The sequence below is a fragment of the Hydractinia symbiolongicarpus genome, chromosome 10 (assembly GCF_029227915.1).
Source record: "Hydractinia symbiolongicarpus strain clone_291-10 chromosome 10, HSymV2.1, whole genome shotgun sequence".
NCBI lineage: Eukaryota > Metazoa > Cnidaria > Hydrozoa > Anthoathecata > Hydractiniidae > Hydractinia > Hydractinia symbiolongicarpus.
This window is the reverse complement of record NC_079884.1, coordinates 23,201,886-23,318,318: the sequence shown is the minus strand read 5'-3', so window position 1 is coordinate 23,318,318 and position 116,433 is coordinate 23,201,886. Positions and strand designations below refer to the sequence as shown.

At 33.9% G+C, this 116,433-nt stretch overlaps 9 protein-coding genes across 12 annotated transcripts in view; 4 read left to right on the top strand and 5 right to left on the bottom strand.

Moving 5' to 3' along the window:
* Positions 1 to 6,041, top strand: part of LOC130612295 (uncharacterized) — a 16,144-nt gene extending 10,103 nt beyond the window's left edge. Inside the window, exons 11-15 of one of the 2 annotated variants that reach the window (XM_057433605.1) lie at positions 2,509 to 2,600; positions 2,718 to 2,744; positions 3,299 to 3,375; positions 4,419 to 4,577; positions 5,600 to 6,041. In XM_057433605.1, the coding sequence (XP_057289588.1) occupies positions 2,509 to 2,600; positions 2,718 to 2,744; positions 3,299 to 3,375; positions 4,419 to 4,577; positions 5,600 to 5,843 (599 nt within the window). In that variant the 3' untranslated portion in view covers positions 5,844 to 6,041. The remainder of the gene's footprint in view (positions 1 to 2,508; positions 2,601 to 2,717; positions 2,745 to 3,298; positions 3,376 to 4,418; positions 4,578 to 5,599) is intronic. The other variant, XM_057433604.1, reaches the window with a different exon arrangement.
* A 9,343-nt stretch (positions 6,042 to 15,384) lies between these two features.
* On the top strand, positions 15,385 to 22,649 carry LOC130612547 (octopamine receptor-like). The gene is made up of 2 exons (XM_057433873.1): positions 15,385 to 16,320; positions 20,522 to 22,649. Exon 2 carries the CDS (start codon positions 20,566 to 20,568, stop codon positions 21,703 to 21,705), a length of 1,140 nt encoding a protein of 379 aa, XP_057289856.1. The 5' UTR covers positions 15,385 to 16,320; positions 20,522 to 20,565; the 3' UTR covers positions 21,706 to 22,649.
* A 5,827-nt stretch (positions 22,650 to 28,476) lies between these two features.
* Positions 28,477 to 35,259, bottom strand: LOC130612272 (uncharacterized). The gene is made up of 3 exons (XM_057433578.1): positions 34,416 to 35,259; positions 29,617 to 29,799; positions 28,477 to 28,740 (listed from the first exon to the last, which is right to left on the bottom strand). Exons 1-3 carry the CDS (start codon positions 34,531 to 34,533, stop codon positions 28,583 to 28,585), a joined length of 459 nt encoding a protein of 152 aa, XP_057289561.1. The 5' UTR covers positions 34,534 to 35,259; the 3' UTR covers positions 28,477 to 28,582.
* On the top strand, positions 31,265 to 40,054 carry LOC130612983 (uncharacterized). The gene is made up of 5 exons (XM_057434310.1): positions 31,265 to 31,351; positions 31,711 to 31,770; positions 32,045 to 32,069; positions 32,112 to 32,132; positions 37,964 to 40,054. Exons 1-5 carry the CDS (start codon positions 31,265 to 31,267, stop codon positions 38,734 to 38,736), a joined length of 966 nt encoding a protein of 321 aa, XP_057290293.1. The 3' UTR covers positions 38,737 to 40,054.
* Positions 40,055 to 53,027: 12,973 nt separating this feature from the next.
* Positions 53,028 to 58,000, bottom strand: LOC130613169 (putative glutathione-specific gamma-glutamylcyclotransferase 2). The gene is made up of 3 exons (XM_057434493.1): positions 57,292 to 58,000; positions 53,799 to 53,840; positions 53,028 to 53,672 (listed from the first exon to the last, which is right to left on the bottom strand). The coding sequence occupies exons 1-3, from the start codon at positions 57,727 to 57,729 to the stop codon at positions 53,295 to 53,297; spliced, it is 858 nt and encodes a 285-aa protein (XP_057290476.1). The 5' UTR covers positions 57,730 to 58,000; the 3' UTR covers positions 53,028 to 53,294.
* A 1,139-nt stretch (positions 58,001 to 59,139) lies between these two features.
* Positions 59,140 to 63,850, top strand: LOC130613221 (uncharacterized). The gene is made up of 3 exons (XM_057434556.1): positions 59,140 to 59,213; positions 62,517 to 62,569; positions 63,058 to 63,850. Exons 1-3 carry the CDS (start codon positions 59,200 to 59,202, stop codon positions 63,579 to 63,581), a joined length of 591 nt encoding a protein of 196 aa, XP_057290539.1. The 5' UTR covers positions 59,140 to 59,199; the 3' UTR covers positions 63,582 to 63,850.
* Positions 63,851 to 66,032: 2,182 nt separating this feature from the next.
* Positions 66,033 to 73,830, bottom strand: LOC130612982 (uncharacterized PE-PGRS family protein PE_PGRS54-like). Its single transcript, XM_057434309.1, has 5 exons — positions 73,802 to 73,830; positions 73,320 to 73,684; positions 70,931 to 72,871; positions 70,753 to 70,806; positions 66,033 to 70,498 (listed from the first exon to the last, which is right to left on the bottom strand). The coding sequence occupies exons 1-5, from the start codon at positions 73,828 to 73,830 to the stop codon at positions 66,348 to 66,350; spliced, it is 6,540 nt and encodes a 2,179-aa protein (XP_057290292.1). The 3' UTR covers positions 66,033 to 66,347.
* A 2,677-nt stretch (positions 73,831 to 76,507) lies between these two features.
* On the bottom strand, positions 76,508 to 92,754 carry LOC130662858 (uncharacterized). Of its 2 annotated transcripts, none has more exons than XM_057461799.1 (29): positions 92,517 to 92,754; positions 88,676 to 88,804; positions 86,344 to 86,447; positions 86,049 to 86,127; positions 85,724 to 85,870; positions 85,262 to 85,410; positions 84,616 to 84,768; positions 84,414 to 84,497; positions 84,200 to 84,317; positions 84,018 to 84,109; positions 83,701 to 83,799; positions 83,479 to 83,566; positions 83,293 to 83,357; positions 82,787 to 83,201; positions 82,537 to 82,688; positions 82,316 to 82,465; positions 81,930 to 82,220; positions 81,337 to 81,594; positions 80,938 to 81,126; positions 80,704 to 80,823; positions 80,063 to 80,434; positions 79,866 to 79,949; positions 79,250 to 79,438; positions 78,934 to 79,020; positions 78,541 to 78,693; positions 78,401 to 78,456; positions 78,260 to 78,313; positions 77,743 to 77,899; positions 76,508 to 77,380 (listed from the first exon to the last, which is right to left on the bottom strand). In XM_057461799.1, exons 1-29 carry the CDS (start codon positions 92,542 to 92,544, stop codon positions 77,228 to 77,230), a joined length of 4,215 nt encoding a protein of 1,404 aa, XP_057317782.1. In that variant the 5' UTR covers positions 92,545 to 92,754; the 3' UTR covers positions 76,508 to 77,227. The 2 variants fall into 2 exon arrangements, with proteins under 2 accessions (XP_057317782.1, XP_057317781.1); XM_057461798.1 differs by lacking the exon at positions 92,517 to 92,754 and adding an exon at positions 90,114 to 90,168.
* Positions 92,755 to 92,880: 126 nt separating this feature from the next.
* LOC130662867 (protein lin-7 homolog C-like) lies at positions 92,881 to 113,005 on the bottom strand. 2 transcript variants are annotated; one of them, XR_008989116.1, is made up of 11 exons: positions 112,865 to 113,005; positions 107,991 to 108,058; positions 106,956 to 106,997; positions 106,626 to 106,702; positions 105,186 to 105,257; positions 103,844 to 104,004; positions 102,845 to 102,893; positions 99,721 to 99,775; positions 99,428 to 99,463; positions 96,058 to 98,999; positions 92,881 to 94,788 (listed from the first exon to the last, which is right to left on the bottom strand). XR_008989116.1 is itself a non-coding variant. In XM_057461808.1 (11 exons), the coding sequence occupies exons 2-10, from the start codon at positions 108,028 to 108,030 to the stop codon at positions 98,947 to 98,949; spliced, it is 585 nt and encodes a 194-aa protein (XP_057317791.1). In that variant the 5' UTR covers positions 108,031 to 108,058; positions 112,865 to 113,005; the 3' UTR covers positions 92,881 to 94,788; positions 98,936 to 98,946. The 2 variants fall into 2 exon arrangements, 1 of the variants encoding a protein (XP_057317791.1); XM_057461808.1 differs by having other exon boundaries at positions 98,936 to 98,999.
* Between the last annotated feature and the right edge of the window lie 3,428 nt (positions 113,006 to 116,433).

The window sequence follows — 116,433 nt, the reverse complement described above, 5'->3', positions numbered from 1 at the left end:
TATAGCCAAGTAAAAAGTAACCACACCTTTTATGGAAGCAAAACAATCTTTGTTGCATTTCTAAATTAGTATCTTTTCAAAAAGCGAAGAAAATATTAAAGATAATTAACTCCTATATATACGGAGGTGTGGCACTCAAGGGCTAAAATATGCTGATATCAGCAGCAAAAATCTGAAAATCATAAGGCAGAACCACATTTTTTCAAAGTTACCCAGGGTTCCTCGACGTTGTCCATCACATTGGCTAGCGCTGAAACTTGTGAACGAGACGCAGTTGGAAGCTAAGGAATCGTGGCTTCGAACTGAAGACATGCTGAGAAATGCCATGAGTCGTGCAAGGGAAAGGAGAGGAAGTCTTAGTAATTTTTTTTCATTGGATTTACAAGAATTTGAGGTACCCCAGAATGAGAAGTAAAGAACAGAAACGCCTTTCTGATGTCTGATGATGAGGGATGGTCACATCTGGATAATATTTATTTTGTGATTTTAAGCTACCTAGCTAATACCATGCCAGCACTTCAGGGGCACATTTGTTATTAAATAATTAAGTGATAAAGTACAAGAGCTAAATATATTAGTTTTATGAGGCTAGCTATACAAAAGATTTTTCAAGGCATTCTGTCATTTTAAATAAAGATAGCTACTTGCTAGCAATTTGGACCTCCCATAACAGTGAGCAGTAAAGACTTGAGTATATAGCTAGTTAGGTGTGCAAGGCATTGCATGTTGGTTAAATATGTTGTCACGACAAACAGAAACCTATATTTCATAAATAAATTCCTGCAAATGTTCAGGTTTCTTTTATCGAACAGAAACCTGTTTTTCATAAATAAATATTTGTAGATTTTCAGGTTTCTTTTATGAAATAACAAAATTTTGGAAAGTATAGCCAGAAGTAATATTCGCTTGGAGCCGGAAGACGTAAAGTCTCTGTCCAGGTTAAGACTTAGTAAAGGGTAAACTGTGTCATACGGAGGACACTTAGTGTAATGTGTTACAAATCCAATGGAGTGCTTATAGCATAAAGGTATAATACATTTTTCATAAACCAACATTCACAGGACTTATGATGAAGCCTATTGTTACTTCTGCAAAGCAAATACAGTTGTTTAGCATTTTTCATTTTGCATAATAAGTTCCTGTAGATATTCAAAAATTAATTGTGAGTGGCACCAGGCTGAGCGATTAGTGCAAGTAAACGTGTTGCAGATCCAGGTGGACAAAAAAATAACTTCTAACAACTTTGTATTTATAGAGCTGGATAAGGTATATGGTCCTAAACCTGGGACACATTTTATCTGTTTGAATTATTTTAAATCCTGAGAATCACTTTGAATGTTATCTGTACACATGGCTTGTCAAAATAATATGCTTTCAAAAAAGGTTTATCGGCGTCCCCAAAAATGGCTAAATTCAGGAACTCAAGAACTATAATAGTAGCAAAAAAATTTTTTGGGTTCCTTTCATCAAACTGGTCTAAAAACATATAATACTAAGTTTCAAGTCATTATTTCAATTTTTACTGAAGTAATAGGACTTTTACTTATTATGATTTTAGCATAGTTTTTCATACTGCTGACACCAAAATGGCTGCAGGGACTAATCGGTTTGAAATTAATTTATATTATTTTATAACAACCTTTTTCTATTTATGTGTTTTTATTTTCCTGCTTGTTCCATAGCTTATGTATATCACATTATGATAAGGACGAAAAAGTTACTGTGCGACATGGGTTTTAAACCTTATAAATTTCCAGCGAGAAATTTGAAAACTAATAAATGACAAAATCGCAAAAGTTCATCTTAAAAATTTTCAATTTTTGTTAATGTGAAAGTAATCCACTTGAAAAGGTTTCTGAGGTTTTTTATGAAGAAATCTTCCATATTACCCATATGGGGTAACTTGATGAACAATGAGATTTCCCGCAGGTGTTCTGTAGTATGTGTAATATAATTTTAAAAACTGCGATGTAATTTTCCTTTTAAGTTTTGATTTTAAACCGAGCTAAAAAGCTCAGCCTTGTCCTTTCATACTTAGTCTACCTAGCTATAGCGAAAAAATGTAATATTTAAACTTGACCTATTTTACTAAGTATTAAGTAATAAATGCTAGTTTAATCCTTAATGTAGCTATATAGGGTAGCTAAGCTACCTGTAAGAACAACATAAAACAACGTCGAGGCTGTTCTCTTTTGTAAACAAACCCAGTGGTATTTTTGTAATAAGTACCAAAATTTATGTGTGCATTTCTTGCGCTTATGAGTGTAATCAAAGTGCCCTGTACGTAAATCCTAAAAATTTATGTCATTGGCTTACTCTTTACGAATGACACCACATAACAAAAAAACCGTGCTTTGCTATTTCCCTTAACCTCTACCGAGATTTGGTTGGGATATATATCAGAATTAATTGTCTTTAAACAAAAAACTGTTTTTAAAGAACACGTGTATAAATGTTTTGTATCATCATGCTTCATTAACTCTCGGTCAATACTGCTTGTCTTTTTAGACGGTATGCAGTTCTCAACATCAAAGATTGGATTAACTTTTCTAATGATTTCTGCCACCTTACTCCCCAGCCAGTTCCTATTGGTACCCAGAGTAAGTTTAGATGGCTTATTTATGTTCCTAACTGACACCTTCTCTGTCAAAAGTCGAGCGTTTTTAAAAAGAAGGCTTTAATAGTAAACTTTCAAAATCCCTAAAATCCCTCTTTAGGCCGTTGAATATTTTGGATCCAGAAAAGTAAGTACGGAGCTTTGTGTGTTACAACGTCGATATTTCTTGTGAGTAAGTGTCCGGTAGGTAAATGTTATATCTTACAATGTATTGACAGTATACGGTGCATGAAGTTGTGTTTCGCTACAAAAATAATTTTCACGATCTACCAAAAAGACTGTTAAAAAAGTAGTAGAATTAATCAAATGCTTTGCTATTGTTAAGAAGACAGCTTTCGATATTTTTCCTCAAGCCAATAAAATGATCTAGGTTGAAGATTTAATGAAGTATTGAGTGTAATTAACAAATTTGGTCTACAAAATCTAAAAAAAACCTGTACTTTAATGCCTGAAAGTATTCGCCTCCTTAAGTACAGTCTGATGCAATAAAGATAAACCCTATATAAGCATTAAAACGGTGCCAAGTCTACCAATACATTAATATTTTAGCAAACAAGTTTGATTCCATTTTCTTTTATTTTAATTCAGCATAAAAAATACTTCTCTTGCGTAAATCTTCGTTAAGGTGTAGTGTAAACAGTACTTACAGTGTGAACAGTGATATTTTTATTTTGCTTTCAGCTCTTTATTGGAAGTAATCTTTTGTCAGCGTTTCTATGTCCATGGTTGCCGATGTTCGTTGAAATGATGCCAAGCAGGTTCGTGATTTTGCACAAGCTGGCAAACTGGTTTATTTTCTTGCAGAATAATTGTTACCTTCCGTCACCTCCTTATAGCTTTGTCCGTCCGAGGAACTGCAGGCCGAGAAACACGATGTTTCTTAAGTTGAGGCTGAGTTATCTGTTTTAAATGCAAACTCGCAAATATTTAGAATTGAAATTAAAGTGATAGAATGACTGGCTATTGCCTAAAAAAGGTTATTATAGAGGGGTATAACTATATAAATAAAATACACCTTTCCTGAAATACTTTTTTTTTTAAGTACCGCTGCCAATCAACTTAACATGATTTTTGAATTCCTCACCTGAAACTTGATAAAATTTTAAATCTTTAGATTCATACAGCAAACAAACAACCTGTTAAGACAGGTTTTTTAATATTTTGTTTTGTGTATAACCTCTGCTTAAAACTGTGGAAAAAATTGACCGTAACATTAACGCCACCAAAATAGCATTTTTCCATTTCAGATTAAGTTAAAAACTTACACACATCAATTCAATGTTGCTGAATGTGATCTTAAAGTTCAAACATCAAAATTATAATATTAGAAATAGCAAATAATTCGGGAAACGCGTATTTCCATTAAGTTACCCTTCGTAGCATAGTTGAGAGAAACATATCGCTTTTGTAGGTTGAAAATTATGTGCGTTATTAAGCATGACATGACGCGAGTCATGCTAGATAACGACTTGACTTTGACTGACAGACAGGCAGTGGCCATTATGACAGAGACTAGTCGGAAGCCCATGGATGAATCCACAGGATCGCCGGTCCTTTATTTACCGCATTCTGTGTTTATTTTTTTGGTACCATTTTGACGCACAAAAAGACAGACAACGTCTACTATTAAAGAGAAGCAAATGCTCTGGAGTGGTGATTCATGAATATTTAGATTTTCTTATTGACAATGTTTGCGTTTTAGCGAAGAACAAAAAGTGTTTTTTCACAGGAAAATGTCTGAGAAAAGACTTTTCATACACAGGTTTCTTTGGATTCTATTCTCTTTGATTCTTCTTTTTAGTACCGGTTTATGGATGGTTGTGGTGTTTATTATTGTTTTACAAAAAGTTTCGGTGGTGTGTGGCTTTGTTGCAATCAATGTTCTCATCAATAATACCGTTACATCTGAAATGCTCGGTTCTGCAAACGGTTTAGGCATGTCATTTTCGTCCATTGGAAGGTATATGAATTTTTCTAATTGTGAACATAATATCTAATGTCGTTTGACTGTCCATAATTCGGAAGGGGTGTAGATCGAAAATTCACTAGCTGTGCTGTCAACAGTGTCCGCAATTTGGAACAACCCGTCAACGACCTGAAATGTCGCGAAAAATCGAGTAAACTAGGCGTTTTAACGTCAGCAAAAATTCGTATGTAAAAACGGCTTTCTCAATTGCTTGTTGTTACGAACAGTGAAATTTATGTCAGGGATTGAAAGATTTTTTTTTTGTTAATCCACTCACCAGTTAATCCATTCACCTCCTTATCCATTCACTACTTTATCCATTCACCACTTCAACGTTCACCATTTTATCCATTTGCCTATTTATTAGATACCTGTTTATCCATTCACCTGTTTATCCATTCGCCTGTTAATCTTATACCAATTTTCTATTCACCTGCTTATCTATTAGCATATACAGTAGATGTCCGTTAATTCGAATGCCGCTTAATTCGAACTTTCCGTTATTCAAACAAATTGCCAAGTCCCTTGAGGTTCTTATATTTTGACCTGCTTAATCGAACTCCGCTAATTCGAACATTATTTTAGTCCCAAGGCTGCATTATGCTCCTTAATTCGAACTTTTGTGTATCGATAAATAAAATCTTATAGAAAAATAAAACGTTTTTATTTTTATTCATTTTTATTGCATATTGATGGCAAAATGTCTTTCAATTTATCAATTAAATTGGCATTTTTAATAAAATGAAGTTCACAAGGAATTTGGAGGCCTTGCCCATCACCAAGCAAACAACGTTAAAAGATTTTTATAAAAAGTTGTAGTAAAGTTGTAATAAAGTTATATTAGCATAAAACGTTTATTAAAATTCTTGTTTTTTCTGAACATCCGATAATACGAACATTCGCTAATTCGAACAAATGATTTAGTCCCCTGCGCGTTCGAATTAACAATTAACGGACGTCTACTGTATATTTATTTATTGAACTGTTACGCACTGTTTTTGTTTTTCTATTTTCAGATCCATTGGTCCAGCTTTTATAGGCAGCATTTACACTTGGTCTCTTACAAACATCAAAGACATCTCAACAAATACCAATCCAATTGGTTTTCCATTTAATCAATATTTTTCTTTTTATGTTTTGTCACTTTTTTATATAATAATTGGCGCCTTTGGATCAATTATTTCGCCAGCATTGGAAAAAAAAAAGACGATCCAAAATTGTTTGAATGCTGAACCAAGCTGTAGTACAACGAAGATATAAACAAATGTCAAATAGCAGCTTCCTGATATTGTAGATAGCAAAGATAAAAATATTGCATCTAAAATGTTTCGTCTAAAATCGAAACAGTTGAAAAGTAAATGTGATACATTATGGCCGTACGATCAATATATGTAGCAATATATATTTGTGAGAGTAAATAGAATTTATCACGAATTAACTGTCCATTTTTTTATGCATAACTGTAACTTCGACAGCTCTACTACTCCAATTATTTCCCCCTGTCCAATTTTAGCGGGCGGAGGTCACACTCCTTTTTTGGAAGTTTGCGATTTCAATAAAATATGATCCCACAATCAGTACATTTCTGTGTTATGCTTACTCCCCTAACAAATGGCACCCCTACTAAATTGCAAAGTGTGAACTACATACTGCAAAAAAATGATGATAATGATGAAGATGATGATGATGATGATGGTAATGGTGGTGATAGTGATGTATGTTTATGATAGCGGTGGTGGTGGTAAATATTGGTGGTGGTGATGATAATGATAGTGGTTGTGGTAAAGGTGATGGTGGTGGTGGTGGTTGATGGTGGTGGTGGTGGTGATGGTGGTGATGGTGGTGGTTGTCTTAGAATTTTTGTGAGGGATTGTAAGTACTATATTGCCATTTCATGTTTTACATATTTTTAATCAGGAACTAAACCTAGATAGAGTGCAAGAAAATAAAAATTGGGGCAAAATGATTTTTTTTGTTTGCTTAGCTACCTATAGGTGCTTTTACAAATTTTTTCTAATTTATACTAAAGCGAGCACCTAGTACAGGAAAACTTTGATGCATGTACCGGTGCACCTTATTAAACGTAATGTTTTTTTTTTAAATAACATGGGGACATTGGGAACAGCCTGTCATTACCCTGTCTAGCCAAAAAGACCATCCTGCAAATTTATCTCTGACTTTTTGGGAAATTCACAAAATATAACATGTTACACAGTTAATTGCGAACAAAAATAACCTGGATAATAGTGTAATAGTATTAAACATTAATCGGGACACTTGTTGAACTTTAAACAAAATAAATGTCCATTTTACAAAGTTGACAAACAGCAACAATTCGCTGCAGGCGATAGGCTGCGCAAGTGCAATTTTTTAGATGTGTGGGTTAGGTAAGTGTCGTTTAAAGTGCGGTACTTGCACCTTCTAAAACATCTGTTATACGGAATAATCCATGTTAGACCCAGAAATTTGAGAATATGATCATGTTGTCGTCAGCAACAGTCAGCAACAGCTAGCACACCTTAAGAGTCTGGATCTAATCAAATGACCTAAGTTCGCTGTAAATATTGACAAATAACTTTTGATAAGCTGAAATAGCGTCAATTTAGTATGGAAATGACCTTTGCACTATGACACAAAAAGAAACAATAATATTGGCTAGGATAAATAGATTGATTTCAAACCAAATAAAAAACCTTAACAGAAAAGCATCAGCTAGGCTGTGTTCCATGTAGCTGACTATCCAACTTTTTTTAGCTAAAATCTTGTTATTTAAAGGTATATATACATGCATGTCTAAGAATCAAGATAAAGTTTCCGTCCTTACATGTAAAAGCATAAGAAAATAAGACAGAAAAAAGAAACCATCAAAATGGCTACCGATACACACATTGTCTTGTAAATGTTTTACCAAGGCCAAAACTTATTGTTGTGCTAATCAAGGGAATTGGCCATAATTTCTATGGGGTGTGTGTGCTTAAAATGCCGCAAATTTGAGCCCTCGTTTTTTGAAAGACTAGTAGAAGACCCGGTGTACCATTTTGACGCACAAAATAGACAGACGGCTATTATTAAATCTAAAAATTTTTAAAAATCCTTACGCTGCACTAGCCTAGATTCGTTATTGTTTTACTACCTTCAAAAAATAATTTGACTTTTTCTTCTTTGTTCTTTCTCTCCTTTTTTCTTATTTCAAAAGATGAAAAATACAGCGTTTTTTGTTCTGACTTCTAAAATAACCAAAATAGCAAAAAATATATATATAGGCTGAACAGATGTTCTTCAATATCTATATTAAAAAATACAAAAATTGGAAAAATCTATAGCTTTGCGTGTTCGACTATATTACATCCATTAATTATGTAATTGTGATCTAAATTACGATTTCGTATCAAACTGATACGAAACTATTGTGAAGTAATATAAAGTTGTTGTTTTTTAAAAAATAGAACTTCAATCTATTTTATTAAGGTACAACTGGATTTTAAGTTTTGTAGAAGGCATAAAGATCAAAACAAATTTGTGTAATGACGGGAGAAAAACAAGTATGTACAAGGTAAGAACGTGAGTGATAAATGTCAATGGTAACATTCAAGATAACATTCATCAACAAAATTTTCTTACCTCCTTTTTAGTTATCTTTCGGATATAATGATTTTTTTGGCGCAAGAATGAATCTGTATGTTATCAATACCTGTATTCAGTTAAAAATAGTCGCCGAATCAATACTTTTGTGGCGCAGTAGCATAGTGGCTATAACTCTTGTACTCTGTGCAGGAAACCGAGGTTTGATTCCCCTTGTCGGCGATTTAATATGCGCGAGTGGATGTTGTCATAGCTCCGGGCTAAGTCAAGCCATGTGAGGGAAATTGGGGAAATGGCACAATGTGTGGGCTTTTGGATGTTGCAGGGAGTTGTCTGGCAGAGCGCTGACCCTAACAAGGTCTGCGTAGCTAAAATATGAGCATTAAATACTCCAGGACTCCCCATCTAAGGCATGACCCATACTGCAAATAATAGGCGAGGTCTATCCTTCGATATTTGTCAGGCAATCCATGTAAAATATGCACATCTCATCTACTTTATGCTAAGGGTGCACGATTAAGCAATACGTGAGATATACGAAAGGCAAACATCGAAGAAACCGCGAAACTGTGGGTTTTTTCGCGGGCTAACGACTAATCTCTATAATAGTACCCGCTGTCCGTGTGTCGGCCAAAAATGAGACATGCTAACCATGCATGAAATCTTCAAGCTACAAATAACAAATTGGATATATTTTTATCGACTTTGCTACAACGGGAAAAATTCCCGTGGATTTTTCACGGGCTTACGACAACAGTTATACCATATATTGTCTGTCACAAATTTCGGAACAAATGCGATATATACGGGGTAACGACTGTATACTTGAATTTTCTTCAAAGAATCGAGTTAAGCTTTGAGTTAAAAATTTTAAGTATTTAATTAACTTACTCTCTGAATCTGTATGCTTTTATCTGTATAACAACTGCCGCTTTCTGTCTGTCTCTGTGCAACATGGTACCTCAAGTAGAGAGATACACGAAATGCTGCATATAAAGAATAATCAAACCCGTGGATTTATCCACCATCCCCGACTAGTCTCTATAATAATAGCCGTATTCCGTCTGTCTGTCTCTGCGCGGACCCCCCGCTGAGTTAGAAAATTATGTTACGGAAACACGGATATCAAATGAAATATATTTTTATCCACTTTATTGCTACGTGTAAATATATAAGACGGGCGTACCCGTGAATTTTCCCACAGCCAACGACTAGGCTATATTAAAACAACCGTATACGTCTGTCTGTGTGTCACTCAAAATGGTAGCCGCAGTAGCGATACAAACGAAATGCAGTAATTAAGTTTATCCACGGGCCACCGACTAATACGTTAATATAAAGTGGCTGTCAAAAACAAAAGTTTTTTTTAACTTAATAGTAACTCATAGAAACGCGTCCTGGTTATAACAGAACCGTTGAAGTCATTCTAGCAAAGGTAGGTTTAACATTATACATTTATTGTCCATTATCTAAGCTTACAAACTTATAAAACCAATATCTAGCGAACCGTGCCGACTGTATGAAACGAAATAAAGAGCCGAACTGTGCTAAATAATGCGCATCGCGATGTAAAATTGCTTATTTAGCAAAAAATTGTTGTTAAACAGGTACTATCGTTGAAATTTCGATGGGATCGGCTTGGCTTGTTCCTATAGAACAGTATGCCAAACCTCGGCGTGATCAATCGTACATAAGCCTTGGGTCGGCACAGCACAGCTTATTTAATGGACCTTATGGGTTATTAAAACATGTTGTGATGTAAACATGTTTTCAGCCCCTGATTTTTATAAACATATTTACAGGAATGTTAATACTTTTTTCCTGATTATAATTTATACCAGCAAATGTTTCTCAGCATCTAGTCTATGCTGTTATAATTTTAGCAAACCTTTCAAGTTTTATATCTCAAAAAACCAAAAAATCTAAAGATATCTTCCACAGGAAATTCAACACAAGATTGATATAAGTGATTATTACTGATTTCAAGGACCCATCGCAGAATAAAATGATTGCATATCATTAACGCCATTTGCTTTCTTCATTTTTTAAATGTATCACAAATAAGGAGAAATGGTGAATTGGTTTTACCAAACTTATAAAACACATACAAAGAAGTTTTAAGATTTTATATTAACAAGCATATAAGCTGGTTAAAAGGAATTCAGCTCTGCCCACTTTTACCGAAATTTTGAACAACAACAACAACAACAAAAATTATAAATTATTTACAACATAAAAAAAGACTGTAAGTGCGGCAATTGCATAATCATAAAAATGATTTGTTAAATTTTTTTATTTAAATTATATCCTGGTGATTTCGCGGCAGCATGAAATAAAAATTATTTCTAAATAAACTGACTTAATAACGAGGTGATTTTTTTATTATTTACGGTTCCAACATTGATGTCATCAATTCTCTTTACTACTATTGCCGAAAAGTAAAATCACCTTTTCAGTGATTTCCAACGGCTAACTCTTCTCTTCCAACTCCTCTTCCAAATTTCTTTTTTGTTGTTGACACACCGTGAAAATAGATTGTATAAATTTATCAAACGGATTTTTAAATGTTCTCATTAACAGTAATGAAATAAGGCTGGAAATTTTAGATCCCATAAAAATGTTTTCTTTATTGAATTTGTTAAACGTTTGTTGAGAAGTTATCACAATGAGTGGATTTTATTTACAAAACTGGAGACGACTTGAAAATTAACTTTGACTGGTTAAGTAACAAAAAGTGGAACCCAACAATAACTGGTTGGGTAAAGAAGTGTTAAGGGTTGTTATTGGTGGTCGATATGCAGGTTGTCAAGTCTCTTACAAAGAATTGGCATACAAATTCTTTGTGATAAAGGTCATCTACAATCCTAGACAAAATAAGTGGGAAAATGTGAATTTGACTGCGAATTTTGTGTACCCTTCCCCTTAAGATCAGTGTTGAGCTTAGCTACTGGTTTTGATCTGTAAACTGACATGTAACTTTAATATAGGCGGTGGAGGAGGCGATATCAGTGGAAGTGGACAAGTGTAAAGCAATTTGCGTCATATTTGGTCTAGGATTGTAGCAATGAATTTAAATATATACGTTTAGGTATTTGTTTGGAAGAACTGTGACATCTTAAGATGTTCAGACGATATCTATTTATTGTTTCAGTCTGCAGTTGTTCATTATATAGTGTTTTATATATTCTATCGTGCGAATGGGAGGAGCTTCCATGATAGACTGTACAATATATTTCGATATAAATATTGTTTTTTAGGAAAGAAAAAACTATTTGTCGTTTAAAAATCATTTAGGAGTAATTTAAACAACTTGGTTTAAAAAAAATAAAGATTTTTAAAGTTGGTACTGATGAAAAAATCTATTTTCTTCTTTTTCTTGTTCTTATTCATTAGTTAATTTATTCATTCATTCATTCATTCATTCATTCATTCATTCATTCATTCATTCATTCATTCATTCATCCATCCATTCATCCATTCATCCATTCATCCATTCATCCATTCATTCATTCATCCATTCATTCATTCATTCATTCATTCATTCATTCATTCATTCATTCATTCATTCATTCATTTATTCAATCATTTATTCATTCAATTATTTAAAGAGGCAATGTAGACTGCATAAAACTTGTTTCTTTTAGCTTAAGAAATAATCAAATTAGTTATATTATTGAAAAAAAATATTATTTTAGGGGACTTAAAAATAAATAAAAATTTAACGCTTTTTTACAATGAGAAAAAGACATGCTCTTCTTCTGTTTAAAAAAACGGTTGTAAATAAAAATATTTTGTTTTCGCAGAATAAATAACAGATCTTTTTCAACGTGTTGTAAAACAATCATCGATAGAATGTTTTACCAGCTATGGAGTCACGATAAGCTCCTCATAGCCTTATATCATTGTAAGGTTAATATTCTTATCTCTATAATTATGTTTGTGTTTCGATGAAAAACACATTGTTTTGAAAATAGTCTCACGAAACAACTAAAGTGATATAACTTGGCTAGCAAACGAAAGATCCTTTTCATGGAATATTACATTTTTGCTATGGTAATTCTTACACTTTTGAATTAGGCTTTTTAGAATCAGCGAAATCTGGTGTGAGGCGGACTGTTCCGAACTTTCGAGCCTTTTCAGCCTGATTTACTCTTGTTCTTTCCTTAATACTAAAATACAACTCCAGAATTTAGCCTCATTTTTTTTTGTTATGGAATTTTTTATCATAGATTTATACAAATTTTTTGTATTTATTTGAAAAATTAGTGTTGCAAATGAAGCCCTATATTTGTGTTTATGAATAATTGAGCCAATTCTAATAATATTTTACAGTTATTGCAGATAAAAGAAGAGCAATTCTTTAAATGCTGGCTTCAAAATCATCCTGGTCGTCCTTAGTTTGGAAAACATTAATTAATCTGTTGTTGTTCTTATTTTGTTCTTAATTTTAGGCTTAGACTTATCGAATTGTTCTTATAAAAAAGCGTGTACCACATGGTGTTATCCATATAGCAAGTGGATGGATGGGTGGATGGGTCAAAGTGTGACTTAACCTGAGGGATGGGGTGGTTGGTTAAATGAACGTTTATTTACATGTGCATGAACCCTTAGAGGATATCTTATATACTGGCGTCCGCCTAGAAGTGTAAGGAAAACTACTGATAACTATTTGCTTGTTAAGCTACATGCCAATTGGTTGTACCTTGTTTTGCAGATTATGAATCAAATAAGGTGGTTTTCAAATCACGATATACAAAATTATCAATTTTTGTTACCATGATAATTTCTTTCCTGGTGGAAAAGAAATCTGTTGTTAAAACACATGGAGGTTTTATTTTATTGACTTGACGAGACATCACGGCCGACCTGAAATCTAATTGGTTCTAATCTCTTTGTAAGTTGTCACCAATTTAGTTAAAATGGCTATTATTGAAATTCATAAAGATATTTTGATGCGCGAGATCCTAAAGACACTGAAATTAATTTATTAGCTATATAATCTTTTTTTAAAAAAACTATTTATAGGAGTGACTGCCCATGTCCATTGTTCTCGTCACAAGATCACGTCGCAGGGTAAGTGGCCTATATGAAAAGCATAAGAAATGAAATCAGCCTGAATTTTGTAGTGGATTAAAATAGTTTTTTGTTCACAGGTGTATTTCTGGCGAGATGTTTCTTTATAGACATGCTTACATAATAGACATCTAAAATGCAATGATGACAGTAAATGTGAATTATAAAGGCGGTGTTTGGTTCTTTTATATCCAATTAAATTTACTCTTTTACTACAAACACTGAAATACAAAGAAATCATTAAATGGCGGTAATCCAATGCTAACTAACTTTTTGTTGGCAACACGAACTTTTCGAATATACAAATCTTATTCAATTCGGCGTAGGTCAAAAAATCGCATTTGTGTTTGGGGTATTAGTGCGATATTATCTTAAGTGAGACTTAAGAAGTCGTTAAGCATTGCTAATGGATTAATACATACATCCTGTTTAAAAGCCCAAAATGAGATTCTCATTGAAGTAACTGTTTCATTATTCCAGATCGCATATTTAACTTATAGCTTTTTCTTACTTCTTAATTGCCTGTTACACTCAACATGCATCTCCGGAAGGTTCCAGAAGGAGCATCGTCGGAACTTCCAAGGTAATACGATACTTAAACACTGCCACTGTGAGGTAAAATTTATTATTATATATGCTAACAACTTGAGGAGGCTGGCGCGTCCAACTGTGTAAATATTGGATTGAAGCATGTGTGTTTACTTTTGAAAGCTGTTTTAAATGCGTATTCTGGTATTCTCAATACATATTCAATCCATGTGTCACGTATAAGGCTAGGTAAGTTGTTCTATATATGTTTTGACTCCAGATCTACTATTTGACTGCAGTAAAGTCTTAGTTAGCTAATTAGCTAGCTAGTTACAAGCCACTATTCTCGCTGTATTGGGTAATATATGGATTTCTTCATTGCTCGTGTCATACGTAATAATCACTGGCAGGAAAATACGACATGATTTGCAACATTGGTCCTGGTGAAGAGGAATACTGCCAACCTGAAGCTAGTTGATTTTTTCTAATATTTGGTACTATATTTTGATGCAGGAATGTTGTTAATTGAACTTTCACATCATTACATATTTCATGCCATGTCTGGATATTTGTTTGTTAACATAAAAGTTTTTTCTCTCTCATTTTTTTGGGTTGTTCCTCATCTGTTTTATTTGTTTATTTGTAATTAAGTTTATTTTTTAAAGTTTGGTTATAGTTTCTACAATTTGCATTGGATATATATTTTTCTAATCTGTCTTTCTTCTTTTATTAGTGTTTTTTTTTATTTATCTATTCAATATCTGTTTCTATCTTCGTGTTTTTCTTGTGTTATTCGATTTTATTTCAAGACATGATTTCCACTGTATTTATACATCACATAAATTTCAATTTCAGAGAAGAATCACGTAACCGAAATAAATGATTATTATTTTTACTGTCAAAAAAAATTCTAACTAACGAACTGGATTAGACAAGGGCATGTGTGAGAGGAACATTTTTTTAATCATAAGCTTTGCAATAGCTGAAATCAAAAAATCAACAACGCTTAAAAAACTTTCCAACGGACGGAAACGTCTTCTTAAAAGATTTTCAGGCCAAACATAACCTAGAAGACAAACAGCTCATAGTTGTAAAATACAGGCATCAGTTGTTCCAATATTTATCTTTGTTTTAAAGATTATCAAACATTTCCTAATCTCTCTCAAACATTTATTTGACATTTAAGGCGGGTTTCATAACCGCAAATAAAAATTTTTCAAATCGTCACAATTTCGCATGACCACATCTCACGTCAACGAAAGAATCTATTTCTTAGTGAAAACTGTTTTTGCAAGATATTACAGTAATGGGGTGATGGTGTAGTGGTAGCGCATTCGGCTTGTAATCATAAGGTTTTAGGTTCGTGTCCCCTCTCTGACGCACTTTAAATATAGTGTTATCAGCCCATTTTCAAACATGTTAGAGAATTACCACACGCATTTCTGGCGGTAATGAAACACAGTTACAGTCGGATGGGAGAAGGAGCCAGTGTCGTCTCGAATGACGGTAAACTTTCCGATACTTACTTAATTTCTATTACCGTGTTTTCTGCGAAGATTATCTATAAAAGACATAAAAATGAATTTGCATGCAGAGTTTTTGATGATATAACAAGACAGTTGTTTTGCAAAGATGTATTGAACCAAAAAAAATCAACACACCTAAGCAAGTCGAAAAAGTCTGAATTTTTAGTGAAATTGATGTGCTCTTATCCTAAAAGCCATGCGTGTTATTTCAGTGTTCTTATCAGAGCATGGATAAACCGTATTTGCATTTGTGACGTCAACATAACTTAAGCTGATTGTTTACCAACGAGAATGCAAAATGGACTAGACAGATAACATAACCTAAGGTTTCGTTTGATCTTTTTGTTATCAACTGAGCATGAATATCTATTAAATGCAGTCTTAATTTCTGGCTAATTTTTAAGCTATTGTTCTCATAAACAAGGTTTTTATAAATAAAATCTCGTGCTCTATGCAACGGTAATAACGTCCTAAGACACTGCTATAACGTTTTTATTTATCTTTAGTGTTTTTTACTAGATTTGCAAGATAAAAAAATGTCGCCGTTAAATAAACAACATTGTGGTTGAAATGGCAGCCATAATTTTGATTTAAAGAAAACAATAAAATAGCATATTATATAAAGCAGTAAGGATATTACGAAAGAGAAACAATAATCCTTAAATGGGATTTTGTTTTATCAACTTTCATTTTCAAAATATTACATTGGAAGATAGTGATCAAGTTGGACAAATATGTGGTGGAAACGAAATGATGCGAATTGAAAGAGAAAAAAATAACACATTAAAACTAGGCTTACAAATATTCGTGATTTTTTTTCGTAATGTTTAACTGGCTTTTAGATTTTCGGCAGATTTTATAAAGAGACTTCAATTTAAAAAGCGTTTTAAGCTTTTTATCAACGTAAACAAACACGTAATTTGTTTTCAGCTATTTTTGCCATCGTAATTCGATTGGCAGGATTACATGAATTTTAAACCTGGCGGATTTGTGTGGACATCTAAATGGACATTTAATTAAAGGGAACGGTATGTCGAAGCTATTTTCTTTTTATGCACGCTCACAAATTGATAGTAAATGCAAGCTCTTTTTTTAATATCTTTTGTTACTATTTGTTAGGTGGATTAGAATATGGTCGATAAAGTTAGCATAGTAATGTTAAACTGTGCTATAAGTAGTTATAGTAAGCGAAATAATACGTCGTATCATTTATCCATTTAAAACGAAATAGTGGTGTGGTGTTTGGCAAATGCTGTCATTTTTTTGTTTAAGGCTGGTTTTCGTAATATTGACGAATATTGACTTTTAATCAGATTTTAACTCTTTTTTTTATAATATAATTGTCACTTTGTAAAGCCACCCCTTTTGTCTGCTCCACATAGGTAAGGTAAGTTATGTAGAAAGAATGTCCTCTTCCATTATTGTGAGACATGTCATAGCAAATTTTGTGATAAATTATATGTTGTGGCCGAGAGATCATTACTACTATTTTTGGACCAAAAAATGCTTTGTTTGTTAAAAAAGTAAAACTTTGATGTGAAGATCATGTCCTTATTTTTGTTAACGAGAGCATTTCGTAATTTCAATATTTTATTCAAGGTGCCAAATAAATGAGAAATATCTTGCTTGGATAAATATATTTTCTCTAACTTGGGATCTGATTAAACAAACTTAGCAAAATCAGCTAATGTCGTGAAACAAACAACATTTTAGTTGTCATGGTAACTGTAATTTTGTTTTGAAAAGAAGTGATAAAATAGCATAGCATGGGAGGCAGTATGTTTTGAAAGAGGAAAAATAATTTTAAAATCAGATTTTTTTATCTATGTTTTGTCTTTGAAATATCATCTTTGAAAATATTTATCAAATTTGAAGCATCGCGCAAAAAAATGCAAAAAGTACAAAGAGATTAAAAGAAAAGATAAAGAAATAAAACAATTCGTAGGGTGTAAAGGGGCGTTTATGCGGAAAAGATATCATTGGTATTAGTAACAAAGGGTGTAAACTAGTCTAAAATACTAAACTCATGTAACAAAAGTTTTTATCCATATTGCAGGCTTCCTTTTTTGAACTAGTAAGAGGTGAACGTTAAAATGTTTTGACTTTTTGTAGGTTTCTATTATAAGTATTTGCCTCTTATGGTTGTCATTGCAACCCCCATGTAAGGGGGGAGGGTGATAACAGACCAGGTAATCAAAATGTCACTTTTTACTGTTATTACTCATATTTTTGACTTCCAACGATGTGCAAAGAGTTGAGTAAGATATTAGATAAAATATCTCAAATTTAAAAAAAGATGACGTCTTGAAATCATTGACGTTATCAAAATTATTTTGTGAATTTTATTTATCTTATACAGAGCTATGTGCATGCAGACTTTTATATCCACAGCTTTTTCTGCTTAAGAGATAATAAAATGGAGCTCCCCTACCCAGAGCTGAAGGAGCCCGAAAAGTATAGGTCTAAATAGGGTTACAATAGTATGCCAGGTAAGACCAGATAGTTCCATGCTTTATTACAGTAGACGAAGAATTAAGAAGAAATTTTCAACTTTGTTATTTGACAAATGGAGCCACTTGTGTTTTGGAAACTTTGCCCATGTTCACATATCCTTCGCCGTTCTTCTACATCTGTCTTAAAATGTTCAATGTTTGTGTTATATACTTCTGTCTCAGCTATCAATATTTGGACAAGTGTTTAAGTGTTCTAAAGTTATTATGTATTTATATCTGTCGTAGGATTTTGTTTGGACTGATGTTCGAAGTTTTTAATAATTTGTAGCATTTTAAATGCAAGGTTGAGACTATACAATTAACATTATTTGTTACTGATGGTATGTTCTATTATCAACAAGTTGTAGAGAAAAGACACGAGTTTGAGCAATACTTTTAGGATACTATTCCAGTGGATATTGGTCTGTGTTTTAATATTTGTTAAGAGCCATGCTGTTCAAAAGCTTGTGGTTAAAAATCCAATTAAAATTGTAATATTAACATCGCATGGACAGACTTCTGATGTTTTTTAGTTTTTATTGGAACAGGAATCTTTTAACATTCTTTTCACCAGTCGTATATTGTTAACAAAAGTTTTGGTGGTATGTTTTCTAAGGATTTTTTCATTTCAACCACGAGGCACTCAACACAAGCTCATTTGGAAGTGGTGGCATTGTTGCTTAAGTCGCAATCAAAATGTCTATTTTAAAAATTTAATTCTCCTTCTGTGCACATAAGAAAAATTAATTCATTTTTAAGCTCTGAGTAAATAAATGGAATCGTTTTGTCAGAAATAAGGAATGGATGCATTTCCGTTGCATTTGAGTGCTAAGAAGTCATTTAAAAATTAAATAAGTGATCAATGTATTTTAATCCACTATATTCCTATCCTTTAGCGTAACACTTAGTGACCCCAACCTAACGAAATAATTTTTTAATCCATCTTAATAAAGCTTCGTTTTTCTTACGTCTTAATTCTCTTGACAGTGTTTCTTAGGAACACACTCGCTTTTTTTTCTGTTGACTTTTTTCCCGTATACCGTTTCTCTTCTATAAACATAGCAAGGTAGATAGCTACATTCCACCTGTTTTAATTTACAAAAAATAATACGCGGTGTCAGGGAAGATTTTATCACAACATCTTCTGATTTAGAATTTTCTTTTCTTTTTTATTTAACCATAAAACTTAGTAACAAGATGTTTTAGCTGGAAATGTAACCAATTTATTTATTAGTTATCAGGTCAATTCTAAATTACACAACATATCCTAAAATGTTAACAATCTTTTGTTTATGTTATGTTTTTTTCATCTTCATTTGCAGCTGTCTATGTTTCAACTAAGTACAAAAATCAACAACTCTATTGCTTTTATAGAAAACATATTTCAAAGACAGTTCATGTTTTCAACAATACATGCCAGAACCCAGGTTTATAGTGTATTTTGTTTGACTAATTCGTTTTATTTTTGTTATTTTGTGTTTTAATTTTTGTTTTTTATATTCAATAATAAATATTTTCCCTTAATATTTTGTTAAAAACAACAGAAATAATCTGCCTTAAAAACATGCTCTCGAGGAAGTCAAAGGAAAGTGAATTTGTTAAAGCAAGGAAGGGGTCGCAAGAAAGGATTTAATCCTCTTTGTTGTTGTTATTCTGTTGTTGTTATTCTGTTGTTGTTGACATACCGCGATTTCGATCTTTTTTAAAAATTTTTAATTATGTCTTGTTATTACTTATATATTGTATTATTTTTATTTATTAATAATTTTAATAGTCAATGCCATTTTTATGAAAATTGTGAATTAAATTCGCTATTAGGAAGTACTGCTTTTAAGGTGAATTTCTTACAATGAAATACTTCTAATTTAAAATTTTCCATTAGGTGAATTTTTTCACTTTCCTTATTTTTTAATTATGAGGGGATATTTATAACCAGTAGTTTTATACTATTTAAAAAAAAATCAAAAATTCATTGTATTTCAACAACAAAGAGAAAACATAAAGGGAAAATGATGAAGTTGATTTTATCACCACATCGTTAGTAATACAAAAAAAAAGAGATACGCTGCACCAAACTGTCAATCTTAAGTTTTGCGAGCTCATTATTCATCCTAAAAGTAAAGATGTGATAAAATTAACCATCGATTCTATTCAGGACAGTTTCTATTCACAATATCTATGACTACGTGAATCGTCTTAGCATGATCCTGAAATCACATCTATCAAAACATACAATATAAAGGCTGGACATTTCTCCTCCTTTTTTCAAATTGATAAATTAATCATATTTGCAAAATGGCTAATTAATTATATTAGCTACGTTATTTTGTTTGACGAAAAAGTTTTTTCAAAAAAGTGGACAAAATATTTTATTCTTATTTAGCGAGTGTTTCATTTTCAAGAAGAAGAAAAGGGTTCGTATAAATATATGTAAGCCACATGTACGTTTAAAACTGATTCAATAATTTGGCTATGCATTTGAAAAGTTAGCGGCAAAAATATGTCTTCCATTTACTGAGAAGAACATATTTCTTTGGTGTAGAAATATCATTTTGTAACAATAATATTAGCATTCAGTATATTTTTAAGGCAAGGCAGCTATCCGATCTCCTGGCAGATGTTTTAATTAGTTCTGTTTTATAAATAGAAATACTGGCTTTCAAAGTTTGTTTGTAGTGTATGGACTAATTTACCTTCTATGCTGCTTGTGTCAAATGTATTTAAATTCTTTTTTTAGGAATAAGAATATAATTAAAAAAAGAAGAAGGAGAAAAAACAAGAATGAACAACACGAGTTCTATCTCTACAAGTTGCACATTTGAAAGTACTTTAAACAAATTGGATTTCTTCCTGTACGTATTTATATCCTTAACAGCAATAATTGGAAACACGATCGTATTTGTCTGTTACTTTCGTTACCGTATTTTACGAAATATAACGAACGTTTTTATCATATCGCTATCGGCGAGTGATATTCTAGTTGCGGTGGTATCAATACCGTATTCATTCGGTGTATTTTTATGTGGTGTGCGACCAGCTAAAGACCACCGCAAGCTTGGTGATTTGATATATCTTGTATGCGATATGTTACCTAGTATTTTGTCCATCTATTCGTTAGCTTTAGTAGCCATCGATAGGGCTATAGCAATAAAGAAGCCATTTTTGCATCGTCGATATTTTAATCGCAAAACTGCTAGTATATCAGTAGGAATAATGTGGATATACACCGCTTTGTTAGTCTCTTTAATTTTCGCAATTGAAGCAGGGGACTTTACTTTATTTATAATATTCATGTCATATGTTCTTCCGGTCTTAATAATGATAGTGGCATATACAGTTATGGGGTATGTGGCAAGGAAGCACGCTACCGCTTTGAATTCTCTTGACAGAACTGCAAATCGTCTACGCGGAGAAAGCTACGTCAGTAGTAGTTTATCCAATAATAACTCTCCGGAGAAAATTTCACTTACAGTGAATGGAGAACATGAATATCCATTGGTGTCTGATGACAGAAGGAGATCGAATTCCATATTTTCTGGTCGTAGTGTTCTGGCGAGATCCGTACGGGGTTTTTCAGTTTCATATACAAAAGCTAGGACGGCGAGTATTGGAAGTTTAAGATGTTTAAAACGAGAATTAAAAGCAGCTGTTACGTTATCGTTGATACTAAGTTGTTTTATTATTAGCTGGACGCCATTCATGGCGTTGAATATCGAGCATTACAGATGTCCAGATTGTTTTATCAGCATTGACTTAGTGAAATACTTCAAGCTTTTGCATTATTCTAATTCTGCAGTAAACCCGATTTTGTATATACTTCTAAATAGACGTTGGAGAGCTGCATTCCGAATGGCAATTTGCTGCAAACGTGAGAAATCACATATATCAGAGGCTACTCATTCCGAATTATTCGGATGGTAGTAAAAGTAAGCAGAATAATAAAACGTTATATCGAAAATGTTTCATTCTCTTTTTTCGCGAGTTTTACTGTTAAGATTCTACAAATTTCTTAATTATCTTTGGCGTGTTCTTTGTGTACATTAGCCAATTTATTCTAAGCGCAAATATCTGTTTTCGTTTTCCGCAAATACAATAAGAAGAATGAGATAAGTCTAAACCAGAACAATCAGTATATGTTTTTTTATAAAAATTAAAACCAGGATACGAAATTGCTTAAATTTCTGGGTGGCTTAGTAGGATTCTTAGACTTTTTAAATAGACCTAGAGCTAGACGCAATGTAATCCGTAACTAAGTTTTAAGTGTTTTTTTTTCTTCTTTCATTTCTAATTGGATTTGTGTTCGGCAGCTTTTAGAGGAAAAAAGTTAAAGAACAAAAAATTTTTTTATGAAATTTGAATTTTTATGAAAAGTTCTTGTGTAAGACATGCGTTTGCTTGCTTTGATGAAACACCGCCACAAAACATCAACCTTAAACTCGTGCTTAAAGTGGAACTGAAAGATAAGATATACGGGATTTTAGATCGTTACAGCGGTACGAAATAGTCATAAGAAAAATAAATAAAAAATGAAAAAGAAAAGTGAAAATTATAGAGAAAAAGGGAAAAAAAAAACTATTTAAAAAATTAATCGCAGAATGCATTTGAAAACAGGAAAAAAAGGTCTGAACAGGAAAAAAAGCACCAAGGACAACATGTTCCCTATTCTTTTTACAAAGGTCTATATATTTTTTTTCTTTCTCTCTTATAATTTCTCTTAACTTTTGTGTATTTCTTTGTCAAAAAATATAGTAGTTTTAACAATAGGTTTTCCTTGCAACTTTTAAGGTAATGTAATTAATTTCATTTTTAGGAATAAACACAGAATTGTAAATATTGAAATGAAATGTATTTATTCATAACGATAACTTCTTTTGTCTTCATAATGTCTAACTCCTAAAAAGGGGAAAACGTGCCCATTCTTCCTTTTTTATTACCAAAATTTAGCGCTCATTCTTATTATAAGGATTTTTTAGATCGAGAATTTCTGTCGCAGGCTGTTGGTTATGATTAGTAAAATTACTAACCAATTTAAAAAAATGTTTGCGTGTCATAAAAATAATATACCTAGCTAAATTGTACAGATGTTAATATACTAAGTATACTCTCCAATCCTGGCCAAAATTGTTGATAAAATTTCATAAGTTCATAAGATAAACAAAGATGCAAGCCCCCCTTTCCCCCATTTCAATGTTGAAGACAATGGCTGGCTGTGGGTTGAGTAGCCAGCTGCATTTTTCAAACTGTGACAATGACTTCACCATTGAAATGGGGGTACTGGAAACTAGCTGTTGTTCTATAAGTAGAAAGTCTGCAACGTTTTAGTATACATATACCTTAATTTTTTCATGTTAAGTTATGTCAACAAAACAGAGAATCTCTACAACATATGGGACCACAGAAACAAAAAAGGTAATAAATCCACATGTGTTGGGCCTTTTCTTAACCAATTTTGGCCAGGATTGTAGCTCTTCAACCATGCTGTACAACTGTGCTGTGTACCCGATCGTCTACTGAAGAGTCAAAACGCATTCTCATCCTAAGGGTACCTTTCATGCTCAAAACTGAAATCCGTAGCGTTTGTTTTTACCAGATCCTGTTATAACACACTTAATCAACCAGTCAGTTACCATTCACGGTGTTTTAAGTGAGCTTAGTACATTCGCATTTAGTACATTTTAGTAGCAATTAAAAACTAGAAGGAGTAATACTTTAGTTGAAACATTTTGTTCAAAGATTCGGAAATGTCACCAAGAATAGCTTCCTAGATACTTATCTACCTAGTTAATAGTAAAAACAGGTTTTTACTTTTGTTGGGGCAAAAAAAATTTCATATATAGGCAGCTTATTCCTGACGCCATAAAAACTTCTTTTTTGTAATCTTTTCCTTCTTTAATCAAGGGAATATATCTACGAGTCAATCAACTACAATCTTTTTTAAAGAAGTATTGGAATGGATGCTCCATTTCAAAGTTCATTTACCCCCCTTTTTATATGAGACGAGAGCCACATACTTTGAACTTCTTAAACTTTACTTGTCAATGTTTACTTCACAACGGACTTAGGACTTTATTTGATTAGATCCAAGACCCTACACTATAATAATTCTTGCTGACGATAGCATGGTCTATTTTTTTCATTTTCCCGGACCTTCCAGGGTTGTCAAGTTAATTGTTCCATAATGCGGGCTTCGTAGAAACTGCGATTAGCGTATTTTTAACATTCTTGAACACCTGCCCAAAGTATCTGCGTAACTAAATCTTGCACAGCTTTTTTTTTTCGCATACGTAGAATTCGTCAGGTGATGGTGTTATGCCAGTTCGAGAGATAGCCAAAAATTATAACCAGGGTTGTAATTACTTAGCTAGCCTGTGTAAAAATAAGTCAGTCAATGGATAAAACAATGGATATACAGTTGACTCTCCCTAATTCAAATTTCCACGGGGTAAAATTTTGTTCGAATTATAGAAAGTCTCTGTAATTCGAACTTTTCAGAGAGTGGAAAATCGAATTACGAGAAATTAAGTTAATTTTGAAATCAAGAAAACATAGTTCAAGTTTCATTCAATCTTTATTTTCATAGGTTACGCAAAAAAGAAACTCTATTTGAAAAACTGTTGAATATTTGATTGCTTTACATTGAAGAGACGATCTCTTTCGACAATACGAGTTGCATCACCAAGTTCAAGACCAACGTTTTGAAAAATGACGTTCGAAAGACAATTTTTAAATTTTAGAGAAACATTCGAATTTGTCAAAGCCCTGTTTACATTTTAAAATTCGAATTAGGGAGAGAATCGTGCAAAGATATGGAAAAACTGTTCGAATTAAAGTTAAGTAAAGGAGAATTGACAGTAACAGAGCACTCGTTCGAATTATAGAAATAATCGAATTATAGAGATTCGAATTAGAGGGAGCCAACTGTATTTGCTTAACTGCGAAATAAAATTGTAACAGAGCATATATTCTAAGCCAAATTAGATTTCCTTTCGAAAGTGCTTTGTTATGAAATAATAAATTGGGAAAACGTAAGAATTATCGAACACCTGTTTTGAATGGCTGATAAGCAAATTGTGTTTTATATTATTCTTTTTTTATCTTTTTCCTGTCAAAGATTTATACTTTTTTAATTAAAATAAATATCGCCTTAATAATAGCCGTTTTTTATTTAAAATGCTACAATAGTTCACGAAAGCCATTTTAGGTTGGAAGTGATGGTGTCAGGTTTGTAGGTCTTCTACATACTTTGTATCTATAGGAATATTTAAATAAATAATAAAAATTTTTTCGGTATATATAACATGTTAACAAAATTATACATTTTCACGTTTTTCAGCAATGTACAAATCTTAAACACACTAAGATTTTTAGGATTTTGGCTACGTACCAAGATTTCGAGGAAGCATCCTAATGCCAGCCAGTGTTGGTGTTCCCATAAGTCTTTTATTCAGTTTAATATAAGAGCTTCTTATCCTAGCTAACATTATTATTTATTTTTGTGTTATCTTCACGAATCTGACTTTTATTCAGCTGCAGCTGTGGCTAATAGCTCTAAGCTAGCTAGCTACCTCTGACTAAAAAGTGAATACAATTGACTGCTACAAATTCTTTAAATAATCTTTCTTACGGAACTACACCTTCTACAACAGTCTCATTAACCTTTAATAGCAAGGGTTTACTTTATCTCTTATAATAATACAGAGACTGTGTCTGTTTGTAACAGGCAAAGTGGATAAGTTCATTTTCCTTTGATGTAGCCGAAAAAGTTATGTCTGAAATGTTAAATTTCCTGACGTTACGGCGCGACGTCAATAACACTACTTTAACGTCAATATCTTATATTAAGTTATTGAAGCCATTACAGTGCATTTAAAACTTTGAGGTCAAATAACTTGGAAACGAGGCGGTGACGTCAATGATTTTTCACCGTATGGGTAACTGAGGACCACCTGGGACCAATTTGGGCAAGTTTCCCAAATCCGTTTCCCGAAATCCGTTTCGGTATGAACGGGTTGACGACGTCATCAAAAAACTTTTGAACGTCAATATTTTCGTAACCGTTTGTCAAAAGTACATGGTCCTATACATTTTCTTGATCAGCGTTTCAAGATCTATACGATGAATGCAAAAGGTATACAAGTTACTAAAAAAAATTGGGGGTTTTGACGGGCCATTGCTGACGTCAGCAAAATTTTTAAAACCTTATATCTCATTAACCGGTCATCAAAAGCACATTATCATATACATTTTCTTGATCAGCGCTTTAAGCTCTACACAATAGAGGCAACGTGAAAACAAGCTTCTAAATTTTTTTTTTTGTGGATGGGTTGCTGACGTTATCCCAATTTTAATGATGCTTCTTTTTCGTTTTTTAATCTGCACATTTGGATTTTTCCACGAACTTTATCGACTAAAACGGGTTGATGACGTCATCAAAAACATTCCTTAATATCTCTGCAACCGTTTGTCAAAAGTACATGATCCAACATTTTCTTGATCAGCGTTTCAAGATTTATACGATGAAGGCAACAGGTATACAAATTTCTAAAAAAAAAATTTGGGGTTTTGACGGGCCATCGCTGACGTTATCAAACAATTTTAAACCCTTATATCTCATTAACCGCTCATCAAAATCACATGATCATATAAATTTTCTTGATCAGCAGTTTAAGCTCTACACAATGGGGGGAACGTGAAAAAAAATTTCAAAGAAAAAATATTTTGTCTCTTGACAGATCTTTGCTGGCGTCATCACAATTTAAATAACGGTTCTTTTTTACTGTTATCCTGCCTAAGTGGATTTTTCCACGGGTTTTATTGACTAATCTATATAATAATACGCCAGTTCCGTGTGTCTGTCTGTCACTTTTGCAAAGTCGATTATATTTTTTAAAATTTTCTTCAATAAAGTCTATAAAACATCACCTATAAAATTGTTCTGTAATTTACCAAACTTTAAAGTTAAACTTATACAACGTTAAAGAAAAGTATATAAAATTAATGAAGCCATTACAGTGCACTTAAAACTTTGAGGCCAAAAAGCTTGGAAACGAGGTGCTGACGTCAATGATTTTCCACTGCGTTGGTAAATAGGGACCACCTAGGACCAATTTCAGTAGTTTTCCCAAGCCTGGGTCCCCAAATCCGTTTCGGAATGGACGGGTTGATAACGTCGCCAAAAACCTTCAACCCCAATATCTCTGCAACCGTTTGTCAAAAGTACATGATCCTATACATTTTCTTGAACAGTGTTTCAAGATCTATACGAGAAAGGCCAACAGGTATATAAATTTCTTAAAAAACTTTTTTTGTGTTTTCACGGGCCTTTGCTGACATCAGCACAATTTTTAAACCATTATATCTCCTTAGGCGTTCCTTGAAAACATATTATCCTATACATTATTTTAATCAGCGTTTCAATCTCTACACAAAAAATAAAGAATAATTTCGCAATTTTTTTAGGAATCTGCACTGCTGACGTCAGCAAAACATCTAAAACAACCTATATTTCCATTGTCCACTTGCCTAAGTGGATTTCTCCACGGGCCTTATCGACTAGTTTTATATCACAATACGCCAGTTCCGTGTCTCTGATGTTGCCGAATTATGCATGTCTCATATGTTAAATTTTCTGACGTTACCGCGCGACGTCAATAACACTACTTTAACGTCAATATCTTATATGAAATTAGTGAAGCCATTACAGTGTACCTAAAATTTTGAGGGCAAATAACTTGGAAACGAGGTGGTGACGTCAATGATTTTCACTGCGTGGGTAACTAGGGACTACCTGACACCAATTTGGGTAAGTTTCCTAAACCTGGGTCCCTAAATCCGTTTCGCAATGAACGGGTTGATGACGTCATCAAAAAACCTTCAAACCCTAGTTTCTCTGCAACCGTTTGTCAAAGATACATAATCCTATACATTTTCTTGATCAGTGTTTCAAGATCTATGCGTTAAAGGCAACAGGTGTACAAATTTCTAAAAAAAATTTTTAGTATTTTAGCAGGTCTTCGCTGACGTGAGCAAAATTTTTAAACCCTTATATCTCATTAACCGCTCATCAAATGATCATATACATTTTTCTTGATCAGCGCTTTAAGCTCTCCACAATAGCGGCAACATGAAAAGAAATTCTAAATTCTTTTAAGTGGATGGGTTGCTGACTTTATCAAAATTTTTATCCCCCCCCCCCTCCAGTGGATTTTTCCACGGGCTTTATCGACTAGTCTATATTATAATACCCGTATAAGTCTGTGCGGCTGTCTGTCAGCCACGTAAAACGGTAGCTTAGCTGCGCAAGTAGCGAGAAGCACGCAATGCGTTATAAAAAGGACGAGCGAACCCGTGGATTTTTCCACGGGCCTTATCGACTAGTAGCAATAATTAACTGTGTAATGACCGACTGCAGGTTTGTGTTTTTTATTCATTCATTCAATTTTTCACATTTCACGAAAACTTATTAGAAATTTTTCCCTAACTCGGTGGCGCTTATTCGACAGGGGCACGGGGTGCTTAATCTATCATTTACAATATTTTGATAAGTATGGTTTTTCTGTTCTCCTAGAGCTAATCTGGTTAATATCAATCAATCACTCCATTTCTTTAGGATTAGCGTTCGAAGTATTTTTCCCCACAATTTCCAGGGAGAAATTTTGTCGAGGTTGAAACTCTTAAAGAATTATTCTAATAAAGAAAGAAAATGATATATTACTGGTTAAAAGAAGCTATACACCCGTTTTACACAACTTACGGCAAAGTTTACAAACAATTTTAATTACACTGTGATATTCGTCTCTCACAAATCTCCCATGACAGTTTTAATTACAGTGTCAATCACCACATTCTTTCCACCTTTGTCCAAACAATTCTTTATAATTACCTCTGCTTCGTCCTCGGTTATCTTGTCTCCAAGAACTGTCAAGTAGCGAGACAAAGCGGCTCTGTTAACCAAACCTAGTACCGAAACATTTGAAAGATCACATAACACGATAAGACTAAATAAGACTAAAAAAAATCTACTCTATGGAATTTTAGACGCAATTTAAGAACATTTTATATTTAAACTAAGGGAATTGTCAGGAAAAAGGTGAAAATAACAGTCGAGTATCAGCGAAAACCACATAGATAAAAATTTCATGTTTTTAATGTTAGTAAATAAACTTCATAAAAGCTACAGGCCCAAACTTACTATGGCTCCAGCAAAAACATGAAAATGTAATATTTTTATTATTATTCCGAATATTTATACAGGATTGTCACTTGGAAACACTGTTATCAATGTGAGTCCTGTGTTCTGGGTGTATACAATAACTATACACTGGCTTTGTCTACCCAATTTCGCTAACATGGCTTGACCATAGCTGTGGTAAAGACACTTGCTAAACATGCCACCTTGTGATTACGAAGCGAACTCCACAACCACAAAGCCACGCGCCAGAAGTAATATGTCGGTATGTTAAAAAAAAGAACATTCAGTCTTGTCAAAAATTATGTTCTTATAAAGAATAAGTATAGTCGTGAATACATCGAGTTCGTAGAACGCAATCACTAAAAGGTAAAGCAAATGTTTGGCGCCTCTTCCTAATGATATGTCACAGTAGCTTCCTCGCTTCTTCTTCAGCATGTGTTGGAGATGTAGCATCAGACATTGTGTTTTGGTAAACAGCACTATTCTCTCTCCAGAGCTACATTTCAAGGAGCCTGAAGACGTGAATGGCACCGCATTTGCGCTTAGTTTCAACACTAACTCGCTATCATTGTATTACACGTGTACTTGCAAAATACAAAACTTACAAAATAAAGAAAGTGAAGATTACAATTCATCCTTACCCAGTTCTCCACTGACTGGATCGATTGCTTTAAGACCTTCTGAGAGTTCCTTATAACTAGCAATTTTCTTATGCCTCTCTTCATCATATATCGCAGCAAACTGCTCAGAATCTATACGAGATACACCACTTTGAATGTAATCGTTAATAGTGTCGTCCCAATCGGTCGATCCAGGATTTAAATCTAAAACAAGAGATAGCAACAGTTAAATTTAAGTTTAGGTAAATTTACTTTGATAACACCGATTATACACGCCCGTCATAATGTGACGTTTGATCGGGGTGAACCATTCTCAGTGGAGAATGGGCATGATAAACCAGTTCTGATTTAGTCAGTCATTTAAATGGCACGGATTGGCAATGAGTGTGGCTAGTTAGTTTATTAAATTATGATTTAAAACCTTACCGGTTTGTGATCGAAGTAAAGCGATTTATTTAAATACCTTAAATCCTCTAATAAACGCCCGCCTTTTGATGCCGGTGTTTAATACAGTTGGCGTTTAAAAGAAGTCGTTTAAAGTCGTTTATTTAAAAAAAATCAGATATGTATTTCTACATCTTCTTTCAAAAAGGTTGAAGGGAGTCTCTTCAACATGATTCTGTTGGAACCTGCTTAAAAGAATGATTTCTTTCCATACATAGTATGAAACATTTGAACCTCAGGAAGTAAAAAAGATTTACAGGAAGTTTCCACACTTTGTTTAATCACCCAAAAAACTTGTCATTTATGTTTAGTCATAAAAACGCGTCCGGTAATATTTCTCTATTAAACGCCCATCCAAAGAGGGCGTCCATTGGAGGGGGCGTTTATTAAACGGAGGCGTTTATTAAAAAATTCGGTTTTTATGGAGGAGGAGTTTATTGGAAGGGATGTTTTAAAGAAAGGGGGCGTTTATTAGAGGATTTACGGTAGGTTTTGTAGATTATATTTGTGTTGTTTGTAAACATATGGTTTGTTGTACAAAAGCCGTTTTAATATGTGCTCAGGTTGGCTTTCAGTAAACAAACTAAATTATGCTGAAACATGATGGAAATATAAGAAGATTGATTTTTCACCACCTAACTACCATTTTAGGCTAAAACTAATTGCAAATTTGAACTGATTAATTTTTTGACAAATATCGACATGGTAAACGAATAACATAATGTTGACAGTGCATTAAAATTTAGAATTCTTGACGCTTAATAAAAACAAAAATTTGCAGTTGACATTCGTGTGAATAAAACTTGGAAGTCAAGATTTCTCAAACTCATTGGATTAAAATGTCAAAAATTTATTCTGAATAAACTGACACAGCAGTGACTTTTTAAAGTAAAAATAATTGTCTTAAAATGATGAAAATTGTTTCCAAAACAATTTACCCAAAATATAAGTATTGAGAGCAACTCAGATCCCTTTTATTTCTCATATGAACAAGGCAATAACTTGTATTTTGTTATGTTAAATATATCTTATTTTTGTCTCAAAAATCTCTTTTACTTATTCTTAATATCTTGAGAACAAAAAAAGTTTTTTAAAAAATTCCCAAAACCTTGATAAACAACTTTTTATCCTCTATAACATACAAAAATATCATTTTTAATGTAGGAATCCTCTTAAGCGAATCGAATATCATGAAACCTAAATATTTGAAAAAAGAAAACAAAGAATGAACGCTCATATTGCGTCAGATTTGATTATTTTAATTCAGCTGAGTGCAAAACATTTAGTTACGAGCCCTATAACACAAGCTCTGGTTTCCGATTTGTTTTTACAGAAATGAATTGTTTCGAAAAACAAGTCTTGTTCTATTATGATTTTAGCCAAACTTTAAAAATATTAACTGAAAACGATCAAGACAACCAACATTCTCTCAAAACGTTTCAAACTCTCTATTATAACTCAAACGAATTTTTTGGTTCCATGGGGAAATAAATTATACAGTCTATACTGTATTTCCAACTTTTCCTTATTCTCTTACGTTTTTACTCACTTCAATTTATCACCCACCCCTTCTGTTTATTTAATCCAAAAAAAGTTCCATAATAGTATAGAACAGATTTTGGATTTTTTTATTGTAAATCTAATTACACCTAGAAATTTAATATTTCATAGGTGAAAAAACGAAAGAGGAAAAAACCGCGAAATATTAGTATGCTAACTTTTGATTGTGAAGTTTAAAGTTGATGTATAATTTATATTATCTTTTCTGCGGGAATTTGACTGTAATGAAAATATAGCTAAAAATTTCAACCAGGATATTCTCCATTTTTTTAACCAGAATTCTTTTGGTTATAAAATATTAATCAAAAGAAATTAATTAGGGAAATGTTTGTTGGCGGGAAAGAAAAGATAAGGGTTTTTAATTGGATTTATTTAAAATGTACAGGTTCTTTTTCATCTCTTCTTTCGACTTTTATTCGCCACTTTTAATCTTTTTTCTTTTAAGATAAAGGCTGTTGAATTGATTAAAAGTAAGTAGATATTGTTTTGATAAAAAATCTTACATAACTTAGCTAAGCTATGGTTCTGGCATGGTAAGTTTCTCATCATCGTGACCAATGTTTTGGGTGCTACACTTTTTATGTTTTTGTTTGTTTCATTTGTTTGTATACATGTATACATTTGCATAACACGTCCTCTTTTAGCCATATTTTAACACATATTATAACAATATTTTAATTTAGAATGTCAATGTGAAATATAATATGTAGAATTTTTATTATCCTCCATATTAGAAGAGATTTGCTCTCACGTTTTAAACTCAAATGCTTATGCTGCTAAATTTAAGGCTGGAAATATGATACATCTATGCTTAAATATTAGGCATTTCCCAACCTCGGTTTTGTCTTTTTGATAATAGAATTTTTTACGCGTTCAAAATTGCTGGGTTCAGCTTTATTTTTGGTGCCTCGCAGAGTAGATAATAAACTAACAAGAGAACCCGTATACTTTTCCACCGGCTTGGTATGATAATACCCAAATTTTGTTTAAAATGGTGGCCGAATCACTACTGTGCTAAGAATCCACGAAATCTGGAATATGTACGAAGTACCATTTTCTGAGGACCGGATTTTAAAGCTTAATACTGGAATTTATGAATTGTCAATATAAATTCCATTAGGCTTCCAGTTTGTCATCCCTATTTTCAATATAAGGCATCTGATTAGGCAATATTGTAGTAATAATAACTAGGCAAAAAATCCTTTAAGACCTTTTTTTCTTATGAACACTGTTGGTCCGCACACTGGTGGTTGCAGATGTTCTAAGAATGTTTTGGTTCTAGATCAGGGTTGACGATACCGGATTCATACCCCTGCTACCCTGCTATTTTTCAAATATAGTATAGATAGCTTTTTAAAAGCCATTTTTTGTTTTCTGCCACAGTAAAACTTCAGAAATTAAAAAGCTTAAAGGAAATTCCTTCACAGTTTTAGCCAATCTAGAGGTTTTAAGTTCCTCACATTTCTTAAGGCAGCTGGAATTATCACGGGGCCTACTTTGGCAACATACTAGCGCGTTTACCTTTGAAACCAATTGATCGGCTCAGTTGCTATTCCATATTGTCTTCCAGCTAATTAATATTAGCTATGACAAAAAAAAGAGTTCTTTGTGCTTTGAAAAACCTTAATTTTCCCTTCCTAACTAAATCCCAAATAAGAATATTAAGGGCCTACTAGGGTCGGTTCCAGGTAGCCAAGGAGGTAACTCCGTAAGCAAACTGTAATAAAGCACAAGTATACAATTACTGTGAATATACTTAAAAAAGTTTTTTAAAAATTGCTAAATGAGAGTTTGCCTTTCTTTCTCAAAATTAAAAGTGCTCTAACGAAGATATTACAGGAAGTTTATGGTCAAAGTGAAACAAAGCTTAGGAAGTAAAAAAAAAACATTATTCGCTCACATAACAGTGACGATTAAGCAGACCAGGGTTTGTAGTTTTTAACGATAAAATCAACAGTAAAGTTAAACTGCAAGGCAAATTGAAATTCCAGTTGGAGAATGTTGTTAAAGTTAAGATTTACCGAACCAATTTTTTTAGTAGTTTTCCTTCTTTATATTTAAAAAGGTCTATCCTTATAAAAAAAAAAATGCTCACGAAAAAATCTTAACATAGCTTAATATATTTATTTATTTATTTAACGTTTTTTATTGCGACACTTCGGTGTTGTGTTTTTTATTAATTTCAATGACAACAATAAAAACAAAAGAATGTACATCAACAAACAATCATTGAAGCAGCAAAGATACTCGTAAAAATGCATGCGAAATGCAACTAGTACATATATTAATACACAAGCACTTGAACAAGTTCACGACGTGTAAAAAGACCCTCAACAGACCCTAGACAGACGCCTAATATTCTTAACTAGTCGTCAACCCGTTGAAAAAATCCATGGGGTCAACCGTTCTCTATATATCGTATTTCGTGTTTCCGTACCACACTGACAAACAGACAGACGACGGTATTATTATAGAGATTAGAAAATGCTAACAAAAAAGAACATGCCACATTGCAGCTCGCCCCCGTGTTAAAGTGGTGTTTTTATGCATCTTCGCTTGCATAGTCAAAATCCTGCTTTTCGGTGCCGTATAATTGCTTGTTCGCGGCATGTTACCTAAACGGAAGTGTAAATCATTCCCCACCCCACCCCCTCCTTCCCCCTCTCCAGAGCTGGAGAATGAAACCTTGAAAGTTATCTCGAAGAGCTCTGGGGTCGAGAACGGGTGTGGAATTAGTAAAAAAGAATATAAAAACGGAAAAAAGAAAACATCTTCCACAAGACTTGTAATAAAAAAAATTATTGTATATACTTTACCTAACGATCGCAATGCATTAACGATATCATTGACATTCAATTTGCCGTCACCGACTTTATCGAAAATAGTAATGGTATCTTTTATATCGATCATAACACTTTCGGATACCTTGGCCATTTTGTTCTTGATTTTCTTCCAAAAAAAATTGCACAGTTTCTTCCTATACTCTTTGCAACAATACAGATTTTTTCTGTATATATTTCGAGTGACTTTTAAAATCGAATTGTGTATGAAAGAAAAACGAAAACAACAATTTTCGCAAAGACTCTAGCCAATAAAAAGTCATTGAGATTTTGATTATGAAATTTAAATATAATTGTCTTTTGTGTGTTTTGTTGTTTAACAATTTTTGAATGATAAAAAATCCATCCTGGGATATGATATCTTATTAAAAAATGCTAAATCGCCACAACGGGGAAGCGTTATCAATTGACTGTGAATTTGCTATAAACGTTAAGTTATACATGCAAACTACTCTATGAAAGAGTCCAATTAGTTGAAAAAAAGATCTTTTTCATACCCTAATTACTGGCATAACCACAGAGTGTCTCGGTCAATTAAGAACCCCTGTGGGAAGTCCGTCATTGGTGGAAGGCCTTGTTAAAAGAAGTGGGTCTTTTACAATTATTAACCCTATTTTTGAACGGAATTAATCTTAAACTTGAATACACATGGTGTTTTAATAACTTTTATTCCCGATAATAGCTAGAAATTTTGTAACTTTTATTTTTCTCAGATCACGAAAAGGTATGGAAAGTTTATTTCTGTTACCAAAACAAAAGTTAGATTATTTTACATTTTGTTGGAAAAATTCAAGTTGGAAAATCACTTTAAATAATAAAAAAAATAATGAAAAAGAATTTTCTGGCAAAATGATGACTTCAACAAATAATAATGGCGTCACCTTTAATTTTTGGTGTTTTGTAGTGATACCATTTGTCCTTCCAAGAATTCTTATAAGAGATGTTTAAAATTACAACCCACCTTAAGTTGACAGCAGCGGGACAACACTACATTTTCAACAGTTCTTTTTCATGTGCAGGACATTATTTGTCCCTACTTGTGTGAGATTAACTTAAAAGTCAGTAAAATAGAACGCCAAAAAATATAAATTTTAAATTTAGTTTCTCCAAGAGTGAAAAAGCATGTTTTTGTTCAAGGAAAAGATTTGAAAATTATCTTGAATTATTCTTATGTTCTTTTTTTTAAAAAAAATCATTAGCTAAAAAATTATTTCACATCTACCCCCGTTTCCCAGCTAAGACACAAATAAATTGACGTCAAATTTCAGCGATTTTCAGCCCCGTTTCTTTTTCCTGTATTCTTCGTGTAGTGATATTTCGTGTATTCTTAGCATGAAGTAATGATTTTGGATAGAATCACATCCAAAGGTTGCTGTGAAAATATGAAACGAAACTTTTAAACGAAGTTTTACATTGAAAGCGAATCTTTCTTTTGTTAACAACATCAAAGTGTTAAAAGGGTGTAAAAGAAAAAACATTGGGAAACAAAGAAGATGTTTTTTAACATTCTTAGTGCTAAATAATCAATCGATCGTTTTAAGTTTTTCTCGAAAGAGGAAATACGATTTACAAACATTTAGTTTGTTTTCAAGATGTCTGACAACAAGTTGTGTTCGTGAGATTTATATAAATTTTTTTTCATTTTATTTATTTCATTGTTTATTTATTTCTCAGCCTTTTTTTTATTTTCTTTATGATTATTCTTGTTTACACAATGTGTTAGTTTTTGGGTTTTGTTGATGCGCAGTTGTACCTATCGAAAAAAGCACCTCTACACGACGGAGATTTGGCCGGAAGAAGTCTTAATAAACTGCCCACTCCCCTGTAACCTCCTTGAGACAGACACTTCTGTAAAACCAAATCTTTCGCTCGGAATAAAACCTTTATATCTTGCAAGTGTCTATTTGAGGGAGGTTTCACGGGAAATTGTGTTTTTATAAAAATTTCCCTCTATGAGAAGCATTACAATCAAAAGTTTTTTAAAATCATAAATATTTCAAGAAACGTGGACAGCCATATTATATTAAAATATTACTGGACTCCATTAAAAAATCCTTATTTTTATTATAAAAAATTTTGTCGTAAAAAATACTAGTCACTTAAAGAAAATTTACTCCTTTTTGTCAACTAAATTTTGTCATATAGTCACATATTCTGACTAATTTTTGAAATTTTTAAGTTTATGTGTAAAGTATAAGTCCGTCCGTCTGTCTGTCACCCAAAATGGTAGCTTAGCTGCGCAGGTAGCGAGACGCACGCAATGCGGTATAAAAAGGACGGGCGAACCCGTGGATTTTCCACGGGCTAACGACTAGTAAACTATAAATGTTCGAACTTATCATTTTTTGTTTTTTTAATTTATTTCTGCTTTTGGATGGGCTATTCGTTGTTTTAAATGAGTAAAATATACGGCTTTTTTAGTATCTTTCGTGCAAGGGTGACCTATTTCATTTTCTCATTCATCAGAAATTGTATTTAACACGAACTAATATCTTATTTTTGTCGGAATTCGACAAAAAAATACGCTTGCCTTCGCACTCCTTTAGGTAGGTGTTCCCTGGGAAGTTTGAAATGCCGTGCGTCGTTAAAAATTTTAAATGTCAATTGATTTAAAAAAAACCCACTTATCTAGAAAAAAAGGTAGACCTTAAAATTAAATATATTTTGTTCCTTTATTATTCATCATATTATAATAACTTGAAAAGGTTAAAAATTTAGATTGGATTCAATCTATGTTGAAAAAAAAAAAAAAAAATTCGCTGATGAAAGAAAAGACTTTGGATATTTTCTCTTATCAATGTTATCCATTTAGTATTTAGTTGATTTAGTTATTTATGGACTCATATTATTATTGACTTTTTAAAAATTTTTCGAAGGCGTTAATGTTTCTCATGGCGTAAAAATTGTCAGTTCTGGGCGTTTTTCTCAAAAGTTTGGGTGTGGTGTTTTGACAAACGATATCGACAAGATGGTACTTGCATCGCGAATATAAGCACTCAAGACATCCTCGTCCCCAGGGTTTGTTGCCTATATCAAAGACAAAAGCCCCTGGAAATGAGGTTGTACTCAGAAATTTCTAAGCGCAGTGAGAATTAACACAAGAGTAGTAGCATTCTCGTCACGGGTTATTCTACAGGTGATCTTAAAAAAAAAATTTTTTTATATGCTCACGCTAATATGTATGTTGTTTCTCTCCTATAATTCTGCACTTCGATTAATTTTTCAGAAAAATGATGAAATTATTCTATGAAAATTACATGAATGAACTTCTAATCAGTAAGCATTGACAATGTACGCCCATATTGATGCTAATAATTTAACCACTGACCATTTTTACGGTGGCCGAGATAAAGCTGTGACGTATGCAACTTTGTCAATTTCAAGCTTGTTGTGGTTGTTAGCCACCATTGGTAACATTCGTATACTGCAATATGCAAGACGTAAATTAAAATCGGTATCCTCGGTATCAAATTCTATTTTTTTATGCCTGGCCTACGGTAATAATATTGCTTGTTTGATTGCAGTTCCGGCACATTTGACCAAGTTATCTTTCGATGTGACGCAAAACATCTACATGTCGTCGTATTTTTGTTTGTTACGATATTTAATAACCATGATCACCATTGATTTGTCGCTAATTTCGGTAACATCGTTAATTATTGATCGAAAGGATAAAATCGTTAAACAACCGTTTGGGATTCGCTCATATATCCGAAAAGATAACTTAAAGACGTGCATAACGATATGTATTTTCGTGACTTTAATACCTAACTTAATAATGACTTCTGTATACTTATACATCTTGGAACATGATAGTATATTGCCTTGCCAGAAGGAGATAAACGATAGTAAAACCCACCTTGTATTGCCAATCGTTGAGAGCATCAAAAAAATATCTGTTGCAGCTCCATCATTAACATTGATGATACGAGCCATAGCTGAGCTCCGAAGGAAAATCAAAGAAAGGAACGATCATTCTATACGTATGAAGAAAGCGTTAAAGAAAATTAATGCTACGTATTTTTATGCTGTGGCTTTTCTTGTTTTTTGGGCTCCATTTGGGTGCATGGCAATTTCATCAGGTAGTATTAAAATGGAGTTCTATAATGCATGGTTTAATATTGGGTACAGTATTTCATATGGTTACTTACTTGCTATTCCAGTGGTATGTGCAATTACTGATAGACACTTTAATTTGAGAAGAACATTTTCAAGTGTACCCTCTCCTTCACACGTGTTACAAAATACAAATACTGTTTTTACCTTAAAAGTGCAAGAGTCTTCACATCCGGGGTGAATTTTGCAAAACGAATGTTTTTACTTCTGTTAAATACGGTGGCCTTATTTTCTGTATCTCGGATTGGAGACATGGTTTTGGTGTACGCTGTCTGGTATGTTTTCGTCGTCAATGCAATTTTATACTGTAGCCTTTAGATTTGGAGTGCATTTTAGCCAATATAGAGGGTTAAAATTTACATTTTTTTTTGCTTTACAAAAGAAGACCCGCAAATTTTCAAGCCCATTCTTTTTACTAAAAACATTGCTGCTGCACCTGCCCGTTTTTAACAAAAATTTTGTGGGTTAACTAAAGCTTGCTTCCAATAGCCTAAAGTAGTGGGCAACAGTTGCATAATAGTCACCGTTATGACTTTATTGGAAACACAAGCAGTAAAACAAAGAGGTGCAAGAAATGTTGCCCAAAAAATTTTGCGGAGATCAAATTTTTAACAATTGCATTATTCAACAATTCTGGAATCTATATTATAATAGCCGTATACGTCTGTCTGTTTGTCACGCAAAATGGTAGCTTAGCTGCGCAATAGCGAGAAGCACGCAATGCGGTATAAAAAGGACGGGCGAACCCGTGTATTTTCCACGGGCTAACGACTAGTTTATTCTAAATTAAGCTTATTATTCGACTAGGTCCCGCTTTCGAGAATGCACTGCCTTTGTGCAAACCCAGAACACATGACTGTAGCAAATACAACTGACAAGCGCTTTTTTTAAACATTATAAAGTAGAAAAAGTGTTCAACGCTGGTTATATTTATACCTTAACTAATTTAATAGAAGCCACATTTTCTTCCTGAAGATTATTAATGAGGCTTCATTCTCTATAACTTAATACTGAAATTAACACAGCTACTCGGCGTAATATTCGAAACGTTTCATTCGCAATCTATCATTATACACTCCTTGTTGCTAAGTATTAATAGCTTGGAAGAGAATATGGCTTTTATTAAATTTGCTGAAGGTTTCAATATGACCCGCGTTAAAATTAGAAGTTGTCGAGACGGATTAGTTTAATGTTTTATAAGGAATCCTTTTTCCAAGTTCCTTTCCCTTCTGCCCGTTTTTTTAAACAAAATCTAAGTATCCTGCAAAAGGGGATGCAAAAAATATATCTAATATGATCTTACTGGGTAAAATCTTACTGGCTGGGATATGAACCTGGTAAAACGGACAATTTTTCTTTTATAAAATATATTAACGTTATTCACGCTCATATTATCACATTTATAAAAAAATATTATTTTTACGCAATATAGAATTATATTTATTCTTCGTAACTAATGTGTTAATATAATAGTTCATATATGAGAAATTTGACTTGAACAGCCTTTTCTTTTCTTTTCTTTCTTTTCTTATTAATTGGTTTTTAGAAATTTTAGTGCGGCAATATCATTAAATGTTATCTAGTTAACTAATCTTTCTCCAAGGAATTAAAATAAGTTTCTTTCATCCAATAGGTTAGACGCGAACGAATGTGTCAGAGCAAGTCCCTAATTTAAATCCCCTAATAAGTACAATATAATTTCTCAGAATAAACCTGATTTAAAAGCAATCAATGAGCATACAGCCAGCGTGGCCACATCTTACCCTCTTGAATAATATGGGAATTGATGATGTTTGTTCGTGTAAGTGAGACTATTCTCGCCTAGAACATTACAAAAAAATGAATTTCCCGAAAATTATCATCAGGTAAGAAAAATAGAAGTAACCAATCAGAAAGCGCGATCGATATTCTATGCGCAGAAAATTCATTTGCAAACCAGCGTAACTTTTCACACCATAATTATTCAATTTTCTGTGGTGAGAAAACTTAGGCAGTGTCCCTTGGCTAGGAGGATAGATGAATAAATGCAGCTTTTTTAACCATAAAGACCGTAATTCCTCTTTTTAGACCCCTCCCTTTATTTAGCCTCCCCCTTCTAATAAGCCCCTTAAAAAGTTATTTTTCCGGGGGTTAAAAAGAGGAATTACGGTATACTGTTTTTTTCTAGGGCTGTATATAAGTCTGGGCGTTTGATAAGCCTTTCCAAACAGCATTAAGCTTGGCACACTTATAGCACGCCAAATTCTATGACTCTGAGGTGTTTGGAACCTAAAAATTTGGCATGCAGGTGTCTAAAAGATAAATATAAAAATTCAGTGCAGATCATAGACAAGAATTTAACAGCGAACAATATCAATAAATACTCGATTATTCGGATATTTAGAAGGGGCGTATCCATAACACCGTTTTTTTCTAAGCAGCTTAGTAGCAGCATATCAGCATTATTAAATCAAAAACCGCAATATTTAATGCGCCATTTTTAATCCGAACCCCGTATAGTCAGAGAATTGGTTACTTAAGATAATACCTCTTTTGTAGAGAAGGTTGCTATTGTTATATTTGTTAATTTCAGGCAAAATTGTTTGGGTATATTGCCCAAATTTGCATTTAGATTGCCTTATAACTTACATATTTAGGATTTTACCGATAAGTGAGAAAAAGTGGTTTCTTTTAATCTAAAATTATTTTCCTGAGTAAACGGCGGATGGAGAAGTCAAATTACAATTTATTTTTATACATGATCACTTAGTAAACAATAATAATTAATCGTGTCTTACAACTTTTCCTGGGGGTAACCCATGGTCAGACGGCCCTAAAATTTGCATGAAACATTCACCTTATATAAGTTACATGCCTGGATTATCTTATTAGAAAACAATATTGGACTGCAAGAAGTTTGACTGACGATGTGTGGCGGCCGCTTTTCGTACTTTTCTTCCTTATAAATGACTTGATTAATATTTTAACACGTTTTGTAGCCGCCTATAAATCTTAAACAAAGCAATTTTATTTAAGATTTTGGCTAAAAGCAAATATTTTTGGGAGAAATCAAAAGCCAACTAACAATATAAATTTGTGCTATAGTTCTCAGCTTTTTGTTCTAACCAGCATTATTGATTTCGGTCACCGCTATGAGGTGCAGAATCTTTAAAATTGCCTGATGGGAGATAGAGAGAGAGAGACAACACAAAGCCCGGACGCTGTTAAGTTTTTGTCCAAGCTAAACGCTCGGAATATTCCATTTTTGTGAAAGCCAATGATCTTTTATTTTAATCTCTGTCAATTAAATGACCAATCTGAACAGAGAGTGTAGCTACTCTTCGTGTGGCCAGAACATTCTGTGTGCGGCCATGACTAAAAGTGCTTACATTTTGTTGGTCGCCCCTTGCTGGTCCCTTTGGTTTGGTCGTAGTAGCTTTATTGATTGGGAGCTAAGCACTATTTCTTAAATTCGTGTATTTTATCAGGTAAGAATTATTTTATATATAGCTAAGTGAGAAAGGTGTGCTGGCTAGCTAGCTATCTCAATTTTTGGTGCTGACTTGGATCTCCTTTTGATTAGTGCTGACATACCCTTTCATGAAATTACTTACTTGCTAGCTAGCTATTGAGCTAGCTACACAAAATAGTGCTTTGATTAGAGTGCCTTTTTTTCTTAAAGAGCAAGCAACAAAAAACCTTTATCCTGTCTTGCGTAGTTCCTCCATGACTGGACACTCAACTCCTGTTCTTATGGGAAAAAAGGGAGGGGGAGGGGGGGGGCTAAAAATAACTTTCAACTGACACTTTGTGGGACTACTTCTATCAGATAAAAAGATATATATATTTGCAAAGGATTTTTTTTTATATTTTTTTGCAGAAAAGTTGTCGAAACGTGAAAAAAGTTTATTGTTGCTTGCACTGAGCAGTCGGTGAACTGATAATTAACCTGTAACAATATATAGTTAGCCGATGCAGGATAATTAGATGCTACGCCTAGTATAATTAGCCGTTAAAAGCTTCTTTGTGTTCTTTACAGCTAACTGCGTCTTTTCCATGTTTTTTCTTGAAATCAGAATAGTTTTGTTGTTTAATAATATAGACGACATATGTACCGCTAGCTACAGTAAAATTATATCTTTTTTGCAAAATCGTTTCTTGTTCTTTTTCTTGGTTTTAATTGAAGCACAACTTTATGTTAATCTATATAAATATAGATGGCTATGGGGAGATCGATAACGAAGAAAAGCGAAAATTTAAGTAAAAAGATATATATCGTATAAGTAGCTGTATAAGCGGCTAATTACACTGTACGCACCGTATATATAATTATTCTGCATAGATAAATAGAATGTCTGTATATTTTATATGGCCAGCCTTACAAATCCTGTCTACTATTTCCAGGAAAGGTCATAGCTTAGATAGGGAGTCCTAGTCCGGGGCTATGGTAGCATAATATTGAATTAGAAATGACTCGATTTTTAAAAATTTCACGAAATATACCTGTGCATCACATAAATTCCCTTTTTAAATCAAAGAGGCAAAGAGAGGTTAAAAAGAGACAATATTTAAACAACCTGGTTTTAATGCAGTTATGGTTAAATTGTATTCTTGTTTCTTATTTTTAAAACGTACTTTCTTTTTCAGATCAGCTGTTATCAAACCATGCACCATCATCATTTTCAAAAAAATTTCAACAAGAGAGTAAATTTTGAAGGCCTAAATACTGAAATGCTAAAGTGTATTTATTGCTGAATTAATAAACAATGAACTACTTCATCATTCAAATTGAGCTCGTTTAGAAGTTAGTATATTCGAATCGTCAAGTTTTTACATAGCAAGAAATGTATTCTGGAATTTCCAGAATTATCCTTAACACTTTTAAAAATATCCAGTTAAAGTTTTAACGGAGTGGTCCCACGAATAATCAAAAAAATAATTTCATCTTATTTTATCGGAAATGTTTTATTTATTATTATAAAAAACTTTTTTTTAAAAAAAAAGTTCTTTTTTTTCTCTTATTCGGCCCTTTTTTACAATCCTGTTTAAATAGTCGTGACGTCATAGTTGGCGAATGATTTTTTGTGTGTTAAGACAATTCGGCAAATAGAATGATATTCTAGAGAATCCAAGATCGTAATTTCATAATTAGAAACATTTATTTTATTTAATTTTCTATAATTATAATCACATATTATATATTATATATTTTTGTGTTTATTCTTCCGAGTAAGGGACGTAGACATCACCCTCTTCAGGGAAAACTTGTCTTATTTTCCACACAACACGCGACGGTATAACTCGGCGATTGCCTTTTCCAAGTCGTTAGAAAACGAACCAAATAAATTGCTTGTAAGCAGCAAACCCAAAAGATTTGTTTGTAGGCGTGTCTTGCAGAAATTTCCCTCTTGTCTCGTGTAAGCATATTAAAACGAGACAAAGTTGCTTGAAATCCTCATTCTCAGTTATACATTTTATTCCTAAAAAAAACCGGATATTTGTACGATACATATCATTATTATTTCATATTTTAACAATACTTTTTACCTTGGAATTGTTTTTCTGTTAATGCATCCACTTCCGTGCAACAAAGACAATCAATCTCCCTAGTTTCAGTCTTGCAGTTATCGCACTTGCACCATTCGTTTCTCCCAACACACGTTCTTCCCAATGTTTTACTAAAAATATCGTTTCTCTCTCAGTTACAATGTTTTTTTTATCATCTTATTTAGTGGTCTTGAATTAAAAAAAGTTGCAGCCCTGTGCCTGTAAAAAGCTTATCAAAGGTTTCCATCTCATTATCACCGTCCTCATCTTCTCCAAAATTGTTTTCTTCTTCAATAATATCATACTCTAATTCTTCTTCGCTGTGTCTGTGTTCATATATGTGATCTGAGTATCAAGCTTTTCTTTCTCTCTCTCTCTATCTCTCTTTCTCTCAAAACTAACATCGCCAATTATGACGTCACAGCAAATGGTTCTTTTGCTGTGACGTCAAAAGACAATTTTTGCGCATTGATTAAAAGATCAATAAACAATTTTTCGAAAAAAGAATAAAAACTTTATACTAATTGAATAGCGGAGAATCCAAAGAACAAATAAAAAAAATCGAAAACTTCGTGGGACCACTCCTTTAAAGTTTATTGATGAGAAGATCACTTTCGAATAACCTTTTCCCCAAAATTAATTTTGAATTGACAGGCTTTACCATTTATTTGAACTGGCAATGAATTCTGTAAATAAAATTGCTAAGTGATTGTTTTAGCTGAGCGCGAGCTGAACTAATGGGCTGTCTCTTGTGTTTTTATTTAAACCAAAGCTGCAATAAACGGTTGTTTTCATAGTAGTAAAAGTGCGCCTATAGGACGCACTACACACGCGGTTGTACGACATCGTTTACCTGTACTAAGAGCTCAGCCCAGTTGAACGAATTTTTTTTAACTTTCCCAGGAACTTATTCCATAAATTAAAAAAGAATTGGCCAGCTATGTTTGCTATGACGGGGTACGATACTGTCTTCTCCTTTCACATTAAGTTCCGGGAAAAGTTATTAATTAAAAAAATTATACAATTAAAACAATAGATATGGTGTGTGCGCTGCGATCGAGTTACGACATGCTGTAAACCTGTACTAAGACGCTTAGGAGTTTGTCCACTGCGTGTTTACACAATTTCTGCTGCGTCTGAGTTTTTGCATATATAAGGGGAATCCCTCAACATAAAAAAATAACTAATACTCAGAGGTTTGCCTCGAAAACACACCTCTGTGAGAAATTCCCTATACTGACTCAAGGTAATAGTATGTTAGTATTTCAACATAATATAAATCCGTATATTATCTTTAACATCATAGCTACTAATTAATACATATAAAATTAATAAATATTTTTGTTTTTTTAAAAAAATTCCCTTCTAGGGAACTGTTTCGTACATCTCATTGCAGCTTCACGTGGGCACATGATTATGCTGCAACAAAAAGAGACAATAATAATGTACTATAAATTTGTCTTTAAAATAAAATCCATTAAATTTTTCTTGAAACTTTCTTTTATGACTGGGTTATCATATAATTTCTACTTGAAAATAAAAATACCAATAAGAAACATTGCCTGCTGCTATAAATTTGACTTCAAAATAAGCGCTTCCAAAGCTCTGTTCCGTACACGAAGATCCTTCATGTCAACTCTACAGGAAGGACATTCAACGATGGTTAGACTTTGCCAGCATTTCTCACAAATGACGTGACCATTAACGCACTGGTATATGGGCGTTCCCTTCTCGTAACCAGAACAACATATTGGGCATTCGTAAATGCTATCAACTCTGTTGATACGTTTGATGTCGTGAAGTCGATAGTTCATGGATTGTTTATTCTGATCAGTGTTACCGTTGTAGTCAATTTCAGATTTTTCACTAGTATTTTCCTTTTCTATTTCTGCCTGTTGAATTCTATTGGTGTGGCCGTACGGACATTCTACTTCTAGTAAGCAGTCAGTTCTACATTGAGCCTGAGTAAATGTGACAATGTCGATAATTTTGCTTGAATTGCTTTTAATAGCTCGGTCCGTGGAACGTTCGTTTTTGTTATTACGGATATTCGTTTTTGCTCCATTCTTGATGAGATATGATAAGCTTTTAGAGAATATTGACTTCATACAAGCTTGCTCAATAGCTAAATGTAGAGCAGTGTCACCTTTGCAATCTTGAAGATTCACATCTGCTCCGTGTTCAACCAATATCTTCATCATTTTCAACAGTTTTTCTTTCGTGGAGTTTTTATTGTTAACGTTAAAATCAGTACCTTGTATTACACACATAAGAGGAGTAGCTCCATTGTCGTTTTGAGAATTTAAATAATTACTTTCATGAAGCAAGGCGAATAATCTTTCAATATCCCCCTCATAGCAAGCCACGTGTAGAGGACTATTACCGTTACAATCATACTTTTCTGTTCTTTCTTCAGTAAGTTCAGCGCAGTTCGCCATTTTTGTTTAGACACACCACGAGGTAGATCTCAATTAAAAATTTATTTCCCGGTCACCCTATTTCATATCAGGCAAATATTGTTTCTCAGAATTGTGGGGTATACCCGTGGGTATTATTTTACCACGACTTAAGCACGTGTGTTTGCTGTAAAATTTTTATACAGCGTAGCTAATCATTTCCGTATAACATAAGTTTTTTAATATTGGTTGTTAAAGCTCGGATTATATCCATTGAAATCATATCACGACCTTAGCACGTGGTTCCGAAGCTACGTCACAAGCCATGTTGTTTTTAAAATCACTGAAATAATGCTTTGTAATGATTTTTTTTTGTTTTATTGTTGGCCGCATAATACACACAAACAACTACAAAAGCCATGAGCTACGTCATAATTTGAAAAATTGGAGATTTCCCTCTGATTAATTAAACGTTATCTTTTGTAAACGAAAAGCTAACGTGCACATCAACATAATAGAAACAGGATGTAATCTAATTAATATAAGCCTAATAAAAATAATTTTGACCGCAATTATTTCTGAGTCGTTTCTAAAACTCTATCACTCAGCTATTTTCAATATCAACACCGGCTGCCATTTTTATCAAAACAATTCATGCAATGTTTGAATATTATTGCATAGCAGTGGCCATCTCGTGACCAAATACACGTTAATTCGCTAGTCGCTACACGCAGCTGCCATCTTTGACTCACAGACGGTGAAAAAATCAAACGGGTTCACCCGTCTCTTTTATACCGCAGTGCGTGCGTCTCGCTACTTGAGGTACCATTTTGCGTGAGAGACAGAATTATACGGGTATCATAACATAGATAATGTACTTGTCGGTAGCCTTTGAATAAATCCATAGGTTCGCCTGTCTTTTGTATACCGCATTTGTTATATCCGCGTGTTTGTATCACAACTCTAAAATCGCGCAGAGACAGAATATGGTATTAATAAAAAATAGCCTGCTTTATCATAGCCCAATTTATGGATTTTTGTTCTTTTTCTGGTATGCCTTACTATGAACAATGAGCGCAACGTCTTCAAAACGAGTTTGTTTTAATCCAAGCTACAACTAGCGAATGTCAAACTCCTGAAATTTTTGCCAAGTTGAAGCTAGAAGAGAAATTAATATCACAAAAGCAGACGTTCGTGTTTATTTTTGATGAGAAGAATATTGAAATTTATTTTCATCCTTAAATAAGATTTCAGATTTGAATTATAGAAACTTGATATCGACATCAAACCTTTATATGTTTATTCCAGGAGGGTAGCTAGGTTATAAAAGAATAACGCAAAAAAGTACTTTAGCATCACGCTTCTATTACTGATGGAAGCAAAGCAATGCTTCAGGTATTATGTTCACTTTATAAGTCTAAGATTTCATGTGTAATATAAATTAGCTGCAAATACCTCTGGTAGGAAGCACTAATGCACAAATGTAAAACTTTCCCTATTTCCGTAATTTAAAATTTGATTAGGTTTCTGATTGTTATTGCGAAATGCATAGCATCATAATAAACTAACGATATTTTTAGCTAACAAAAATATTCATTTTTTATTCTAGGGAATTTTTTTTTAAAAAACAATGCATATGGTAATATGACTCATTCTAGCTTAGGTTAGCTATATACACATTTTTAAATTTAAAACAAACTGCGGAACATGGATTTCGAGGCCTAAAACTTTAGAACATGTTAAAAGCAGAACATGTCAAATGATTTTTTAATAACAAAAAATATTTAAACTATAAACTTCCAAAAACCACAAAATAAAAATTAAAAACATTTCCAACTTCTTTCAATTTCTTGTAGTTTTTATAAAAAAGTGTATTATCCTGTTTCGGCAAAGTAAACTCGGAAATAATGAATCTATGCGACGATGCCTTCAATAACTCATGTAATTCGAACTTCTATAATTCAAAAAATCATTTAAATCGAACAGATTCTTCGTTCGTTCTCTGCAGAATTTATTAGTAAACCCCTCCAAAAAAACTTCTTCAATTCAAACTCCTATAATTCAAAAAATAATGTAGTCCAAACAAATTTTAAGATCCCTAGATGATTCGAATTACACATGCGTTCTAGTGATATTTTTAAAACGTTCTTATTAAATTTAACTTAAATGCATGTGATAGCGTTATTTTTTGTTCTAAAAATAATGTTAACAAATATATTGTTACTAATTGGCACTGACGTTTGATCTAGGCAATGCTGGGGTCTGCAAAACTTGATTTTACCCCGGGTTTAACTTGTTTCAGGGTCGCTAAAGCCTATTTTAACATCAACGTCTGGGTCTTCGCCTCGTACCCCGCTTGGAAGACTTACAGATCCAGCCAAAAACCTCTAGCTGATTCGTCCAATGTTTTAGCGTCCTGACATAGTAAAAAAGTGACTAGATTCGCGCCTGAGTAAGCCAATAGAAACTGCAGTTATCTATATTTTCCGTAACGTGAGTCATATGTCTTTAATCTAAGCATGTTCACCACGTGAGAATAAAGTAGACGTAGCTACATAGTAGGAATAATATTACATAGCGTGCAAGAACAGCGTGGCAAAATGTTCAAAACGTGTATCTTCCTGCAGTAGGCGTTTCATTATTGCCCATGGAAACATCCTGACACAAGGGTGCGTTGTACCTTCGGCGATCATTTTCCTCCAGCATTACCATCATTGCTGACAGACAATATACGGCTGTTATTATAGAGAAAGAGACTTCATTAGGTAAATTCAGTTTAAAATTTTAGCTCACAGCGATTGTTCTTTTCAAACGAAAGTAAGAACAGGAAAATTACGAACCTCAATGACTTAAGAAGCACAACGAAGTCTTTGGAATCATTAAAAATATATTTTAAACATTTCGCGAAGCTAGCACAATGTAGGGGGAAAGCACTCTGCATAAAAAATACCTAGGCAATGCAAGTAACTTGGAACTGTCATATGGCGACCACATGAATACAAATTGATATTTGATTGTGTTCTGTTTCAAATTTTAACTTTCAGGAAACGCAAAAAGTATTTCATTATTAATTATGTTAGCCGCTTGAGTATTAAACATTAAAAATACGCTTCTCACAATTTTAAACTTGGCATAATTAACAACATGAATTCACTCTCACAAGAAAAAAAATTCAGAAGAAAATAAAAACGTAGCTTTTTAAGCGGAAAACTTTATTTAAAACAGACGGAAAAGAAAAAGAAATGATACGAAGCAAATGGCATATTCTAAAAGAGTTGACGAAGATATTTCATTTTCAAACATAGTCATCATAATTCTTGTTCGTTATAAATTTTGCTTCATGTTTTCTCTTTCGTGCTTTCTTCTCACATACATCTACTTTTATCAACAAGGAAATGTTCTAGATATCCTGTATCCAACTAAAGAATTGGAAAAAATATTTAAAAAGGATAAACCACTGAACCATGTTAATAAGAGGATAATATGCAATGGTAAAATCTCAAATGCAAATAACATCAAGCTACTCTCTTATACTATATTTGGAAATAATTCTGAAACAAAATGGGGCGGTTTTATTGTTAATATAGCCAATGAGATTCGTAATAGTTCTTTGTACTTCGATTGGCTGGTTCGAATATATCACGAAAATTTAAGTAGATCATTTCGTGAGAATATTAGCAGTCAATACAAACATGTGAGTTTTTGTGATATAAACTCAATATCGAACTTTGAAGATTTAATAGAGAAGAATGGAATGGTGTGGAGATATTTGCCGCTAGTTGATTGGACTGTTGACATCACCTGTTTTCGAGATTTAGATTCTCCTATTTTACGGAGGGAAGAAGATGCAGTTAAAGAATGGCTTAATACAGGAAGGATTATGCACGTTATGAGGGACAGAAATGTTCATACGTCAAGGATCATGGGAGGACTTTGGTGTTTTAAAGGTAGTAAAAATCGAGTGTTGGCCAAAGAGATTTGGAACTTTATATTCCGAAAGTCTGAATTTAGAACAAAAGTAAAAGAGGCACCCAAGGGGAATGATCAAAATGTTTTAAATATTTATGTTTGGCCTCTTGTTGAAGACGATGTCTTGCAGCATGACTCATATAATTGTAAAATCTACCAAGGAAGTGTACCCTTTCCTACAAAACGAAATTCTGCCCATCATTACGTTGGATGTGTTAGGCCATGCAATGATATAGTATCAAAAATTTGTCCACGAGATTGCCGACCTGAAAAACATCTTGATTGGATTTTTTGTTAGATTTTTTTAAAGTATTTAGAATATATATGTATATTTTAATTTTAAGGATGTTATTCATTGTGTACAAGGATGGAGAGTAACATCAATGGTATAGGTCTCACCTGAGTCAGAACCAATCCTTTTTCTATGCTAATGTCTTTTAAGGTTTCCCCAGAACCTGTTGGTACACAATTGGAGCAAAAAAGCTGGTCATGTGGGCGTCGAAATAAGTCAGATCCTAGATAATTTTAATATGGGCAAATCCTGCTGATTTTAATGATTGTTGACGACACCTTTTATTGGTTCTTGGCCACACCTTCCCACGATGGGGTGGGAAGGTGTGGCAGGTGTGTAAGGGCTAAATAATGTTAATGGAAGTATAACAAGCATTAACTGGCATTACCTCATAAACTATAATAAGTGTATTGACAATAGCATACACGATGGTTCATCTAATGCGCATCAAATTCTTGTTTGCATATTGGTTTCAAAGAGTCCGCAAATTTTGTACTAGTTTTGCGTATTCTAGTATGGGCTTTTACGTTTAGTTAATTTCTCGTGTAAGCGCGTAATTAAGTTTCCATGCAAGTAATTATTTTCACTGCGCGAAAAAAGGAATAATCGGTAATAAGATTATGCAAAATTATATTCGATTATTTAGAATAATCTAAATATTTCAGACATAAAAATTCGATTATATGTAATCTTCGCGAATCAATTATTTCCATATGTTAAACAATCTTATCGATTGTTTGCATTTTATATAAAATAACCACATTGAAAACACGCAATTTTATGAACTTTCTGGAAAAGATTACACATTTTTTAAGCGAAGTAATTTTCCGATGATCTGCGTTTAATTGACATAATCTTTAAGGAAAATACCAGCTTTTGTAAAGTTATTCTAAAAAAATTATGCTCCACTTTTTTACAGCTTGACATAATCTTTACGAAAAACACCAGATTTTTTTATAGTAGTTAAAATTATGCTCTGCGTTTTAACTGAAAGATAATTTCCTTTATTATAACCTGCGAATACTTTTTAGAAAGAGCTCAATTTTCTTTCTTACTTTTTTTTCAATATTTATCGAGTTAGAAAGTACCTGTAATCTCATCCACCTGATAAAAATTCTGAATATCGTAAAGCTTGCAGGATGAGATGATTTACGTACAGAGAAAGTACAAGGAAGAGAGATACAAATATCACAAGATGTATGTCTATTTACAAAAACTTATAAACAAAGTCCTTCTTTGGCACGAGGGACGCTTTAAATTCAAAGCGTGCCTCGTGCCAAAGAAGACTTATTTGTCTCAGTTGAATAACACGATTTGCCTTGTTGAATTTAGAGTTTTTTAAATGTAATGCATATTAAAAAAAAACTTTCCTGCAACTTTGGGTAACATTTACCCACAAATAACAACCTGTCAATATCTTGTATTAGAAAAACCATGCACAACATTTTCGGTTCGCGAAATAATTCACGTAAAAGTATATTACACCTTACACCTGAGTGAGACCGGGTTGACCGATTAGTACAGGTAAGCCATGGCGCCTATACATAAGAATTACATACAGCACTTCCGATACTATCTTCCAACTTGGGTTTAAATTTAAACGCAGGCATCAACCTGTCATTACCTCATTCAGCTAAATCAGTCAACCAACAACAAGGCCATTGTAATGCACTTATAACCTTAAGGCAAAATTACTTGGAAACAGATGGAAATAACTGACATCTTCCCCCACTTGGGTAACTAGGAACCACCTGTTTCGGAAAAGACAGGTTGGCAATGTCATCAAGAAACCATCAAACCCTAAAAAATATCCCTTCGACCGTTTGTCAAAACACATGATTCTCTACACAATAGGGGCAACGTGTAAGTGAATTTTTAAACATTTGTTTTTGTACATGTGTTTTTGTTTTTTTGCTGACGTCAGCAGAAAATTTAAAGCCTTAGATCTCCTTAACCGTTAGTCGAAAGCATATGATCGTATGCGTTATTTTGATCAGAACTTCAAGCTTTATCCAATTGAAGTAATTGCTAAACAAATCGCCAATTAAACTTTCTAAAAGCTCAAAAGTTTAAGCTCTTCACAATAGACGCAACAGGTGTTTAAATTTTTCGGTAAATTTTTGTACTTGATGAGTCACTGCTGGACGTCATTAAAATTCCATTGTTTTTCGCAGAGATTATTAGAAAGTGTTGTTGAATTTTAACCAAAATATATACTTTATCGTATTGATAGAGATAGATACAGATTGCCATAAATCAAGTTGCAGCTTAGTAAAAATTTGGTAAAGATAACACGAAAGAAACAATAACATTGGCTAGGACAAAAAACACTGATACCAAAGTTAATAAATGTATAACATTAATGTATTAGGCTAAGTCTGGAGTGGGCTGCTGAAATGGGTTAATCTCGGATAGGCTTAATCATTAACTTGCGTTACTTTTGCACTAAAGACAAACACAGGAAGTGTGTTATTTCCAATCTGATAGGATATGTCTTGCCTCCTTTACAAGCCTCCTAGGTTATATCGAATTTCAACATTTTATATTTCGTACCATTTACTTTTCATTATTATGCAAAATAGATTTGACCATCTTTTCTAATTCTAAAGCATGTTGGGCGTCGTCACTTGAAGCTAAGTTCTTTCGACGTAGCACTTCTGCTAGATTAAATAAATATTCTCTATTTGGGCCACTAGGTCCAACTGCTTGTGCTATCTGCAACGCGATATGTCTTAGATCATGATCACCTCCATAGTCGCTGTTCCCTTCATTTGCGACATATAGAAGAACTTCTATCGATTGTGATGGCGTATCAGCTGTCAGTAACTCAACTTTTTTCAACGAGTACCCTCCTTTCTCCCGAAAGTTTAAAACATTAAGTGTTTCCTCCGCATGAATTGGTGGAATATGATAGGCTATACCCCATAAAGATTGCTGAAAAATAAAAAAATAGTTTTGCTCATGAGTTAAAAAAAAAAGACGAGAGTAACAACAACAACAAATTCTGAATTTTAGAAAAAAGCAAAGACGCTGAATTTGAGACAATATTTTATAACTTACGTTGCTGTCTTTCGCTGGTACGATAGTTGCTACCCTTCCAGGCTAAAAAGAATAAAACATATTATTATAGCTGTGCAATGACTTCTCACGCTAGCTAGGATTTTACAAGACATTGCTTTTAAATGTATTCCGTAATTACATTAGGTATAAAAACGAAGAAACATTAGGTATGTCAACTTTTAACTCGATTAAGATGCAAACAAAACTATTATTAAAGCGGTACCGATTGCCCGAGAACACAGAGCTAACTTTTTCTTTCAATATTTTCATAACAAATTGTGCATAATTGCTTTTCTCACGCGCCTATGTGCTTTGGGGGCAACCATAAATTATTTTTGGTTGACTCCTTGAAATGTGCGCGATATTATTAAAGATTACTAACTCCTATATATACGGAGGTGTGGCATTCAAGGGCTAAAATATGCTGATATTAGCGGCAAAAATCTGAAAATCATAAGGCAGAACCACATTTTTCAAAATTACCCAGGGTTCCTCGACGTTGTCCATCATATTGGCTAGCGCTGAAACTTGTGAACGAGACGCAGTTGGAATCTAAGGAATCGTGGCTTCGAACTGAAGACATGCTAAGAAATGCCATGAGTGGTGCAAGGGAAAGGAGAGGAAGTCTTAAGTAATTTTTTTTCATTGGATTTACAAGAATTTGAGGTACCCCACAATGAGAAGTAAAGAACAGAAACGCCTTTCTGATGCCTGATGATGATGGATGGTCACATCTGGATATTATTTATTTTGTGATTTTAAGCTACCTAGCTAGTACCATGCCATCACTCCAGGGCACATTTGTTATTAAATAATTAAGTGATAAAGTACAAGAGCTAAATATATTATTTTTATGTAGCTAGCTACACAAAAGATTTTTCAAGGCATTCTGTCATTTTAAATAAAAATAGCTAGGTAGTTATTTGGACCTCCCATAGCAGTGAACAGTCAAGACTTGAGTATATAGCTAGTTAGGTATGCAAGGCATTGCATGTTGGTTAAATATGTTGTCACGACAAACAGAAACCTATATTTCATAAATAAATTACTGCAAATGTTAAGGTTTCTTTTATCGAACAGAAACCTATTTTTCATAAATAAATTTTTGTGGATTTTCAGGTTTCTTTTATGAAATAACAAAATATTGGAAAGTATAGCCAGAAGTAATATTCGCTTAGAGCCGGAAGACCTGAAGTCTCTGTCCAGGTTAAGACTTAGTAAAGGGTAACTGTGTCACACGGAGGACACTTGTAATGTGTTACAAATCCAGTGGAGCGCTTATAGCATTAAAGGTATAATGCATTTTTCATAAACCAACATTTACAGGATTTATGATGAAGCCTATTGTTACTTCTGCAAAGCAAATACAGTTGTTTAGCATTTTTCATTTTGCATAATAAGTTCCTGTTGATATTCAAAAATAAATTGTGAGTGGTACAAGTTATTAGTGCAAGTTAATGTGTTGCAGATCCAGGTGGACAAAAAAATAACTTCTAACCACTTTGTATTTATATGGCATAAAATTTAGATTATGTATTTGACACTGTGCTTTAGAAACTCATTCCCACTTTCTCTGAGCTGGATAAGGTATTTGTTCCTAAACCTAGGACACATTTTATCTGTTGAATTATTTTAAATCCTGAGAATCACTTTGAATGTTTTCTGTACACATGGCTTGTCAAAATGATATGCTATCAAAAACAGTTTATTGGCGTCTCCAAAAATGGCTAAATTCAAGAACTCAAAAACTATGATAGTAGCAAAAATTTTTTTGGGTTTATTTCATCAAACTGGTCTAAAAACATGTAATACTAAGTTTCAAGTCATTATTTCAATTTTTACTGAAGTAATAGGACTTTTACTTAGTATAGTTTTAGCATAGTTTTTCATACCGCTGACACCAAAATGGCTGCAGGGACTAATCGGTTTGAAATTAATTTATAATATTTTTATAACAACCTTTTTCTCTTTGTGTTTTTATTTTCCTGCAAAAGTTGTTGCATAGCTTATGTATATGACATTATGATAAGGACGAAGAAGTTACTGTGCGACATGGGTTTTAAACCTTAAAAATTTCCAGCGAGAAATTTGAAAACTAATAAATGACAAAATCGCAAAAGTTTATCTCAAAAATTTTCAATTTTTGTTATTGTGAAAGTAATCCACTTGAAAATGTTTCTGAGGTTTTTTAATAAAGAAATCTTCCATATCACCCATATGGGGTAACTTGATGAACAATGAATTTTCCCGCAGGTGTTCTATAGTATGTGTAATATAATTTTAAAAACTGTGATGTAATTTTCCTCTTAAGTTTTGACTTTTAACCCAGCTAAAAATCTCAGCCTTGTCCTTTCATACTTAGTCTAGCTAGCTATAGCGAAAAAGTTTAATATTTAAACTTGACCTATTTTACTGAGTATTAAGTAATAAATGCTAGTTTAATCCTTAATCTAGCTATATAGGGTAGCTAAGCTACCTGTAAGAACAACATCAAACAACATCGAGGCTGTTCTCTTTTGTAAACAAATCCAGTGCTTTTTTTTGTAATAAATACCAAATTTAGTGTAACCAAAGTGCCCTGTACGTAAATCCTAAAAATTTATGTCATTGGCTCACTCTTTACAAATGACACCACATAACAAAAAAAACCGTGCTTTGCTATTTCCCCTAACCTCTACCGAGATTTGGTTGTGATATATATCAAAATTAATTGTCTTTAAGTGGAAAAAAAGGAGGATCTTAATGGACCAAATTGTGAATAACGAATTTGGCGGCGAATTAGCTGCAAAATGTATTTTTGATTTTCACGTAAAACGAAAAACATTTGTCGAATTTAGCCTGCCGAGTACAAGATAATTCTGCTTGGAAGTTTAAGAAATGCACTAAAACTCAACATCGTCGCCTCTTGCCTCTTTTTCACATTAGGACGCAAAACTCAACAACAAGTGCGGGAACCAGCTTGGGAAAGACCTTCGAAATTTAAAAAATATAATGCGCTGGATTGTAGAGCGGGCATCTATGTGTATCTATGAACTATGCTATCTTCAGCTTTTTATAAATAAATTATTAATCAACTCTCATGCAAATTTAATATTTTGAATACATACAAGTTTGTTTGTTTTTTTCACAAGCAGCTGTTAATCTTTAAAACTTGACTTCTAACCTTTCTTTTAAAACACAACACCAATGATAAAACAACGTCAAAGACAGATAACAGTCGAAAAATAATTCCATATCTATAGAGCTATACTTGCTTTCACCTTATGCACGTCCACTTCCAATCTGCCAATTTTTATTTTATGCATTTTTTTGTGAAAATATGTAATATGCAACACTGAAATACAAAGGAACTTAAAACTCTGAGGCACATGAACCACGTCGGAGACGTAGTCACTCAATAAGGCTCATAGGCATAAAACCAATAAGGTAGGCACAAACGCACATGTAGGCATATAAGTTACAAAGAAACAAAAACACGGAATGAATTTTTCACCTTCTCTGGCGTTCCTCTGTGATCTGTGCTTCCTTGCCAAAATCTTCTAACGTATCCTTTTATATACCCTATCTTTTCCATATCATACTTAAAATTAACTTTCCATAACAAAGAACCATATCCAAAAATCCAAAGCCCTTTTTCTCCAGATATCCCTACTGAAGTAAGAAAATCTTCCATGTGTTTTATGCTTTTCTGATATTCTTCATGCTTCTGTTCAAGAAGAGATCTTTCAGATGTCATATCGTTGCCTTGATCACAACTGAACGTTCTCAAGCACGGGCAGACTTTGCAATAGCGAAATGTTTTTGCACTACACAAGTATTTGACAACATAATCACAAAAGTTTCTCTGCTTTTGGATATGTAAAAATAACACAGCATGATAATCTTTTCTAACCGCAATCCTTTGTAGGTAGAATAAAGCTTTTTTAAACATCTAATGAAATATAAAACGTGACCTTGTAATTGAATGATAACTTTATCTGTGGAATATCATGAATTTTTACCTTAACTGATACAAAAAAACATTTAGTATGAAAAAGTCGATTGATTCGATTGATAGAACCTTGCATGGAGTCATATTAACCAGTGTAAAAAGCCATTATTAAAATGGTACCACAAAAACGTAAACAATTAAAAATAGATTTCCATAGGAAACAAAAGAAATTATAAGTCGCTCACCCCAAAACCACCTTTTCATGTCAGTTCACATAAACAATGATTCAAATGCGTTTTTTACCTTCTAAAAGTTACAATCGGAGTCGTTTGCTGAGCACACATGTTTTGTATGAGTTTTCGTTTTAATGATACGATTTTAATAATGGCTTTTCAAGCCGGTTTACTATGACTTGATAAAAAGTCCCGTTTTGATGAACCCTAAACCAAAGAAACAATCGGAGTTGTTCATACTAATCGATTTTTTAAAATCTATCAGGTAATATTCTCCGGTATTGCATCCCTTCAACCTCGTCCCCAGGGCACCTTGTATCTTTTCTGACCCTGGGACGGCGATCGAGGTTCGCCTCCCTTAAAAAGTTATTGTAGGGTTATTAACGTGAATGGTTTTAGGGCAAGGCTTTCTTTCACTTGTTTCCACAACCTGATCAAAAAAGAATTTTTATTTCATCAAATAAACAGCGAGACATTAAAATAACCTATCAAAACATTCTGTGTTTTTTTTCTTACAACAAAAACTTCTTTGGTTATGTAACTATTTTCCTAAGTTGTTTTTATTAGGAAGTGGTCAAATTACGACATTCATGAAAACGAACACCAAAAGGGTAGATAAAGGTTGTCCTTCTTGATGGTAAAAAAAGCTTATGTCAGCATATCTTGCTTTGACTGTTAAAATTGTACGAATTCTCTAATATAGAAAAATAGATACGTTAAGGAAAAGCTTTGATGGTTGCTGTATTCAGTTGAATGACTGGTCAGTAAGATTCAACATTTTCTTGAGTCTTTATTTATCTAAGGTTATTAGAAAACATACGAAGAAAGATAACGTTAGCATCATCTACTTCTTCCAATCTTAAAATTCTTTATCATCATCATCGTCATCATCATCTGTAAATTTCACTATTTTCGGAAAAACACAAATAAAAACTTTTGAGATTGGCAAAGATATCAAAAAATAAGTAAATCCAGACGCAGTTGAAATTTAATTTAACCCGTGGATGTATTTTTAAATGTCTTTAAAAAAAAAAAAAATAATAAAAAAATTAGGCTTCCTGCACTTCACCATCTACCATTTTGTTCTAAAAATCACGTGAATTGTGTCTAGATAGTTTGTTTAAATTTTCTTTTCATGCTCAAGCAGATATGTTTTTGAATAGCCACCTGTTTTCTACTTTACTGCCCACTGGGTTTAACTCACCTTCGATAACAAAAAAACTATGGAATAACAAACATGGCAAAGAAAAGGTAAAAGTCTATTTCTTATTATAAGAACCAGCAAATTTAGATTCAGTCTGAGGTGTTCTCTTTTGTTTAGGCTATACTTTTTTTCTTATTATTATTAATTTAAGCATTTTTTATTTATTTTACAAGTCATTACCATTATTTGCGATGCAAAATTTAAGCACGATTTTCCCAAATTTTGCAAAATATACACCTCTACAGTATTTTTTCGTGTTTTTTGTGGTTTTTGAGGACAGCAAATGATCAAATTGCAATTTTTCTTGTTTTGCAGCCATTCCTAGCTTCGCTGTTCTTATGGTTAAAAAAAGTAGCTAGTGCTTTTTAGTTTCAGTGTCCTCACATCGTTTCGACAAATATTAGCGTTATATATTCTTAATATATTCTTAGCATGACTACACTTTTTTTAAAAAGAACACTCGACATGTTCGTTAACCTTCTTAAGTTTTTAATCCTCAAAATGATCTACCCTGTTCTTAATTTTTCTCTTATTTTATCATTTTCGAAGTTTGAAGGCGTATTTTAATACTTATTGACATTGACAAAGCCTTGAATATTTTTAACATGTTTTAAAATTTTGGACCTCTGAAGTCCTAATATTGTATAAATTGTCCTTATAAAAAACTGTACATAGCCTGGCAGCACTTTATCATAATAATATATATCTATATATATATAATAATAATATCGATAGATGGTTCTTTAGGGGTATTGCAAATTGACGAGCGAACCGATACTTTTATTTAAAACACCAATTGAAGTGTGGCAACAAATCCATAAACCATTAGGAAATGCGCATGTAACCCAGGAAATAATATTCGAGTCTTCCTCGAATAGGCAAACTGTATCACTTGACCAGTGCTCTGCATTCGGTAGACTGCAAAAGTTACATTTTGGCAGTGATGCAGGCCGAGTAATCAAATTCAGAAATGCGCTGGCTGCACTTTGTACCGTCCGCATCTACTTTGTAAAACAAATCGCTTCACTACACAGAACGGTACGAAATTAGTGGAAGTGGCACGTACTGACGTTAGCAAAAATTAATACCCTTTAATTTTGGATCTTGGCAAATAACCTAAGGTCCCAAGTCCTAAGTACGCTCTGAACACTGACAAGTAAATTGTGATAAATTCTTAGTGTGTGTGAACACTGACAAGTAAATTTTGATAAATTTTTGGGTATTAAAAACCAGACAGCTATTCTGAATTCTTCCCAGTAATGAGTTTTCCTGAGAATAAACACTAAATATTGCGTTCTCATCGGTGAAAAGTTTACAGCGAAATTTTTGGGCGCTAAAAAGTAGGAAGTGTTTCTACTTTTCGGCAGAGCGAATTTTTTGAAGCAAAATGAAAACAAATGAAACTGCGCATGCTCAGATACATGTCGCCGATGAATTCGCCGCCCAATTCGCTTCGTGAAAAACACCCTTTACATCGAAGCGAATTGTGAACGGCGAATTCAGTATAAGAAAAAAACAACACCACGAAAAAGTGTTTTAAAGATTTTTTAAAATATCACATCTTTCAAGCATACTTATGGTGATGGTGATACTTTCACACTTCTGAGGCGATGAATATTCAGAAGGTTGTCCTTTTTAATTTTATTATTCGCAAAGACGTGACTGAGAATACCACAGCAATATAGAACTTTCTAAGTCGTTTAACATTTTTCTGTGACTTGCAGAAACAGAACAGGATGGCATACATTTTTAGAACTGAAAGTGTGTTTTTCAGATGGCCATTTCTTTTCGGAAAGGAAATATAATTTATTTTTAAAAGTTATACTCAAGAGGATGATAAGTGTTAAAACATTCACTCTTAACTCTTATTCAATTTAAGGTGTGAAAGACCGATCAGAAAGAAATTAGTTATTTGGATAAAGTCAGTATTCCCCTTCGAAAAATAAATAAAAAGTGTCACCAAAGAAGATCGTCGTTTCTTTAGTATAAATGGCCAATAAAAAAAATCGATTTTTTGATACAATAAAGGTATACCGTCACCTTAAAATACTGAATGTAAGCACTCTTTTGGGTATTAAAAAGCAGACAATTATTTTGTATAGCTACTTTCCAGTAATGGTTAGCAAGAAGACTCAAAATCACAAAAAAATTCTTACCACAAGCAAATCAGAATAGTTAAGGTTTTCTGGAGTCAGAATACTGACAACGTTTTTTGATTGATTAATTTTTCTTTCTTTACTGACGTGGTCAATATCGGGGAAATCCTTTGTTTTGAACGCGAATGACCTCACTTACGCGAACAAATATCATTAATTCTTGTATTATTTAGGAGGGTAAGATGTGACTACGTTGAATTTGTGCTCATTAGTTGATTGTAATTGGGGTTTGCTATGAGGGAGGTTCAAATTTTAGGGATTTGCTCTGACATTTGTTTGCGTCTAAGCTTTCGTTTGGGAGAAACTGAATTTGATGTTCTCGAAGAAGTCTTAGTAAACTAGGCTAGTAATGGGTTTTTCGAAGAATAAACACTGAATATTGCCTTTTGATTGGCTAAAAGTTTACATCGAAATATTTCGCCACTAAAATGTAGGAACTGTTTCTACTTTTTGGCGAAGCGATTTTTTCGAAGCAAAATAAAAACAAGTAAAACTGCGCATGCTGAGATGCATTTCGGATTGTGGTCCCCTCCCCCCCCTCCTTTCTCCCGCCTTAGGTAAAGATAGCGTCCTTAACTGTTTGTGGTTGCGGTCTTTAAAATTTGACTCATTTTCCCAATATAATATGTCCAGGGTTGTAGGCCGACAAAATCCGAAAAAATTTTTGAGCCATTTTTTATTAACTCTATTATGGTGCCAAAGTGACTTACTGTAAAAAATCATGTGCTCTTATGTTGAAAAAAATTCGATAATAAATAATAGTAAATATATATTTTATTTGTATTTTATTTATATTTTTTATTTTATTATTTTAATGTTAAATTGAAGAAACGATTATTTTAATTAACCTTTAATGTCCGGGAAAAATCGAGGAAAGACATCCCACATCCCACAGTTGGACCGACATAACTTCTGAGAAGTTAACCAACATACACTGTTTAACTCTTTTTCTCTGCCACCAATCGCTGCTTAAGTTTGGTAAAGGTGATTATATATTGACTAAAAATAGTTTTTTTTAAAAAAGGCATCCTTTAAGGGTCAACACAAGAGTCTAGGTGCTGAGGCGTTTAGATCTTAGATCACCCACGACGTCATCTACTGCTACTCAATCCTAGGCAATCAGTAGATTCAATAGTATTTGTGTTTAGTATATGTTTAAATAGTTCAACCAATTTTTCTGTTTTTTTATTGCAGGAGGTCGTGTTTTCTTGCTGTTGTTTGTCTCGTGTTACACATCAGTGTTGAAGGTAAAACTTTTTATAACCCTACGTACTTTCTTTTATGAGAACCAGGAAATTTCGTTTGAGGTGTTTTATCTTTTCACATTTTTAGTTCAACACTTTTTAGTCTATTTTTGCGTTTTTATGTTGAACTTTTTTACTTATTGAAGAATTGTTAAATATTTTATAAATCTTGTAAAACCTACCTTCATGGAGGTATAGAGTTTACCCAGCTCCTCTTTACAATTTCATTTGCTCACTTTTTTTACTGTTTTCTTGTTTTTGAGACATTTATAAAGGTAACGTAGAAGAACTTGTGCTACTGAACAAAAAAAAAATTCACAGCAGAACAAATTTGAAATTTTCACTGAATCCAAGCACCACTTGAGCTATAATTCATTCATTCATTAGTTTATTAATTCATTAATTAATACATTCATTCGTCCATACCTTCATTCATTCATTCATCTATCCGTTCCACTCATTCATTTATTTATAACTCTATTTACTCATAGGGGCTCCAAGGCATCATCACCATAAACAAGATTTACGAAGAGCTCATAAAGAATACGAGAATCCAAAATCCAGAAGTTATATCGACATTGATGCGTCGGATCCTTTCAAAGTACCTAAAAACAGCCAATACGTAGATCAACCTGTACCTGAATATTCAAAACCTGTAGAAGAAAAAGAACAGCAGCATGATGACGAGGCCGACGGAAGTCAACCGGATGAGCAATCTCCCAAAAATTTTGATAATATACAAGATGATCTGAAGAAAATGGGCTTAGGAAGTATTGATAATGGTGCTACTATTAACTCTAACGACGAACAAAAAATTGAAAATAATGCACCAGAAGAACAACCAATCGTAGAGCAGGATAATGCAAACGTCGATGCCACCAAAGCAATCGAAATTGGTGACGTTGGTCAAAACTATAAAAATTTAGGAGAACCAAGTTCGAGACAAAGTGTTGAAAATACGGAGAATGTAGAAAATGCGGAAAATGCAGAAGAAGGACCACCAACTGAACGTTAGAAACTGTTCTTTTTTGTCGATGCAATCAAGATAACCGAAAGCAAGGATTTATCCGTATTTCCCTTTTTTTTTTCAGTCGAGTCTCTCCAAAGCAGTGTCTACGTTGTAGACCGTAATCAGTTCTCCTACACAGTGCTAGGGTCAAGGGTTGTTACAGATCAAACACAGCAACGCCTATAATCATATATTAACACATTCACTAATTTTTGTTTTGTAGTATCTTTGGTGTATTCTTGCAAAGAATTATATATGTTTAATATTGTTAAAAATATTTGCATCTTTCTTTACTTTGCTTGGATGACTTGTCATGAAATTACAAAATGGGCCTGTGTCGCTTATCTATGAACAAAAATACGCACTACGGTGAAACCGGTTAGTTTCTTTTGTCAGCCTATTATATGTTTTTGCCTAGTTGCGATCTTTAAGGTCATAAAACATAGGGCGTCTGTGCAATGCATTAAAGTGTGGCTACTCTCTCAAATTATAGTCCATTAAATAATCCAAATCGAGTCCGTATGTATGCGTAGTATGTGGAGAACAGTAGCATTTCCTTTATTGGGATTTTGGATATGTTGTGAAAAATTAATTTTTAGGAAATCCAAAAGTACACAAAAGGGTTTCTGTTTTGCTAGACTCAATTTGTTACGCTAGGTCTCCCGGCTAGTACTTTTAAATACGTCATTGCATTAAAAAAATCTTTTTTAAATATATATGGGGATATAAAAATAGCCATTTCTAGGTGTTAATATTTGTATTAAAATGTTTTTTCCTCCTAAAAATACAAAAGGCTGACAAATTCCTACATTTATGTTATTAAGATAACCTGTGAACTTAAAATTGAAATTTTGACTAGCTACCATGTTGGACAGTTGTTCTAAAAAGATTAGAACAAAAAATCATTCTTGACCAAAATCAATCTTAATTTCACTATTTCTTGCGTTTTAGTAGGAAGATGTTTCTTTACTTCATAAACTCTACAGTCACAACATGTCGGTTGGTGTTAAATGTGTTTGCATCCCACTGATCTGTGTTTTGCAGATGTCAAGTTTAATGGTTTAAAAATGGTGGCATTTTAATAATAGCATTTTTGCTTTGCCCAAAAGGCAAAGCAAAAATGCTATTATTAAGCAATGAAAATAATAATTTCATTGAACCAACAAATCCCTACCATCTACAATCCCCCACAAAAATTATGAGACAAACTAATTTTTTTGCAAATTTTTGTCCCCCTTCCCCCAGTTCAAGGATGAGGGTAGTAGCTGCCTGTGCTGAGCGAGTCTCCAGTAAGGCAACATTGATAAAGGGGGGAGGGAATGAAGAACCCTTTTTAGACTTATTTTTGGAGTTGTCTCAACATATTTTGTGGAGGGTTGTAGGTCTTGTTTAGCTACCATTAGTCATTCTTATTTCAAAATTTTAACATTCTGAAAATAAATTGATCATAGATTCTCATGACATATTAAAACCAAGACTAGAGCCAGTGATTCCAGGTATAAACAACAATACAATAAAAAATCAGAAATGTTTTGTAAAATAGGTCAAAGTTTAGGGCGGCGTTTACTTACTGTGCACCTTATTTTAAACTGGACTGTGCACCTTATTTTAAACTGGACTGTGCACCTTATTTTAAACTAGACATCGCGACGGTATTGTTACACAATCACAACATTACTCTCTGTGCTTGACCCCAAATTTTAAGAAAGGTGTCAAAAATAAGTGCCGTGGTGAAACATTAAGGTCGTTTAAATGGTGGACTGACGAAGTATGACCCCTAAGTTTAAAGGGATAACTTAGTTAACTTTCGAATGTGTATTTACTATAATTTTGTGGTACTTTTTGGACAAAAAGGTATATCTTTCTGGCAATGCTGAAATCTCCGGAAACTTTGCATTAATCTAATTACTTTTTATTTACCTAACCATAACATTTTTACCATTCTATTTGTTCAAGCCCTCCTCCATACATTGCTTGCTAATATGCTTCCTTCAACTTCTAGTTTCTCAATTAATACTATGAAACACTAGTGTAAGCGTTCGTTGTATATCACAACAACGTTGTATACAGCAACTTAAAATAGAGGAAAGTAACTAAAACCTCTTACTAAGATATTGAGGCTACTATGGTTTTGAGTTTGCACACACATCAACTTCACAGTAGTCCAAAATCGGCACGCTATAAAAGCACTGTTCTTGAAGATGCGTAGGTTAGGTAAAGAAACTTTAGATATGCTAGCTGCATTTTTTTAACATGCCGGAGTTAGGGAAAATCAACAGGACCAATATTATGGGAAAGAGTCACGCTGACGTCAGCAATAATCAACAATTTTCTTAAGATTTTGTACTAATCAAACGATATAACCAAAGGACCCTGGGTTGGCTGAAAGCATTAACGAAATATGAAATTTAATAGGGTCAAAAATGCGTGAATTTATTACAGAAAGAGATTACATAATTTTGGAATAAGCCACTGCTCTCCGCATATATTTTGTTAAGTATTGTTAGTCGTGGAAACCTTAACTATGACGTTCAATTATGAAACACAAGATCATATTTACATTCTCACAAATCAACATAATTAACATATATTTACATATTTTATTGTACATCAATGGCAATATAAGCTAGAGATGTTTATTACTGCTTCCTTGTAAAAACCTGTATTCTCAAACTGAGACAGCTTATTTGAGTTTCAACTTTTATCCATACCGTACATAATTTCCTTGCTCGAATGAGCCAATTGATCTAATATTTAATCCTAACGAAATTACTATCGGTCTTCAATTATCGTTTTTCTTACTTTTTCTTTTCGCTTTTCGTCATCACTATCATCATTATCATCGTTATCAAAATCTTCCTCATCAAATGCGTTATAAGCTTCAGCAACTGTATGCTTCTTGCTTAAAATATTGGAAATATCCTCCATAATGTCATCTCTATCCCTGGATAAATAGTTTTTCTTCAACACTTTAGCATCTTCTTCGTCGTTGTCTAAAGCTGCATCATTATCGTTCGACTCACTAATTGTGGTCACATCCGAATAAGTTTGTTCATTTTTTCGTTGTTTCTTTAAGTTTTTAACCAGCTCTTCCGCTACATTTAATTTGTCCACATTTAATTTTCCCGCCATTTTTTCAACAAAGTTGACAAACTTACTTGCCAGTTTTCGTTTTTTAGGCTTCATTTTACTTTTGGTATTTTCACTGATATCTTTTATACTTTTATTGTCTTCTGTAGTTACAAACGTCTGTTTTTTCTCCTCGTCATCATTATCAAAGTTTTCATCTGGTGCACTATCATACTGACAAATACAGTTTCGCCTTGACAAGTCTCTGTTACTATAATTTTCTTGTCCCACATTATCTTTTAACGAAGCACTTACATAGTTTTTAGAACACATGCATTTATCATCTTTGTTTGGATTATCTAAATCTGGTGAAGTAGCACCTGGCGAGTTAATACCCGAGTTACTGTTGGAAGAGCTAGAAAATTGCGTATTGACAGAGTTAAATCGATTGGTTTTAGAAAAACGATTACTGTTACTATTCGCAGCAGTGCTAACACCAGTACCTGCTCCAGCATCATCAGCACCGCTAAAACGACTAGTTCCTACTCCAGCATTACCACTAGCTCCAGAACTACTGCTACCTCCAGAACCACCACCACCTCTAGCATTTCCACCCGCCCCAAAACGACTAGCACCAGTTCCACTACCAGCGCTGCCACTAACACCGCCACCAGTAATTCTACCACCAGCTCTAACACTACTATCGGTATCATCAATACCAGCATTACCACCCGTACTCGCCACGGAACCACCAGCTCCAGCGCTAGCACTACCACTAGCACCACCCACCCCATCACTACCACCAGTACCACCAGCATCTCCACTATCAACGCTTCCACTGGCTCCAACATTACCCCCAACACTATATCCACCACCAGCTGCCCCACCACCAGCAGCTCCACTACCAGCAACTCCATCACCAGCAGCTCCACCACCAGTACCTCCACCACCTGCAGCTCCACCACCTACAGCTTCACCACCAGCAACTCCACCACTAGCAGCTCCACCACCAGCAGCTCCACCACCAGCAACTCCACCACCAGCAGCTCCACCACCAGCAGCTCCACCACCAGCAGCTCTACCACCCACATTTCCACCTCCTGCAGCTTTACCACTTCTACCTCCACCACCAGCAGCTCCACCACTAGCAGCTCCACCACCTGGAGCTCCACCACCAGGAGCTCCACCACCAGCTACTCCACCACCAGCAGCTCCGCTACCAGGAGCACCACCACCAGCAGCTCCACCACGAGCAGCTCCACCACGAGCAGCTCCACCACCAGCGGATCCACTACCCACATTTCCACCTCCTGCAGCTTTACCACTTCTACCTCCACCACCAGCAGCTCCACCACTAGCAGCTCCACCACCTGGAGCTCCACCACCAGGAGCTCCACCACCAGCTACTCCACCACCAGCAGCTCCGCTACCAGGAGCACCACCACCAGCAGCTCCACCACCAGCAGCTCCACCACCAGCAGCTCCACCACGAGCAGCTCCACCACCAGCGGATCCACCACCCGCATTTCCACCTCCTACAGCTCTACCGCCTTCAGCTCTACCACCTGCAACTCCACCACCCGTAGTTCCACCTCCCTCAGCTCCACCACGCGCAGCGCCACCACCAGAAGCTCCACCAGCAGCAGCTCCACCCCCAGCAGCTTTGCCAGCCGCAGTTCCACCTCCCGCAGCTCCACCACTTGAACCCCCACCACCAGGAGCTCCACCACCAGCAGCTCCGCTACCAGCAGCTCCACCAGCAACAGCTCCACCGCCAGCAGCTTTGCCAGCCGCAGTTCCACTTCCCGCAACTCCATCACTTGCACCACCACCACCACCACCAGCTCCACTACCTACAGCTCCACCACCAGCGGATCCACCACCCGCAGTTCCATCACTTGCACCACCACCACCACCAGCTCCACCGCCTGCAGGTCCACCGCCACCGGCTCCATCACCAGCGGCTCCACCAACAGAGGCTCCACCACCAGCGGCTCCACCACCCGCACTTCCCCCACCTGCAGCTCCCCCACCTGCAGCTCCCCCACCTGCAGCTCCCCCACCTGCAGCTCCCCCACCTACAGCTCCCCCACCTGCAGCTTCCCCACCCCCAGCTCCAGTGCCTTTTTGTGACATTGGATTGTTACCAGCACTAAAAGCCATACCAGCTGGAGAAAACTGTTTATTAGAAGTTGCACCTTGTGTAGGTAATTTCCCCCCGGCAGGCGACGCTTTTTCCTGTGGTCCTGCCGTCCCTTTGGTAGGCGCATTGCTCCCTGTTGACGAAGCTCCTTGTGTTTCTTTACTTCCTCCTTGAGGTCCGTTAGCTCCTTGCGCAGGTGTATTACCAGACGTTCCTCCTTGTTGTGGTCCTCCTGCTTCTTGGGTAGGTGAGTTATCTCCTGCTGGAGAAGCTCCTCCAGATGTATCCCCTCCTTGTAATCCTTCAGCTCCTTGAACAGAAAGTTTATTGACCCCTGTTGGTGACGATCCTCCAGGTACTCCTTGAGCAGGTGCATTACTTCCGGATGTTGGGGTACCTCCAGATATTCCTCCTGGTTGTGATCCTCCCACTTCTTGTGCAGGTGAATTACCCTCTGTTGGGGAAGCTCCCTGAGATGTACCTCCGCCTTTTAGTCCTCCAGCTGTAGCTTGTGTATTGCCCACTGTTGGTGACGATCCTCCAGGTACTCCTTGAGCAGGTGCGTTGCTTCCGGATGTGGGTGTACCTCCAGATGTTCCTCCTGGTTGTGATCCTCCAGATTCTTGTGCAGGAGAATTACTCCCTGTTGGGGAAGCACCCCCTGATGTACCTCCGCCTTGTGGTCCCCCAGCTGTATTTGGTTTATTGCCCGCTGTTGGTGACGATCCTCCAGGTACTCCCTGACCAGGTGTATTGCTTCCGGATGTTGGGGAACCTTCAGATGTTCCTCCTGGTTGTGATCCTCCCGCTTCTTGTGCAGGTGAATTACCCCCTGTTGGCGAAGCACCCCCTGATGTACCTCCGCCTTGTGGTCCTCCAGCTGAAGCAGGTTTATTGCCCGCTGTTGGTGATGATCCTCCAGGTACTCCTTGACCAGGTGTACTGGTTCCGGATGTTGGGGAACCTCCAGATGTTCCTCCTGGTTGTGATCCTCCCGCTTCTTGTGCAGGTAAATTACCCCCTGTTGGGGAAGCACCCCCTGATGTACCTCCGCCTTGTGGTCCTCCACCTGAAGCAGGTTTATTGCCCGCTGTTGGTGATGATCCTCCAGGTACTCCTTGACCAGGTGTACTGGTTCCAGATGTTGGGGAACCTCCAGATGTTCCTCCTGGTTGCGATCCTCCCGCTTCTTGTGCAGGTGAATTACCCCCTGTTGGCGAAGCTCCCCCAGATGTAGCTCCGCCTTGTAGTCCTCCAGCTGTAACTGGTTTATTGCCCCCTGTTGGTGACGCTCCCCCAGGTAACACTTGTGCAGGTGCGTTGCTTCCTGATGGTGGGGTACCTCCAGATGTTCCTCCTGGTTGTGATCCCCCCGCTTTTTGTGCAGGTGAGTTACCCTCTGTTGGCGCAGCTCCTTGTGCAGGAGGCGTATTGCCTCCCGTTGGCGAAGTTCCTCCAGATATACTTCCTCCTTGCGGTCCTTCCATCCCCTGCGCAGGTGCATTTCCCCCTATTACTCCTGATTGTTGTGTAGGTGGGGCACCCCCGCCTGTTTGTGAAGTATCTCCTCCTTGAAATACATTTGCACTATTTAGTGTGTGAGGTGGCGTTTGATCTCCTCCTCCTAGCGGAGATCCACCTGTGGCACCTCCTCCTGCTGCAATTAATGGTCCGATTGCACCAAGACCTCCACCTGATGGATGATTCATTACTAGAAGAGCAATAAGGAGAAGAAAATAGCTTACAGTAACTTCTTAATTGTTGCATGAAATTTCCTCTTATTTAGAAGCTCTCACTGTAAATTGCACAGCACATATTTCATGGTTTTTTTGGATTTTTTACGTTACAATTGATTATTCTTTCCATCTAGGGTGTAATGACGCAAATATAAGATATTAAGGAAGAATGTTTTTGATGACAGGAGGGTTAGGTTTAAATTTAACAATAAAGCATTGTGTAACATACTTGGTGTGTTAAATGAGTATTCCAGACCAGCAAATGGATCACCAATGGCATGAACTAAAATGTAGGAACATAAATAAAAGTAAAACAAACAAACAGGCAGGCAGGTAGGCAAGTAAATGAAGATGAAGTTTAAAAAAATGTTGTAATTCATTTGCTCATACGTAATAAAATTTCTTACCTATGCTGCCACCGAGATTATAGGTATGTCCTCCATCTCTCCCTTCTCCTGTATCTTCTTGGTGTTGCTGACGGTGATGATTTCGGTGTCCATGATGATAAATGTGATGATCAACAATTGTTTGTCCTTCATGACCATGACCATGGTCAGACTCATCGTCATTCTCGTTACTAGTGTAGTCATTATCATTTTCATGGTCGTTGTGGTCGTTGTGGTCGTCAAATTCTCCGTCATCGTTTTTATGATCTGAATTTCCATCATTAGCTTCCATATTATCAGAGTCATGGTGGTTAAGATTATCACCATAATTTCCATGGTCATCAAAAGCATTATGCATACGCGATCCAGGAAAAAGACCTGTGTGCATATAAACTTCGCCTGCTCCGTAGCGTCCGTTATTACTGTGGCCATCTTCACTGCTATGGGTTGATGCTACAAATGGGTGACCAACCGCCTGTGAAAAGGCTGCGATCTTATGTTCAATAGCTTCATTTTCTAAAGAATTACTATCATGATAATCATGTGAATTTTCATGACTAAAATGGTCATGATTATCTTCGGGCGCAGTGTGGCTACCATAGTTATAGTTAGATTTAGCTTCTGTACCTCCATTTGCTCCAATATATGCACCCAGTATGTCAATACTTCCATGATTGTCATGGTTACCATTATCAAGATCTGTGTGAAACATTCCTCCATGATGAAACTGGACAAGGCTATGATAAGCCGATCCCTTATTATGTTCAATAGAGTGCGTCGACTCCCTTGGCAAACCTAAAGGTTGATGATTTGATTTATATTCCATCGCATCAAACGAAGGATCATCTTGTAACTGGTTTAAAACGTTCATGCCACGATAAGGGTTGAATTCCTGAAAGCTTTGTATGTTACTCATTGGCAAATAGCCATTTGTAGGATCAATTGCGGCTGATAGCTCCGTGTTAATATCATGCTTTATATGACTCGTCAAACCATCGGAATGAACAACTACTGGCAAATTCTTTGATTCTTTTTCATTCGTAAAGTGTACCTCCCCGTCAGTTCCAGATCGAAATCCTTTTGTGTTATCCATTGCTGATATGGAATGACCGGTATGATCTATAATTTGATCCCCACATTTTGATGTTATATAATCTTTTCCATTTTCAATGCAAGACTTGGAAACTCCTTGTGCATTCATGTAACTTTCAATAGCACGCGTTTCCTCTTGTTCTAGTTCAGAATTTACATCTGCGTTTCTGTTTATAATATTCTTAGAAGTGCCTCGAACTGTGGTGGGCTCTTCAATCGCAGGAACTACCTGCTCATCCCACCTGACAGCGGAATGTCTACCGTTCGGTGTGAATGTACCAACAATGCCCAATATTGAACCCATATTCGCATCAATTCCATTGTCAAAGTTCGGGTGATATATAGAGTTTTTCTTTTTGGCTAACTCGGTATATGTATTGCCAGTTTTATTGATAGTTGTATGGTGGTTGGATCTCAGTGTAGTTAGAATGCTTTTGAACACATTTGTTAATGGTTTATGTTGTTCGTTTTGCGACATCTTCGAGCTTGCCTGTAGAATTCGTTTAGCCGGTCTTGCATTTTTAATGTTTCTACTTCGCAGGTTCGGTTTGGTCTTGCTTGAATTTGATGTAAACACAACCAAATTTCTTGTTGGCCGTCTACTTCCATTTTTTACATACTTAGAGTTTTTAAATGGTCTGTAATTGTAATTATTCTGAAATTTGTTTACTATTTTATTAGAAGCAAAACTAGTTCTAAATTTCGAATACGTTACAAGACGATTTTGCTTCATAGGATGGAGTTTCGTTGTGAGATTAGCAATGGATGCTTGGTTGAAGTTTGTTATGCTGCTTGTGTTTCGTGCAGTTAACATTGATCCAAATACTCTATGTAAACGATCTTTATCGCCGTTGCTCACACACAAGCAAGCTGTAAGTAAAAATAGGAAAATTAGGTACAACGGTCAAAGAATGATGGCCTTGTGGTAGAGCTTTCGCCTCCAGTGCAGAGTGTCTTGGGCATAAACCCCGGCGGAGTAATGCCAGATACTAGGAAAGTGTGAATCGATCCTTCTTGCTTAACGTTCAGCATGAGCATAGGATTGATATCTTAGGTGCTTGTCTAGTTGAGCGACTGTTATGTTTGTACGCCTTACGTAGTTTGAATGGGAGCTTTGAATGCACTAAGACCCCCTTCGCAGGACCCTCATTGATAATAGTTCTATTAGGAACCAAAGAGGTCATCCTAGGTTGATTATAGTAGTATTAATATAATAATAAAAAGAAACACAAAAAAGAGAAAATTTCTTGAGTTACGAATCCTAACGGTCGGGAGCGCAATAAATTCCTTGAGAGAAGAATTTATCTAGTATGCTTACCAAACAAGTTGAAAAGAACCCAACCAAGTGAATTGCAATACATTATGGAAATTGCTTGTTTGATCAAGTTCTTTCTGTTACATGTTTCTTCTCCATGTCTTGAACCTAAACAACAACGGTTACGTTCAGATGATACACAATTTTTGCGAATATTGAAGCAATTTGCAATAAGTAATGTCGACAGATTGGAAGACAAATAGATGATACATAGTTCTGCGAATATTGAAGGCGATTTGCAAAAATTAAGGTCGACAAATTGAAAGACAGATATTATTGCTCGCGCATCAAGAAAGTGAAATACATTTTGACACCACACCACATGGATAAAAAAGATGCAGAAAATAAACACAAAAATTTTACAAAATCTGCATTGTTCTTATTTAAATATGCAAAACATGCAACAATGTTTATGTTTTGGCATTCGGCACGAAACGATACGCCTAATTTGTCATATTTTTCGATCAAATTGTTTGAAGTAATACCTCTCAGTTTGTTTCATATGTTCCACCATTTTGTTTGTACAGTATGTTAAACTATTCTCAATATACACCGCAGTTGAATGCTATGACCTGTTGAGAATTAAACAGTAGCGTATTCAGTACAGAAGGTGCGACGAAGAAGAATATTGGAATTGAGAGATTCAGGTGAATTAGGCTATTTGAAACTCTTCTTTTTAAAAGTACTAAAGACAATGGTGTTGTTAAAAAAAGTTAAACAGAAATCTCCTTGTGGGGCTATTTTTTTATTAAAAAAGTGTCGGACGGAAAAATCGATACTTGAATAGGCTATAAAAAACAATCTGCAAATAATTACGGTTTCCCTATGCGTTTATTCTATTGCCTGAGGGCTGGTTTAGTTTGGGTAAAAAGGATGTGATCATACTAGATATTGACGGGGAAGGATTTAGAGTTTGATTTTAGTGTCGGACGAAATCGATAAAAAAAGAACTTTTGAAAATTTCGATTCACTTTCATCGAAAGTAAGAGAAAGAAAGATGCAGTAGAGATATATATTTGTACTGAAACGTTCCTCTTTCTTTTGAACAGTATTTGGAAAATTTTACAATTTTTGAACTTTGTATATTAACAAATTTCTTCAGCAATGGAATAAAGTGTCAGACGGAAGCTGAATTGGGGAACTTGAGGTAGATGACGACGATGGTGATGAGGAACGACATGATTGGGAGCTTGTGGGACTTTCTGAGTCGATACCATTTGTGTTTTCGGTAGAATCGATGTCTTCTATAGAACTGGTGCTCAGGGTCGAATCGTTACTGCTGGTAGGTTCGATAGATGCGTCTTCAATTTGTTGGACCGCTGTTGCTTGTGCTTTCTTTAGTTTGCGATGACGTTCCGATACTTTGTAACGTTCATAGTCTGAAGGATTGTTCTTGAGATTTTGGCGCCAAATCTTTTTTCGTAGCGCCTCGGTTTTCTTCTTTTCAATTGTGTTATTCTTTGCTCGATAATTTTTACATTTTTGAGAGTTCGTCATGGAAAGCTCACCCTTTCTTGGACGACCTAGAAAAAAAATTAAATTTATGAAAAAGAGAACAATCGAATCGCGACAGATTCATTATGACACACATAATGGTATTTTAGTGTTGGACGGAATGAATAAGTCTTTTCATCATGTTCTGATAGTAAAACAGTTAAAAAGGATTATTTGGTTCAGCAATAAATAATATATAATACAAGAAATCTATGATATCTAAGAAAACTTAGGCTACGTGTTTAAAAAAAACTTACCACGTTTTTTAATAATGGCTGGTGCATTTTCATTGGTCGTAGAAGAATGAGACATTGCTGACGAGACAGACGACGCATTTTCGGTTGGCTCCATTTTAAATGTCAGCAAAAAGACGTGAATGATTTAAAAAAATAAACATTCGATCATTCGAACGACGTTCGAAAGTTCTAAAATAGCTTAAAGAGCAATGGAGTGACATTATTTATTTTAGTGTCGGACGAAAAAAAAGGAATCGCTTTAAAATAGTCTTCACATTGAAAAATCTTGACAAGTTATGGATGTATTATCTGTGTTTCTTTTCTCCGAAAGGGTTTAATTGATACTTAGCAACAATTTCGGTTTTAATAAGCTTTCTTATAAACCGTGAAAAATATTCAAAGTTTTGTGTTTTTAGAAGTTCTTGAAAGTATTCATTTTTATTGGACGCACTTTAATTAAAACAGCTTTATTTCAATCTATTTTTTTAATTATTTATCTTTTTTGGACAGTTTTTTAATCCCTCCTCCAACTCAAACAGATTTGAGACGTTCAAAAACTTCTTTTTTAAAAAGAAACGCCGGTAAAAGGCTATAATGAAAATTTCCGTCCGACACTAAATTTTTCAAGAGAGTTGTACAAATGGTGCAAAATGTACGAAAAAGTAGGACCTGCCTTGGTATTAAATGTTATTTTCCCATAGCATAAGCCTAATTAAAACTAAATCAAATGTTAACGGGTGTTTTTGTAGACTTTTTATTTTTGACCTAAATGATGACCAATTCTCAAATAGCCCCTTGTAAACTTTTAAGTTTTTACATAGTTTCTGGAAAACAGACATTTTTTTGGTTGATATGTGTAAAATTGTTACAATTTCACTGTCAGCCATTACATGATATTTTTTGCCCAATGCGCAAATGTTTGTTGAAAGGAAATTCTTTTTTTCTCTTCTTAGGACCAATTCGACCAAAATCGATTACTGAAAAAACACTACTAAATACCGCGTATGGAGTTTTGAAAATAAACAAGGTTATTTTCGGTTCAGCAAAGCGAATAGAAAATAAAAGTATTTTTGTTTTGCTACCTTTTGTGGAAACTGCTTTAACTTTCTGCTGATTCTTAGATTTAGGTCTAATATTTAGAACAATAATTTTCCATGAAAGACAAGATTGAAAGGTGCATTTTGTTACACATTACATGCAGGGCACACAGCTATGCCTCAACGCTAGGGACGTTTCCAATTATTTTTTAATGTTAGGTTAAGGGCTAGGTGGTGGGGAATGAACTTTCTTAAACCTATATTTTTTCTGTTTTCGTATCTAATGGAAGAGAAATTTTGTTATAGGGGAAACGTTTAATCTAAATGGAGGGGGAGGGGGGTCGTCTAATAAAAGGAAGCGTTTATATGAAGCGAACAGTGACAGTGCAATACAACAGTGTGACAGTGACAAACAAATACAACGTTCAACTATTTATTATTTTTGAATTATATTTTTTTCTTTTGAAATAGAGTAGAAAATTATCTATGCATGGCGAACACGATTTTATAAAAATAAAATATACAATGCCGTTCAAAATTAAACTTTGAAATAAATAAGCAAATATACAGTCCTACGGTGCTCTATTGTGGCAAAGCACGGGTTACCCGATGAAGTGACGGAGAGACGGAACTATTTTTTATCAACAGGTAATTTGAAAGTACAAATTTCCTCGGGTCTAGGAATCAAAAAAAAATATATAATAAAAATATTTTCGACTTAAAAATACATCAAGAGGAAAAATAATAACTAAAATAACACAAAATTATTTACAAACAAGAAAATGACAAAAAAAATTGTAAAAATTTTGTATATCTAACTATATAAATAATTACGACGAAACGCAACATATATACACTGGATTGCAATGCTGAATATTTCGTGCTTTCTGTAACACGGATACATTCTAAATGTTATTCTTGAATAAACACTAAATTTAATTGATTTCATCATCTCATTGGTCAAACATACCAGCTTGTCCTTGATAAGTTATACATAATACATTCCAAAGTGTTTCCTCATTTTCGTCCAGAGACGATATAGTATAGCTAATTTTCGGTGTGTTACAAACGGAACGTTTACAACATTTCGTTACCGATATCGCTATGATTAGCCTATTTGTTTTACATTCAATGTAAATCGTGGTCACACATGCCTTGGAATCATGGGATCGTTCAGCTCCGTCTCCTTTTTGATATGGCCATTGGTTGCTGTTTGAGGAGGCAGCAAGTTCACTCCTGGTCTATTTACAGTGTGACCATACAGAACCGAGAACACACCTCCTTGATTTAAATCGCTCTAAAACAGAAGACATTGAAAAGTATAGGTCCCTTTAAACTTTAAGTTTCAGCAACTACTAAAATGCAAAAAAAGTAAGGAATTATTTAGAGCATTTAGGCCCTCAAAAATTATAGGTACGGGCGTAATTAATTTGTTAGAATTTTTAACACGGATAAAAATTGCGGAATTTATTACAGCGATCTTGAATTTGTGTTTTCCGTGCAAATTACCATTGTTTTGGCGTTTATGCGGATTTTATTTACGCAGTACGCTTTTATTCTCACACTATTTCTTACCCTGAAGGTACTTGAATAAAAAATACGTAATATTAGAAATCGTAATTAGCGCTTTCTAAATTCACCATCCATGGTTAAACTTACCTGCATATATAAATGTCTGTATCGAACTCTACGAACAATATAAATCATAAAAATGATGACCAACACACCAAAGATACTAAATACGACCGCTAACACAATCAAACCATTTGATGTGCCGCCATCTTCTTCCACCTTTCCATAGTTGCCGTTCCCATTACTAAAAACAAAATCAATAAGACAATAATGAGAATAACTTAGATAAGACACTAAGCAAGGCAGAGAAAAGAAAGGAAACCGCTTATTAATTCTGGTGGTACACGTTCTTTTTACCTACAAGAAACATACTTTGAGGTTCAACTCGGAATTTTACCTAACTTTTTTCTGAAAATTTATAGCATAGCAATTTATAGACCCCTACCCTTAAAATTATTTTCAGCAAGAGCCCTGCCAATCCATCAATTTACTTTTTCAATTTTACAACAATTTGCAAGTTCGCAGTTGAAAGTATCTATAATCTCAGGCTGACGCTAAGAAACATCGTGTTTCCTAAACAAAGACTACTCATAGTCGAACTAACCTTGGCTGATCCGAAGGAGGGACTGTGCGGGAGCCACCTGGCCATATGACACTGCTAAAATAACAAAAATATACAAATCTGATATATCAATTCTTTATGGATGTAAATAAAAAAATCGTTTTTGCACAGCTTAGTATTTACCTGGTAATGTCTAACTCGCCGTTGTCATAGCTACCTACAGTTACCCATTTGTCACCCTATGGAAATAAAATCGACAAATTGTAACGGAAAAGTAATTAAACTAATGCATAACCAAAAATAAGTGTGAAACACATCCTCACATTTAAGTTAACCAAGTCATAAGCTGTGGTCACGTCCTGGTAGGAGTCGAAGTATAACCTTTGATTAGTTGTACTCGCAAAACTTTTAGAACTGTCCGTCATTCCCCTAAGCTGACTCAGAAGGTACATTCTAGCTTCTACTTTTGATACTTTCTAAAAGAGAAAACATTTGTGGTCGTACATACAAAGAAGCTTTAAGATACAACCCAACTTCCACATGCGTGTATCATTATTAGCCTTGAAATTATCAAGGCAAAGCTCCTTAGCACAAGTGTAAAGAAGATCGTTTAGTTGCATCAGCTAAACGAGATTATTCGAGATTCAAGATTATATAAGTACAACAGCGACAAAAGAACACAGACAGAACAAGCGAGTTCAAGATTGTATACTTACAGCTGTTATCTTCTTCTCTTTGTGAAGCCTGTGAAGAGCAATTGACGGCAACAAAATGGAATCAAATATTTGAGAGAGGTACGGTAACTAGAATAAAAAACACAGGGGTTCCAATAAATAACTGGTATGCGCTACAAAATCTAATAGAGAATAAATATGACGCAAGTCATTCTAAGTTTTAGCACTATAGGACGCATCTCAACTGATCGGAATAAATACAAAGCAATTGTTAACACAATTACAAAATTTCCTAATACCGCGCTCGTTTTCCTCATTCCTTGCCAGACTTAATATATGAATAATAGTAGCTACATACTTGCTTGTCAGCCATTGGGTTTGATTGTAGCCATTCAGTGAATATATCATGAAATAACTTTCCCGAGCCAGCTTTCGGACGAAAGCCAACCATACCTTGCATGGCACGTTGTAAGTTATTTGTACTTTTAAACATTGTCGCAGTTGCGCCGTCGGAGCCAATCCATGTCCAGCCTTTACCAACCATTCGCTATAAGGTGACAAGATAACATAAGAAGAAGAAAAGATAAAACCATGTGTGTGTGATACCCTTAAAATGTGCGTCACAAAAATGCGCCACTTATTTTTTTCTAGGAGCTTTCTTGTTGTTTTTTGACCTTTTCAAACAGTGATCAAGGAGAGTCAATAAACAGATTTATCTATTAAAAGCGAACCTACACGGGACGATTTTTACGACGATCGTCATCAATACTCGAATTTGATTTTCGTTATGACGAAAAGTTGAATTGGTTTCTACATTTCGTCACAAAAATCGTTGCGAATATCGTGCAGTGTAGATTCGGCTTAATGAAACTTTTAAAGCGTTATCCAGGATTATTTCATTTCTAGGAGTATTGAGGTGTTTGCAGGACCTATTCTGTGAAAAAAAAGAATAAGAATGAGAAATTTCTACCTACCAGCTCAAAAGCTTCTTGATATAACCGTACTGCTTCTCTTGGGTTTGCAATGACCAGATTAACTGCCGAACCAGCTTGTTTTAACTAAATAACAAAAACAACACAGCTGAATTAAAATAAGTCTTCTCGTTCTTTATATTTCATATAAGAGTAAGACGAAATGTTTTAACGCTATATTTGACAGCTGTATTTCTTACCGCAGCCATTTGCTTTTTGAGGCTGGGTTCAGACGGTTTAAATGTTTGTTTCGTAGTCACTTTAATCTGTCTCCTCCTCAGTAATGTTTCAATATCCGCCGCTAACTCTTCCCCGTACAAACCCTCTTCAGCTATAATACCAATTTTCTCCCAGGAATATCTCTCGAACAAATCTGACAAAGCTGAGGCCTGGTGAGTATCTGATGGGCATAGTCGAAACAAATTAGGGTACAAAGATTTCTTGGAGAGCACTGATGACGTGGATGCGTAGGTAAACACAGGGACACCGCGACTTGCTATTTTGTTGTACAACATCGCGGTGCATTTAGAACGGGCAGGACCAATGATGATATCAACATTGCTCGGTAATTGCTAAAAATAAAAATGGGAACCTTTAATATCAAAACACAACTGTTAGTTTAAAGTTGCCAAAATTGGAGAGATACTTGTTGCAAAAATAATGTTCTTCTCCTTTCTTTTAATTCAATCGCGCAAACATTTTGAAAAACGAAATTAGTTCCGATTTAGCATTTAACCAAAGAAATTGCTGATAATTGCGATTTTTTCCCGACATCCTGACAAAATTCCTGAAATTCTCGTCAAGTGGCCATTGCTTTTAAATCGAAAAAGGCATCGCTTACCTGCGCAAGAAAAGAGCAGTTTTCCGACGAAATTCCGGTATCGTAAGTCGTCAAGTCGAAACCGACAGTCAAAGTATCATTGTTGTTCACCCAACTGACGACCGATTTCAATGCAGATTCCTAGATAACAAATAATGCCATATAAAACAAAATAATGCAAGAGTAAGAAGAACAGAAACAACCAGTCCGACAAACAAATACAAAATAAGAATACCAATTTATTAGAAAACTTACCCATAGCTGTCCCAATTCAGCGAGTGATCCGAGTTTTTTGTTTTTCGGCAGAAACGCAGCCACTTGATATCTCACTTTACCAGCACCAACAACGGGGATTGTGGTACCACCGGGAAATATTGGATCGGTGATAAACTGAATATATTTATTATCGTCGGTGAACTTGCCTATTGTTTTCCATTTGGCATCCTATAATGTAATAGTTAGGCGTTTTTCGGCTTGCTTAAGTAATGCACAATAAAAAGACTATTCTAAAAGGGTGAAAAACTAAAACAAAGTTTCCAATACACCAACTGTACATTCAGTAGCATAAGTTGTTGTTCACAAAGTCTTTTTTGTAGCAAAATAGATGTTTTCTTTGTCACTTTAGCCAAACGTATGTAAAATATTCCCACTTACCAATAAATTAACTACATCCAATGATAAAGGTCCATCTTGTTTTGCATCAAAATAAACCTTAGTTGTCGTTCCAGTCGCGCTTAAGTAGCCATTTTCGGCGCTGTTGTAACTTCGTAACTTCTCGCTAAGCACTTTCCGTACTGTGAGCGCATCCGACTTGTGTGAAATCAATTTTCTTGATACCAAATCAGATAATGCCAAAGCGATACCGTTGACCGCATCAAACACTTGCGCTGTGTATGGCAGAGATGAATCACCCTGATGATGTAGAAATAAACACATAATAGCCGTATTCTGTCTGCCTCTGCTCAATATGGTACCTCAAGTAGCAGGACACACGTATAAAGAACGGAAAATGTGGATCTTTCTACGAGCCACTGGCTAGTTGTTATATAAATTCGGTAGGAAAGAGCGCGCAATTAGAGTTTGTGACCTTAAGAATCGGGCAAAAAGGAGGAATAAAAAAATTTGAAATCCCAATTGCGGAATTAAAAATCGCGAAATAGAAATCTCAAATAACTATTGTTTTGCTTATAGGGTATCTGAAGTGACGTTTAAACTGAATTTATAGAAAAATTGCTAAATGAAATTACCGATGACGTGTGGACTATTCCAGGATATTGTAATTTATCTTTACGTAACCATGTGGACAACATGTTGTAATACAAAGCACCATCTCCCTTCTTTGGATTAATACCAAGCATGCCTTCTAATTCTTTAGCCACGTCAGAGTTTTTAGGAAAATTTAAGGTTGTCGCACCGTCAGATCCCAACCAAATCCATCCTTGGCCAGCCATGTTTAATTCTTTGATAATTTGTTGCAATAAAGTCGCATCTTTTGGCAACGCGGACACGAGAATAACTCGAGAACCAGATTGTCTGATCTACAAAAATATGAAGAAAGTGATTACCACATTAAAATATAACTAAATAGAAATAATTCCATATAAAAAAATTGTTGACGAAAAAGATTTATTACCTTCTCCACATAGGTCCTCAATACACTCGAGTGGGAGTGTTGTGGAAATTCAACTGAAGCTGTCAGAGTGACAGTATCGTCTTTGATAAGTTTTTCAAAATGTTTTGCAATTCCCTTTGATGAAATCTCGTCAGAATACAACGTGGAGACCTGGAAACAACACGTGGTTTTAAACAACGAATAAATAGAAATAAGGAAGGAAAATAAAGCAAGCACCTTACCTCTTTGAATCCATACTTTCGAACAATCTGCTTGAGTATTTCACTTTGATGTTTATCAGACGGTGAGAGTCGAAAGAAATTTTTGTATTCAGTTTTATTTGATAGTATAGCAGCAGGAGAAGCATATGAAACAATTGGTATCATTTTTGATTCTAAGAAAAAAAAACACATGTATGCAAAAGTTTGGTGATCCCTACACCTAAGAATGGTCAAGGTATGCAAATAATAATTATCAGCTAAAGCTACACACCTAATACTTTATGAAGTTTAATGGAACATTGAGATCTATAGGCTCCAACCACTCCAACCAAGTCTAAATTTTTGATTTCCTGTCCAACAATATCACATGAGTCCATACCATCTAGCCCTTCGTCTTTTATAATGCCATCCAGTTCTACTTGATATATTTTATCATTATTAATGATATCAATTGCAACTTTAAATGCTGATACAAGCTCACGACCATATTCTGATAGCGTGCCAAGAGCTTGATTAGTTGGGGCAACGAACGCTAACCGAAACAAGGCTTTTCCTGGTTTACCCTTATCTGTTGGGGTTTGAGAACCACCACCAGGCCAAATTATTTGATTGGTTGGAGTGGAGAGCAAATGTATTTTGGTTAATTTGTTGGCATTCCAAGAACCAACATCTTTGCATTTTCCATCCTGAAGAAAATCGATTCATGTAATAAAATGATTAAAATAAGGTCCCTACAGATAAATAGCCAAAAGTACAAGAGTCATATAATATACTTACAACACAGTTTCGAATAGCAAATATTGGCCTGTCGTCGGTTTCTTTATCAAAGTACAAGCCACTACCTTTAAGGCAATAGAAAAAAATTGTCTAACAAATATTTTATTTGCACAATGCTCGAAAATGGAAATTCAAACATAAATCCGGTTCTTGGAAAGGTAATAACATGTGTTAGAAATAATATACCTAAAATTACGTCTACAGCGGATTTGGCATCTTTGAGTTTTTTTAACTTTTGCACAAGCAGCTTTCGAATGGTTTTAGCAGGTGTTGTCTAAATAAAACAATAGTATGAGGTCTTCTGATATTTGAGCAATAAATTTTGGTTATTAGTAAACCTTTTGTTATATAAATCCTCAAAGAAAAAAGCAAAGAAATACAGATACAATAGCAAAATATAAAGTTTACCGTTGTTATTGCATTTTCTTCAGCCAATTGGTTTAGAAGTGTGTGGTATGCTGAAACAGCACGATATACTTGAGCAACGTATGGGCTGACATTGGGATCCTAAAAACGCAAAATATTTTCTTAAATAGATACTAAGTTATACGTATATGCATGCAGGGTCAATTTTAGAAAAGTTTAAGAGGTTCTGGGGTTAAATTAGAGGTAAAAACTTTAGGATGAAAAACTGAATATATTAATAAAATACTATTCAATTTTAAGTTTTTTAGGGAATTTTACAAGGTGCATTCACCCTGTGTGTAAATTTTATGACAACATACACTTTGACTTTTCCAGACAATACCAGGGTAATCTTCTTCGCTTTCAGAATACCACGCAATGACAATCTTTAAAAAGCTTGGTCCCGTAAAGCCTGAGAAAAATCAAACATAACATTACATACAACGTATGCAATACACTATTTGTGTCATGAGTTTTAGAATACAATCAATTTTAAATTTACTTGCTGGAGCAGTTCCAATCAAACCACTACTTGTTGTATTTACGCTATCACTTAACCCAAGGTTCAATTCTGTAACTCCATCACTTCCTATCCATACCCATCCCTCGCCATGCATATTCTAAGAAATGTTTCAAAGAAAAATATGTAAAACAAGCGAGGGAAATATCATCCTCAAATTTAAGTGCATCAACAAAATTGAGCAAGACAAAATTACCTTAGCTTTGATGCGATTAAAAATTGTGAACACATCCTTTCCTTGTGCAACAATTATATTGATGCGAGATCCAGAAGTTTTTATCTATTAAATAAAAAAGGCTTATATAATGAACACGTTATACAGTTTAAATCGATATGAGTGAGATCTTCTTCATGACAGCTTATTGTACATCACATAGTGATTTTAACCAAGAACTTACAACTTGTAATTTTTTATCTAATTTTTCTGTGGAGTCGCCTGAAGTGAATGAAACTCTCTCCTTGATAAGAATACCAGATATTGCTGCTTTGGAGATGATCTCATCGCTAAGTTCTTTCCCATAATACAAATCATCAGTGTGGATAATGGATGCCTATTAACAAAGATAAAGAGAAGTAACATTATGGGAAAAACTTGGATTTGTCTCAACTTTGAAATAAAAACTAAATTACCCAAGATCATGTTAAGTGGGCGTATTACAAGAAATTGCAAAGAGAAACATCACAAAGGGTGGAGTGTTGTTATGTTTAAGATCAGATTTTATTATATAAGAAGAAAATATTTCTTTTGAAATCGCATTTTGAGGGCACAGAATTTGTAATTAGAGAAAGCATTGTAATAGCTGCCAATTTGATCTTATCAGTAAGTTTTGTTGATGCGTACCACTAAAAATATGCAAAATGTATGACTCTGTAATTTTGAAATCAATGTGACTTTAAAATTTAATAGGTAAGAAAATGTCGTCATATTCTTAAAAAGAACTTGGTACATGCCAAACTAACAGAAGAACCAAGAATAGAACCAAGAATTTTTTAACTAAAAAGGCATCCCATAAACAACCCACAATAAATAATTAATTAACATACATGACTCCAACGAAAATGCTTTATTATATCAATAATGGCATGCGCCTGTTGTCTGTTATTAGAAGTGGTTCGAAAAAATGATGGATAAGTAGTGGTGTCCAAAAAATCAATAGATGGTGAGCGGTACGAAACTTGAGGAATTTCAGATTCTGCAAATCAAACAAAAAAAAACAGTTAAGTTAAAATAACAACAAAATAAATCTCTCAGCACGAATTAATCCATTTTGGTATGGTGCGAGAAACAAAGGACCATCACAAGCAGAAATAAATCTTACATAGTTGTTTTTGGTAAAATGATAAACAGTGTACCTAAGCCAAAGTTTTGTACTTTAACAAATAAAATTCTTCTATAGGTTTTTCACCATGAACAATTTCATCAATTGAAAAGCATTATATACAATTTATTATTACAGAGGAGATACAAAACCACAAGTGCAAGTTATAAAAAGGAGAAGTACATACTAAGACGTTTAAGTTCCCCTTGCATTGCCACAGAACATGCAGATGAATATCCTCCAACAATACCAACAAATTTATCATCATTATTAAAATAACTTGCGGCACTTTTACAAGCATCTGCTGGGTTTGCAGTTTCATCCTTTACACCAACTAAAAAAATTATGTATTTGTTAGCACTAAGTTGATAAAAAGTTCATAACACATTGCAAAGTAAACCATAATCAACAAGACAACAATTAAAAAATTTACGACTTATATACATATAAGAAAAAAAAACTATGAAAACCATAGGAAACCATATCTAATTAAAACAAGTATATATATATACCTGAAAAGTCTGTCCTAATTTTAACCCTGCTTGGTTTTGCTTTATTGACAGCCTGTACAGCAAGCTTAAATGCTGATTCCTAAAGAATGAAATTTAAAAAAGAAAATAAAACACACAGTACATATATTTTGCAGTATATATACATATATATATATATTTTTAAATAACTTAAAGCATGTATAAAATTTTGTCAGTATGAATCGCAGTGGATTGGTAATAGGCAGAACAACAAATTAGATTAGTATATAATTTAACACATGTAAAAACAAAATCACTGGAAGTATTGCATACTCACCAATTCTTGTCCAAGTGCACCAAGAGGGTCCAAACTGTCATGTAATGGGGCAATAAAACCCAAGGATACATTAATAGGCATTGACGTTGATGTGGTAAATGTTGCTAGAATGACAAAAATTAATTTTGTCATTTTTTTCAATGCTTTCAACAACTGGTGGTGACCAAATGAAGATCAACCATTGTTTTTACTTGCACTTGTTTACTATGTTGATTTTCTTTTGTGCTTTAATAAATCATTGAGTAAAAATTTTCAAATATTCAAAATATTTTAAAGATAATTTTAAAGTAAAAAAAGTTTTAATGCTTTATATCCAGTTGGATTTTGAATCCTTTGATGTAATATATTTTATTGCAGTCTTAAAAATCAAATATATATGTACAAAGAAAATTAAAGAACAAAATAATTTCTCAAATGAAGTAGAGTTTTTGTTTAAATCAAAATCAAATTTTCATTGATAAGTATTGTTTTCCCTGAGCAAAACAAATGTTCATTTTTTCTGGTTTTCCGAATGTTTGTGATGCTTTTACCATATGAAATATTGAAACAATCACTTAAATCTGTAACTTATAGGAACCCTGGAATATAAAAAAATTTTATTAAATTTTTTTACTAATAATAAAAATATGTGGTCACAAGTACGATCAGACCAATTAACCAACAAGTAAACGTAACAAGCAAACAACAGGAAATATAAAATGAGCCAAGTAATTTTTATTAGTTTTATCATCAAAAAAGAATGAGTTATTGTAAGAAGACAGACTATAAAACAAAACAAAAACAGTTGGTTGATTTAGAGCTTGCATAGACAAACTATATCTGAAAAAAAAGACATTTTAGATAAAATAATAATTTGATTGATTCTAAAGTTAAATATAATTAATTGAAGCTGTTGATTTAGACTAATGATAACTTCCATAAGAAACAGAGAAAAATTTCTGCAATAAAGTTTTCATGATTTATAGTATATAAAAAAGGAACATGTATATTTCCCTTTTTAAAAATCACAATTGTATTCTATGTCTTGATTTCTTTTCTGTTTTAGAAAATTTTTTTAAGATGGTATATATGCCAAATAATAAAAAAAAATAAAAACAGTCTGATTAATAAGGTCTGGTATGCTCATATCTAAATTTTGCATTATACAATTTTCTGCAGGAAAAAACACAAATTTTATTTACTTATCAAAACAATACTATAAATCACAACACAGAGGTTAAAGAGTTTTTAATGACAAAAGAGTAATTAAGTAATTACTTTAAATGAATAGCTCTAATTATGGTTACAATGATGTTTAAATTCAAAATTCTATGACACATTTTATAAAAACCTTTGTGTGGTAAAACTTATTAAAAGGACTACAAATCTGAAATCTGTTAAAGTAATTTCAATTTAAGCAAACAAAAAAATCTGACAAATTGTTATCATTTACATACCACAGTGTGTCATTTTTTGTCACTTATTTAAAAGGCTTTCAATCATAATGAATTTTGACCTGATGGTTAATTTCTTTTTAAATGTGAATAAAAAAATAAAACCAGCAAAAATTTCCTGTGAAAATAAATCATAACCTCTACAGTTATATTTTTAAAAATCAGGTTGATATTCAGGTGGTTTTGATATTATAATGTATATACCTAATACTTTTCACTGCATTAATTTAAACAAATTATTTTGAAGTGCTTCAAACCATGAGTAAATAAACATATAATATTACTTGTTTACCTTCTTTCAAACATCATTCAAATTTTACAGATGTTTTCTTAAATAAACAGACATTATTGTTCTCATGTTAAGTACTCCTAGGAATTTTGACAATTATTCTCACATCTATAGAACATAGTTTAGCATGTGTATATGATATTTTACCATGCCTTTGCTAAATAGGTCTAATCCTTTAAGTCAAATTTTACCCAACATCTTAGAAAGTTAGAATTAAAATAATAAACATAGCAACCAGAATTTAATAGAAAATGATTTTTTAAGATATACAAATATACGAAGACAATTATTTTGTATGTTAGAGCATATTAAAATTAGCTGCTAGCTAGCTAGTAGCATTAAAAAGTTAGCTAGCTTTAATATATTTTAAGATGACATTTCTCTTAAAAAATTGCAGACGCATCAAAAAAATAAACAAACCCAAACAGCTGATTTACAGCAAATATCAATATCAGAAGACAAAAAAAAGAAAAGACAAACGATAAAAACCATTTTTTATATAAAAAAGAACATGCGTGCATTTAGTGTATATATGATTCAACTTATTATTGTTATCTTATACAGCAAATATATAAATATCAGACGGTTTCTAAAGATGTAAGGTACTTACCATAACACGACAGAATAAGGATTAGGACCATGTAAACATTGAGCTTCATCCTCTCAGTTTGATTATCATGCGTATGTAAACAGCCAGATTTTTGTTTATTTTCTTCAGTGTTTAAAACAACACTTTTATCTATAAAAAAAAACAGGAACCCATGAAAAACACGAAATCACCATAAAAAAATACAGTCAAAGAATTTTAAACTTCATTAACGATCATTCGTTAACAAGACTGCAAGCCTTCCCACAGCGTAAATGCACTTACAAATGCTCAACCACGGTGTTTTTAACACTTGCGAACGGATTGTGATAATAACACCAGGCTGGCCGTTTGCACCAGAATACTTACGATAGTTTCAGAGTACTTATATATACATTTTTTAAATTATTTGTATGTTTTTATATGTAAATGTGAAGTAACTGAGAAAGTAAATGTACTTTGTGAACTTTAAATTTTAAATATAGGAACAGAAATAGCATTAATTTTGTTGAAAGTTAAGACTTGTTTTTTTAGAACACCGGCCAACACAGTTTTCAAAACAGAAACGAACAAACCATTGTTAATAACCACAAAGAAATTAAAAAACTACACATGTGAACACAATCCAATTAAATCTCCCCCGTAGATACTTTTGACGCTTTTTTCCCGCCGTAGAATATCATATGCGCCAAATTTCATTAAAAATTTATTTCTATTCCAGCCTTCAAGCCGTTACAGACTGTGTATGACCAGTTCTTAAGATTAGTCATAATTATCATGTAAGAGTGTTAAAATCTTACTTTCTACATCTTAATGACAAATTATAGTATTAATTAACAAACAATACTGTGGTAAAGCCTTTAAAAAGCGTCATCGCTTTTTCTGACGTCATAACAAAACGCGAGTCAGTGATAACCGATCTATTAAAAGGGGTTGGTCGTGACAACTTTGTGCCGCCATATTTACCCAATAAATTATTTGGTTGCTAAACATGTTGGCAATTTAAGACAAAAATGTCACTGCTTTTTACGCGGGCTTTTTTTATAAAGAAATAGCGTCCTTATTTTTTCCGAGGTTGGGTGCTAATTTCTTAAAGGAATTATAAATTATTTTTAATACTTTCTCAACTAAATATTTTTAAGAACGTGAAATAAACTCCTAAAATAAACTTTTTAACTTACCGACAGAGCTTCGCTTTATTGTTAACACATGCCAAGTAGTAAAAAATAATTTGATTATTTTTATATCTCCCTGTACACATGTTTTTTTATTGTGTATGCATATTGGTTTTAAAAGAATCTAATATATTCGTAAAATTGTCCAGCTAGAAGGCATGGTTTAGGCTTGTTCTTAGATGTTCCTAATTTTGGGCCAAATACAAACCTAAATCTTCTTATAAACTAAGTTACTAAAAGTTCTCAAAAACCAATAAAAAAATTAGTGAAAAAAATGTTTATCTGACCTCCAGAAAAGCATGAAAATTCACCGAACTTTAGCGCCATACCTCTATGCTTTTGAAACTCTACTTTTTCTCTGATTTACACCCGGAGTTAGGTTACGCGGAATTTCTTACATGAATATACGGAGACCGCATACTTATCATTTTAACACATAATTTGCTCAATTTGCGTCTTTTGAATATGTAAAAACGAATGGCTTTAAATAATCCATGAGGTTGCAGATTAGGGTAAAAACTGTCACGGTTATCTAAATTATATTTAAACCTGTCAACAGCTACTTAAAAACAAAGCTTTAACATCTCGTAGAAAAGTTGTATGTCTCGGTAGAAATTATAAACAAATCAATAAATAAAAAAACTAAACTTCTATTAGCCATGTGTACCATACCACAACAGAAAGAAAAAATGTTTTTAGATACTCGGTTTTTCTTTTATGACTGTCGGCTTTAACTTTTTTGTAGCCTGTATTATTCTTTCTTATCAGGATGAAATTAATTATCTTAAAATTGTTTCTGTTTCTTCGTCTTATAAGTAGTACAACTACCATTTTCAAAACTACGTTCATCCACGTGATAAAACTCGACTTGAGAAGGGTCATGATATTCTCGTGCCCAAAGCTCTTTGAGATTAAAACCTAGTTTATCTCAAAGAGCTCTGGGTTCGAAAATGGGTCATGAAGATGCAGTAAAAGTGAGGTGTCGTTTCATGTCGTCAGACGTTGTTTTCAAGAAAACGGTTGAAACTTATATTCCAGACTAAATATAGAGACACAGTTGACATATGTAGGAGCTAACCTCATACCCAGGCTTGTTTCTTCTTCCCTGGTTTCTTACAGTTGGATGGAACTTAAACAAGGTTGCTATTTAGGTTCTGTTTAACTATAAAAAACCTCACAAGCCCTCTTAGGGAGGAGATTGTGTGGCAACATGTGGGCTTTCACAGTTTTGAATTTGAAAAAAGTTTTTAACTTTTCATAGATTTTGTTTGATAAATACATGATTTCCTATTTCGTGTTAACACGGTATTGTTTAATAACCATTGATGGAAAACCAACCTTGTGCTTCCCAGTGCTTCTTAAGTTTTTAAAGAAGACACAAGTTCAATGTGAAAAGCGTAAGAAACCCTGGGATAAGGTTGATGTAAGGCTTTGGAAATTCCCAAACACAAAAGCTTTTTATTATCTCGACTCTACGTTCAGGAAAAAATTAGAGCAAGCTTCCTAGCGGTTACGTTATCACCCAAAAACATTAAAAAATAAATAAATAAATAAACGACATGGTAAAAATAAAAATTTGTTTTGCACAGCTTTGCATGCAACGTTTTTATGGATTGAATAATTCATTAAGTATCGTCTGGGAAGACGCCAAGTCCCTCCTTCATCGACTATTTTCGAAATCAATGGAAGTGATAAATATTCTTTTTTATTTACGTGAGAACGCTGCCAGGATAAAAGAAGTAATGCCGCCTCTAAACACACGCACTTTGGAAATAACCAACTTTCTTCCCAGTGCTCTCACAAATGACTGTGGTAGAGTGGATGGCCAAATACCGAGTTAGGTGCAAAAATAAAATAGCTTCCTAGACATTCACGTCCCCAGAGCTCTTTGAGATTAAAACCTCGAAAGTACTACTTTCGAGTTTATCTTAAAGAGCTCTGGGGTCGAGAATGCTTCCTAGCTTTTCTATTCATATTCCTGGAAAAGCAGAAACTTTTGGATTATCGTAGTACTACGATTAAACGCCCATTTCAAATAAACACCTTTCTTAGACTTAAAATCTGTAATGAACGGCCCTTCTAGGGCCCCCTTTTTATGGAGTGTTTGTTTAAATCAGTAGCATTTTGTAGTGCAGGATTGTTTATAATGCTATAACATGTTACGATAATCCCTTCCTCATCAACGCCCAGGGCGTTTAATCAAAGCGACAGCCAAGGAAAACAATTTCGCAATTTTAGCGGGGTTTGACGTCAAGGAAGCCACATTTTTCAACACCGTTTCAAACTAGATTAATTTTGTCTATTTCTTGTTGCCTTTTCCCTAACCAAACGAACATAATAATGATACTGGTTTTACACAGAACCACAAGATTGAAAATTTGATATCAAAAACATATAAAAAACAATTAACATATAAAGTTTTTACAATGAGTAAAAAGATGTCATTTATAAAAATGTTTTTAAAAATATTTTTGTGGCTTTGCCTCGTTTATTTAACCTTGATCCCAGGGCTTGTAGCGGTTTTTTCATACGCGGATGGATTGCCTGTACCGTTTTTAGATATGAGATTGAATGCCATCTTCATATCTACTACATGCTCTAGGATCGAGGCTTTTAACTGCGACAAAAACAATGCTATAAAATGACAGAAAAAGTAATAATATTATTAATAATAAAGATTATATACTTACTGCTTTTGTTCTGTATATTCTTCGTCATCTTGCCTTGTATTAACAATCCTAAAATTCTTTTTTATTTTATTTCTTCCTGGGTTGAATCACAATGTTATTTAAACAAAATTAGGGTAAAACAACTTTCTTTCTTGTGAAATATCCCAATTTAATATTTTCACAAAATAAAACGTGTGAAATGAAATATCGGATGTGTGTAAAATATAGGTCAAGTTAGTTTTTCACTCAACTCTCAAAATAAGGAACAAACATCTTAATTGTCCTCAATATATTCAAAATAACATTTCCAACGTGAAAAGAAACTTAAAGCTATCCATGCAAACAACCATAGCGGGAGACAGCCAACAACAAAAAACAAAACGGCTTGAAAGAAAATTCCCTTTTTTCTTGTTCATATAAATTAGGTCCTAGCATAAATAAGTACAAATTTTTTCATGCGAATAATTTGATTTGACTAATTCACAGTAATACAATAAAACGAAACAAAAAAATGACTGCCCTTCTGTTTCATTCCATCTTTCTGTATACATGCAAGAAAAAACGTGATTTATCGAATTAAAATGTTTACTTTTATCAATATCGGTCAATTGATTAATATCGCTAGACAAAATTACTAGAGCGGATATGGGTAATGATAGATCGTTTCAAAGATGCAATTTAGATAATAGCTAGCGGAGACCTTTGTCGTCTACCGAGATAACTCAAGTGCAAGTTCAAGATAAAATTGTTTTCAAGCGAAGATAAGAAAAACTTGGACGACGCGTATTTGACAGAATTTTCATTTTTGATGACAACTTTTTAATGTCAAGAAAAACAAAAGTCTTTGTTTACCCAGTTTTAAAGTTAATTCTCAGAATGGGATATCGAGACGAAACAGTAAAATTAAAAAAGGGCTCCAGTACTACCTGTTCTAATAAACCGCAAAGATTGATCTGAACTTTTTGTTATGATTTATCGGAAACTACATAAAAATTAATAAAAAAACTTATAAAAGAAACCAATAATAATTAATCAGCCTTATAGCAACAGCTAAGTTAGTTCCGTATAAAATGAGGCTACATGCAAACGAGGTTATCACCTGATACACCACATATGGACTCGGTATTGCAAAGGAAATAATTTTACATTGTTTTTCACACATTAGGAAGTGTGTAGGTATTTTAAGAAAGAGGAAATTTGCGGAAGGAATCTTTTTATGGAATTATGTAAAATATGAAATGTGTAATTCCTATCTCTCGCCTTATAAACAAACAAACAAACAAATGATAAAACAAAAAGTTTCAATCCTCACGAAACTTGTCAGTTAATGATGACGTAATCATATTTGATCACATGATATCTGAAAAGTTTTGTCTATGTAAACATCACGTTAAAAGAATTCAGATGTCGCCTTGGAAACCGTATACTTTTAAAGAATTACTCATATTATTAGAAGAGCCTGTATTCATTATTAGAAACCATAGACCAAAATACTCTTGGTATCTTGAACATCTCGCTATCATAATTTTCTTGATAAAGTTACTATTTCCCCTTACACAAATGACGACTTCTCAGATTTTTAAAATCTTCAATTTTTTTTATCGCCGATTGCATCTTATACGACTTAAAAATATTCAAATCTTAAAATCTAGAAGTTTTCAACAAGAAAAAAGTTTCTTTCGCGTGCCAGATTACTTCACATCACTTATCTTCAAACACACGAAGTAATTAAATTTTTAGACAAAAATAAGAAGAAATACGAAGAAATGAAAGTGCCGTGAATGATAGAAGAAAAAAACACTTCGAGAAAGTTGAAATCGTGAAAGAAAAGTCAAGTAGAGATTTCCACATAATATAGTGTTTTAAAAACCTCCATAAACCATATAATAAACTAACTGCCATCACTCCAAACTTTTACATCCAGTACAACATCTAAATATAAATACTACCTCCCAAGAGGATATGTTAAAAAAAAACATTTTCTCTTTAAAGCTCATAACATCCTCTGTCAATGTCAAAGGTATCACACTTGTCTGGCAAATTAAAAAAATGCATGAAGCGTCAAAAAACGTTCTAAAAAGAGAAAACCATCAATAGCTATCAAGAAAAACTAATTATTGTCTCCACAATCATAATTGAAACGTGACAGGCGCTTCTCCTGTACGTACACCATCATATATGTACATAAAAAGAACATAATTTATCACAAAAAAAACCTTCGCTAAATATTTTTACAATTATAAAAACTTTTCTTTTCTTCCTTATAACAACCACTCAATGTTGTCATTAAGATCTAAAAAGAAAGAAAAACAAACCGCATGTACATATAAAGTTAGTTAAAGAATGTACACTTTCTTTTCGCGTGAATAATCTCATTCACGTGCAAATACTAACGCGTCTTTATGATTGAGATATATACCGCCGATCTCAAAGTTCTTTATAAGTAGCTAAGGATTATATTTTTTTCTTATATGGCACTAAATGAAGCGCTGATTGATTCATTAATAGACTTAAACATCCACCTCTTAATCTGTCATCGATCTGTTGAAGATTATAAGAAATTTATAATAATATACAAAAAAATAATGCACAAAAATTCTTTTATAAAATTATGGATTAAAAATTAGTATTATGTTCCTTTAATAGGTTTGATAAAGAAACTGAATTGTATGTTTGCCGATTGTAAAACCTAGTTACTGCTTTTAAGCAAGTTGTTATAGAAACAGCACACAAAGGTATCCAAAAGAAGGTAGGAAAAGAATGTCGGGGGAAATTTTTGGAGCCAAAAAATTTAGTTACTTTAACGGTACTTATTTTGGCGAGTACTTATTTTGGCGGGTAATAATTTTGGCGGGTAATAATTTTGGCGGGTAATAATTTTCGCGGTTAATAATTATCGCAGGTAATAATTTTCGCGGGTGATAATTTTCGCAGGTAATAATTTTCGCGGATGTTTTTCGAAAAAAATTTGAAAATATTAGTTTTAAAAAAAATAAAGCATTTTCTCAATAAAATAGTCACACAATTTTTCGACAGTACTTGCAAAAGCGTTTTAATTTTTTCCTGTGAATCAAAATTTCCCTTTTTTTATTGAGATAAAATTTTACGAATTGCTGTCAGTTTTTTTATTTCTCTCACGGGTGTTAATTTTCGCGAATTATATCTTAAAGAACATTTCGCGGGTACATAATTTCGCGAATTTGACGCAAATAGGAATGCATCAAGTTTTAAAGCAATATTTCGAACATTATGTCCAATTTCTAAAAGAAAATGAGAAAAAACTTCAAAAATTATAAATCAGAAATTTATCTTGCTATTAAAAGGGCAGCAACCTGTCCATCAAGGAGCGAGCTTCGACTTATTTAACAAGCTTAGTTTCAAGGACTGACAAAAAAAAATTATTAACGCGATAATATTTCGATAAACTAAAAATAATGCCCTGATTTCCTATGATTGACTAACAAACCTCTCTTTAATAACTAAAAAATTTCTGAATCCACAAAAAACGTATAAATGCAAAAACATTACTCTTAAATCGACATATAATCTTTTATTTACTCACGTCCACAGCGCAAAAAATATTCACAGTTTAAAAACAATAAACTGGCGACAATTCTCTTTGCGTTTCTGATATTAAGTAAAAAATATCTTAATATATTTTCGCTCATACTACACATAATTCAAAATCATTTCATTTTACAAACACAACAACTCAGCTTCTTTTCTTCTAAAGCTGCAAGATTTCCCAATTACGAACAATTATAAAAAAAACAAAATTTATACAGCTTATGAGAATACGTAATTAATAAAAAATCGGTTTAAAGGCTTTCTCCCAACTTAAGAGCTTTAAAATATTTCATTTCTATTCGTCGGAAAAAACAAGCTTTAGGTTCAGTGAAAAATAATCACACATTACTCATGTTCCAAAAACAGCCAAGATAAAGCTAATTTGGAGAAAGGGTTTTAGGAATATGGAATATACTCTAATAACGCCCTCTACCCAAGTGCTAAAAAGAACGTTATTGAAGTATAAGAAAGTGCCACCCTGAATGAAAGCTGATTCTATAACTTACTATATAACCAAAGAGATATTTATTCGAGAACAGTAAAAGTAGTACTCAGGGGGCGGAGAGTGAAATAAGGGCAGGGGCGGAGGTGGTGAATGGTGAGGGTGCACTTTTGCAAAGTTCATAGCAGAATGACAGTTTTAGTAAAAGATGTAATCCCTTTTATGTAAAAAAAATATTTAGAATATTTGCGTCTCATCTCATTTTTTCCTCTGTTCGCCAAATATTTGTCACAAAGTATAAAATAAACATCGCTAACACGTCGAATCCTGCAGACGGGTTTTTAATTCTATAATTGATTTCTTTTAATCCCATTTCGTTTGCTTGCTAGTAATCGGAGAACTATCATGTATATCCTTTTGTCAATAAATATAAAAAAAAGTAAAAAACAGAAGTAGCGAGATCTACTAAAAAGTTTATAAGGAGTCAGATTTAGAAAAGTTTTGTCGTTTAGAATATAGCATATAGCTAGTGCACAAGTCCATAATTTGATTGGTCCTCAGAAAGTCCTATTTTGGGGGCATCATTATCACCGTCATAGATAAAATGAAGTCAAATGAGACGAAACTAGAAAGAATGCACTAGTCAAAAAAGTGATTCAAAAATAATGAAAATCATGCCGTCAAAAAATGTTGTTTTTTTATTAAAAGTTATTCTTACGTATTATTAGGAGCCTGGATGAGGTTTGTTATCACTATGTGTTCTTCTAAAATAGCTGTATATAAGTCTGTATCTGACTCCTAAAATTTACGGGGGGTCATATTTTAACGTCCCAGACTGGGAAAAAACGAATTCTTTTTACAGAAGTCTCTTTCATATTCCATGATCACCAAAAATTTAGGGGTTTACCGCTCCTAGCTCCCTAGGCGGCAGTGAAAACTTCATTGACTCTAAAGCAACCAAAACAGAATTTTTCATCAGGCTTAAACCAGAAGGTGTAGTTGTGGAACTGATAAAATTTAATAAGTAGCCAATCACAATATTTCAGTGTTTGCTACCGACATTTTCACGCCTTTGTACGGCGTTTTTGATCAGATGCAAAAGATTAAATAACTTTAGCCATCGCTGACATACTCAACGTTTCTATCGGCAGTTCAAAGTTGTGACAAATTATCCGTTGATTATCAAAATTACAACTTGTCATCTGAGTGGTTTACTATAATCAATTTTTCTATCCACCTAATTTGAACAAATTTATAAGTATTTATGCAGCACGTCGTCAAATAGTTTATCCATTTCAAAATGCCGGCTAACGAATTCCGAATTTGTAGCGAGTAACACCGCATTTGTAGCACTTGCTACAAATCAACGAATTTTTGTTATATATATAACAGGTGAGCATAGCCGCAACATAAAAAAATCCCTCCGCAAAGACATTCGCCTAGTTTTTCTAGCGCATTAAATTAAATTTCACTTGACATGGAGACCTAGTTAAAAATATGACCAGCCACAGTTACAAATTGATATAAAAACACACAACTAAAACAACCAGTCAATGATTTATTGGCGAAAAATTTCTACTAGTAGTTCCCTGCAATAATAAACACCAATTATCCATATAACAAATGTTTCAGTCTGATCCTCTCTTAAACATAAACTTTGTTAACAAAAAAAAATGTATCTACGTCTCTCATTCTAGTTATATGCAAACGACAAGCATCGCTTACTTCCGTTTGATGACATAAAAAACTAAAGATCCGACCTCTGGGAGGGTTCTAGGTTTTATTTCGCTAATTAAAAAGGATGGACAATGCGGGAAATAATTTTAGGGTTGTTCGCTAAAACGTCGCTATAGCAACAAGAGCGCAGTTAAATTAAAGTCGTAATACCACCCAAAAAGAAAATACAATCAAATTTATTTTTGAAATCCCTATCTTCAAGCTTGTTTGGGTCTGGAAGCTAGAGTGAGTGGCACATGTACATTTGCTGTGATCCACGTGTAATTAATTCAGAAATTTGTTGTAAATTCGGTGGAAAAAATCACTTGGGCAACAAAAAACAACTTTTTGGACAATTATTTTCAGCTTTTTCATGGTGTTTGAGTAATAGCTGCATGTGCTATATAATCGAGACAAATAATCGAGACATATAATCGAGACATATAATCGAGACATATAATTAAGATATATCTTCGAGATAAATAATCGAGAAATATTGCAAATGACAGATTAAGCGCAAATGGATGGTTTAAATCGATGATTCAATAGTAGGTGCTTAATTGGCATGGGAGTTAAGTTTGGTGCTCATTAAAAATACCAAATAATTCGCGTTGTATCTATGTACATTTCATTTAAATGTCAGTGAGCGCGAAGACTCTCCTCCGTTGTGCGAACAGCGCGTGAATTCTGCCAGGTGTAAAAAGTGTATTCTTACATTAAGCTACACTATTTCTTCGCCGTCCTTTGACGTTCGAATCTTTTTTCCATCTCATCGAGAACTAGAAAAAACAATTCAGATAACAATATTAAGCACAAGACAAATAACAAGACTAAAATAATAATAGTAATAATGATCTAATTAATGAAGATTAATCAACTCATAATCTCTATTGATTTTCTTTTAAAAGGATGCAGCTCGTAAGCGCAATATTTCCGGTTGATATGATTAAGCCATCTTTCCGGAGATCATTCTCTGTTTCATGTGCACACGTGTTGCAACAAAAAAGCAGGCTTTTTTTAAATGAATGACCTGGTCTGAATGCTCTTAACGAACAAAAAGAATGGTTCTCTTGCAGACATAAAAGAAGCGAAGCAGCCACGCTAAAACTTAAACATCTTGGTGTTTCGTACAGTGGAAGTTTTTTGAGTATCAACGCAAAGTAATGAAGGATACGAGCATGTTACTAATAAAAATGAAATCATTCACCTTGTGGAGTGTACTTAACGACTAATTTGACGGTGCCTAAAAAAAAAAAAATTCTCCATCAATGTTTCTCGGGTTCATCTTGGAGAAAAGGGGCATCAAAACAGTATTTCTATTTATTTTACGTACTAAGAATATCTGGAGGTCATAGCCTTAATATATATAATACTAACACGGTTGCTATGACGACCCGACAAAAACAAGCAATGTCAGCGTGAAGTAAATTCCAGAAATTCCAAAAAATGGTCAAGGTCTCAAATCACAGTACAAACAAAAACAAAAAGAAGACCTCGAACCTCGTGCAGCTTTTAGTAGATCGACAGCTCGTTCGTGGTTTTCCCCTTCGACACTCTAAATATAAATAGATGGAAAAATGCTATCAGAAGTGCACTGAGGGAAACTTGAAACGCCATTTTAAATACATGACACGTTTTTGTAACATGCACTTTTTTGTGGAGACTGGTTCATATAAAACTCTTGGGATTAGCACGGATTACTTAACTTCTTCAGCCCTTTCGAGTGCAAAAACAGCATCCTCATGTCATACGACAGGGCGGTCTGTCCAGTACAACCCCTGTGTCCTGTTAGGAGAACACCAGGTATAAAAGGGTTATGACTGTTACAATTTCTAACACATTTCAAAGATACAGAAAAGCAGTTGTTGGTGGAGATTTATATGAAAAGCTAATAATTAGATAAACCAATTTATCTTCAAGATTTAATTTGCTAACCGAATGAGACAGTTTTTAAGCTCAGATTGGAGGACAAAGTTAAAATTTTGAGCGGCTTTAAGTTAAATGTAAACTGATTCCACCTTTCATCAAAGAATTTCTTTCTTATTCTTTTTCTCAACTGTGTTACGTTTTCAACATAGCTAAAAAATCATTATTACACAAAAATTTCGTTGCGGCACAGCGCTGTTAAAACAAAGTTAAGAAAAACGTTTTTGAAAAGAAATAGTTTTTGAAAAGTTGCTTCATGTGTCAATAATCTTCCACCTCGTCTTGAAAGAATTACAAGCATGAAAAAAACTCGCGAGGCTGATTTAAAAATGGCGGCAGACAGAAGCTGTCATTATGCAACCCTTAAAATACTTGAAGGCCAACCACTAAGTTCGTCATGGAATTCCAAGATTCACACGACCCCAAACAAGTAATGGTTCAAAAGGAGAAAGCATGGCGATAAAAATAGCACCTAATGGGTGAACGTCTGCTGTATTTCCTCAATTGTAGCAAACCGCATATTATCCTAATTGTCAAGCTGCACTCGTACTGTTAAACACGAAAAAACATCTACGGGGGAGTAGCTGTTGAAATGAAGGTAAGCGAAAAACTATGCATCAACGGGGGAGAGCATTTTCTTGCATAGCTCAGAACTATAAACCTTCAACTGGTAATAAAACATATTAATTTTGGTAACGTGGGTAGGCGTTGACAAATATCTGGCAATTAAAAACATATTTGGAGTCAAATAACCAAGTTAACACGTAGCAAACAAACATACTAATGTTACCACATTATAGACGTTTCAATTTTTATGAGTAGAATTTTACATATCGCTTGAAAGACACCGTAAATTTCAGATTTAATCAGCATTTTTATTGAAATATATTTTCTTTCGAAATAAAAAAATTAAAATGTTTACTTAGGGAGTCTCTCGTGACCAGACGAAAAAAGAAAGTGCACTAGTAAAAAGTGACGTAACGAATTTCATTTCCGTAATAACTAGTCAATTTTTCACTTAATTTTGCTCTCTATATCACGAAAAATAATCTTCTCAGCATATCACGCGAACGTTTTTTGTGTTATTTTAATTTCTGCTGACGCCAAAAAGACGTGGAGGAAAATTAAAAATAAATTTTCTTTAGTGTCATTTAAAAATAAGTCTGGATAATAGCATAATATTCACGAAACATGATAAACTAATTCGATTAAAATGCAAAATTTAACAAACTCTTAAATATTATAAAATTCGTGGGATTATAATGAAAGAAGGGAAGAGTTTTAATTCTTTAAACAAACATAAAACAGCAAAAAAAAAAAGAAAAAAAAAGAAAGAAAAAACGTCTTGTGTCTGAGCAGTCAACTGATAGCCTTGCAGTATAAAGCGTTCGCTTACAGTGGCGCTGTAGCTTAGTAGTAATAACTCTCACACTTTGTGCAGGGTACCGAGGTTCGATTTCCCTTGGTGGCGATTCAATATAAGCGAGTTAATGCTACTATAGCCCCGGGTTAACCCCAGCCCTGTGAGTGAAATTGGGGGAGATGGCACACTGATTGTTGCACGGAGTTGTCGAGCGCGGACCCTAATTGGGTCCGTGTAGCTTAAAATAAGCATTAAATACTCTAGGACTCCTCATCTAAGCCATGTCCCCTTCTAGATATAATAGACAGGGTGTATCCCTCGATATTTGTTACGCTAGCCATGTTAAATATCTACTGCGGAAGGTCTTGGATTATGCTAGAGACGATAAAAGTGTGAATTGATCCTTTTCTGCTTTCTGCCCAGCAATTGTTGTGTTTTTATGTCTGTAGTATCTCAAATGAGAGCTTTTATTACACTAGCAACCCTCTTGTCAATACCCTTAATTACAACAGTGGCCAAATGCTTCACATTAGACTTATTCATAAGAATAATGAGACAATGAGGAGTGGCTAAAAAATCAGAACAAAACAGGGAAAATGTTTGGACTGAAATTTTCCCCCGAAAAGTACAAGACAATGAAAAAAATATGTCAAAACAAAAACTTGCAAAGAATAGGTTGTTCATAATTCGCAAAATTTGTACTTGGCCACAAAACAGTTTTATCGTACAGTAAAATAAATAATAATAAAAAAAAAGTTTAAAGTGTAAGATTAAAACAAGATTAATTCTAGGCTGAATATGTTAGAACACCTCAGACTGAAGCCAGATTCCCTGTTCTTATAAAAGAAGAGCTTCTTATTTCTGCAGTACGTTCTTAATATTATTATTTTAACAAAGTAAATTCTTTGATTAATATCAATTTAAATTTGGTTTTACTTATGTCAGAGGAGTTGGGAGTAGATAATGTATCTCACTTTATTAAGATTACATTTTGAATTTTAATGGCTGTAAAAGCTAAGTCCCGTTATTTTAAGCCATTTTGAAATTCATTGAATTAACTTACACTGACTTCAACCTATTATTTTTAGATAATTTTCTACAAACTTAAGTTTTTATTTCTTTTATTGTGTGCCTTTTGTGACATTTGAATCATGGACTTTTGGAAAAAGGCGGCACTGAAAAAACGTGCAGATGTTATTGAAATAGAAGAAAAAGAAATATTCACATGCTATAAATCTAAAAAGAAGACAAGATAAGCAGTAGACAATTAAAATTAATTAACCAAAAAACATAGGTATGAGACAATGTCATTAAATTTAAATATGTCACACTTACGACGCCATTAACTGCCAGCAGTTGATCACCTCTCTTCAAACCACCATGTCTAAAAACAATTCATGAGGGATACTTGAAGAAGGAACTTACATTCAACGCAGTAGTCACCACTACATTCCAGAGTGACCACAAATTGTTATCCATGTTTTTTCCCAATCATGATTGAAACTATTCTCATTGTTTTTCTGAGATGGTTTATTAATTTTAAGGAGAGTTTATTAATTTTAAAGTGAGTTTACTAATTTCAAAGTGAGTGTATTACTATTAAAGAGAGTTTACTAATTTTTAAGAGAGTTTACTAATTTAAAGAGAGTTTACTAATTTTTAAAAGACTTTACTAATTTTAAAGTGAGTGTAATAATTTTAAAGTGAGTGTACTACTATTAAAGAGAGTTTACTAATTTTAAAGAGAGTTTACTAATTTTAAAGAGAGTTTAATAATTTTTAAGGGACTTTACTATTTTTAAAGTGAGTGTACTAATATTAAAGAGAGTTTAATAATTTTAAAGAGAGTTTAATAATTTTTAAGGGACTTAGCTAATTTTAAAGTGAGTGTACTAATTTTAAAGTGAGTGTACTAATTTTAAAGTGAGTGTACTAATATTAAAGTGAGTTTACTAATTTTTAAGGGACTTTACAATTTTAAAGAGAGTTTTATTAATTTAAGATTAAACATTAAAAGTACAATAATCAAAATTTTCCATCTCATTGTTAGATTTAAAGTCACTTCGAAAAAATATCAAATAGCAATAAGCCAGACAGACTCACAGGAGATCCGTCACTCATTTATCTCAACAATGGCACATTTGAGCATTTTTACGTGTAATCAACTGTGTATTTTAAATAAAACGGAAACGGCACGAAATTCCGTGAATTTTTTTTATTTTATTTTTACACAAAAAACAGAACAATAAGAAAATTGAATTAAACACTTCCCATTTAAACTTCACTTAATCCTTGCTTAATCCATTTTAACGGAAGAAAAAACATATAACTTACAATTCAGCCACGCCTTTTGGTATAATTCTTGAAATGTATATTGGTGAGCTTTGCTCACGACCACCCATAACATTGAAGCCAAGTCCTTCCTCAGTTTTCGGCAGCTCGACTATGCGTGGATGGGCATGACCCTCGCTTGCTGCAAAAGCTGCTACAGTGGCCTGAACAAGTGAAGTGAAATTTTCACATTATGAGTTACACCGTTTCTCAATTTGCGAAAAAAATTGATAATATCCAGAATAAAAATAAAATTAAAAATAAAGCCATCTGAGATGGTTGCCTTGTGATCACGCTTGTAGGCAGAATTCCATTTGTAATAGCAAGGCTGCACTGTTTTTTAGCACACAATTACACTAAGGCATTGGCGCTACTAATAGCATTAATAATAAAGAACTAAAATGCCAGCATAAATAATTTACCTAATCGATACTATTCGAACAAAAACATTTTTAGACATTTTTTGCCTGTTTCTGTTCAAATGGTGGTCAAGAAAATGTATAGAGTCATATGCTTTTGCCAATTGGTTAAAGGTTTTTTGATGAATATCATCAACCTGCTTGTTCCGAAACGTTTGGGTTGACCCAGTTTTAGGAAATTGGTCCTATTTTCGTCCCAGATAGGCCCTAGTCACCTGTGCAGTAAAAAATAACTGACGTCTCCACCTCGTTTTCAAGTTATTTCGTCTCAAATTCACAAGTATAATGGAATGGCTTCACTAATGTTATTAAACCCATTGACACCGCCAGTCTAAGGAATTGGCGTCAAACGTAAACGTCAGAAAAGTTAACAAATAAGACGTAACTGCGCCTGTCACAGACAGACACGCAATTTTTGGAGTATTTTAAAAGATTTCTTGATAGATAGCTTACCTTAATGGCACCTAATTTTCGTGGGTATTTATGTTGCACTTTTTACAGATTATGGCTAAGTTCTTGAAATTATGGACCAATAAATAACTTTACCTTTTGCGAAAATAATATTCAGAAATAAAATTTAGTAATACTTCATTCGCTGAGTAAAGTATATTATAATAAACCTTAAACACATCAAATAAATAACTAGTTTTTGGTTCCTCTTACAAAGACTTACAGAGGGAGACCTAATTTCAGTCATGAACTGGAGAAACAACAAATCATATTTATACATTTTAGGACAAAATTTGACGTAAACGAGCAGGCAAATGATGATTTAGTTTTAAAGAAAAATGTTGTTAATATTAATATTTCTCTTTCTCCTTCATTTGAATAAAAGGGTGGTTAGTTTATTTTTGTTTCGGGCCGGACAAAAAGCCTATAACGAAGACATTGTTTATTTAGCCATTTCCCATATTAATCAAACACACCTTTGCTGTAGCATTTGCTCGAACTTCATCGTTAGTATCAAAGTCTACGGTGTCATATACTTGCTCATAAACCTAGAAAAACGAATTTATTTTAAAACTGAAACACTGAAAAAAGGTACATCATTGTGGCGCTGCAAATTTCTTATTTTAATTCGCATTTGTTGTGTTTTTAAATTTGCCACATTATCTCATGATTTTCAATTTGTTTAGAAATTTATTTCACAGTGAGTTTCTCCTTTTACTTACTAGAGATATACATAGTTTTATGTACTGTAAAAATTTAACAAAAAATCAAAACAATCCAGCCTTATAGTGTTTACAGCATTAAGAGCCAATTTCTGTAAAAAATGTATAAAAAAATTTGGTTATTTTCAGATATATTGTAAAAGAGTTATGGCCAATTTAATAATATTTACAACAAAGAATCAGATAGGACTTGTGTTTTTTGCAACTTTGTTTGCCCACAAGTGAATGTGCCTCGATGGTCACACAAGTGAATGTGCCTAGATGATCACACAAGTGAATGTGCCTAGATGGTCACACAAGTAAATGTGCCTAGATGATCACACAAGTGAATGTGCCTAGATGGTCACACAAGTGAATGTGCCTAGATGGTCACACAAGTGAATGTGCCTAGATGGTCACACAAGTGAATGTGCCTAGATGATCACACAAGTGAATGTGCCTAGATGGTCACACAAGTAAATGTGCCTAGATGATCACACAAGTGAATGTGCCTAGATGGTCACACAAGTAAATGTGCCTAGATGGTCACACAAGTGAATGTGCCTAGATGGTCACACAAGTGAATGTGCCTAGATGGTCACACAAGTGAATGTGCCTAGATGGTCATACAAGGGTTTTTGTTATTTCTGTTAGTATAGTGTGAACTATTGAATTTGAAGGAAAAATTCACAAATTCATGGTTTCACAACCTATGGGTCTAAAATAATTTTAGATAACTTTAGAGCTCAACTTCTAAACCAGTGACGATACAACTATTGTCTTAGGAATAATGTAAAAGCTTTGTTTGAAATTTTTTTAAAGAGATCTGGGTACAATAACAAATATTAAGAAAAAGTAAAAATATGCAAACTTTATTTCATGATTAGCACATAAAGGAAAGCTGTGCAGCAACACAGCGTTAAAATTACTAGTGTGGATCTCTAATATGGCTCTTGCCTGATAAGAAAATATGAAAAATACATCTAGTCCTTGAATAGAAAATATGAATTAAGAAAAACTGATTATAAAAATTTTAAATTTCAAGTTAAATTTCAAGTGCCATGACCATGGTTATTATTGTCAAACTAACTAATCCAGTTAAGACATTATGTCCTAATATTTAAAAATCAATTCTTTTTTTATAAAAATTGAAAACAATATAAAACAACTCAAAGAACAAGTTAAAAAAACAGAACAACACCAAATATTTCTTACTTCTTTCACACTTTGACAAAAATTACTTTCCAAAACCTCTTTAAGATTTTGAAATTTCTGAACAGGTAAATCGTTTCCTAAAGTAATTTAAAATGTAACAGATATTACCGAAAAGAAATACACAAACGCATATACAGAACCTGGATTCAGACTGTGTAGTAAAAAAAAGAAGAAGCTAATTAAAGTGATAATACTCCCGTTGTTAAACAGAAAAAACTTCTTATAAGTTTCAAAAAGCGTGCTTGCAGGAGATCTTGAAAAGGTAAATTCTTAAGGCCACCTTGATACTAGGAACTGACAACCACACAAAATGAAATAAAATGCACATACTTTCACTCAGCTCGTCAAGAAGTTGGATTGCTCTTTCAATGTCTAGATGTAAAATAACAAGGAATTTAAATTATTCTGTTTGCATTTAAAGCAGAAGGTTTAATGCAAGGAAATGTGTGATTGTGTTAGATTTAAAAAGCATTGAGTACTGCTAATGTTGTGAAGGTTAAAAATCATGGATGTATATCCAGTGGGATTGTCATACAGGTAACCAGTAGCAGAAAATACCATGAAATGCGTGAGATCGTGTGATTGCAGGCACCGACACACAAACTATAGAGAACTATGTTTTATCTATGCGTACTTGAAAAGGTTTATATACCTATTAAAAAGTTTTTACAGCATTAGGTCAAAAATAATTCCACATTGAACTTGCTATTTATCCTGTCAGGCAGCAGTAAACACCAGCATTTTTATAAATCTAGCCTAGAACACTGCATAAATAATGGGGCTGTTGAAATAATTACAAAAAGGTTACTGCCACCTAAAGGGAACCCAAGGTATGAAAAGATGTTGGACTTATAGTATAGAGCATAAAAAGTTGGTTAACAAGTCTTTTTAAAAGGCTCTTTCTCAAGATATTCACATTTAAAGAATTTCAGATTTAGTTATTCTGTATAAATTATGATGACACATATATAAGTAATAGCAAATTTTGACATTTTTAAACTTTAACAATTCACCTATAATATCTATGCATTAATACAGTTTGTATGCTCATCCCTTAACAGTTTTTAAAGTATTGATGGCAGAAAATGTCAAAAATTTGCTATTGCTTCCTATATGACATCATAATCTATGCAGCATAATTAAATCTAAAAATTCTTTAAATGTGAATATCTTGAAAACGAAAGGAGCTTTTTAAAAAATTTAAAAAGACTTGTTAACCAACTTTTTAAGGTCTAAAAGTCCAACATTATTTTATACCTTGGGTTTCCTTTAAGTTGATTGTACACTGGCTTTTACACATTCAAATAACATACCTATTTAGTAAAGAAACAAATTAACAGTTGCCCTTAAAAATTAACTGTTTACCGGAAGATAAAGTTAAAGGTTTCTGAGCAGTAGCAGCCATAATTTCATCTATGTTGTGTCTATAGTTACTAAAATTTAAAAAAAATTAACACAATTAACACAAATTTTTATTAAACTTTCAGTGGTACATGTCTTCTGTCACTTGTACTTCACATACTTTTATTGGTCTGCAAAATACACATATTTCAAAAAATGATGAAAATAATAAATAGAAACTTCACTTTTTATTGACACTGTACTTGCGTGCAACAGTAATTTTCAATTTAAAAAATAAGAATAGTGAAGCCATTGCAATGTGCTTTTAATTTTAAGGCTAAATAACTTGGAAGCGGCTGGAAATAACTGACGTCATCTCCTACGTCAATAAATAGGGGCTACCTGCGACTAAATTTGTCAACTAGTAACTAGTAACTAATAATGAAAATATGTTGCATGGTTTTTAAAAAGTTAAGATGATAGGAAACTCACACATGACTGTCCTTTGTCTACAAGCTTATTGTTGACATGTTATCAAGCACTGCATATCAAGAAAAAGGGGCCAAACTGTGAAGTAAAGAAGACAAATACCAAGTTTTTACAGCTCTTTTTCAGGAGATGGAGAGTTAAGAAATACAGATTTTTCTCTCAGGAAATGTGATGTCCTAGTGTTTAGAAACCAGGTGAATAGTTTTCTATCTTCACTTCCAGATAAACACCATGATTTTCAGGGTTCACAGCAAAAGAAGCACAGATTCATCTTACATATGGTTGGATGTGGTAAAAGATAAGACTGTTGTGTGCTTGTCCTTTTAAAGGGGGGGGGGGGCATCCTTGATCATTGAAGATTGTCATTTTGGATGATCATCTTGAATTATTGCTTCAAGAGTATTAAAAGTACAAGCATATAAGTAAGAAATTTAAATTGCATTAAAACTCAGTATATATAACATCTACAGTACATCATCATCATCATCATCATTCTCGGCTTAACGTCCGTTTTCCATGCTAGCATGGTTGGACGGGGTATATTAATGACCCTCTTCCAATCTGATCTAGACTGTGTTAGATCTAAACTCAACTTCCTCTCTATCAAGTCTGTCCTTATAACCTCCTGCCAAGTCTTTCTCGGTTTGCCTCTGGGCTTTGCCCTAGGAACTATCAAGTCTCTACACTTTCTTACCCAATTATCCTCCTCCATTCTTTCCAAGTGCCCCAGCCAATTCAATCTTCTTATCTGGATAACATCTTTAATTCTACGGAGACTTAGCCTGCTTCTTAGCTCATCTGAACTCTTTCTTTCTCTCAGACTGGCATTACACATCCACCTAACCATTCTCATATCATTCCTTTCTAAACAGTCAAGATCTTCCTGCTTCACTGCCCATGTCTCACTACCGTACAACATAACACTTCTTACGCATGCCTCATACAACCTACCTTTTACCTCAATTGACAGGACTCTGCTAGTCAATAAAGGAAGTAACTCTCTAAACTTTTTCCAAGCAGAACCTAAACTGCAAGTAACACTTCTTCCAACACCCCCTTCACTGCCCAACATATCACCTAAGTAACAGAAGTTCTTAACCATCTCTAACGAGCCACTGTTGTACATCATTAAAGCTGGAAATACTTCATTCTCTATAATCTCACCTGTGCAACGCTTGCATACAAACTGTATGACAGCTCTTAACCTTCCACTAATACTACTGCACTTCTTATGTACCCAATGCTTGCAAGTCTGACAAAAAATTGAGTTACTACCAACTCATTGTAATTTCATTACAAATGAAATTATTATCACTAATAAAAATAGTTAACGGAAGGAGAATAATGACCAAGCACAAGGGTAAGTTGACAAAAAAAGATCAGTCATATACCAAATCTGGTCAGTCATGACCAACGACAGAGCCTCTTTTTGACCCCTGTTATATACACTGTCAACTCAATAAACTTTATATTATGTTATTATATAATAGTATGAAAATTTTGAAAAGTGGCAGAAAGGACTAGACAAGAAAGGGTTATGAGTGAATACAAGAAAGGGTTAAGAGTGAATGCAACAAAGTCTAAAGTGATGATTAATATCATTAAAGCCCGGTGGGACCTTGCAGTTGGAAAGTGACCTTGTGGAATTTGTGGAAAATGGGTTAGTAGTAACTCACTTTTTTGTCAGACTTGGAAGCATTGGGTACATAAGAAGTGCAGTGGTCTCGGAGAAAGAGCTGACATTTAGTTTGTATGCAAATGTTGCAAAGGTGAGATTATAGACAATGAAGAATATTTACAGCTTTTATGATGTAGTGGTTCGTTAGAGATAATTGAGAACTTAGATAGATAGATAGATCCAACGGCCCACACAGTGTGCCATCTTCCCAATTTCCCTCACATGGCTTGGGTTAACCCGGGGCTATGGTAACATTCACTCGCCCATGTTGAATCACTGTCAAGAGGAATCGAACCCCGGTCTCCCGCACAGAGTACGAGAGCTATAACCACTAATCTACGGCGCCATGAACCAATCTACGGCGCCACTTCTGCTACTTAGGTGATATGTTGGGCAGTGAAGGGGGTGTTAGAAGAAGTGTTACTTGCAGGATAAGTTCTGCTTAGAAAAAGTTCAAAAAGTTACTTCCTTTGTTGACTACCAGAGTCTTGTCAATTGAGGTAAAAAATAGGTTGCAAGCAGCTATGAAATACACTCTCTTTTTATAAACAAAAAAAATCCTGAGTAGTTTATTTCTACTTACATTTAATTTTAATTTTCTTTAGGATCTTTACTACTACATTCATGGCACAATCGAATTTAAAAGGCAATAAAGACAAAGTCCTGCTGGAATGCAAATTAATTTATAAAATTATATTAAGTAAGTGTATTAGCTGATGTATTATGTTTTTACCCTTCTATGTGTGTTTTATCTTTTTCGTTTTTGGATAGAGAGATTGATTAAGAAAGGCACAGTTGATTTAAGTTTCAATGTTTCAAGAATGTTCTACTGTGCTACAATTATTTACAAAAATAATGAGAACTTTTAGTGAATCCTTTTGCTATTACATATTGTGCAAATTATCGCCTTAGATTTCAAAAATTCCAAAATTTAAAGCATTGTTATATATTTCCCGAGCGTTTACTGACTACATTTCTATAAAAGTCCATTATTTATCTGGAAATAAGCTATTTTTTTCTCTCTAGAATCTGTCAACGAGCGTTTCACGGATGCGAATGAGCAAGAAATGCAATGCATAATTGGGAACAAGCTGTGAAACTATCCCAATCAGAGGATCGGGGACATAAGGGGTACCTTAAATGTATAAATTTCCATAAAACAAAGAAAAAACTCTTTCAACTTAACTCCTTTCTTTTAATTTCTTTTTGTTTCTTCTGAACTGACTTCTTAATTATTTCAAATATATATATTATGTTTATTTTGACCTTGCAAGCATTACGACGAATTTTAACTACTAGCAATTTTCACAGAATTTTTAAGATGACTCTTTCCTATGGCCTAAACTCAATATGCTTAAGATTTTTTTGATTAGAGTTCCAGTTTATGCTTTAAATAGTATTCTTTATTTAAAAACTGACGTATAAGTTAGTGTACATCTCTACGCATGGATAAGTGCATAGGTAGAATTCATAATACAGATTATTTTAATGATTACAATTTGTACATATAAATAAACTAATGATTTAATTGTATATATATATATAGTGTTTATTATTAAAAATGTTTTCTTTATTTATTTCTGGTTACATTTGCTTACTGTAATTGTAAAATATATTTATTGTTTAAAGTGTTAATAAGAGTTTCATATAAAAAGTTCAAAATATTTTTATCGCAAAATATTTGTCATCTATTTTTTGAAATGCTTCTTTAAAAAAGACCTTTTTTAGACGCTTAAAAAGATGCATAAATCAGCGCTAAAAAAGTCTTTTAGAAATGTGAAAGATGTCTAAAAGACGTCTTGTACAGCTTTTTATGCGGCTGGGTTAATTTAGTGAGACATTTTAATGAACATGTTTATTCATGTTTAAAAAAGGCATTAGCTATATACATATACTGTATGTACTCTTTTAGCTAGCTTTATATATATGTTTTGTCATCTTTTTAGGCGCTATAGTTTAGTGGTTGTATCTCTCACACTTCCCTCAAATGGCTGGATAAAGTCCAGGCATGTAAGGGGAACATTGTGTAGGCTGGTAAATATTGCAGGTAATTGTCTGTCAGAGTGAGAAACCTAATAGATAAGTTGCGAATGTTTAAAAAGTTTGCATCTTGACAGGCAAGAAAAAATAACCTCATAGGCCAAATCAGCTAATAATGCTTATTTATAGATAGATAGATAGATAGATAGATAGATAGATAGATAGATAGATAGATAGATAGATAGATAGATAGATAGAGAGAGGAATATAATATTGAAATCGCATTGGAATTCTTATTCCTCCACTATTATAGTTCTGTGCGTACAGCAGACTTCACCAATTGTTGCTTTTTTAATTTAATATTATCAATTGCTGTGGCCTGTTGTATATATTTCTTGCCTGTGCATATGTATGTGCATGTCAATTGTTCTTCATGCAAAATCAAAACATCGCATCATGTCACAACTCATATAGTACAGTCTAAATATCTTAAAATGAGCAATAAATCCTCTAGGACTCCTGATCTAAAGCATGGCCCCTCCTGGATATAATAGACAGGGTATACCCTTTGATATTTGTGAGGCTAGCCATGGAAAATATGCACATCTAGCTATCTATCTAGCTAGAGATAAGTGTATGTCTCTGTTCATAGCCAGCCCAGCTATTTGTTAATATTATTTTAGATGTATATAAATAAGGATATGAAGAAAATATGATGCGTTTGTGGCTTATAAGATGATTAAATACTCACTTTATAAATTAGAACTTTCTTGTAACAGAATTGCTATTTTGTTTGCCAGCCTTACGCCAAGCTTCTTGTTATTGTTTTACAGTTAATCACAGGGTTTTTTATGACAAGTAAGACAACCTCGTTACCGGGATTCACTGGTGGATTTGCTGAAATTATGGTTGGTTGATATAGGGCTAATCCTTTATTTAGTCGCATTATATTGGACGAGTGTCTTTCAGGCACTTCCATATTTTAGAATGGCTATTCGTCGTATTAAAATAATAATAATATTTAAATAAAGAAATAAGTTATTTTATGAAAGAAAGACACTGTAAACTGTGGACAAGATTAGCATAGTTCAAAGTAGTGGCAAAGGATTGATTTAGTCGATTCGATAAAAAATCATCAGTCTCTTTAGGAAGTAGTTTGCCCAGTAGAACCTGCAGTGTGTTAGATATCATTTCAAAATAGACGATGCAGATAGATACTTAATTGAACTAATACCTATTGGGATTGGCTATGAGGGTCATAAGGATTCTGAAAAATTATTTACCTAAATCGGCTGGAAGGTTGCAGTTGTGTTCAGAAGCAGCTGTCCATGGAATGCACGATATATTTTAAGAAGATGGTGCGGAAGCAGTGTTACTTGTTGATGCTGTAAACCCATTCAAGTCAAATCAAAAACTTTTGTTACATAATATTCAATACAATATGTCCAACCTTGCATAATTTTATTTGCAATTGAGCGTTCCTACTTGATTGTTCATAGTTGGCGGGGAAAAAATGCGATCGAAAAAATGCGATTGACAGAAAGAACTAAACAATGGAATCCAACAGCAAAGGATACTTATGCATTGGGAATTGTTTCTTTATTAAATACATTCATTGGAGTAGTTAATGAGTCGCAAATGGTTGCTGGAGCAGCCTGAAATTGTAGCGATTGGAGGTAAGGTGGATAATAAAAAGCAAATTCCAGATGTGGATAAGGTAAAACATGGCTTGCAATTTAAGAATCTGAGAGATGTGCATGTGGAGAAGAGTTTGATTGCCAGCATTTAATGTCTTGTGAAAAAGGTGGGTATGTTACAACCTCGTTCCCAACGCCTGTTGTCTCCTTTCTATAGCCGTCCTGAAGTCAGAAAATATATAAAATGCCCTGGGGACGAGGTTGAGTTTGTTACGCAGTGACATAAAAATTTTTGAGATATGACGACGAAGTTGTTGAGGAGGTTTGGCAAGGAGGATTTTAATATTGAGACAGTGTTAAATGATTTGTCTGGTAGGTGTGTGAAGAGAAGACAGCCAAATAGACAATGCAACAAATACATGGTGCAGATATTGGAATGGCTGAGTCCATAGTGAGAGTTTCTACTAATTGATCAAGCTTAACAAAAATAAAATGTTAAGTTAATATTTAGGACTCATGGCTGTGACGTCTCGTAATGTCAACTTTATTATGTTCATATTGTTATCTTTTCACTTATATTGTCTTAGTTTACATAGTATTCTCAGCACTTTTTTCATTTCTACTTTTGGTTGACATGACATCCAGTTGCTCTGTGAAGCTATACCTACAACTCAACCTCGTCCCCAGGGCTTTTTGTCTCTGCTTATTGTTAGGACTCGCCGTTTGATATGCAAAGAGTAACAACAAATCCTGTGATCGAGGTTGCTTGCATCTATCCTCTAGTATCTCATATATAAACCTCCGGCTGCACAATGCGTGATGCAAGCAGACACATTCAGGATTAGCCTCATTCAATAAAACGCTGTATTTGGTAAAAATGCCAGACATAATTAGAACCGACATTTTTATAAATCAACAGACCTTTCCCGAATTTCCTAATTATGCTCAATTAAAGACTTCGATTCTAAAAATGATTCTTATCCCTAAGTTCTTAAGCAAAAAAGTGAAACAAAATACCTTATTTCGTAAATATTTTTGTTCGTTAAGTGCCTCAATTACGAGCTGGAAAGTTACGGTCAAACCCTTCATATAGCCGAGCTTCCTAAGAATAGTCTCGTTTTCAAAATGATTATTTTTTTTAATCTAAATAAAATCCAACTAGAACATTGTACTGCTCTGAAAACTTCATATTTGTGATGATAATTTAATATTCTATCTGAATATCCTTATTTGAAGAGCACAGTACCATAATAAAATTTTTGATGACGTCATAATTATTATATAATTATTTATGAAATTCGGGAAAGGTGTATTGTAGCAAAAACATGTAGTTTGTAAATTATGTGGAATGTGCATTTGAGCTTAAAATACGGAATTTAAAAACCTGATTTTATTAATGTCAAAAAATGGCATCGGTGGGTAGAGCTAAGTAGTTTAATGAAGCTGCACGGGGCAAAAAATCAATATTGTGGCAGTAGAAGGAATGCACCGATGTACAAGATGAAGCACCCTCGCTCCCAGGGATTTTTGCCTTCTTACAGTTTTCTTTTTTTAATATATATTAAAAAGAAAAAGTGGGAGAGGATGGACTGATTTAATCTAAACTAATTAAATACTAGAAAATATTTAATGTCAATGGGACATTTGAAGACGACTTTTACAAATGGCCAAATTTCAGGAATTTTACCTGGGTATTCTCGTCCCAATGGCTGCTGCTTGATTTCAAAGACGCTAGGCACGAGGGGGAACGAGGTTAGGGCTTAAACCAGATTTGTGAGAAAAACGACAAAAAGGAGTGTTTATGATAGCGAAAAAACAGCATTATAGCAACGTTTTCCTTGGTGCCTGGCCCTTATAACGTTGCCAACTGCGTGTACCGGCCTCCAAATGCATAAATCACGTGGTTCCAGGCACTCAGGTTTTAACCCCTGCATGGCATTTCTCCAAGTTCTACCATAAAATCCTTTGATGCTTAGAAAGGCTAAATTAAATCTTTTTCCTTCCTCTAAAATTAAAGTCTCAAGTGCTTAAAAAGGATACCACGGCGCACTCTTAACATTGGAAGCTACGCGAAACAGGAAATCTGAAGATTGAAGCAGCCAGAATTTACATATTCTTCTGTTGCAGGCATTAATACTACCTACAACCTCGTCCCCAGGATCTTGTGGCCCTGAGCCGTAATTTAGGAGTAGTGTAAGTTATTTGCTATTTTTCAAGAAATTGTCACTTTCGTCAGTTTTATTCTCGTCTTGTCCTAGAAATTTTGCATCAGTTCCATGGTCAAAAATCCATTTTGCTTGATCCACGAACGTGATGCTAAAACATAAAACAGGCGGAAACGCGCTTGGTTGAAGTGGCAAACGCTATAGATTTGGTGTCGAGCGTCAAAATGTTATATTTTGTCTAGTAACGGGTAAGAGTGGCAAAAAATTAAATAAATTTTTGTCCTGTTGCAATAACCTTGTCAAGTAACTTGATAAAATTAAAAATCTGTCCCTTTTGCACAGTGTAGTTTTTTTTTCAGGGAAACAACCATTACATTATAACTCTACAATATAAAGGGCTTACCACCTGCATATCTTAACCCCTGTAATTAGTCAGGTTGCCGTAATAGAAAACGAAAGTGATCACAAAACTAGGAAAAATAAATAGGATGGTTTGTAGTATAGCTGCAGTACGCAGG

What these genes read in the sequence shown, in the direction of transcription:
- LOC130612547 (XM_057433873.1), top strand. Translation starts at nt 20,566, where the DNA reads ATGAACAACACGAGTTCTATCTCTACAAGTTGCACATTTGAAAGTACT.
- LOC130612983 (XM_057434310.1), top strand. Translation starts at nt 31,265, where the DNA reads ATGAACGCTCATATTGCGTCAGATTTGATTATTTTAATTCAGCTGAGT. An exon ending in GCCCTATAACACAAGCTCTG is followed by an intron (nt 31,352 to 31,710) that starts GTTTCCGATTTG and finishes AATATTTCATAG; the next exon opens with GTGAAAAAACGAAAGAGGAA. An exon ending in GGCTGTTGAATTGATTAAAA is followed by an intron (nt 32,070 to 32,111) that starts GTAAGTAGATAT and finishes TACATAACTTAG; the next exon opens with CTAAGCTATGGTTCTGGCAT.
- LOC130612272 (XM_057433578.1), bottom strand. Translation starts at nt 34,533, where the DNA reads ATGGCCAAGGTATCCGAAAGTGTTATGATCGATATAAAAGATACCATT. An exon ending in TAATGCATTGCGATCGTTAG is followed by an intron (nt 29,800 to 34,415) that starts GTAAAGTATATA and finishes CTCTTGTTTTAG; the next exon opens with ATTTAAATCCTGGATCGACC. An exon ending in TCCAGTCAGTGGAGAACTGG is followed by an intron (nt 28,741 to 29,616) that starts GTAAGGATGAAT and finishes TTTCGGTACTAG; the next exon opens with GTTTGGTTAACAGAGCCGCT.
- LOC130613169 (XM_057434493.1), bottom strand. Translation starts at nt 57,729, where the DNA reads ATGTTTAAAAAAGCTTTATTCTACCTACAAAGGATTGCGGTTAGAAAA. An exon ending in ACAGAGGAACGCCAGAGAAG is followed by an intron (nt 53,841 to 57,291) that starts GTGAAAAATTCA and finishes TATTCTTTTTAG; the next exon opens with CCTGGAAGGGTAGCAACTAT. An exon ending in TACCAGCGAAAGACAGCAAC is followed by an intron (nt 53,673 to 53,798) that starts GTAAGTTATAAA and finishes TTTATTTTTCAG; the next exon opens with CAATCTTTATGGGGTATAGC.
- LOC130613221 (XM_057434556.1), top strand. An exon ending in GTTACACATCAGTGTTGAAG is followed by an intron (nt 62,570 to 63,057) that starts GTAAAACTTTTT and finishes ATTTACTCATAG; the next exon opens with GGGCTCCAAGGCATCATCAC.
- LOC130612982 (XM_057434309.1), bottom strand. Translation starts at nt 73,830, where the DNA reads ATGGTGGAACATATGAAACAAACTGAGAG. An exon ending in CATATGAAACAAACTGAGAG is followed by an intron (nt 73,685 to 73,801) that starts GTATTACTTCAA and finishes AGAACAATGCAG; the next exon opens with ATTTTGTAAAATTTTTGTGT. An exon ending in GGTTCTTTTCAACTTGTTTG is followed by an intron (nt 72,872 to 73,319) that starts GTAAGCATACTA and finishes TTTTACTTACAG; the next exon opens with CTTGCTTGTGTGTGAGCAAC.
- LOC130662858 (XM_057461798.1), bottom strand. Translation starts at nt 90,153, where the DNA reads ATGGCGCTAAAGTTCGGTGAATTTTCATGCTTTTCTGGAG. An exon ending in ATTTTCATGCTTTTCTGGAG is followed by an intron (nt 88,805 to 90,113) that starts GTCAGATAAACA and finishes TTTTTTTTATAG; the next exon opens with ATAAAAGTGTTGTTTTAAAC. An exon ending in TAGATAAAAAATTACAAGTT is followed by an intron (nt 84,498 to 84,615) that starts GTAAGTTCTTGG and finishes TTTATTTAATAG; the next exon opens with ATAAAAACTTCTGGATCTCG.
- LOC130662867 (XM_057461808.1), bottom strand. Translation starts at nt 108,030, where the DNA reads ATGGCTGCTACTGCTCAGAAACCTTTAACTTTATCTTCCG. An exon ending in TTTGTCAAAGTGTGAAAGAA is followed by an intron (nt 105,258 to 106,625) that starts GTAAGAAATATT and finishes TCGTTTTTCTAG; the next exon opens with GTTTATGAGCAAGTATATGA. An exon ending in GAGCAAATGCTACAGCAAAG is followed by an intron (nt 104,005 to 105,185) that starts GTGTGTTTGATT and finishes TCACTTGTTCAG; the next exon opens with GCCACTGTAGCAGCTTTTGC.